We start from the raw sequence: 144179 nt of genomic DNA on the forward strand, positions 1-144179 counted from the left end.
TTTGACTAAAGGGGGGAAGGTTGCCTTTTTATGGCTCAAATATGAAGCATGAGAGTCGATCTATCCACTTCTTAAAAATAGAGTTTTCTACCTAAAATAATAATAAGGCCATCCGGTTGTGCAGCTCACGATGTCCCTATGCTCAAACACAGAGGGTGCGTGAAATGATTGTCACACCCCTAGACATTTCCATCTTTCCAGGGGGTGCGGTGGTCATTACGGACACTCCTGTATTTGTGTGTATAGGGGAATGTGCACTGCACGACCGAGTGGTGTTCTTTATCCCTAATAATAAACTATAGGCAACATCTTTTCACATCCAATTTTGCAAATTTTAACAGAAATGAAATGAAAAACCCCAAACCTGTTGTTACATACAGATTTTGAAGAAGATTGTGAAACAAGGGATTTCCACTGAAAATGCTCACCAAAGTTACTTATTGCTCAACGTCAATTTTATCTAAACCATACAAGAGAATAAAAACAAGAAATGAAATCAGAAATCCAAAAAAAAAAAAAAAAAAAAAATTAATAAAAAAAATATAAAAAATCAGCTTGAAGATGACAATGGATAATGATCGAAATCCCATCCAGACAATGCTGGAAAACCTGAGGCACCACCACCCCCCCATCACTCAACTGGTCGCTGGAGAAATGGGCGTTGGAGGCCTTAATCATATCTAACATTTTTTGGGAAGTTGAGCGCTATGTTTCCTCGAATCTAAGAGCAGTTTCTCTTGTTTTTGCTACCCATTTGCCCAATTCTCACACTCACAAAGAGAGAGAGAGAGAGCGTGTGTGTGTGTGTGCGCGCTAAAGCTGGGCGGTGCTGTGGCTATGGTAGATACGGCAAGATCCAGAAGAGAAGTAACAACAAATAAAAAAGGATAATTCTACATTGTTCAATCTAGTACAAGTGAAGGGTTGGTGTTCTTATTGTCATAATTTATACTAGCATTTAGATTCTAGAATCAATATAGTTTATCAAACTAAGATGTTGTCTTTGGTTTATATGTTTACACCTTGTGCGTTTTACTGGGTTACAATGGTGACGAAGAACCAATGAGAAGCTCCTTTGTTAATTTTGAGGGAACGCTGGTCAAGAGTTTAGTGAGAGAGATGACACTGGAGCCGGTGAGTTTGCAGAGGTCAGAAGTCAATAGAAGTGGAAGAGTGTGGCTAAGGTGATGTTGGGGTAATTTTGGAAGTTCCCATTTATTTTCGCTTAGGTGGTATGTTCAATAACTAACTTTGGGGACTAAATAAATCTTTTTAAAATTAAACCTAATGAATGTAAAATAAATTTTAAACCTACTTATCTTGTAATTAATTTTCTTATCTACGGGATCTAAGAAATTTCCCTTCTTTTTTAATATGATTCTATTGATTTCTATTCCAACAATTAAGATGTACTTCTCTTTGAATTCAATGCTATAGGTTTGATTTTTTTTATTTCTTTCGGGATGATAAAAGCTTTGATTTCTACTCTTACAATTAAGGTGCACTTTCATAGGATTTCACGGTTCTAAAACAGTTAAATTAGGTTGGGACGATTTTGAAAGTTTTCTTTTATTTATTCCAACATTGGCATAAATAAATTTTTTAAAATAGAACGTAGTGGATTTAAAATAGATTTGAAACCTGCTTACCTTTTAATTTCCGTTAATTTTCCCTAATAATAACAGCAGGAGTGGTTATCGTTCGGACATTGAATTGAATCTTCCCAATCCCAATCACTTCGCTCAAACACGCATTGATGAGGCAATCTTCAACAAGTGTCCCCAAGATCCATTGAAATGGGAGAAATTATATCCAACCTTGTTACGCTCATCACCCTATAAATTGGCCGAAGCATAACCTTCCCTTCCATGACCTCACTTCTCATTTTCAGTAATACTCGCATTCCATCAACGCAGTTTGTTTAATTTGAAAGAAGTATCATTTTCCATTCCCTCCCTGGACAACAATCTAAGATCGATCATCATGTGGAACAGAGCTCTCCTCCTTTTGGGGTTGTCGATTTTGTCCTTCGTTCAGGTCATTGATGGCTTCTCTCATCATCACCACCACCACCAACTCAACCATCAATCCGCAGTGCATGATACCGACGGCAATGAGCTCCAAGCAGGGATGTCGTACTACATTGTCTCTGCTATCAGGGGAGGCGGCGGCGGAGGTGTTTCGCCAGGAAGGAGAGAGAGCTCCACCGGTCAAAGTCACACGGCCCACATCCCAACAGTGAAACAGAGCTCCTACGACAGGAACATGGGTACCCCAGTGATGTTCTCTCCAGCATCCTCAGAACACCCAGAATTGGAATTGCCGTCTCCAGAAGAAGAGGGAACGATGATAATTCGGGAATCGATGGACATGAACATTTGCTTTTCTGGAATGGACAATAGAGCGTGGCAGGTGGAAGAAAGGAGGGAGCAATCCTCAGGGTGGTGGTCGTCTTCGTCGAAGAATTCGAGTTTGAGGTATGTGACGGTGAAGGGGAAGCCAGGGCATCCAGGGAAGTCGACAGTGAGGAACTGGTTCAGAATCGAGAGGATAAGCGAGGGTAGCCCTGTATATAGAATCGTCTACTGCCCCAACGTGTGCGAGTCTTGCCATGTGTTGTGCGGAAGGGTTGGAATCACCAAGGAGAATGGCGAGCGATGGCTATCGGTTTCAGAGCACAGAGAATTCCCTTTTGTCTTCGTCAGAGCTAGGCAGTCCCACGACAACAACAGCAAGGATGAATAGAGAAAGAACGAAAGAAAACAAGAAAGCAGAGTTGAATGGAATAAGAGAAGAAAGAGTCTAGCTATGGCGCTGGCTGAGCGGCAATAATAGTAGAAGGAATGAGTAAAGCAATCCAAAAGATCTTCTAATTCTCCAACCATACAATCCCTGCAAAAGAAAAAAGTTACAATAAAAGTTCTGTCCGAAGCAACATTAGTTAATCAGTCGCCTTTGATTATTCTATCCAATATCAATCAATTTTGATCTCTCTCTCTCTCTCTCTCTCTCTCTCTCTCTCTGCTTGCAGTTCCAATTTCTTACTTTTCAATAGTTTTTTGAACCCTTTATATTTTCAGGTGGTAAACTTTAGGGTAAAAAGATCATTGCTTGGTAGCGTGGTCCTTGCACTAGTATGAGGGCAATGAGAGTGCATAGGGGCATCAATATGGATGAGATTATTTTATTTCATTGGAGGTGGGTTGGTAATTCACACACTCTTGTGTCTAAGCACAAGGACTTGGTAGCGTGGCCCCTACACTAGTATGAGGGCAATGAGAGTGCATAGGGGCATCAATATGGATGAGATTATTTTATTTCATTGGAGGTGGGTCGGTAATTCACACACTCGTGTCTAAGCACAAGGACCACAAGACTTCACAACATTCTTTTTCCCTATTTAGAATTAGGAAAATAACTTTAAGAAGAGGGTTCTCTCACCAAGCAAAATCGGGGACCACACCAAAGATGTGGGATAAAATGATATCGTATGTAGGAACTCAAAACCACCAAAACATGGTCGAAACCATAGGAACCCGGTCAAATCCAGGGATTTTATAAAATCCCCCTTCAACTCATCTCGAAAACCTACGAAACCGAGTTAATTCGATGGTTTCGACAGGTTTCGTCAAATTTTTCTTCCATGAGAGAAAGAGAGCAAGGTCATTTCTTATGAGGAGGAGAAAAATAGATAGAATGGCTTTAATATAATAATTTTAATAGGTAGAATATGTATTATCAAAAAAATACGTAAAAGTATGCAATGTGGGAATGCGTAACATGGATGAAGATGTATAATGTGCATTTTGACCATGACAACTATCATTGTGACTATTGAATTCACTTTAGCATGAAATTCGATTGGTAATAAAAGAATGTAGGCAGTAGTGCACTACTTGTGGGACTTGGATCCTGTCAATCCGGGCAGCGTGCAGCAGTGTGCAGTGCCTAGGATTGACAGGGCGCTTTGACCGCTTTACCCCCTGCCCAACGCCTTGCCCAAGCAGCGGTAAGGCGGTCAAAGTGCCCTGTCAATCCCAGGCGCTGCACAAGTGCTGCACGCTGACTGGATTGACAAGATCTTTTTCCCTACTTATGCATCAGAGCTGCCACATCAAGAAAAAGAAAGCCATGAGGAAAAAGTAGAATTTATGTGAGCTTTCAAGTTCCAACTCCCATTGATAGTGGAAATCTAAAACAATAATTGATAACGTAATGACCCAAATAATCCATAAAGGATATTTTAGTCTATTTTAGTAGAGACATGACGGTTGTTGCTTCAGCTTCCGTTAGGAACACGAGACAATCTTCACATAACCCTCAAGCCAAAAGTCGATGAGTCAATAGAAGGAAGAGGCTACAATCATGACTTCAGGAGTTGTGTTCAGAGTTGGGCTCACGTTTACATACGTGAGCGTACGAGAACGGCTTCCAGCTGTTTAGATGGAATCCATCCATGTGGATCCCACAAAGTGGATTCCATCCGAACAGCTAGGAGCAGTTCTCGTACGCTCACGTACGTGAACGTGAGCTGGACTAGTGTTCATGCCATTGAGGCTTTGGTCACGACTTCACCAGGGTTGGTGGTTGTAAGATCTTCGAAATCCTATGTGGTTTCGCGGCGATGTTGACAGTCAGCTGAAATGATATGATGAGAGCATAGGGATGTTGTCACGCCCCCATCCCAAACAAGGAATATTATACATTATAAGGAGTGACTAGGATGACATGTGTCATCCCATTAAGCTGCCAGGATCACTGACATAGTGTCCCAACGCACAGTCATAACCAATATTAAAGCAATATAATATAATATCAGAGTGTGACAAGGGAATATTACATTCCAAAGATCAGTAGTTTTGCGGAAACGTATAAAATCAAATAGTTACAAGATGTTCAAAGGCTAAATGATAAATACTGTAATTAATACCTTTCCCATGACCATCTAATAACTATCAACAAGGATATAACAGTAAATGTTTATACATGGGCTTTAAGCCCTAAAATAACAAAAGGAGAACAAGTCCCAAGTATCCTCATGTCATAGGCGCAATCGTCACAATGACACCCGTCGCCATGTTCCTCAAACACAGCTTTTGGCTCTTCCATACCTGCACCATGATCTAAAAAGTGTGTACACGAGGGGGTTAACTCCACTGAGCCAGTGAGGGTATGGAGATGCACAAACACACAATTCACGTAGTCTAATGATGCCTGCACATGTTAATTCCATTTTTCTACCTATCACACAACTAAGTCAGAAGTATATGCTACTGTAACAACTCGGGAAACACCTTGGGTTACTTAACTTATCACCACAATGAACCTCAATTGTCACTAGGGGGCCTACGCCAGACAATGCCACCAAAACATCCCAGTGGCAAACCCCGATAACCATTACTAATATGACTGACCTCTCCCACCTCCACAGAATCTATATATGTATTCCCTGGTTCCGACATCGGCATTCACCGACACCGTAACCCAATAAAGAATGGAAAGCAACCACAACATCATCATCTCAATCATTTAATAAAGTATGCAAAATGCACAATCATGCTTAATAAAATATACTAATAGCATGGTACATATAAAATTAATAATAATAACAAGCCCAAACAAACCAAACCCACTCACTATATATGTTATGCCCCGATGTTATAAGTTGTCACCGCGATTAAGTAACACGTCACAAGATGTGAACATTAACCTAAATAAAGAGTGAGAACATGGTTAATTAAGTAAAGGGACGGATCCCCAAAATGTCTCTCTTAATTCTTCTAAGTATAAGATTTCAGAGACATGGTGGTTTCATGGATGGTCTCATGCCCAATTCCTGAATCCATATGTAAATCCTAGTTAACCAGCGGCTCAGGAAGGTCTCTGCCAAGTGTGGTTGCACAAGTGGTTTGTCTCAGGAAATGAAACCACATATAAATCCTAGCTTTCCAGGGGCCTTCTCAGGGAGGTGGTTGCAAGGGTGGTTTCTCGTAGGTATTGAAATCACATGTAAAACCTCATACCTGCAGGTCTGAGATTCAAGGGGTTTCTCACCAAGGGTTCCATTTTCAAGGGGTTTAAAGGTAGGAGAACATCAAAGAAGCTTCCCCTTTAGGTCTATTAGGGTTTTAATACCTCATTAGGTCCATACAACCCAAGGGATTTAAGAGGTGAATCCAAGAAGAACCTAATCTAAGGCATAATAGGATAGAAACCCTAGGTCTTTCAAATGGAATGGGATTGTGAGATTTAGGGCTAGCCATGGAGTGAGATACTCCACAATAACCAAAGCCAAGAGTTCCAATCGATCTTTGGGTCCCAAGATAATCCTAGATCGAGCTTCTCCCATTTCCCAAACCCTAAACCCAAAACAATAACCAAAGCCAAGAGTTCCAATCGATCTTTGGGTCCCAAGATAATCCTAGATCGAGCTTCTCCCATTTCCCAAACCCTAAACCCAAAAATAGAAGAAGTGAAGTGGGTTTTAATGGCTTACCTACCCCAAGGTAGAGGGGCTCCACGTTGAGGGCTCCAAGAGGTGAGGTCTCAAACCTCCAACCAAGCTTCTCCACCTTTCTTCCTCCTTTTCTCCTTCCTTCTTCTTCCTTTCCGTCTTTTCCTCTCCTTTCTTCTTTCTTTCTCTTCTTTCCCTTCTTCCCACGTTTTTGGTTGGAGGAGAAGTAATGAAAATGAATGCTTCTCCCCCCTTTTGTCCTATTTATAGTAAGTGACTTGGATCCTTTAAGTCAAATGGGTCATGAGAGCTAAATGGGTCGATCCACTGGTTTTAAATAGAAAAGAACCCAATAAGGATGGGTCCATTTGGTTGGGCAAGAAATAGAATAAACCCATTCTTGGGTCAAATAAACTTAAATGGGCCACTTAATTTAAATGGGTTACCAAAGTTAGATGGGTCATTAAGCCAAATGGGTTATTTTAAGTTAAATGCGTCAACCCATTAGTTCTAAATAGGAATTAAGATTATTAAATAATGGGATCCACATGATATGGGGACACAAGTCCTTCATACGCTTCCCAAGGTAAGTGAAACCCACTAACAAAATATCTCCTACTCAATTAAAATAGTCCGGGTTCAAACCTTGACCTGCACTTCGAGGGCATCAAGGGAAAGGATAAATAAATAAAATTAAGGGCTAGAACTTACTTCTTAGCCGTCATGGTTTGTCCCCCATGACCCCGATAGTTGCCTCTACAGGCAAACCCGTACTATGGTCATTAATTGTGTAGCTGGGTTTGACTACCACTGAGAACAGCTCACCAACATGTATGACAGCGGTAACCACACGTCACGGAAAGAAAATAATAATTAATTATACTACCGGGGTGTGGGTATAACAGATGTGGCTAAGGTTGAGGAGCAGAGAAGAAAGAAGATATCAGAGAATATGACAGTTCCAGTTCGGAAAAAACCAAATCGAGAAGGAAATTGTAGTCTGCTTTGAACGTGTACTCGCTATTTCAAAGGAGATATTTGCCCCCACACAACAAAATTCTCCTTCAGGATTCAACAAAGCAATAAAAAATGAAACACAGAATTTTTTTGAGAGATACTGATTGTAAGAAAGAGAGAGATGTTTCGTTTGAACACTGCACTTCTATTTTATAGAAGTGAAGCACCTCTTCTGAACAGACATATCTATTTATTTTGTATTTAAACCATTAGATCGATTGCCATCTGATCTAACAGTCCAGATTAAACCAAAGATGAAGCTGTTCACAACAGTCATACCATTTCAAACGTGACCGTAGGATCTTCTAATCCGAAGGATCTGATCACGTCACAAAATCAACGTACCAGATCAGTTCGCTTGCATCACGATGCAAGCGTACAAAGTGCTAAGTGCGTGTGTATGCCACTAACGCCTCTGCAGCCCACTACCCATGCTGCATTTGCACAGTGGGCTTTAAAACAACAGTCATATCAAAAGAATATTTTTTGCCATGGAAGGAGGATCAGATAATGCTACTTAAGATGATGACTCCTGACTTCGCCAAACTCGAATGTTTTGATGGCACCAACTACACCCGCTGGCAAGATAAGATGGTGTTCCTGTTGACTCAACTGAAGATCTTTTATTTGCTAAGTTATGAATTGCCGCTGTGAAGAAAGAAAGAAGTAAGCGTGAAGAAGATGAGTTAATCTGTAGAGGATATATTCTAAACAGTCTCTCAGATCGTCTTTGTGATTACTACAAGCCAATCAAGTCACCATATGAAATTTGGAAACAGATTGAAGAAAAATACAAAATTGAGAAAATAGGTATGAGCAAATTTTTCACCATGAAATATTTTGAATTCAATATGAGTGATGGTGTTAGTATTATGAATCAATTTCATGATTTTCAAGTTTTAATGGAAAAACTCCGTGATCTTGAAATCATAGTTTCTGATTTACTCCAAGTAGGGGCGATTATATCAAAACTTCCCCCCAGTTGGAATGATTACAGAAAGAAACTTCTTCATATGACAGAAGATTTGCCAGTTGGACAACTCGAAAAGCATCTACGAATTGAGGAAGAGGAATAGAATTCGTGATGGCTTGGTCATAGGTTTTAAAGTGAACAATGTTGAACAAAGTGGAGTTAAGAAGTTTCATAAGAAACTAAAGATCAATAAGAAGGGAGTTTTCAAGAATAATAGCAAAGACAAGAAAGACAGACCATGTTTTCATTGTGGAAAAAAGGACCACTATATTCGTGATTGCAAGTATCAGAAGAATAGTAGTATTCCAGACAAAGCAAATGTTGTTGAATCTACTTGATTGATTGTTCTTCTGATTTATGACATGCTCGTTTAGGACACTTGAATTTTAGATACATGAAAAATATGTCAAAACAAGACTTAATCTCTTATAAGCATGAAAATAAAAATAAATGTGAAGTCTGTGTTCAATCAAAAATGGTTAAGAAGTCTTTTTCAAATATTGAGAAAAATTCACAAATCTTGGAATTAATACATTCCGATATTTGTGAAATTAATGGCCTCTTAACTAGAGGAGGAAAAATGTACTTTATAACCTTTATAGATGATTGTACAAGATTTTCACATGTATTTTTATTGAGAACTAAAGATGAAACTTTTGACATGTTTAAAAAATATAAAGCAGAAATAGAAAATCAAAAGGATAAAATGATTAAAATTCTTAGAAGTGATAGAGGTGGAGAATATTTTTTCAATGATTTTTCTGCATTCTATGAAGAATATGGGATAATACACCAAAGGTCTGCACCCTATACACCTTAGCAAAATGACACAGTTGAAAGAAAAAATAAGATACTTGTTAATATGATAAATGCTATGTTATCAAGTGCTAATTTACCAAATAACTTGTGGGGTTAGACATTATTAATTGTATGTCATATAAGTAATAAGATTCTTTTTAACAAAATACAATTTCCATTTCGATTTAATTTTTTCCAACAATTCAATCTAAACAGACATATCTATTCATTTTGTATTTAAACCATTAGATCAATTGTCATCCGATCTAACGGTCCAGATTAAACCAGAGATGAAGCTGTTCACAATAGTCATACCATATCAAACGTGATCGTAGGATTTTCTAATCCGATGGATCTGATCAAGTCAAAAAATCAACGTACCAGATCAGATCGTTTGCATCACGTGCGTATGCCACTAACGCCTCTACAGCCCACTGCCCACGCCGTGCGTTCGCGTGCGTGCTCGAAAGGCTACGCCGTCCTTGCATATACACCGTAGAATGTCTCTCTTTTTCGGTTTAACTCAAGAGGTAAAGAAGGTAATATAATAAATACGATTTATAACTCTTGTAGTTTTTCGATGTGGGACTAAAGCACTTTACTCAAATAATATAATATTTATTTAATCTCTCATCCTATTACAATCTATCTAACAGTTCCTCGTACCTAGGGATTTTGTCAAAGGAGAAGTGGAAGAGAGGAAGGTGGTGGGGCTCTCGATCGCCATTGATAGCTAACAGGGGAAGGAAATAGGCTAGGTCAGACCTTCCATTACCGGAGGAGGAGGAGATGAAGGCCATGAGGTTCGATCACCACAGAGGAAGAAGAAGATGGTGATCGATGTTGATGCACACAATCAACCCGGATTTCCCACCTTGGATCTCTCTCTCTCTCATATCTGCCTCCCTACCCCTCATGAAAGGAAAATTTTTTGTCCTTGTTGATACTTATGTACACGCTCCCATTGGCCCATGCTAGCGCAAGGGTTACACTCACAGATAGAAAACTCTTTATGTTAGTTATTTGTCTTAATGACACTGGTCATAATAACTATCCACTCAGTTTTTTCTTTTTTTTTTTTGTAAAATTGATTAAAGGGTGAAGACTAAGAAAATCCAACAGAAACCTACAACTCCAACTGAGTCTGTATCAGGTCCCCACATTCAATTTGGATACTCTATTGCTGAGCTGCCCGATAGGACCGTGCTGCCAAGACACTGTGAGGGGCATAATGATCGCCTTACCCCTACCCGAGCGCCTTGTCCGAGTGGGGCTAAGGCAATCATTGCACGCCTCACCGTGTCTTGGCAGCACGGTCCTGTCGGTCAGCTCGGCAGTGGAGGATCTAGATCCCCCCACATGGGGATGGGTGGGGACAGATCTCTACCCTTCATGGGGGTGTGGGGCCCATGACCCATGGCCCATGGAGGGTTCAAATTTGTCCCCACTGGTCCCCATGTGGGGAACTGATCTGAACTCCAACTAAAGGGGGGGAAGGTTGCCTTTTTATGGCTCAAATGTTAAGCAGGAGAGTCGATCTATCCACTCCTTAAAAATAGAGTTTTCTACCTGAAATAATAATAATAAGGCCATTCGGTTGCGCAACTCACGTTGTCCCTATGCTCAAACACAGAGGGTGCGTGAAATGACCGTCGCACCAAGGATATGGGGGAACGTGTGCTACGTGACCAGGTGGCGTTCTTTATCCCTAATAATAAACTAGTGGCAACATCTTTTCACGTCCAATTTTGCAAATTTTAAAAGAAATAAAAAACCCCCAAACCTGTTGTTACATATAGATTTTGCAGAAGATCATGAAACAAGGGATTTACACTGAAAAGGACTCAACGACAATTTTATCTAAGGCTATGTTTGGTAAATGTCTTAACAAAGAACGCCCGTTCTTGACTAGAAACGTTCTTTAGCATTCTTTGTCTAGAACGGCGTTCTGAGACAAAAAATGACTGTTTGGTGACGTTCTCAAGAATGCCGTTCAGAACGAAAATGGTGTTTCGTAAAACCTGTTCTTCCCTATTTGATGTTAATTACAATAATGCCATTTCTTTGTCAATTATTCCAAAAAAATACTTGTAAAATTCTTTTCTCTTACAAACCTTAGCATCAAATTAAAATATCTCATTAACATAACCAAAGTAAGTATAAAAATATGTCAAATTTTAAAGATGCCATTAGAATTGGGTTCTTGTGTGGAGTAGTGGCATAACTGACCATGCTATGAACAGTTGAATAAAGAAGGCCTTGCAGGATTCGAACCACCATCCTCTTGGAACATACTCATGTTCCAAGTGCTCTACCAATTTGAGCTAAAGACCCATCAAAACTGAATGCAACCCCTTTCTTCTTCTTCTTTCTTCCATCATTATTATATTCCAACTCCACCAGCCCAGTTTTCTTTCCTTTGTATTTTGTTTGTCTATCTACATACTGATATAAGGCAATCATAAATCATGTTTTTCTGCAACTCAATCTACTAACTATAACAACCTGAAATCAATTGACAGCAAAATAAAAACCCTTCTCCCCCCCTCCCCCCCCACCCCAAAAACAAAAAATGTTTATCAATCCAGCTAAACCCAAGTATCAAAACTTGTGGATGAATGACACCAAGCTCCTTTGAGACTGCAGATTCCTATTTACATCATTCAACCTTGCACACAGACACACACACATACACACAAGGGTAGGGGAGAGAGAGGGAGTTAGCAGAAACCAAAAAGAAGAAAATGACTTAACTAGCTAGGATGACCACCTTCCCTAACTTTTCCCCCATAAACAGAGAATGCCTTCGGCAAAGTTACAGTTTCTCTACAGAACTGAAAAAACAAAAAGCAAACTCTTGGGTTACCTATTCAAGAAGAGCAAATAAATCAAAGGCTTGTCACTGCCTCTGCCAAGTGCCAAAGGACTTCTTCAATAATGAAATAAGCCCGACAGGAAACACAATGAACCTATTCTCATTACACATGAACTGATAAGAGTTTGAGCTAAAAATATTCAGACCACAGCTAGAACCTAATAGCATTCCTTTATCCTGAAGCGATCAAGACTTCTCCCAACCTCCTAAGCTCTTGAACATGGATATGAAATACAATGTTTATATATACATTGGCTATGGCTGCAAAGATCAGTCACCTAAGCATCCTAATTTTAAGCCCAAACTTGCTTTCCATGTGGAAAGACTTGCTCAAGTAGTTTATCTGTAAAATTTCTTTAGGTTATGTGTTCTTTCATCTGTGCACATGCTATAGAATCCACATTTCATTGTAAACAACCTTTTGTATGAATGTTGGAGTTGAAGTAGTGAAAGAGTGTGTACAATCAGTTGCAAAGAGGGGTAAAAATAAGGATCAAAAGCACATATTAAAGTATGGACTCCAAAGTGCAGCAGCTCTACTATTCACTGCCACTACCTTCACCCTAAATCATTTCTACAGGTTACTGTAACTCTCGTTTATTTTCCTTCCATTCTCTCACGTGAATCCATATTGACATCAGAATTTCACCCAATTACTTATGTAATAGACCGTAGTTTCATAATTCACATTTCACATATTCTTATTAGTGGATGATCCTACTTCTCACAACTGGATTACTATTAATTGTCTTCCCGTATTTTCTCTGTCAATAGGTTGTTTCAATTTGTTGTTCCCCAGGTTTCATACAAATCAGCACTGAAGCACCTCTTGGGACCATTTTACAACCAATTTCTACTCTTGGAGGGCCCCAATATGAAATGATACTCAGTATTTTACGAGGTGAATTTAAGTTTCTTTCTTCTCTACTTGTCTTTTCATTACTTTGCAGGGCAAATGTAAAAAGATTAATTAAAAACAGTGACAGTTAACTAGGAGAACAAGTGAAAAAAGTATCCTTGTTATGTTATACTATTTTTCAAATCTCTATTGCTTGGGTGTAATCAAATGAGTTGGACGAGTAAGAATGCTAGTATTTTTTCTCCTATGATTTGAGTGACAATTTGAGTGAGGTGAGTAATGGTAAGGCCACCTATTATTCCCAGATTGGAAAGCGCTAAGGCCAATCTATTATTCCCAGATTCTTATCTCTGTCAAGTGAAGTCTGAAGTGTGAGGCTGTGAACTGTTATCTTCTCTTCTCCCCTGCTTTTCCTTACTTCATTCTCTAACCGTTTGATTCATGAGAGTCATGAGAGTCATGAGAGGTCTAAAATCAAAAGGAAAAAAAGAGAAACCAAGTGCAATGTTGTTGATAAATCGGAAGAGATGGAGAAAAAAAAATGCATAACACAGAACGGAAATGGAGAAGAAGTACCTATCACAAAAAAAAAAAAAACGGAGAAGAAGTTCGGTAAGCAGATCTGTTGATAGAGATGAAAATCTCACAACAATCGCCCAATAAACTTCTGATAAACATTAAAGATTTCAGGAAAAAATGGGCCAGCAATCACAAATTTCAAACATTACACCATAAATCATACATCAACGCATGAAAAACATTACAGGAAAAAATGGGAAAGAAAAACGAAGAACAAAGACCAAATTACAGAGAGAGGGAGAGAGGGAGAGAGAGAGAGAGTCACCTTCGTTGTTGTCCACTTCAGTTGCAGAGAGGGTCGTGCTAGAGAGGACCACTACTGTAGCAGAAACCTTCAATTGTTAGGGTTGTTGCTCCAAATCCTGAGACAAAGGAGAAAAATCCATAGTCTGATCTTCATCCCAACAAACGATCGAGAGAGAGAGAGAGAGAGAACGAGACAAGGAGAGTGAGAAGTAGAGAGAGCAAATAGAGGAAGCGAGAGAGAGAGAGAGAGAGAGAGAGGAGATCGACCTGCAAGTTCGCCTCCTCCTCCTAACTTCCTTCCCCAGATCTGCCTTTTGGGTTTTTTTTTTTTTGTCTTCGAGGCTTGCTCACGGGTTTTGCTTGTGAATCGTGCGATGATCGTTCTTTGTTCTTTGCAGACCGTCTTGTCTGTAAAGAACGTTCTTTACATCAAATATTTCTCTGGTTCGTTCTTAAAAAATAAAAAAACGAACCGTTAAGTCAAACACAAAATCACGTTTTTTTATTCTTAAAGAACAAAAAAACAGTTCTGAACACTGTTCAGACATTTACCAAACGTAGCTTAAACCATACAAGAGAATAAAAACAAAAAATGAAATCCGAAATCCAAAAAAAAAATCTGATAAAATATAAAATATAAAATCAGCTTGAAGATGACGAGGGTCAATGATTGAAATCCCATCCAGACAGTTTCGGAAAACCTGAGGCACCACCACCCCCCATCACCCCGACCACCATAATGACGACATTATTGTGGACTTCTAAAATAACCCATCCATTGTTGACTATCGAAAAGCAGAGAAAACGATGCAAAAGATGGAGAAAAAAAAGCGAAGAAGTGACAAAACAAGCTAAAGATTGCGAAACAGCAGCATAGGGTGAAGAATATAACATAAGAATCCAAAGATCAAGAGAAATGGGCGTTGGAGGCCTTAATCTAACGTTTTTTGACAAGTGAGTTTTGCTCTGTTTCCTCTGAATCTAAGAGCAGCTTCTCTTATTTTTTGCTACCTTTTTGCTCAATTCACACACACACACATGGGCGTTGGAGGCCTTAATCTAACGTTTTTTGAGAAGTGAGTTTTGCTCTGTTTCCTCTGAATCTAAGAGCAGCTGCTCTTATTTTTTTGCTACCTTTTTGCTCAATCACACACACACACACACACACAGAGAGAGAGAGAGAGAGAGAGAGAGAGAGAGAGAGAGAGAGTGTGTGTGTGTGTGTGTACACGCTAAAGCTGGGCGGTGCTACGGTAGATACAGTAAGATTCAGAAGAAAAGTAACAACAAATAAAAAAGGATAATTCTACATTGTTCAATCTAGTACAAGTGAAGGGTTGGTGTTTTTATTGTCATAATTTATACTAATAGTTAGATTCTAGAATCAATATAGTTTATAAAACTAAGATGTTGTCTTTGGTTTATACGTTTACACCCTATACGTTTTACTGGGTAACAATGGTGACGAAGAACTAATGAGAAGCTCCTCTGTTAATTTTGAGAGAACGTTGGTGAGTTCAATGAGAGAGATGACACAGGAGCCGATGAGTTTGCTAAGGTCAGGAGTCAATAGAAGTGGAAGAGTGCGGTTAAGGTGACGTTGGGGTAATTTTGGAACTTTCCATTTATTTTCGCTTAGGTGGCATGACCAATAACTAATTGGGGATTAAGTAAATCTTTTCAAAATTAAAACTAATGAATATAAAATAAATTTAGGGTGCACTCTCATCGGATTTCACAGTTTTTTAAAACAGTTAAATTATATTGGGATAATTTTGAAAGTTTTCTTTTATTTTATTCTAGCGTGGCATAAGTAAATCTTTTTAAAATAAAAAATAATAAATTTAAAATAAATTTAAAACCTACATATCTTGTAATTTCTGTTCTTTTCCCTATTAATAACAGCAGAGTCGTTTTCGTTCGGACATTGAATTGAATCTTTCGAAATCCCAATCACTTCGCTCAAACAGGCATTGATGAGGCAATCTTCAACAAGTGTCCCCCAGATCCATTGAAATGGGAGAAATTATATCCAACCTCGTTACGCTCATCGCCCTATAAATTGGCCGAAGCAAAACCTTCCCTTCCATGACCTCACTTCTCATATTCAGTAATACACTGATTCCATCATCGCAGTTTGCTTAGTTTGAAAGAAGTACCATTTTCCATTCCCTCCCTGGACAACAATCTAAGATCGATCATCATGTGGAACAGAGCTCTCCTCCTTTTGGGGTTGTCGATTTTGGCCTTCGTTCAGGTTATTGATGGCTTCTCTCATCATCACCACCACCACCACCACCACCAACTCAACCATCAATCCGCAGTGCATGATACCGACGGCGATGAGCTCCAAGCAGGGATGTCGTACTACATTGTCTCTGCTATCAGGGGAGGCGGCGGCGGAGGTGTTTCTCCAGGAAGGAGACAGAGCTCCACCAGTCAAAGTCACACGGCCCACATCCCAACAGTGAAACAGAGCTCCTACGACAGGAACATGGGTACCCCAGTGATGTTCTCTCCAGCATCCTCAGAACACCCAGAATTGGAATTGGAATTGCCGTCTGCAGAAGAAGAAGAGGGAACGATGACAATTAGGGAATCGATGGACATGAACATTTGCTTCTCTGGAATGGACAATAGAGCGTGGCAGGTGGAAGAAAGGAGGGAGCAATCCTCAGGGTGGTGGTCGTCGTCGTCGAAGAATTCGAGTTTGAGGTATGTGACACTCAAGGGGAAGCCAGGGCACCAAGGGGAGTCGACAGTGAGGAATTGGTTCAGAATCGAGAGGATAAGCGAGGGTAGCCCTGTATATAGGATCGTCTACTGCCCCAACGTCTGCGATTCATGCCATGTGGTGTGCGGAAGGGTTGGGATCACCAAGGAGAACGGCGAGCGATGGCTATCGGTTTCAGAGCACAGAGAGTTCCCTTTCGTCTTCGTCAGAGCTAGGCAGTCCCACGACAACAAGAAGAAGGATGAATAGAGAAAGAAAGAAAGAAAGAAAGCAGAGTTGAAAGGAATAAGAGAAGAAAGAGTATAGCTATGACGCTGGCTGAGCGGGAATAATAGCACTAGGAATGAGTAAAGCGAACCAAAAATCCAGATGATCTCTTCCCCTTCCTCAGCTAATAAAAGTTCTTCTAATTCTCCAACCACACAATCCTTGCAAGAGAAAAAATTTACAATAAAGATTCTACCTGAAGCAACATTAGTTAGTCAGTCGCCTTAATTTGATTATTCTATCCAATAATCCAATATAAATCAATTTTGATCTCCCTTTTTCCTTGCATTTCAATAGCTTTTTGAACCCATTCTATTTTGGATCGTGATGGTCTACGCCGATCCCGTGCCTAAAATTATCACCTCAATTTGCCTTCCCGTCAATTTCCTCAATTCCATCTAATAGAGGGAGGTGGATCCCATTCGGGCAGTGTATTCGAGCAGGGGGTAGGGTGGTCATTTCTGCCCCCTATTAGATGGAATTGAGTAAATTGATGAGCAGGCAAATTGAGGGGATAATGATCCCGCGGCGCATTGCCCACAGTGGCCTAAGAGGCGCACGAATAGGGCTCAACGCAATGACCGTCTTACCCCCGCTCGGGCAAAGCGCTCGGGCAGGGGTAAGGCGGTCATTGTGCTGCGCCCTATTTGTGTGCCACTCAGGCCGCTACGGGCAACGCGCCGTAGAGGTTTTGAATTGCTATATTTTTCGGTGGTAAACTTTAGGATAAGAGATCATTGCTTGGTGGCGTGGCCCCTGCACTAGTATGAGAGGGCAATGAGAGTGCATAGGGGCATCGATATGGATGAGAATATTTTAGATCATTGGGGGTAGATTGGTAAATCACATGCTTTTGCGTCTAAGCACAAGGGCCACACGACATGACAACGTTCTTTTTCCCTATTTAGAATTAGGAAAATAACTTTCAGGAGAGGGTTCTCTCACCAAGTAGAATCGGAGACCACACCAAAGACGTGGAATAAAATGATATCGTATATAAGAACTTAAAATCACCGAAATATGGTCGAAACCATCGAAACCCGGTCAAATCCAGGGATTTTATAAAATCCTCCTTCAACTCGTCTCGAAAACCTACGAAACCGAGTTAAATTGGTGGTTTCGACTAGTTTCGGTTGAGTTTTTCTTCCATGAGAGGAAGAGAGCAAGGCCATTTCTTATGAGGTCAAAAATAGATAGAGGTGCTAGCGTAGCTTGCTCCGATGGAGAAAGTTCTCTATCCAGGAGTGTGGCCTATGCTAGCACTCCCATGAGTCTATCTCTCTCCTCTCCATTTAAAAAGACATCTCTGCCCCTTTGTTTTGAGGAGGAGAGAGATAGACACATGGGAGTGCTGACGTAGGCCACACTCTCGGACAGAAAACTACTTCCCTAATTTTAATGGGTAGAAGATGTATAATGTGCATTCTGACCATGACAACTATCATTGTGACTATTGAATTCACTTTAGCATGAAATTCGGTTGGTAAATAAAAGAATGAAGGCACTAGTGCACTACTTGTGCATCAGAGCTGCCACATCAAGACAAAGAAAGCAATGAGGAAAGTGTAGAATTTATGTGAGCTTCCAAGTTCAAACTCCCATTGATAGTGGAAATCTAAAATGATAATTGATAACGTAATGAGCCAAATAATCCATAAAGAGTACTTTAATCTATTTTAGTAGAGACATGGGGGTTGTTGCTTCAGCTTCCATTAGGAACTCGAGACAATCCTCACATAATCCTCGAGCCAAAAGTCGAGGAGTCAATTGAAGGAAGAGGCTACAATCATGACTTCAGGAGTTTTGTTTAGAGTTGGTCACGTTCACATACGTGAGCGTACGAGAATGCCTTCCAGCTGTTCAGTTAGAATCCATCCATGAGGATCCCACAAAGTGGATTCCAGACTAGGATCCTCTGCAGTACCGGCAGGGCGGCAGTGCACATCCGACGGCACAGCAGAGGCCAGGTGGCACACATGGCACACATGGCCTCTGCTGTGCAGTCAGATGTGCATTGCTGCCCCGCCGGTACTGTATAGGATTTTCATGCAACAGTTAAGAGCCGTTCTCGTATGCTCATGTGAACGTGAGTTGGACTTGTGTTTATGCCATCGTGGCTTTGGTGGCAACTTCACCTGGGTTGGGGGTTGTAAGACCTTCAAAATCCTATGTGGCTTCGATGTTGACAGCCGAATGAAATGAAAGAAGAAAAAGATGATATGATGAGAGCATAGGGATGTGGCTAGGGTTAAGGAATAGAGAAGAAAGAAGATATCAGAGAATATGATAGTTCCTCATACCTAGGGATTTTGTCAGAGGAGAAGTGGAAGAGAGGCAGGTGGTGGGGCTCTCGATCGCCATTGATAGCTAAAAAGGAAAGGAGATAGGTTAGGTCAGAGCTTCCATTATCGGAGGAGGAGGAGATGAAGGCCATGAGGTTTGGTCACCATAAAGGAATAAGAAGATGGTGATGTTGATGCACGCAATCAACCCGGATTTCCCACCTTGGATCTCTCTCATTTCTGCCTCCCTGCCCCTCATGATTGGTAGAAATTTTGTCCTTCTTGATATTTATGTGCACGTTCCCATTGGCCCATGCTAGCACAAGGTTTACACTCACAGACAGAAAACTCTTTATCTTAGTTATTTTCCCTAGTGACACTGGTAACAATAACTATCCACTCAGTTTTTTTATTTATTTATTAAAAGGTGAAGGCTAAGAAAATCCAACAGCAACCTACAACTCCAACTGAGTCCGTATTAGGTCCCCACATGCAATTTGGATCCTCTACTACCGAGCTACCTGACAAGACCATGCTGCCAAGACACGGTGAGGCGCGCAATGACTGCCTTACCCCTGCTAGAGCGCCTTGCCCGAGTGGGAGTAAGGTGATCATTGTGCGCCTCACCGTGTCTTGGCAGCACGGTCCTGCCAGGCAACTTAGCAGTAGAGGATCTGGATCCCCCCACATGGGGATGGGTGGGGATAGATCTCCACCCTTCATTGGGGTGTGGGACCGATGGCCCATGGAGGGTTCAGCTTAGTAGTAGAGGATCCAGATCCTCCCACATGGGGATGGATGGGGACAGATCTCCACCCTTCATCGGGGTATGGACCCATGGTCCATGGAGGGTTCAAATTTGTCCCCACTGGTCCCCATGTGGGGAACTGATCTGAACTCCATCTAAAGGGGGGAAGGTTGCCTTTTTATGGCTCAAAGGTGAAGCAGGAGAGTCGATCTATCCACTCCTTAAAAACAAAGTTTTCTACCTAAAATAATAATAATAATAAGGCCATCTGGTTGCATAGTTCACGTTGTCCCTATGCTCACATACAGAGGGTGCATGATATGACCATCGCACCAGGGGTGCGGCGATCATTATGGACGCCCTTGTGTTTGTGTGTATGGGGGAACGTGCGTTGCGCGATCGAGTGGTGTTCTTTATCCCTAATAATAAACTAGAGGCAACATCTTTTCACGTCCAATTTTGCAAATTTTAAAAGAAAAAAAAAAGCTAAAACCCCAAACCTTTTGTTACATACGGATTTTGGAGCGACAAGGGATTTACACTGAAAAGGCTCACCAAAGTTACTTATCAAAAAGAAAAAAAGAAAATAAAAGGTTATTTGTTGCTCAACGTCACTTTTATCTGAACCATGCAAGAGAATAAAGGGTTTTTGACAAATGCCCCCTGAAAATGCCCATTTGTCCAAATGCCCCCTACAATTTTCTAATTGTAAACTACCCTCTACTTTCCAACAGTATAGCACTTTGGTTCAGTCCTTTAGTCTGCAACGTGAGAGGTTAGTTTTAGGGGATTTAATGATCAAAATGCCCTTATGATAAAAACCAACCAAAATTAAAGAGTAAAGTGATCAAATTGCCCTCATCTTCCCCAAATAGTTTAGGATTTGAAATGAAAATTAAAAAAAACCCTAAAATCATTCAAAAAACCATCTTCCCCAAATCCGTTGCAAACCCTAAACGATTCCCTCATTGAGAAACAAAATTAATTACCAGTTATGTAAATTTTGATTTTCTTATTAGGAGAAAGTTTTCATACACGACTGTGTAAGCCGTGTATGTGAGAGGGTGGGAGTTTCAAGACATTAATTAATGCGTGGGGGTTTAAGACTTTTCCAACTCTTTGTGAGAGGGGACATGACCGTGCATGCTTACACGGCCGCTTATGAAAACTTCCCCCTTCTTATTAATTTCGTTTTTTTTTTTGTGAAACCATCAATTTTATTCTATTAATTCCGGGAGCCTCACTTGGATATGGTGGAATCAAACCCCTAACATTCAAGTGCCGCTTCAATAAATTGCAAATGCATTTGTACAAAATCCATGTCTTCCCCCAGGTCCCATGGAAGACTCAGAGTACATAATGGCACGAATACTCCTACTCAATACCAGCTCTGCAACGGAAAGATGGAAACAAACAACCTCCGTTATCCCGTTGAATATGAATACTCCTACTCAATACCAGAAATCTGCCAATTTGCCCTCCTCAGCAATGATTTGAACTTGAGTATACAAACCTTAGCCAATAAAAGAAAGCTGCTTCTATCTCTTGAGAGTTTTTTTGAATTCTGATAATTTTATTCCAATTTCCATCAACTGAAACAGCTAATTCAATTGGGTTTGCTAGAGTCCAGACCCGGTACAACTACGGAAGCTTTGAAGAAGAAAGTCATGTGACATGGTTATGCCTGCAAGTCAGGATTATAAGTTAGGTTTTATTTCCGAACTTATTCCCAAAATCAGAAAGAAAAAGGCAATTTGATGGTGTTTGAGATATTCTTAAGCAGGGCAATAAAGCATGAAGAATTTGAAGAATCATAATCAAATAGTAAGGACCATCCCTTCAGAAATTTGAAGAAACAACAAAATTAGGGTTTAACAATGAAATGGATTTGGGGAAGATGGTTTTTTGAATGATTTTAGGGTTTTTTTTTTTCGATTTTCATTTCAAACCCTAAACTATTTGGGGAAGATGAGGGCAATGTGGTCACTTTACTCTTTAATTTTGGTTGGTTTTTATCATAAGGGCATTTTGGTCATTAAATCCCCTAAAACAAACCTCTAACGTTTCAAACTAATGGACCAGACCAAAGTGCTACACTGGTTAGAAAAGTTTTAGGGGGCATTTGGACAATTGGGCATATTTAGGGGGGCATTTGTCAAAAAAAAACCCGAGAATAAAAACAAGAAATGAAATAAAAAATCCAAAAAAAATAAAAATCTGATAAAAAAAAATAAAAAATCAGCTCGAAGATAACGAGGGATAGTGATCGAAATCCCGTCTAGACTGTGTCGGAAAACCTGAGGCACCACCACCCCCCATCACCCCGACCACCATAGTCACGACGTTGTTGTGGATTTCTGAAATAACCCATCCATTGATGACTATCGAAAAGCAGAGAAAATGACGCAGAAGATGGAGAAGAAAAAAGCGAAGACACCACAAAACAAGCTAAAGATTGTGAAACAGTAGCGTAAGGTGAAGAATACAACATATGAATCCAAAGGTCAACTGATAGCTGGAGAAATGGGCGTTGGAGGCCTCAATCTAACGTTTTTTGGGAATTTGAGTTTTGCTCTGTTTCCTCTGAATCTAAGAGCAACTTCTCTTATTTTTGCCCAATTCTCACACTCAGAGAGAGAGAGAGAGAGAGAGAGAGTGCGTGCGCTAAAGCTGGGTGGTGCTATGGCTATGGTAGATACGGTAAGATCCAGAAGAGAAGTAACAACAAATAAAAAAAGGATAATTCTACATTGTTCAATCTAGTACAAGTGAAGGGTTGGTGTTCTTATTGTCATAATTTATACTAGTATTTAGATTCTAGAATCAATATAGTTTATCAAACTAAGATGTTGTCTTTGGTTTATACTTTTACACCCTATACATTTTACTGGGTAACAATGGCGATGAAGAACTAATGAGAAGCTCCTCTGTTAATTTTGAGGGAATGTTGGTGAGTTCAGTGAGAGAGATGACACAAGAGCCGGTGAGTTTACAGAGGTCACGAGTCAATATAAGTGGAAGAGTGCGGCTAAGGTGACGTTGGGGTAATTTTGGAAGTTGAAATTTATTTTCGCTTAGGTGGCATGACCAATAACTAACTTTGGGGATTAAGTAAATCTTTTCAAATTAAAAATAATGATTAATGTAAAATAAATTTAAAACCTCCTTATCTTGTAATTAATTTTCTTATCTTTTTTTTGGTAACATAATTAGTTTTTTTTATCTAATGGATCTAATAAATTTCCCTTTTTTTTTTTAATACGTTTCTATTGATTTCTATTCCAACAATTAAGTTCTACTTCCCTTTGAATTCGATGCTATAGCTTTGTTTTTATTTTTTAAAGGGATAATAACCGCTTTGATTTCCACTACTACAATTAAGCTGCACTCTCATCGAATCTCACAGTTTTAAAACAGTTAAATTAGGTTGGGGCAATTTTAAAAGTTTTCATTAGCCTTTATAGGTGAGTGGTAGCAGAACGTGCGTTCTGCGAAGTTATTTTCACGTCGTTTTAATAATAACCATAAATCTAGAATAAGATTAATCTCGACCATTTAATGAATATGGATACAAATCAATGGTTACTTGCTATTACGATGATACGGGTTCAATTTTTGTTTTACTGTATGTAAACCATCCATCAACAATACTATTCCCTGCCCAGATTGGAGTTTTGGGTGGAATTGTAAGAGGTTCCAGAAGTGCTCTGAAGTTCTTGTTGTTGAGAGAGGGGATGGAATGAGGGATTGAAAACGATGTTGTTATCATCGAAGGAGGCAACACATGTGGTGGAAGGCATATGCTTGTAAAGGTCAAAATCCTTGGAGACAGCGGGTGAGAGTCCCCTTTCTGAAAAATCAATAGCATGTACCGAACTCCGTTCGACGGCATTGGAATAGGTCGCAAGCTGCCCACCATATCTTCGGCCATCTACGGTGACGACTAAACTAATGAGAATGGAAACGGTAAGCCAAAGCACAAAGAAGAAGACGATGGGTCCCATGTCTACTTATGATGGGTGTGTGTTTCTAATAATGATCATAGCAAGGATTGGGACGTTCCAACTTCCAAGTCTATTCTGAAGCTTCAGCCTTTGAGTAATATCCATTTTGTTCCTTAACAATGAGAGTGGCATTATCATAATCGTATCCGAGTATATTAGGACGGATTCGGATACTATCCTCTCGGTTTTCAGACGGATTCGGATAATTTTTGGATAGTGATTTTTTGAATACAGGTTCTCCTAAATGGATATGAATACAGATCAAATACAATTTTCCGATTATCCGTTAACATATTTACCGTTTTTATGATGAGGGTTAGGGTTGAGACTTGAGAGCTCAACAATTACCCTTTCTTCTTCTCTTCTTAGTCTTTTATTCTCTTACGTTTTTTACTTTTGATTTTTTAATAGATATGTAATTCCATGTATCACATTGCATAAAACAATATATATAAACCAATAGCAAATCCAGAAAAAGAATCATATTATCTTAACTTATAAATTTATAAAAATAAGATAACAAAATCCAATAAGGTAACTTAAAAGGATAGACAAACACAGAGTTATATTTCAGATATTTTATTATCATTGGACTGCTAAACGAATCGGATAATAATCGGTCGGATAGGGGGATTATCATATTCGTATTCGATTAGTTTCGGATGGATTCGGATTCTCCTAAACGGATACGAACACGGATTGAATACGGATTTACGAATATCCATTTACATCCCTACTTGAGATGCATTTTAATCTCAAAGCTTGGGTCTTTGTATCTAATCAAATGAATTATTGGCATGAGACTTTCATCCATGTTAAAACCAGTAAAAGTCAGAACCTTAGCCAATTTCTTGAAGAAGAATTGTGAGATCATATCTTAATCTCCTGTAGCTACGTCTTCCAAAAATGAAACTATGATCTTCTTGGCCATCTCAGCCAATTGTAACATCAACGATGTCTTTTGAAAACTCATGATCCGAGTTGTAGTTGCTCAAGGGTTTCTTACAAATACATGAAGTTACAAATCTGGTTTGATTTTGTGGTTTCAAGGGTTGGCAGAGATCGTCACAGGGTTTTGCAGAGGTTAATGGGAGAGAAGGCATACCGGTAACAAGAAGTCTCGGTTAATTGAGTTAAAAAAGTTCAACGATTGAGATTTTAATTGCTTAAATGGACGGTTAAAATCAAACAACGTCCGCTTTTCTTAGCCACGCACAGCGACACTTTAGACTTTATTTTATTCTAAGATGGCATGAGTTCCAACTTTGGGGATTAAGTAAAGCATTTTAAAATAGAAAGTAGTAGCTAGATTTAAAATAAATTTGAAATCTACTTATATTATAATTTCGGTTAATTTTCCCTAATAAAGTAGGAGTGGTTATCGTTCGGACATTGAATTGAATCTTCCCAAATCCCAATCACTTCGCTCAAACACGCATTGATCAGGCAATCTTCAACAAGTGTCCCCAAGATCCATTAAAATGGGAGAAATTATATCCAACCTCGTTACGCTCATCACCCTATAAATTGGCCAAACCATAACCTTCCCTTCCATGATCTCACTTCTCAAATTCAGTAATACTCAAGCATTCCATCAACGCAGTTTGCTTAATTTGAAAGAAGTACCATTTTCCATTCCCTCCCTGGACAACAATAATCTAAGATCGATCATCATGTGGAACAGAGCTCTCGTCCTTTTGGGATTGCCGATTTTGGCCTTCGTTCAGGTCATAGATGGCTTCTCTCATCATCATCACCACCACCACCACCACCGGTTCGACCATCAATCCGCAGTGCATGATACCGACGGCAATAAGCTCCAAGCAGGGATGTCGTACTACATTGTCTCCGCAATCAGGGGAGGCGGCGGCGGAGGTGTCTCGCCAGGAAGGAGAGAGAGCTCCACCAGTCAAAGTCACACGGCCCACACCCCAACAGTGAAACAGAGCTCCTACGACAGGAACATGGGTACCCCAGTGATGTTCTCTCCAGCATCCTCAGAACACCCAGAATTGGAATTGCCGTCTGTAGAAGAAGAGGAAACGATGATAATTCGAGAATCAATGGACATGAACATTTGCTTCTCTGGAATGGACAATAGAGCGTGGCAGGTGGAAGAAAGGAGGGAGCAATCCTCAGGGTGGTGGTGGTCGTCGTCAAAGAATTCGAGTTTGAGGTATGTGACAGTTAAGGGGAAGCCAGGGCACCCAGGGGAGTCGACAGTGAGGAACTGGTTCAGAATCGAGAGGATAAGCGAGGGTAGCCCTGTATATAGGATCGTCTACTGTCCAAACGTGTGCGAGTCTTGCCATGTGGTGTGCGGGAGGGTTGGGATCACCAAGGAGAACGGCGAACGATGGCTATCGGTTTCAGAGCACAGAGAGTTCCCTTTTGTCTTCGTCAGAGCTAGGCAGTCCCACGACAACAACAGCAAGGATGAATAGAGAACGAAAGAAAGAAAGAAAGCAGAGTTGAAAGGAATAAGAGAAGAAAGAGTCTAGCTATGACGCTGGCTTAGAGGGAATAATAGCACAAGGAATGAGTAAAGCGAAAACCAAAACTCCTGATGACCTCTTCCCCTTCCTCTGCTAATAAAAGTTCTTCTAATTCTCCAACCACACAATCTTTGCAGAAGAAAAGTTTTACAATAAAGGTTCTATCTGAAGCAACATTAGTTAATCAGTTGCCTTTGATTATTCTATCCAATATCAATCAATTTTGATATCACTCTCTTCTTCAATTCCAATTTCGTACTTTTTCAATATCATTTTGAACCCTTTATATTTTCCGGTGGTAAACTTTAGGGTAAGTGATCATTGCTTGGTGGCGTGGCCCCTGCACTAATACGAGGGCAATGAGGGGGCATCAATATGGATGAGATTATTTTATTTCATTGAGGTGGGTTGGTAATTCACATCCTCTTGTGTCTAAGCACAAGAGCAACGCGACCTGACAATATTCTTTTTTCTTATTTATAATTAGAAAAATAACTTTACGGAGAGGGTTCTCTCACCAAGCAGAATCAGAGACCACACCAATGACGTGGAATAAAATGATATCGTATGTAGGAATAGCAAGGTCATTTCTTATGAGAAGGAAAAAAATAGATAGAGGTGCTAGCGTACCTTGCCCCGATGACTTAGAGAGCCTTTTCCCTTCCTTTGTTTTGCTAAAGGTTAGCAAAGTGTGTATTAACTATCAAATGTCAATGTTACAAGTTCTGAAAGATCCTCCATAGGGGCAATAAAATCATCAAACAACTCTCAACTCTCATATCCCCTTTTAGCATGATGCCAAATAAGGGCAAATAACAACAACAAATAAATTTCCAACTATCATTGGAACCGAAACCTACTCCTTTCAAGTAGATCCCACTCTATATTGTTGTGAACAAAGCTTGGTGCTTCTCCCCAGCTCTGGGATTCCTGTGTTGAAGCGCTCCTCTTCGCCATAAGATCAGCAACTGTATTTGCTTCTCTGTAATTGTGAGTAATTCTCCATATAATACTATTAAGGTAGCCGGCAACCTCTAGCCAAAATTGACGAAACCTCCATGGAATCTTACTACTCCTAATGGACTTCACCACCGCTTTAGCATCGCACTCTATCCATAGCAGCTGAATGCCTTTACCTCTGGCCAACTGAACACCAAAAAAGAAAGCAGGCAGCTCAGCAAAGAAGTTTGTATTTATTCCCAGGTACTGCACCAAGCTTCCCTCTGGCCTTCCTAGGCTGTTGCGAATTATCCCTGCTGCACTAGCATGACCCGGATTTCCAATGGAACAACCATCCATATTTAACTTCCTCCAATGCACATCTGGTTTTCTCCATAAGATTTCTCTAATTTGGGTGGCCTTCGCATTTGGAAAAGAAGCTCCAATTTCGCGAGCAATAACCAGGTCCTGTAGAGATTTAATGGTACACCTCATTAGAGCAGACGCATCCTTCAGGTCTGACTTTAAAGTGCGCAAGATGTCGGTTGTTCTCTTCCCATTCCCTTCAAAATGACGCCTGTTTCTGTCACTCCATATGTGAAATGGAACTACAACAAAACCCGCTAACCAAACTGAAGCTAAGGCACTGGTTTGGGCTTTTTCCTTCCACCATACTATCAACTCTTGCATTGAATCCTTTGCCGGCCAAGCTTTTTGAAACATTGCTAGAAAACCCTGCCACAACCTAACAGAGAAAGAGCAATCAATGAAGATGTATTTCTGGGTTTCATTTGCTTTCAAGCATAGGTTGCACCGTGACACCATAGGGACGCCTCTCTGTGTAACCATATCATCCGTTGGCAGCTTAGAATGCAATAGACGCCATCCAAAGACCGAGTGTCGAGGCTGCAAATAAGAGGCCCAGACCACCGAATGCCAACCCGTTCTACAACCTTCCCTTTTTAGCCTCTCCCATGTTGACTTCACCATAAAATTCCCCTGTTGGGATAGGGTCCATACTCTGCAGTCCTCAGTCTTGATGGTTGGTAGAGCTATGGACCTAGCCTGGTTGACAACTTGCTGTAGCACCGCCGATTCCACTACAGGGAAACCCCATTCAACATTTTTAATAAAACAGCTAGCGGGGTGTGTAACGTCCTTAGCCAGGTCCCATACCCCTGAAGATCTTGGTGAGCTGAAACAACAGTCCCCTGTAGCCATCGATCATGCCAAAAGTCAATGTTTGCTCCATCACCCACTATCCAAGCTTCGTGGTCTGAAACAAAGCCCCACATCTTCCTAATTCCGTTCCAAATTAAGGATGGGGAATTAAGCTGAATTTTAATCAATCCCTTTGTTGTGAACCTCGCCCAAAGAAAGTTGGTAATTAGTGTGTTTTCCGACTTAATTCCCCAACAGAGCTTACAGAGGAGCGCCTTGTTCACATCCCTTAACTTCCTAATGCCCAAACCCCCTTCATCACGAGGCTTGCATACCATCTCTCATCTCACAGTAATTCCCTTGGACGATTCCGGGTCCCTACTCCAAATAAAATTACGTACCCACCTCTCCATCATAGTTAATAAAGACATAGGCCACCAATAAATAGAGAAAGTATGAATTGGCATGCTTGAGATGACAGACCTTACCAATTGAATTCTCCCTGCCATTGAAATTAACTTTCCTTTCCATCCTGCAAGCCTTAACTTGAACCTGTCCATCATTGACAACAGAGCTTCCTTCCTAACCCTTCCTTTAAAGTTATCAATCCCCAAGTATTTGGTGGGGAATTTGTTGTCCGAGAATCCAATGATGTCCTTGATCCTGGCCTTCCTAGCAGCGCTTACATTACATAAGAACAGTTTACTCTTCTGCAAATTAATACTTTGGCCCGAGTAACTTTGATAATCCCCCCAGGAATGCTTTCAGCCATAGCACAGGGCGAACACCTGCTTTAATAAATAGGAAAACATTGTCAGCGAACAATAAATGGGTGGGGCCCTGGACCCCCCTTGGCCCTGTAAGTGGGGCAATCTTTCCATTCGCTCTTAGGTGTGCCAAACCCCTGCATAAAACTTCCTCAACGACAATAAACAACAGAGGGGCCAAAGGGTCCCCTTGTCGAAGCTCCCTCTCAACTCCAAAAAAACCCACTGGACCTCCATTAATTAAAATTGAGAGCTTTGCTGAAGCTAAGAGCTGATGAATTAGATTAACCTAAGTGTCACTAAACCCGAACTTCCTCATAGCATCAAACATGAAGTCCCATTCCATAGTGTCATATGCTTTCTGAATATCCTGCTTCAAACCCATTCCTCCTCCAAAAGATTTCCCATGCAGGGAGTTTGTAAGCTCAGAGGCCGCACAAATAATAGAAAAAATGTTCTTCCCCTTTTGAAATGCACCTTGCTCTTCAGAAATCAGTTTAGGCAGGAGCCCCGACAATCGGATGGCCAGGATATTTGGTAGCAATTTATACAAGAAATTCCCTACACAAATCGGCTAAAACTTGTCCAAGGTGATAGCCTCCTCCACTTTAGGCACTAGGGTGATGAAATTGTTATTAACACCCTTAGTAATGATGCCCTCACAAAAAAAGTTTATAACTGCCCTGCACACATCCTTCTCAATGATCTTCCAACACCTTCTATAAAATGTGCCTGGAAAACCATCGGGTCCAGGGGCACTGTTTGGATCTAGATCAAACATTGCTGCTTTAATCTCTTCTTTAATTGGGACTGCAGTAAGGAACCCATTGTCTTCCGCTGTAAGCACTTGAGGAATGCACGAAAGTAACTCCGGGCGGGCCATAGAGGGGGTACTTTTATGGAATGCCTTATAGTAATCAGACACATAACTGCTAATCTGGTTAATATCACTGAGGTGAGAACCATCTGCCTTCTTCAACACCCTAATAAGACACTTTGATCACCTTATCCTTGCAGCAAGGTGGAAAAATTTAGTGTTGCGATCCCCACAGGTGAGGTACTTGATTCTCAACTTCTCTGCCCACAATTTCTCCTGCAAGGAAATAGCCCTCACATAATCCTGCCTAGCATGCTATTCACACTGCACCAAGAACTCCGAGCTTCCCACAATTTCAATGGTCTCATGTGCATCCTCCAAAGCATTTCTAGCACGCTCAACTTCCACATTCATGTTTGGGAACTCTGATCTGGACCACTCCCTCAATGTAACCTTTAACCTTTTTAGCTTCTGAGTAACCACATAGAAAGGAGTCCCTGCAACATGGTCAGCCCAAGAGTGCTCTACAACAACCATAAAATCATCATGATCCAACCAAAACCGTTGCAGCCTGAAAGGACAATTCTTCGATTTTGGCACTACATCCGCTGCCACCAGAATTGGCGAATGATCTGAGACTGATCTCGAAAGCACACGCTGGTAAGCATCACCATAAGCATCGAGCCATGCCGAATTACACAGACTTCTATTGAGCACTGCAGCAGTGTTCCCTCTCCTTCTATTATTACTCCAAGTGAACTTCTTCCCTTTAGTCGGCAGTTGGAATAGCGAGGTGGCATCTAGAAACACCGTAAACTCCTGAGCAGATCCATTATTGATAGCACCAGGTCCCTGCCTCTATGACGCCAATAGTGTGGCATTGAAATCCCCTAAAACCAGCCAAGGCAGCGCTGATATTGATTGGCTTAATAGGTCTACCCATAACTCTCTCCTTCAAGCACGGAAACCACTAGCATGGATCGAGGTTAGGAAAAACCTCTCCCCCCTTCCATCACGCAACACAGTAAGTTGTTGATCCGATGAGCTAACAATCACTGGCTTAGAAACACTGTTCCTCCAGATGATCCACAAATTTGGGTGCTTTCCCTCTCTTTCATTATGAATGCACTCAACACAGAAACCCAAGTGCTTAAAAAATAATATTGGAAATTTCTCTGGACATTGGCTCACCCACACAAATCACGTTAGGTGCATGAATCTTCACCAGAATTCTTAAGGCAGCCTCAGTGTTGCTGTTAAGAATTTCACGCAAATTCTAGTACACAACCTTCATTAAAAACCAGAGGGTTTAGCGGCATCTCGTGCGGCTCTGTGTGGCAGATTCTGCACCTTCTTCGGCTGCTTACCCGCTCTCTTATTCAACACTGGCGTGAAAGAACCCGCGAGCACTGCATCCACTTGTCTGACCTCATTAAAAGCCCTAATGGGGATTAACGGGTCATAAAGAACAACCTGGTCCCCCCCGCTAGGAAAAAACTCCTGGTCACACAGCACCCTTCCCTGTGCAGGGGAAGACCCCTGTGAGTCGCTAGTGCCTTGGCAAAGAAAAACCACCTCAATAGTCCCTCCCACGCTTGAAATCTCTGGTTGCACAATAGGCCCGTCCCCCATGCTCACATCGACCGAGCCTTGCTGCCCCTCTATCGACTCACTTCTCATCTCAGGCTACACTACCCCACCCATCCCCTGATGCACTACCATAGCCGTACAAGTGGAATTGCGCAACACCTCCTGAATCGGAGAACCAGTCCCTCCATGGCACGCAACCCCTATGTTTGAGGCACCAAAACCCTCCTTATGCCGCCCATCAAAGTCCTCAATCTGATGTACCACAAAGGTCTCGGTGGCAGGGCAAATTTGCACTTCATGCTGCTGTGAAGCAATAACTCCCTGCACTGTCGTCCCTCGTACCGAGGCCCCTGACGAAGCTCTCCTACTCCTCCTCCCTACTCTGGCATCAACATACTCCGCTCCAGGGATAGCAGCCTCCACTCGAGTCACCTGATGGCGAGTAGGGCAATTCTCCGACCGATGCCCATACTTCTTGCAATCCCCACAACGTGAAGGTGGATCCTCAAACACCACCGATTGGTTAAACAAAAACAACTCAGCACTCCCAGGCTGCTCCCGTTCCACCAAAACTTATGAAACCCTAAGCTGTGTTTCATCCACATCCACACAAACCCTAGAAAAATGACCATAGAACAAGGCTTTGGTCTTTCGATCAATGGCTACCGGCCGTCCCACCGCATTAGCTATGGAAAAAAGTATATCATTGTACCAATACTCCTGCGGTAGACCTGGAAAGCGGATCCAGATTAATCGATGAGACATCTGTTGCATATCAACGTTGAAATCCGGACTCCAGCGCTGAAACCTAAGCAGTTGCCCTCCAATACGGCAAGGCCCTCGTCTCCAAATCATCAGCATATCAGAATCCAAATCAAATTTGAATAAAATAAACCCTTTACCTAGGGTTTTTAACTCCACCGTCCCCGAGAGGGCCCATGAGTCTTTTACAAAACTCTTAACATCATTCATCGACAAATACCTGAAGTTTGCTGCCAATCAGCGAAAATTTGAGTCTGAGAGTCTGCTCCTCATATGCCAACTGGGGGATCTTGATGCGTGTCATTTTACCGTCCCTCACAGGCTGAGGGAGGCTCTCCACATTAGGAACAGGGAGTCGCGCACCTACTGCTGCTGCAAAGGACTTTCACTGGGGAACCTGCTTCGGGCCAGACTCCTCCTCACGATGGCGATCACCCTCCACGTTCCCCCCATTGAGATCCTACAATTCTCTCGCATCAGGATCCAAGGTTTTCGGCTGATCTTCGTCTTCTTCATGAAAAACCCTAGGGGCACCCTCCTGGGAAACCCTAGGCGCTGCTCTCACGCTCTCCAGAACACATATTTTGGCTCGATCTCTTAAATCTCTCCTTTTCCCTTACTTCAATATTTAATATAATAATTTTAATGGGTAGAATATATGCTATCAGAAAAATACATAAAAGTATCCAATATGGGAATAAGTAACATGGATCGGATGAAGCTGTATAATGTGCATTCTCACCATGACAACTATCATGGTGACTATTGACACTTTAGCATGAAATTCGGATGGTAAATAAAAGAATGTAGGCACTAGTGCACTACTTGTGCATCAGAGCTGCCACATCAAGAAAAAGTAAGCCATGAGGAAAGAGTAGAATTATGTGAGCTTCCAAGTTCCAACTCCCATTGATAGTGGAAATATAAAAGGTAAAATACACGTACCTCCTAAAATGCATCCAATATTCCTCGTGCCCCTTAAGGTTATGACAAGTCTACACGCACACCTTTAAAATTCTTTGTACCACCCCTACTTTTCAACTTAAAGCCATTTAAGTCCAATCCGTTAATTTTTAGGCGTTAAATGCTAACCGATCTGAAATTAAAGAATGTAATGTATAGTTATACCCTTTCTAGGGCATAATTACTAAAATGCCCTCATCTTCCTCAAATCTTATCTTCCCCAAATTGTTTCCCCAAAATCCATCTTCCATTTCTGAAACTTCTTTCAAAACCCATATACCTAAATGCCCTTAGGCTGCAATCGATTAAGAACGGAGAAGAAGAAGAAGAGGGCAGGGCTCGGGTTTTGCTCTCTAATGGCTACCACTTAAAATGGAGAAGAAGAAGAAGAAGGCATGATAAATCGATTACGGTTTCTCTCTAATAATGGCTTCTTTCAAACCCTTATCAGAATTCTCCTTATCCCAGGGGAAATGCTTGAGTGGTGATTGTATACCTTTTTTCATCGGAGTTGGCGGTGGAGGAGGAGGTGGTGGGTTTTTCATTGCCGGTAATGATGTCGACGCTGAGGGAGGGTAGCACCACTGGATTAGAATTTAGAAGGGGATGGTTTCCCAGCTTTCGCCATAGCTTCCAGAGCAATATATGATGATTAACAAAAACAGATTGAGATTCAGGGTTGACAAGCTAAGCCCATGACACATGAATCATGAATAGTCTTAAATCCTTTGCCACAATTATCATGATAGATAAGTCATCATAATCGGCTAAGTGAAACCAAAATTCTTGAATTCAATGGGGATCGAGCAAAACTTGCAGATGCTGAATCCTTCCTCTTTTGCATCCTCAATGCTATTCCCTCTGCTTTCACCCGTCTAGATGCCCTGCTCTTCAGGTCAAACTACGACCCTGAAATTCAATTACCTAAACCTAATTGAAATTCCAACCAAATCTTCTTCCAATCTCACTTCTCCATCCACCCTCTGAAACTTAATCGGTCATTCACCATCTCCATTTCATAACTGAAATCATCCAAACCGATTATTTTCCTTTTGCCTCTAGACCGACCCACTTCATCTCTTTCCAACAAACCCTTTAATCCATATCCCCTTCTTATATTCTTCTCTTTCCTTCCACTAACAAGAACCGCACCCACCATCTCTCTAATTTTGTTTGCTTTCCTACTTTATCTCCCAACAATCATCACCACTGAACCCTCTCTTTCTCTTCTTCTATGTCTTCCATTTTCCATCCACTAGATGAGAACACCCTCACCAGATGTCACCTCTTCCCTTCTACTAGCCAAAATCTTAATCTGAGAAACTCGTCTTATCATGATTCGTGGGGTAAAGTTTTTGACGACAAGCAAGGTAAGTGAGACCTCACCCACCGTCTCTCTGATCTTGCTTTCCCACTTTAACTCCCAACAATCATCACCACCGAACCCTCTCCTTCAAGCCTTAGCCCCATCTCGAGCAGTGTAAAAGAAGATCCATTAAAGATAAGTAGGTTTAAAATTTATTTTACATCCATTAGTTTCCATTTAAAAAAGATTTGCATAATCCCCAAAGTCAGTTATTGCTCCTTCAAAACAAAACTGCATTTCCTAAAATACCCCAACATTACTTCTTCTTCTCTCATCTTTTTATTTTTTTTATTACATTATATGGGACCCACCACCTCCTCCTCTTCCTCCAAACAACTGATGAAAAGGACGCAAATCACCATATCCCCAGCAAGAAAGGGAATTAGTCCAGAGCCTTGAATTTACACAGAATAAAAAGCTGAAAAGCTCAATACGAACCAAGCTAAAGCTTGAGCTGCAGGAAAGTAAAGAAGGGACCAATCCCTGTTCTTCCCATTTGCTCTATCTCTAATTAGTTGGTGCCATCAAACCCTAAAACCACAACTTATTGAATCAGAACAGTGAAACAATAGAAAACGGAAACTTTGAAACCCACACCAATTTCAACATTGTGGATTCCATCTTGACTCTGACGACCAACAGGAATCGAATTGCCATTCATTGGATCTTCATTGATGAGACAAACCTGTGAGACACAAGCGACTATCTACTTAACCGGTGCGACGAAGAGAAAAAGAACAACAACTAAATGTATCAAAATTGAAAGAGCTTAGAAATTTATATATCATCTGAGACCCATTACTGGAAGTGATCCGCCAGTGTTAACGAAGATGAAATTTGTTCAAAAAATGATTTTCATCAACCAAAAGAACACGAAAATCGAAAAGAGAGAGAGGAAGGAGGAGGTCAAAGAGAATTTGGTGTTTCTATCACTTCTCTATGTTATATGAGCGTACAATAGACCAGAACGAGATGAGAAAGATAAACTAAATTATGAGGAGGTTGTGGCAATTGTTGGGATGACAAGTAGCGGGGGAGGGTAGAGAAGAGTGGTTGAGGTGGGGACTCGGATGGAGGGGAAAGGGATTGAACACAGGGGGTAGGGTGGGGGAGGGCAAAGAAGCCGAGGATGGGGATGGAGTTGATGAGAGCGTGATGGGATGGGGTTGCAAGGGAAGTGAGAGGGAGGGGGACTGGGGGAGTTGTAGGGCAATGTGAGAGGATTACAGGCGAGAGATGATGTGGCTTCTGAGGAGGAAGATGAGAGGAGGTGATGGGTCCCACATAATATGATTAAAAATAAAATTATTGAATAAAAATATATCAAAAAATACATGGAGAGAAGATGAAATGATGTTGGTGTAGTTTAGGAAGTACAATTTTGATTTTCATAAACAATAACTAACTTTGGGGATTAAGTAAATCTTTTCAAAATGGAAACTAATGGATGTAAAATAAATTTTAGATCTACTTATCTTGTAATTAATTTTTTTATCTAGCAGATCTAGGAAATTTTCCCTTAAATCAATTGGGGAAGATGAGGGTTGGGCAAAAAGGTCTTTTCAAATTACAGGATTGGTTAGAAGAAAGGGTAGTTTGGCCAATAAAAAAAAATTTAACGTCTGACATCTGAAATTAATGGATTAGACTTAAATGACTTTAGGTTGAAAAATAGGGTTGGTACGTAGAATTTTGAGGGGGTACGTGTGGACTTGTCAAAATCTTAAGGGGGCATGAGGAATATTGGGTGCATTTTAGGGGGTACTTGTATTTTACCCAATCTAAAATGATAATTGCTAAGGTAATGACCAAAATAATCCATAAAGAATATTTTAATCTATTTTAGTAGAGACATGGGGGGTTGTTGCTTCAGCTTCCATTTTAAGAACTCGAGACAATCCTCACAAAATCCTCAAGCCAAAAGTCGATAAGTCAATAGAAGGAAGAGGTTACAATCATGACTTTGGGAGTTGTGTTCATGCCATCGAGGCTTTGGTCATGACTTGTTTACAAAAAAAAAAAAGGCTTTGGTCATGACTTCACCAGGGATGGCGGTTGTGAGACCTTCGCAATCCTATGTGGCTTCGTGGCGATGTTGACAGCCGGATGAAATGAAAGAAGAAAAAGATGATGTGGTGAGAGCATAGGGATGTGGCTAAGGTTGAGGAACAGAGAAGAACGAAGATTTCAGAGAATATGATAGTTCCTCGTACCTAGGGATTTTGTCAGAGGAGAAGTGGAAGAGAGGAAGGTGGTAGGGCTCTCGATCGCCATTGATAGCTAACAGGGAAAGGAGATAGGTTACGTCAGAGCTTCCATTATCGGAGGAGGAGGAGGAGGAGATGAAGGCCATGAGGTTCGGTCACCACAAAGGACTAAGAAGATGGTGATGTTGATGCAGGCAATCAGCCCGGATTGTCCTTGTTGATACTTATGTGCATGCTCCCATTGGCCCATGCTCGCAAGGTTTACACTAACAGACAAAAAACTCTTTATGTTAGTTATTTGCTCTAATGACACTGGTCACAATAACTATCCACTCAGTTTTTATTTATTCATTAAAAGGTGAAGGCTAAGAAAATCCAATAGAAACCTACAACTCCAATTGAGTCTGTATCAGGTCCCCACATGCAATTTGGATCCTCTACTACCGAGCTGCCCAGCAGAACCGTGCTGCCAAGACACGGTGAGGCTCGGAATGACTGCCTTACCCCTGCCCGAGTGCCTTGCTCGAGTTGGGGGTAAGGCGGTCATTGTGCGGCCCACCGTGTCTTAGCAGCACGGTCTTGCCAGGCAGCTCGACAGTAGAGGATCTGGATCCCCCGACATGGGGATGGATGGGGACAGATCACCACCCTTCATGGGGGTGTGGGACCCATGGCCCATGGAAGGTTCAAATCTGTCCCCGCTGGTCCCCATGTAGGGAACTGATCTGAGCTCCAACTAAAGGGGGGAAGGTTTCCATTGTATTGGTCAAATGTGAAGCAGGAGTGTTGATCTATCCACTCCTTAAAAACAGAGTTTTCTATCTAAAATAATAATAATAATAATAAAGCCATCTGGTTGCGCAGCTCACACTCTCTATGCTCAAACACAGAGGGTGCGTGAAATTACTGTCGCACCCTTGGACATTTCCATCTTTCCAGGGGGTGCGACGATCATTACAGATGCCTTTGTGTTTGTGTGTATGAGGGAATGTGCGTTGCGCGACAGGGTGGTGTTCTTTATATATCCCTAATATTAAACTAGAGGCAACATCTTTTCAGGTCCAATTTGTAAATTTTAAAAGAAAAAAATGAAAAACCCTAAACCTGTTGTTACATATAGATTTAGGAGAAGATCGCAAAACAGGGGATTTACACTGAAAAGGCTCACCAAAGTTACTTATTACTCAACGTCAATTCTATCTAAACCATAAAAGAGAATAAAAACAGGAAATGAAATCAGAAATCCAAAAAAAAATAAAAAATGAACTTGAAGATGATGAGGTAAGTAACAACAAATAAAAAAAAGGATAATTCTACATTGTTCAATCTAGTAAAAGTGAAGGGTTGGTGTTCTTATTGTCATGATTTATACTAGTATTTAGATTCAAGAATCAATATAGTTTATCAATCTAAGATGTTATCTTTGGTATATACGTTACACCCTATACATTTTACTGGGTAACAATGGCGACGAAGAACTACTGAGAAGCTCCTCTGTTAATTTTGTGGGAACGTTGGTGAGTTCAGTGAGAGAGATTGCACAGGAGCCGTTGAGTTTGCAGAGATCAGGAATCAATAAAAGTGGAAGAGTGGGGGTAATAAGGTGACGCTGGGGTAATGTTGGAAGTTTCCATTTATTTTTGCTTAGGTGGCATGACCAATAACTAATTTTGGGGATTAAGTAAATCTTTTCAAAATTAAAACTAATGAATGTAAAATAAATTTGAGGTGCATTCTCATCGGATTTCACAGTTTTATTTTAAAACAGTTAACTTATGTTGGGACAATTTTGAAAATTTTCTTTTATTTTATTCTAACGTGAATAAAACCCACTTATCGTGTAATTTCCCTTCTTTTCCCTATTAATAACAGCATAGTGATTTTCGTTCGGACATTGAATTGAATCTTCCCAAATCCCAATCGCTTCGCTCAAACCCGCATTGATCAGGCAATCTTCAACAAGTGTCCCCCAGATCCATTGAAATGGGAGAAATTATATACAACCTTGTTACGCTTATCACCCTATAAATTGGCCAAACCGTAACCGTCCCTTCCATGACCTCACTTCTCAAATTCAGTAATTCTCAAGCATTCCATTAACGCAGTTTGCTTAATTTGAAAGAAGTACCATTTTCCCTTCCCTCCCTGGACAACAATCTAAGATCGATCACCATGTGGAACGGAGCTCTCCTCCTTTTGGGGTTGTCGATTTTGGCCTTCGCTCAGGTCATAGATGGCTTCTCTCATCACCAACACCACCACCACCGGCTCTACCATCAATCCGCAGTGCATGATACCGACGGCAATGAGCTCCAAGCAGGGATGTCGTACTACATTGTCTCTGCTATCAGGGGAGGCGGCGGCGGAGGTGTTTCGCCAGGAAGGAGAGAGAGCTCCACCAGTCAAAGTCACACGGCCCACACCCCAACAGTGAAACAGAGCTCCTACGACAGGAACATGGGTACCCCAGTGATGTTCTCTCCAGCATCCTCAGAACACCCAGAATTGGAATTGCCGTCTGCAGAAGAAGAGGAAACGATGATAATTCGAGAATCAATGGACATGAACATTTGCTTCTCTGGAATGGACAATAGAGCGTGGCAGGTGGAAGAAAGGAGGGAGCAATCCCCAGGGTGGCGGTGGTCGTCGTCGAAGAATTCGAGTTTGAGGTATGTGACAGTGAAGGGGAAGCCAGGGCACCCAGGGGAGTCGACAGTGAGGAACTGGTTCAGAATCGAGAGGATAAGCGAGGGTAGCCCTGGATATAGGATCGTCTACTGTCCCAACGTGTGCGAGTCTTGCCATGTGGTGTGCGGGAGGGTTGGGATCACCAAGGAGAACGGCGAACGATGGCTATCGGTTTCAGAGCACAGAGAGTTCCCTTTTGTCTTCGTGAGAGCTAGGCAGTCCCACGACAACAACAAGAAGGATGACTAGAGAAAGAAAGAAAGAAAGCAGGGTTGAATGGAATAAGTGTAGAAAGAGTCTAGCTATGACGCTGGCTGAGCAGATAACCTCCTCCTTCCTCTGCTAATAAAGGTTCTTCTAATTCTCCAAACACACAATCCTTACCAAACAAAAATAAAATAAAGGTTCTGTCCGAAGCAGCATTAGTTAGTCGTTTTGATTATTCTGTCCAATATCAATCAATTTTGATCCCTCTCTACTTTTTTTTTGGTTATCGCTCTCTCTCTACGTGCAATTCAATCATAGAGAAAATCTAATATTCGATGTTTCCAATAGCATTTTCAATGATATGTAACCTATTCTAATGTCTAATCGTCACCTGGTCACGTTGCTCGTGCGGTAGGGGTGTCAATCAGTCGGATCGGTCAGGCCTAACTGGGCCTCACGGTGCTAAAAGTGTATATTGTGATCGCCCATTTAAGTTATTAGGTCGGGTTTGATCGGGCTTCGGGCTGATATAATTGGACCATAAGCAGGTCATATCCGGGTTGTTGGTATGTTTAACTCTAAACGGGCCTTAATCGGGTTCTAAACGGTGCAGCCACATAGGGCTAAAGAAAAAATCCAAAACTGAGAAAGACCATTCAAGTTGTTCATTTCGACCCATTTCATCTTGATCAAGTCAATTTTGAATATAATGGGCTTATTACAATAAGATACAATGGGTGGACAATGGAGTAGAAAACAACATATAACCCAGCCCTCTGCGTTTCACTTTTGCTGGCCATTTTGGTGGTCAGCCACATCGTCGTCCGATACCGGTGAACTCACCGGTGTTTTCTGTATGCCAGTGAACATCTTGCTCCATTTTATGATATTGGCATCCATTGCTGCCCGAGGAAAGTCCCTAGTTGGACTCATTTTAACCATTGATGTTTGCGTCACTTATGATAAGGAAGGGTTGCAGGTGCTTGTGGGAAGTAGGGGGGGGGGGGGAAGGTATGGGAGGGTTACAGGTGCTAGAGGGAGGATGTTCTTGGGTTGTTTGCTTCGTTCTGGAATTTGAGCATTCCTCCCCCATTGCAAAAGATATATACTAACAACAAAACTTACCTTGTGGAGATGCAATGGTCCCATTAGTTATTTGACTTGCCAATGGATGTTGTTCAGTTTTAATGTTTTAGAACAACTGGTAGGCTCTTCAAAACTTGAATATGGAGCACCAGTTGCAATCCAATTTATATTTCTTTGCAGAGCTTCTCTAGTGCAGACTAATCTCTCCTCACAGGAGGAGCATGTAGCTAGCTTTGGTCATCAGAGGCTATCAATACCGATGGAATCCTTCTCATTAGATCTATTTTTTGCTTGCTTATTTGATTCGGTTATGTAGATTTGGGTGCCCTGGGCATTTGAGCATTCCTCCCCCTTTGTTCTTGGGCTGTTTGCTTCGTTTTTCTCCGGTGTCAACAAATCACCACAATAGCAGCAACAGCAAAGGAGTGGAGATTTGTTCAACGATGAAAGAGAAGGCATGTTCCCTTCTATTATGGCCAAAGGGTAAAAGGGTCAATTCACTATCCTTAAAGGGTAGTTTGGGCATTTAAGATTTTTCTAACCCATGACGTCATCACTAAACAGTGACTGGCTAACTGAAGGGGGTTAGTTGTAAGAAATCTTAAAATACAAGAAAACTTCAAGTAATAGTTTCAAACGTTGGGGGTGTCAAACAATCAAGCCATAGTACAAGAATTTTTTTCGTGTATGGTTCCCTGACCGGTGCGGCTCCCTAGTTCCTCTCACAAGAGGAGGGTGGACCCCACCTGGGCAGACTGTTGGGTTAGGAGCTCTGGGTGGGTCCCACCCCCCTCTTGTGATAGGAACTAGGGAACACACCGGTCAGGGAACCGTAAACGATAACGACTCATAGTACAAGGGGTGTACAAGTAATTTGCCCTAAAATAAACTATTTTAATAAACGATAAAAAAAAAAAAAAGTAAACTTAACATGCTTTGAAGGAAACCAAAATGTATTGTTTTATGGATAAAACTTATTATTTCACTAATGCTCTAATGATCTACATTTTGTCAAAAATAGAAAAAAGTAAGAAAATGATAAAATATACCTGAAATGTGAAAAACACAAAATATGAGTTATCCCCCAACTTAAGTGGAGATGGGCGATCGACTCACCTTCCTCTTATCGAAGAGAATAATGATTATGTGAAATGGATTTCTTTACTCAGACTTCGAGTAGAGTAACGATTGATAATAGAACTTTCGCTACTCAAACTTCGGATAGGGTAATGGCTAAAAATGGGACTTTCGCTACTAAGACTTCAGATAGAGTAACGACTTGAAAAAGGGCTCAAATGTGACCAAGAATGATAAAAAATGAGATTTTGGGCGATTCGAGTCACAGACAGGGTCCTAAGGTTGAGGGCTACTCTTTCAAAATGGGGGTGGGGGAGACCCCTATTTATACCAGGATTTTTTTTTTTTGTGTGGAGAATAGGAGAGAATTATATTAATAAGAGAATGAAAAAATGAATTTACATTCTAAAAAACCTCTTCCCATTTGCACCGTTCCTTATAAGATTGGAAAGAGTCATTGGGAGACTGTCTATACACAAGTGGATCTCTTAGCTAGACTGTAAGAATTCGACCAAGAAATCTGCACAACTATTAGTCTCTCACATGATACATGAAGATATAACTCCGAAAGCAATCCCTCAACTCAAGAATATTGTCCTTCAATCCAATAGAATGCCATGGAATTTGAAAACGCCCAAATATCATTTGAACCAACACCAAGGAATTTGATCTCATTTGCACCTAAGAGAGGTTCAGTGATCTTGCCTCCAGAAGACCTTTCTTGATTGCCAGGAGCTTGACGCACACAATATTATCATCCAAAGTAGCACCTGTCAAAGCGAAAATTGCACGCGCAGAAGAATCACGCCTAATGGCACCATTCCACCGAGGTTGTCTCAAATGGAGCCACCACAATTGATTACAACCCAGCCCAAAGGATGAAATGACCAATTATATAGCGTTGGATTGCGATAATGGTAAGAAACCTAGATTTTCCAAAGATCAAAGAAGTTATTGTTACTGCTGATGTCAGGAACATGGATATGTTTATCAGAGTAACGCACCCTGAGTGTCGTCAAGAATCTGATGAAGACTACTGATATGTTCCTACTACAAATAGGGCTACAATTAAGGTGCTGACAGTAAGGAAAAAAGAATCTTAAAAGGTATTTTAGAAGATACAAAAACCTAGAAGGGTATTTATGAACCCCAAGGAAAAGTGAATTATTTCATTTTCTTGGCTACTAACATTGTAGTAGGAACTAGGAACATTCATGGTTCACACAAAATTTTTTCCCACCCTATGGATGGTTTTAAAAAATACTTAAATCTAGAAAGGTATTTACGCAATGAGAATTTTTTTTTTGTTTTTTTGGGGTAGGTGAGCTGCGGGGTTAGGAATGGGAATGTAGGATTATGCAATTTATCTTCCACAAGGGAAACGTTATTTGCCCGAGCGACCCTGTATCATTATCTATCAACTTTTTTTTTTTTGGGTAATGGGCAATTTTAGAGTCAATTACTATTACTATCTTATACTTAGCCTATATTTACTAAAACTATCCTGTCGGAAACTTCTTTTCTAATACTATCCTGCTTTTAAACTTTTAAATCTCCTTCTACCCTTATGTTTTTAAATACTCAGATTGTCCTTCATTTTCACCTAATAACCTGCTAATCTATTTAACCTACAATTCATCTTCTGCTTTTTACTTCTTTTTTTTCATTAAAATAGTAAAAAATGAAAGCACCCACCCACTTCTTCTCTCTCCCATTTTTTACTCAATTTTTTTTTGTTATTTCTTCAATTTTTTATTCAACATTTCATTCTCATTGTTTTTCTTTGAACAGATCATGGTTCTAAGTACTGGTATCATATCCCCCATATCGGGCAATACGTACCACTTTTGCTTGTCACCGATTCCAATACCGTATTGATAGCATGATACAAACAAGGGGTAAAATGGTCAGAAAACTCATTTCTTAAGGAGATTCAGGGGTAATTTTGCCCGATACAGCCAATCCAAGTCGATATCGTATCGGTATAGTATCGATTTTGTATGTTACCGATTCTCTTTCCGATACCGTGTACTAAAACCATGGAATAGATCGACACTCTTCAAAAATATTAAAAAGTAAATTAAATAGAAATAGGAAGAGAGAGAAGTGGGGTGCTTTGAAGAGAGTCGACGCACGGTATTGGAACGGGTATCGGTAACCTACAAAACCGATACAGTATCGGCCTGGATCGACTATATCGGGCAAAATTACCCCTAAATCTCCTTTAAAAATGAGTTTTCTGACCATTTTACCCCTTGTCCATACTGTGCTACCGATTCGATATTGATGACTAGCAAAACAAGTATGTATCGCCCGATACGATACCGATACTTAGAATCATGATCTGTTCGAACTTCGAAGAAGAACGAAGAGAATGAAATGTTGAATAAAAAATTAATTAAATAAAAAAATTGAAAAACTAACAAAAAAAAAAAAACAAATAAAATAAAAAATGGGAGAGAGAAGAAGTGGGTGGGTGCTTTCATTTTAATATTTTAATTACAAAAAAAAAAGTAAAAAGTAGAAGATGAATGGGAGGTTAAATAGATTAATAGGTCAATAGATGAAAAGGAAAGAAAATTTGGGTATTTAAGAACATGAGGATAGAAGGAGATGTAAAAGTTTAAAAACAAGATAGTATTAGAAAAGAAGCTTAAGATAGGGTAGTTTTAATAAATATAGTTTAAGGGTAGGGTAGTGATAGTAATTGCCCCCATATTTTATTGAGAGGGGGCTATCTAACAACTCGGTTTAACAGCATAGTGGTTTTCGTTCCGACATTGAATTGAATCTTCCCAAATCCCAATCACTTCGGTCAAAAACGCATTGATCAGGCAAACTTCAACAAGTGTCCCCAAGATCCATTCAAATGGGAGAAAACATATCCAACCCGTTATGCTCAGCGCCCTATAAATTGGCCAGATCATAACCTTCCTCTTCATCTCAATTCTCAGTTAATACATTCTCGCATTCCATCAACACAGTTTGTTTGTTTTCTAAGCAGCACCATTTTCTCTCCCTGGACAACCTATCTAATAAGATCGATCATCCATCATGTGGAACAGAGCTCTCCTCTTGGTGGGGTTGTCGATTTTGGCCTTTGTTCAGACTATAGATGGCTTCTCTCATCATCACCACCACCACCAGCTTGACCATCAATCCGCAGTGCAAGATACCGACGGCAATGAGCTCCAAGCAGGGATGCCGTACTACATTGTTTCCGCTATCAGGGGAGGCGGCGGAGGGGGTGTCTCGGTAGGCAGAAGAGAGAGCTCCACCAGTCAAAGCCACACGGCCCACACCCCAACGGTGAAGCAAAGCACCTACGACAGGAACATGGGTACCCCAGTGATGTTCTCTCCAGCATCCTCAGAACACTCAGAATTGGAATTGCCGTCTTCTGCAGAAGAAGAAGAGGGAACGATGATAATTCGGGAATCGATGGACATGAACATTTGCTTCTCTGGAATGGACAATAGGGTGTGGCAGGTGGAAGAGAGGAGGGAGCAATCCGGAGGATGGTGGTGGTCGTCGTCAAAGAATTCGAGTTTGAGGTATGTGACGGTGAAGGGGAAGCCAGGGCACCCAGGGGAGTCGACAATGAGGAACTGGTTCAGAATCGAGAGGATAAGCGAGGGTAACCCTGTATATAGGATCGTCTACTGCCCCAACGTCTGCGATTCATGCCATGTGGTGTGCGGGAAGGTTGGGATCACCAAGCAGAACGGCGAGCGATGGTTATCGGTTTTAGAACACAGAGAGTACCCTTTCGTCTTCATCAGAGCCAGGCACTCTCACGACAAGGATGAATAAAGAAAGACAAAAAAAAAACAGAGAAAAGAAGAAGAGAAGAAAGAGCCTCTGACGGTCGGTAACCGGAAATACTAACAGAAGGAACGAGTAAAGCCAGCCAATTAGCCAAATAACCATCCTCATAAGCTCTGCTTCCCTCTGCTAATAAAGATTTTTCTTCTAGTCCTCAAACCACAACATTTAAAAAAAAAAAAAAAGTTTCTGCCCGAAGCGTCAAAGCGTGGTGTCGATAAAAAAAAAAAGAAATTCTTTTATAAGAAATAAGTTGTTTTGATGGTGACTCATTAGTTATAATCCTCTGATCATTCAATATCAATCAATTTTGAATCCTCTCTCTCTCTCTCTCTCTCTCTCTCTCTCTCGTGTGCATCTCTAGTGGAAGAAAATGGTTGGATCACCTCGCACTCACATACGGTCGAGTTAGGATCGGATTAAGTTATAATAGAACCGATGGAACACGTTAAATTAAGTCATTTAATCTATTTTTTTTAATGAAAGTGTAATCACACAAACCACACACCAATACCAAAAAGGTAAAAAGTCATTTAATCTATTTAATACTAGGCTTATCTAATTTAACAATCACACACTAGATCGAGCCCTATCAGACACATAACAAGTGCACACCACACTTATTTATTATGATCAAGTACACCACACTTATTTATTATGATCAAGTGATGACACTCCATCCGCTTCCATAGGTGTCATCATTTAACCTTACATGCACGTGCACATTCAAGAGCCGATTCGGCCTCATATTGAGTACCCGGCATCCCCCTTTTTTTTTTTTTTTGAAAACCTTAGGGGTGTCAATTCCTGGTCCTACCTGTAGATGCTGAATTTTGGCACCTTAGAAGTGTGATTCGACGATGATGATTAAAGCTCGACTAGCTTGCGTGGTGACCAAATGGTAGAAAATTACCAATTTACCCTTACCCCACTTTTTGTAACAAAACTGTCCCAAGTAGAGCCCAAATCTCTAGGATAGCCTTGTTTAACCATTTTAAGCCCACGTGTGAAATTTCACTCCAATCTGACGCCTTTTGTCAAAATGACTGTCTTACCCTTGGCCTGGTTCTCGGTATCTGGACTACCCGATTTGGCCCAAAACACTTTGGATGACCTTATTTGGTCATATTAAGCTTTCACAAAAAGTTTCGGCCAAATCGGATAACTTTTATGAAAATGACCATTTTGCCCCTGGCATGGTTCTTGGTACCCAAGCCACCCGATGTGACCTGAAACCATTTGGATAACTTTATTTGGTCATATTGTGCTTACACATAAAATTTCATGTAATTCCGGTATCATTTGGACTTTGATCAGTGTGAAACACCATTTATGTGCTTTCCTCGATATCCGTGCCATTTTTAGACAAAATCAGGTCATATCTGCCACACGAATGGAAAGTACTTATTAAGACCTTCACGGCAATATGTGGCGCATCAAAATCGGTCACACGGATTGGAAGATATCAATATTTGAATGTGGGCCTTTAAAATGGAATCTTTAAGAAAGAGAGAAAAATAAAAACAAAATTGACCTATCCGAGTCAGACCGGATTGACCCGACCGGATCAACCAGGCCTGACCCGACCCAGCTGGACTGTCGGCAGGGGACAAGCCCCCACCATTTAGGCTGAGCCACACATGGCCCCATGCCCACTTGGTTGAGCCACACAAGGCCCATCACCCATGCCCACCTGCCCAGCAGGCCTAGGCACACGCAAGCCCAGGCTGCACAGCAAGCCTAGGCACACGCAAGCCCAGGCTGCGCAGCAAACCTGGCCACACGCAAGCCAGCCCATCACTCCTTATCCTAGCCATTAATGCACCAAGGGTCTTTGAGACCTTTCCTCGAACAGTTTTTTCCCTATAAATAATAGGCCATTTGGAGGGTTTAGGGACCGAGAAAATTCATGAAAATTATCATTGTGAAGTTCGTTCTCCCCTCTGTCCATCCATTTCAGAGACATCTCCATATCATGCTTCCATAGACATATAAAATTCCTCAAATACCCCTTGTTCACCACTCTTGCCATTCGGGGCAAACACACTTGGAGTGGCTTTCAATGCCTTCCGGCGATAATTCCGGCCATCCAAGGATATTTAGACTGAGCCCAGACACTTCCACGCTTCAAGGGTAGGTTTTAAATATCTTTATTTAGTTTTTATGTATTTCTTTTGATTTTCTTTAGTTAAAAGAGGCTGCTTTCAGTTAAAAAATCTTCAAAAATAACACAAAAGTGGTAAATTTCTGAAAAGTTTAGGGAAGATGTTCCCCACTGTGCTTGATGTCCATTAATTTTCTCAAGCTCCAAATCACGGTTTTTGTGATATTTTAGCCCCTGTGAAGGATTTCGGATTATGTAAAATCTGAACCTGTGGGTGGGGATTTGGACAAAATCATTATGACCATATTAAATATCATGTTTTGATTAGTGGGTGTGGGCTCTGGTTTGATCCAATTCGGATCTGTGATGGGGATTTTTTATTTTTCTTTGTTTTCCCTTCTTTTTAGCATTTCAGAAAATATTAAAAATAGTATAAATATATAAAAATTCATAAAAAAATTTTGGGATACATATTTCATCAGGATTGATTTTATGGGCTCATTAATCACTGACATGAATGTTTGATCATTTTCATAGGTGTTCCTTACCATGTTAGGGATGTAGATGTCATTTTTTTATTTGTTGTGAAAATCCAAGAAAATCAGAAAAAATACATTTCTAAGCATTAAATTCTGTTTTAAGTTGTTTTAGAATGTTTTCATATGCATACATGCCCACCATGAATCATAACCATGCGTAAAAAGTCACTTCTGCCTCAGGGGTATTTTGGCCATTTTGCGACCAAATCATATTTAGGGCCCTTGAAAGGTTTCTATCACTTTATTTGTATGTTTTAACTTCCATAAGCATGTTTTAAGTATAAGTTTGCATTTTCATGCATATTTGTATTTTTGCCTTAATAGGGGTATTTTGGTAATTTTACCACTTTCTAGCATTGTATATATTTTAATGATTCACATGCATGCCATTAATCATGCTTTAATCATTTCAGCATTTAAATTTGATTTCTTGCCTTTGTACATATTTTGGTCCTCTAGGGGCATTTTCATAATTTTGGCCATTTTGGCTCTACATAATCACCTAACTTAGGGGTAGTAATTAGGATTAAAACATTAATTTTAATTAGCCTAATTAGGTCCATAAATTTCAACAAAGATAATCAAAACACAAAAAATAAAATATTTTAATTAGGTGTATAATACGCATAACACAACAGTATACAATAGAGTTTGGCCTAGGAAGACCGGCCGTCGGCCGGGCGGTTGCTGGGTGCCTAACATCTTCCCAGCCCGTAACTTGACACCTACCCAGAGATCTGGAGCAGACCATCCATTGAGTCATTGGAATTAATTAGCGCCCTTCTCTGAAGAACGGGCACCATTTGTGGGTCCTAGACCCTGATCTAGGTGGCGACTCCCTACACCATCAACAACAATTCCCGCACCACTCCCACACTCGGGTGCACCACACCAGAAAGAGGTCGCGGATCGATCTTCATCCGTTGCGCCTACACTACCAAGCAGACCTGACCGAGCCCACCCAGCTAAAGTTTGGTCTGCCCCAGCCCATTTACTAAACTTGTCGAGCTCAAGCCCAACACATTTAGTAACCGGGTGGTCCCAGTGTGGGGTCCTAGCCCGTTGGGTGCCTGTCACGACCAATCGATTCCAGGCCCGACCTAGCTTGCCTGGTTATAGCCCAACCTAGCCTGACCTTTTACCTTGTAAACTTCCCCTCCCCCTTCCTCTCCTGGTCTTCCCTGTGTGGCTGTCTAATTTTGCCTTCTATCAGATTTTGTGTTTCAATTTCAAAATTTATGGATTAATTAAAATATCCTAATCTTACTAGGACTATTTGATTTTTATGGATGGGTGATGGTTATTTCAATTTTGTCCACAAGATTATTCAATTGAAAGGTCTCTCTTTCATAATCTGTCTTCAATTTCAGATTCTATTGAGCACTCAATAGGTTCCACTTCGAGTAGGATTTCTTTTATGGGTTTCATTGTTGGATTCGATTCCTTGTCATTTCAGTTCGTTTTTGTCGTGTTACTCTTGTGCATTTAGATGCTTAAGCAGAAAAATCCTTCTCTGTGGAATGGCATTGGTTGACAAGTTAAAATCAGTCCCCATCTGAACGAAGAAGATTCAGAACACTGCAAAAGTGGTTTGTGTGGCAAATTACAGATCGGTTACTCCCTGTCTTTCCATTAGTTGTTGTTACCCTAGATCGGATGGTCATAGACCATCATCTCACAACATCTTCGTCGAAGATGGTTTGGTCTTCTACAACCTTCACAAGAGATGATTTATTTCTTCGCAGATCGTCGGAGAAGAAAAAGATAGATGGAGAAAGATGACAAGGAGATGGATTTGGGTTGTCTCATAAGGGTAAAATGGTCAATGTCAAATATTGAAGGGTAATATGACCATTTTCAAATGTTTAACTACACCTAATGGTTTCAACTTAACGAAAAGGGCTTATTTGTAAGCCCCACAATCGTCCTAGTGAGGTCCACGTAAATGGTGAAACTGCAAGGGGTGTTCTATTATTGTTTCAAACACCAAGGGGTGCATGTAATTTGCTCTTTTATTTGTATTTATGACCTATTTAAAAAAAGTCATTAATAAAATTCATTTTTATCAATTAAAAACCGTTTGGTAAATATTAGACATAATAGAGTATGGAATGTGAAACCATTTGGTAACTACCTATGTGTAAATAATTTTTATACCATTTTTTAAAGAAATGGATCCAAATTATGGAAAAGTTTAAGTAGTGGGAGAAGAGATTCCCCATTCAAAGGGATCTTATCCCATCACTTTCCTACAGTTAGAGTAACCAATATGAAAGAGAAAGAATTGGATAAAGCTTAATAATCTTAAGACAAGCGATGCTCATCTCATAATCTCTGGCATGGAAGTGTACCATTGAGGACGCAATTTTATCTGTTCTTAACGCAATGCTTGAAATCTGGGTATTATTGAAACTTAATATCGATCAAAATAAGAAATTTATTTTATTGAAAAGTAATCTCTTTTACCCCTGCCCGAGCACAACCTTGCCCAAGTGGGGGTAAGGTGGTCATTGCGCACCTCACCATGTCTTGTCGGCACGGTCTTGCCGGGCAGCTCGACAGTAGATGATCTAAATTGCCTAGATCCAAGGTAGGGGTGGAGTTGTAGGAAGAAGAGAAGAAAATCATAGTGATGAAGCAGATGTAGAAAGGGATGGGGATAGGGTCAGAGATGATAATAATGATAATTTATCTAATGTAAACCCCAAGGGGTCAGCTCGGTTGGCAAAAGACCAACTCCTCAAATAAGAGGTCATGAGTTCAAACCACCATGGGGTCTATCCCCATCCCCTACCCCTACCCCTACCCCTACCCCCACCCCCATATTAAAGCACTCCAATTCCAAAAAAAAAAAACTATCTAATGTAGAAAGGGATGGGGACATGGTTTATGACATTACAATTTAGTCGTCACGTGGTGTGGTCCCCACTTTTCGCCAAGTTTCGGGAGGAACCCGCGGCACCGTAGTCAGGATGTCGCGGAACTGCCTCCAGTTTGGTCCAGGTTTTGGCATTTCGATGATCGTCCGTGTCCTGTTGTCATCATCGCTGGGATGGGTGATAATTTTCAATGTCTACAATTACCAACAATACCTTCTCTCCACTAGTAGGGAGGAGCTAATGAACCTAAAATGTCATTGTACCATGTGACGTGATAAACCATAAATACTTGGGGCCAACCCCGATCCACCACATGGCATGGTATGAAGGGAGGATAACCCAGACCCAGCTACATCAAGACCCATCTGCTAGACCAAAGCGGAAGAGACACAATAGGTCACGCAAGGACCAAGGTCACCACCCAGATTTATAAAGGAACGTTATCTCAAAGGAGATTAACCTCACCTACGCACGACCCTCAAGGATCTTATCCAATATGCGAAGGAAGCACATGTCCATCTGCTAGGGAACACCTTCCCTACCCGGACTCTATGTTACACCCGCACCCGAAATATACCCTTACACTCCGGGGCAATTTAGACCTTTACCAAAGGGAAATGCCATGGTGACAATGGTCAACCCTTATGACCTTGAACCTAATATTTTATTGTTCAAGACCTTCTCTAACAACAGACATGATGGAGTAATGGGTCACCAAATGCGTTCCCTCCGTACCGTGTGTGAACAATAGGAGATTCCATTAATATTCCAAATCATTCTAAAGTTAGGTTAAGTAATGAGATGACCCGAAGTGAAAGCATTCAGAATGTAAACCCTATGTTGGGGACTAGACAGATTTAGTCCTGTAACCCGAGAATGACCAAAGTGAAAATGACCAGAGTGGTATCACCTGATCTAGAAGATCTAAGGAACTTTCTGTTCCTTGTGGCTTAGTTTAGTGTGTGAGGCCTTATGTTACTCACTGAAATATTTTAACCATCGACCCCTAACCCAATGGAACCTAGGGTTATTGTGAGCCACACCCCCTGTGGTAATGTGACCCTATAAGGAAGAGAAATTGTAGAACCTGACTTACTGTTCCATATAGGTACTGCCCCACCTTGATTGAACCCTTGACTTAGTCTAAGTTGTGGGCGACTAGTGTTGTTATTTAACAACCCTCACCCCTTAAGACCCCTAGCTGCCTCAAATTTCAAGGAAGAAATTTTTAATAAGGTTGGGGGGATGTTATACCTGCACCCAAAATATACCCTTACACTCCGGGGCAATTTAGACCTTTACCAAAGGGTAATGCCATGGTGGCAATGGTCAACCCTTATGATCGACCTTGAACCTAATATTTTATTGTAAGTGTCCCCTCGAAGTCCTAAGAGTACGGGTCAAAGTCCCGCAACTTTCCTTGAAGTTTGGGCCCTGACAGCAGCACCGGAGTCATGAACGGACTCACTCAAACTGGTTCCGCTCGAGGATCCGCCCGTACTGTTACCTGCCCTTTTTATTTAGAGTAAACATCTAGTAGACCCCCTGAGGTTTGTTCACCTATCTTGTAGCCCCCCCCCCCCCATTAATTAAAACCTTACTTACAGTCCCCTGGGACTAACAGAATACCTATTCCGTTAGAGTTAACAGGTTAACTGATGATGTCAGCTGGACATAACTCTGGAAATGGCCAAAATACCCTTATGGATTGGTTGTCCTAAAGAATACTCTTCTTTCCTCTTTCGTTCTACTTCTACGGTAGCCATTGCCGCTTATTCGAAGGTAGCCATTGTCGTGGATCAAAGATCTGGTTTTTTCCCCCTTCATTTTCCTGGTTCACTCACCCAACTTTGAATCCACGTCTCTACAACTCAAAGAAATGAAAAAAAATTATGCGTTTCTACAGAAACAATTGAAGCTCACAGTAATATCAAGCGAAAGCTCTAAAATCTTAACGTCTAAATTTGCTTCTATCTGCAAACCCTAAACTCTGCCATGTTTCCAATCTGAAGCCCTATGATTTGCTTCAAGTCTTCATTCTCAAGGACGCCAACATTTTGATCATATTGGAATCGATAATTCCTTCAATTTGATGTCGTACAAAAAGATCAAATCAATTCAGTTTACACCCCTCCCTCTATTCGTTCTAGCACCTGAGCGAGTCGAAGCTCGTTCCTAATCTGGGTAACTCCACAATCTCGCTCAATTCATCCAAGGTCGACCCTAAAGATGATGACAAAGGTGATGATGACGAAGAAGAAGAAGATGGAGCATCAAATTTGTCCATGGCAGCTGCAGCTTGAATAAAATAAAATAATCTATCTAAAATTTCTCTGTTTCACATCCTTCATGCAATTCTGTGTTTTCCTTTCTCTAAAAGGGGAAAAGTTTTTTCTTCCAACAATCTTGTAGCCATCATATACCCTACTCTTCAACAACTTGAAGGTGAATTAACTGAACTGGCGGACAAGAATGAGAAAGGTGAATGTCCTGAAATTTCAGGAAGGAAGAGGGCGGAAGAGAGGTGGAAGCTTTCCAACAAGGATCCAGAACGAGAGGATGAATGTGGGATTTGTATGGAAGCTTGCACCAAGATGGTCTTGCCCAACTGTGGTCACTCCATGTGCATCAGCTGCTTTCGTGACTAGTAACTGCTGAATCCATATTCAGATTTACTCTCTTACAGCCAAACACCAACTACCTTTTATGCTCAATGCCGCCATGTCGTGGGCTCTGGCAGCCATTTTTGGGTTTGGAAATGTGCCCAACCAGATTCTTGATTTCTTGCGAGGCTCCCTAATTTAAGAAACCCATTTGCCCCAATTACGCATTTGAACTCCTCTGTAAACTGGGTGTTTGCTACAATCTCTCATCCTCTTGGTTTTCTTCACTTTTGTGTCTTGTAATTTGATCTGTTGCGTTGATGGGTCTCAGCCGAGCTTAAGAAGGGACTGAGATGAACAAGGTGAAGTAGGAGAAGATGGCGATAATGAGAAATAGTGGCCACTGCTCTCTGTTTCTGAGTTCTGCATTTCTGCCATTGCGATACCCCAATGGAAGGTTCCTTCGAAGGTCTTTGTCTCTTTGATATTCTAGCACTGGCCATCGCACAATCTGCCAATAGAAGAAATTCCAGCATCGGCCTGCACGTCGACGCAACTTCTCTCTAAATTGAGCCTTAAATTGTTATTTCAAGGTTGGAGATGAAATAAGGGTACAAAGTTAATTTTCATTAAAGATGTACAAGGGTATTTTTTACATTTAATATGCTAACATCATCACTTAACCTGTTCACTATAATGGAATAGGTATTCCGTTAGTCCCAAGGGTCTGTAAGTAAGGTTTTAATTAATGGGGGGAACTACAAGATAGGTGAACAAACCTCAAGGGGTGAACTAGATGTTTACTCTTTTATTTATTTTTCTGTGGGACCCACGTCTCCATGTCCCGAACACCATAATTAGACCCTCGGACAAGATAGACCCCCACCCTTACCATTAATTGGTTAAATGGGCCATGAAAGTTTGCCCACAAGGCTTAATGTAAAATAAATAATGAGTTTTATACCCTAACTTAAACCAAATGGACCTTAAAGGACAAATAGGTCCTATGGGCTTAGGGTGCATCCAAACATATCCTAATTAACTAAATGGACCTAATGGTTATGACATGGATTAAACATGCCCTAAGACCCAAATTAAAACCCATTTAAGACCTAAGAAATTAACTAGTATTTGAGGGCACCTAACCAAACAAGACCTAAGGCCCCATTAGACTTTAAAAGATAACCTAAACTCCTATTCCCTTATCTCTCCCCCTCCCAAGCAAACCGTGGAAGAGAAGAGACAAGGAAAGGAGGAGAAGAAGGAAGGAAGAAGAAGAAGTGGAAGCAGGAGAGGAATAGGAGGGGAAGGGAAGAGGATGGAAGCCATGCCAACATGGCTGGCTACCCCACATCTCCTCCTCTTGCTATCCGAACAAAGAAGGAAGAAGAGAAGAAGAAGAAGAGATGGAAAGGGAGGGAGGAAGGAAGAGGAGGTGGATCTTCAAGGCTGGCTGGAATTGGAGCTCCTCCCACCAAGGTATGACCTAAACCCTTGGTACTTCTCTTTCCATTTTCATTTTTATAGATTTCTTGAGCTTGAGGTAACCTAGGGTTCCATTTGCGACTCAAGGTGAAGCTCAGCCCATAGTGGAGCTCAAATGGTGATAACCGAACCCTAGTTGAGGCTTGTTTAAGTTGCATTGCAGCCATTATTGCTGGACCTTTGGTTCTAAGCTATGAAACCCTACCTTTGGACCAAATTGGAACCAAACCCTTGTGTGATCTTGAATCCATGGGGTAAGCCTAGGTTCTAGTGACCCTAGGGAGACCTAGACACCCCCTCTATGACCCTGAGTACAAGGGGTACCCCAAGCTTCAGGCTGGAGAAGAAGCCCTTTGAAATCTCTGAAAAGATTTTCGGCAGACACACGACCGGATCCACCAGTAGTGGTACCGTCCGTCAGTCCGCCCGGTGTAATCCCTGTGATTTGACCTGAACGGATGAAGGAACAGATCCAATCTGTTGCCTCCGCCCGTGGGTCAGTTCACTCTCAGTTATGTCTCAGGGATCGAACGTATGCAGGGGCGGATTAAGATGGCGCATCCGCCCGTGGGTCCGCTCGCTCTCGGGTGTGTCTCAGAAATCGAACGGATGCACAAACGTATCCAAGTAAGATGTTCCGTCCGTGGATCCGCTCCTTGTGTTTTGACCTTTTGGCCTGAACGGAGTCTGGGAAGGACTCACCCTGTTGCTTCCGTCCGTGGGTCCGCTCGTGCTGTCTTGGTTGAAACTTGATTTTAACCTTGGGGGCCCAACATGGGACTCCTCTATACATCTTTTAATGATTGCTTTTGTGTTTTAGGCTACCCAACTCGATGGATAGTTGGTGCACCTGTGAGATTCATGTCAACCACGCCGGGTGACACCCGTTTCGGTGAGTGGGTTTTGGGTGACCTTGTTGGATTTGAATATATATATTAAGCAATCTTAAGCATGCTATTATATAAATATAAACATTGTGCGCATTGCATTATTTATCTCAAATGTGAACTGTTATGAATGTGTTATTATTCTCACCATTGTATCAGGGGTGACGGTGCCGGGTGTGCCAGTACCGGAACCCCAATTTATTTAAGGGTAAAGTACACGTACGCCCCTATAATGCACCCAATATTCCTCGTACCCCCCTAAGCGGTTCAATATTCCACCTACCACCCTTCAATATTCCACGTACCACCCCTGCTTTACACCCCAAATGCCAGATAGGTCCAATCCATTAAATACCACCGTTAGATGCCAAAATTTTGACCATTTTACCCTTTGTTCCATTTTCTTAAATCTGAAAAGACTTAATTACCCTCACTTATTTGTTTCCTAAACTAATTGAAAATGACCATTTTACCCTTTGTTTTATTTTTATGAATGAAAAGACCTAATTGCCCTCATTTATGTATTACCCTAACCTAATTTGAAAAGACTATTTTACCCCTAAATACTTGTTCCTAAAACCCCCAAAATGCCCTCCTCCCCCAAATCATCATCTTCTTTTACATACCACCACCACTGCCCCCGCCCCCGCCCCCGCCCCCACCACATCTGCCACCCACCATTGGCTTTGGGTTCTAAGACAAATGAGAGAAACAGAGAGCAGCAGAGTGGGGGAGTAAAAGAAAAAAGGAGTACTGAGACGAGAAAACTCGAAGCTTCCCTGAGCCGGGGTAGAAGACTCTCGTCCGACATCGTCTTCTTCTTCTCCACTTCTCCTTCTTTTATTTTGATTTCTTTTCTTACCATCTCCATCGCATTTCTGAGACCTACCAAATCCATTTGTTTTTTGTTTTCCCATCTTTAAACCCCAATCCCCAATACCCTATTCTCCCTTCTCCATCTAAAAACCCATCTCCGAGAGATGAAATCCCTCTTCTAATCTCCACCGAACCCACTTCTTTATCTTCAATTGCTATTTTTTAGTTTTTATTCCATATCGAACCCCACCCATCTCTTTTCTCTTTCCACTCAACCAAACCCAAATCCAACACCGGAAACCTTTTTTATTTTCTCTTTGATTACCCCAATCCCATAACCAGAACTCCATCATCCCATCTTCTCCCTTCTCTCATATTCTTCCCCCCTTTTTTATTTTAAGTATTAATATGTCTGTAATAATCCTCAGTCGTTGTTACTTGAAATTTCTGCAATCGAACGTGGGTCTCCATTCATCTTCTCAGCAAAGGTGTTCTTCGTCTCAGTGATCGGTTGTTGCAAGTGTCGGATTGAGGAGAAGCAAGCTTGCAGGGTTCCAGATTTTATTCAAAAAAGGGTTCCCTTCAGTTCACGGCGGCAGCGGCCGCATAGGCGGCGGCGATTATCGATTGTCGAGTTGGGTGGCAGTGGTGGTGGTGGGGGTGGTGGGTATGTAAAAGAAGATGATGATTTGGGGAAGATGAGGGCATTTTGGGGTTTTTAGGAACAAGTATTTAGGGGTAAAATAGTCTTTTCAAATTAGGTTAGGGTAATACATAAATGAGGGCAATTAGGTCTTTTCATTTATAAAAATAAAACAAAGGGTAAAATGGTCATTTTTAATTAGTTTAGGACAACAAATAAGTAAGGGTAATTAAGTTTTTTCAGATTTAAGAAAATGGAGCAAAGGGTAAAATGGTCAAAATTTTGGCATCTAACGATGGTATTTAACGGATTGGACCTATTAGGTATTTGGAGTGTAAAGCAGGGGTGGTATGTGGAATATTGAGCCGCTTAGGGGGGTACGAGGAATATTGGGTGCATTATAGGGGGCTACGTGTACTTTACCCTTTATTTAATTATGAAAACTATTATATGCCATCCTGATCTATATGTGTCATGCCGTGCTGGTACCCGGGTACTAGATGGAATAAGACGTTGATGCACCCGGAATACCTCTCGGGACGATAGGACTTGCATGTAGTATATCTGTGGCTAGGACGTTTATTCCCTTATGCTACGACCCTTGCCAGTAGGGATTTATGTGTTGGATAGTCTGAACACCAATTGCCTGTGGAGGTGGGAGAGGCCAGGTCAGGGGTAGTGATGGCTATCAAGGTCTGCCACTGGGTGATCGGATGATTTCTACCGGCGTAGGCTCCCGCGTGATAATTGAGATGTACTAGGGCGATAGGTTAAGTGACCCTCAGTGTCTCCCGAGTTATTACAGTAGCATACACTTAACCAATAGAATTTGTGTGTTAGGTGAAAAATGAATATAACATTAGCATGCATCATTCTGCTTGAAACTATTTGTGTGTATGTATATGCATTCCCCTTTGCTTTCTCGCTAGCTAGTGTAGCTAATCCCGTTGCGCAACCCTCTTTTAGTTGATATGCAGGTACTACTCTTGATGAGCACCGTTGGATGCGAATCAAGTGGAGCCGGTGACTATGACTTGGATGTAGATGTACACCTAAGAATGGTGCTCTACTGGCGATTATTTATTATTTAATTTCTGTATTCATCCACAATCATGTATAAACTTTATGTTTAATTATAAAGAGAGAAATGAATGGTTACAAACATTGAAATTGTACTATGTATTATCATTAGAGAACCGATGCTCTATAGTTCACATGATTTAATTAAATTTCGCTTCCGCTAACTCTGTGATTGGAACGATTTATTCCATTTAGTACGTTCCTTGCTATTATTACGATTGATGACATGGTGGATTGTGGCTCGGGACACTGTATCTGTGATCCTGGTAGGTATTGGGATGATACGGGTTGTCCCAGTCACCCCCTATTTAATGTAAAATATCTTCATCGGGATGGGGGCATGACACTCTACCTCCCAAGAGGAGGTGATCTACTACGTGATGGACTCTACTACCAAGGAGACTATCACCAACTACCTAGACTCTCCACCGCCATACACAGCTATAAATACCCAGGTAATCTACCCCCATTAACCCATCTTGAATTCCAGTTATTCATCTATTGCTCAGAGATATCTAACTTAGGCATCGGAGAGTCCTAGGCTGGAACTACACCGATTCTCCCTTGTCCTTGACGTCCTTTTGCAGACTGCGGCACCCAAAGGACCACCCTATGATTTCTTGACGCAACATGATGCCTCCTCCTATTCTCCCATTTGCTTTAGATGGGAAATTTGAGTCTAGAATCTAGATCCTCTCCAATGACATTAACCACTAGAGTCGATCTCACACCCCAGAGGTGGTCCCTACATCCCATGGATGGTGTGGGATCAATTCTGGTGGTTACCGTCATTGGAGAGGAACCAATTTCGGGAGATGTTTTCCACTTCAGTAGTGGATCGAAGTTATCTGTATCATAGCATAATAGTTATGTTTTTTTTTTTTTTTTTTGGGTAAAGTACACGTGCCCCCTAGAATGCACCCAATATTCCTCGTACCCCCCTAAGCGGCTCAAGATTCCACGTACCACCCTTGCTTTACACCCCAAATGCCATTTAAGTCCACACCAGGTATTAAATGCTATAAAATGACCAAACTACCCTTTCTTCTATCTTTTCTAAAATTTGAAAAGACCTAATTGCCCTCTATTTGCTAAAATTTGAAAAGACTAAAATGCCCTCTTCTTCCCCAAATCATCATCTTCTTTTACATACCCACCACCACCACCCACCATTAACACCATCACCATCCCACCGCGAAGCCCCACCTCAGTGTCTCTCCTCCCCTCCTGTACTTCCTCCACCTCTCGTTGAGTTGGGAGCCGCAGGATAGGTGTATTCGTATGAATAGTTAGCAGCAACGACGATGGACTGAGACGGGTGATGCATCGCATGGTAACCTAAAATCTGTTATTGATGCTGATCCGAAGGCATGTGAATAAGTGGTGGAGCTGCTGTGGCAGCCGTTTTGTACACATGGGCTGCCGATTCGGGCTTAGCAAGAGGTGTTGCGGTCATGGGGGGATAAACAGGCGTAGCGGGCTCTTTGAAAGCTGCTGCTACAACAGAAGTGATCATGGCAAGGTTGGGTGATGTTGAGGGTCGACTAGATGGGACGGTTTGAGTGTCGCCTACATAGGATTGAACTGGCAAGTTGTAAGCTTGTGGTTGCCTAACAGGCAAGAAACCCATTGGGTATTGCTGCTAATCGAGTTGGTGAGGAAGCTGCTGCTGCTACTGCGCCGAAGGGTACATGAATCGCAGGGACCCTGTTGTCTCTAGCGGGAGATGCAGGTGCGACTGGATCTTGATAGAACACTGGTTTTGGGCGAGAATTGGCATCTCAACAACATTTTTTAAACAATTCAGAAATCGTTTTCCAATCAAATAAAAACTGAATCAATCTAATTTAACATCCAAATCCCTCATAAATATAGAAATCGAGAAATCGAAATAAACATAAAAAGAACTAAGAAGAGAAGAAGCAGAGAGATTGAGGATACCTTGCAGTTGCATCTGGGGAAGGTAAATCAACTCCCATCTTCTGTTGCAATTGCGGCTGTGGCAGCTTCCGGAAACCAACAGGGGCTCCGTGATCTGATGGCTCATCGTCCGAGTAAACCCGGCCGGAGTTTTCCCTAGCAACAGTGGTAGGGTTAACCGTAACAGCTGGCGCCATTGCTGCAGCTGCGACGATGGTCGGAACAGGTCGCGGAGAAGTCAGGGAAACAAAACCCTCCTCTTGCTTGTGCGGAGCAGCGACACTCAGCTGCGAGAAATGTTCCTCTAGGCCAACCTTTTGATCATGCAAGCGAACACCATCCTCAACATGAACCCGAATCGGAGGCAAATTAGACATAGAAGGCGAAGAAGTTGTTGAACCAAAAGATGAATTGGTTTCCTTCGTTGGAGAATCCGGCAGCGATTGAACATCTTGCCCAGATTTATTAACCTGCTTGTTACTGCCACTCAGGGAATCAGATTGAACCACCCCATCAGCAGAAGGGTCGACATGGATAACATCGTTCAAAACCAGGGAATCAGATTGAGCCTCCCCATCACGGCACGGTGGGATGGTGATGGTGTTAATGGTGGGTGGTGGCAGCAGCGGCGGCGGCGGCGGTGGTGGTGGTGGATAGGTAAAACAAGATGATGATTTGGGGAAGATGAGGGCATTTTAGTCTTTTCAAATTTTAACAAATAGGTTAGGGTAATTAGGTCTTTTTAAATTTTAAAAAAGATAGAAGAAATGGTAGTTTGGTCATTTTATAGCATTTAATAACTGGTGTGGACTTAAATGACAATTGGGGTGTAAAGCAGGGAGTGGTACATGGAATATTGAGGGGTGGTACGTGAAATAGTGAACCGGAGGAATATTGGGTGCATTGTAGTGGTACGTGTAATTTACCCTTTATTTTTTGGGGAAGCATAGCGGTTTTCGTTCCAACATTTTCATAAAAAAAAAAAGAGTTTGCGTTCCGACATTGAATTGAATCTTCCTAAATCCCAATCAATTCGTTCAAACACGCATTGATCAAGCAATCTTCACCAACTGTCCCACAGATCCATTCAATTGGGAGAAATCATATCCAACCCGTTAAGCTCAGCACCCTATAAATTGGCCAAAGTACCTTCCCTTTCATCTCACTTCTCAATTAATTCATACTCTCTCGACCATCCCCATTTTCCCTCCCTGGACAAACTATATATCTACGATCGACCATCCATCATGTTGAACAGAGCTCTCCTCCTTTTGGGGTTTTCGTCGATTTTGGCCTTCGTTCAGGTCATAGATGGCTTCTCTCATCACCACCACAACCATCAATCCGCAGTGCATGATACCGACGGCAATGAGCTCCAAGCAGGGATGCCGTACTACATTGTCTCCGCTACCAGGGGAGGCGGCGGAGGGGGTGTCTCGGTGGGCAGGAGAGAGAGCTCCACCAGTCAAAGCCACACGGCCCACACCCCAACGGTGAAGCAAAGCACGTACGACAGAAACATGGGTACCCCAGTGATGTTCTCTCCAGCATCCTCAAAACACCCAGAATTGGAATTGCCGTCTGCAGAAGAAGAGGGAACGATGATAATTCAGGAATCGATGGACTTGAACATTTGCTTCTCTGGAATGGACAATAGGGTGTGGCAGGTGGAAGAGAGGAGGGAGCAATCCTCAGGGTGGTGGTCTCGGTCGTCGTCGAAGAATTCGAGTTTGAGGTATGTGACGGTGAAGGGGAAGCCAGGGCACCCAGGGGAGTCGACAGTGAGGAATTGGTTCAGAATCGAGAGGATAAGCGAGGGTAGCCCTGTATATAGGATCGCTTACTGCCCCAACGTGTGCGAGTCGTGTCATGTGGTGTGCGGGAGGGTTGGGATCACCAAGCAAAACGGCGAGCGATGGTTATCGATTTCAGAACATAGAGAGTTCCCCTTCGTCTTCATCAGACCCAGGCACTCCCACGACAAGGATGAATAAAGAAAGACAAAAAAAACAGAGAATAGAAGACAAAAGAAGAAAAGAAAGAGTAAGCGAAAATAATAACAGGAGGAACGAGTAAAGCCAGCCAAACAAACATCCTGATAAGCTCTGCTTCCCTCTGCTAATAAATTTTTCTTTTTTCTTTTTTTTTTCTGTTTTTATGAGAAATCAATTGTTTTGGTGGTGCATCATTAGTTAGACGCCTTTGGATCATTCAATTATCTCTCTCTCTCTGTCTCTCGCTCTCGCTCTCGCTCTCGTGTGCATCTCTTGTGGAGGAAAATGGTTGGATCACCTACACTCACAGATGGTCACAGTCGAGCTCATGGAACTCATTAAATCAAATCATTTAACCTATTTCATACTAAGCTAATCCAATCTAACAATCACACATTAGATCAAGCCCTATCAGGAACTTAACTAGAACGAAATTTTGCTGCTACACTTGTAGCACGAAGGCTGACAGCCAAGGAAATGAGATCTTAAAGGGTATTTAAATAAATATAAAAACCTAAAAGGTAGTTATGAATCCAAAAGAGAAATGAATTATTTCATTTCCTTGACTGCTAGCCTTGTAGCAGAAACACAAGTGTACCAGCAAAATTTTTTTACATAATAGGTGCATGGTGCACACTTATTACATGCACAAGCACATTCAAGATATGATCCGGCCTCAAATTGAGTTCGAAGCATTCTATTTTCTTTTTAGGTAAAACCCGGCATTCCGTACTTACAAACCACATCATCCTTCATAAATAAAAAATAAAAATTCCTAGCACAACTCAGCCTGATTCCAGGCTTTCAACCATGTCGAGGTGAAAAATGTTGTGGCTGGTACACCACTTAGATAATTAACATATCTCGAACATCAATCGCGTCAAATTTGGTGATTCAATTCAATCATAGAGCTATCATATATATACCGAATGTTCTCTGTGCCGCAGTACAGCCTGCACCTAGGCACATGGGCAGCCTGTGCAGGGGGGCAGGGTGGTCATGGCGCCCACCCCCATGTGCCTTGGCGTAGGCTATGTTGTGGCACAGTGAACAGCACCCCTTCAACAATTTACCATCTTTCAATTTCTATTTCTATATTTTTTTTAGTGGATCAAGTTTCCCTCAACCAACTGTCAGGAAGGTATTTTGGAACATACTAAAACCCTAAAAGGGGTTTGTGAACCCTAGGATGGTGGGTGAACCGTCCTCTATGGGTGGAGGGTTATGTGTATCTAGAATTCTTATACCTGTTTCGAACATTGGACCGCTCTGACATTTTTTATTGTGATTCAAATGAGAATTTTTCTAAAGTCTGTTATGGTAGCAGAGGGCATGGCTGATAGGATCGACCCGACTTAGAGTAGATTTATTTGTTTTATCATTTTGTTGTGTAAAACAAGTGCGATTTGGGGTTTTCCGGGCTAGGATTTTTTTAAGGAGAGTTTTGCTATTCCGTTTGGGTATTCTTGAGAGATTACCACTGTACTTTTACATAGTGAATCATCTTCAGTCTCGCCAATAAATGTAGTACATCATATTGGTGTGTGTGACAACATGCATTTTAGTTTACATGGTGACTTGACTTGAAATTTTTATGAAAAATAAAATAAGAATAAGCATTCTCTATGGGGGAGCATGGTCCATGCATGTAAGCAAGGGCCTAATAGAGCAATCATATTGGCATCATGGGGGTGGGGCGATCATTTCGCCCCCTCCCCCATCTATGTCTGGGTTTGGGCGGTACATTCCCCTCATAGAGACTCCATAAAATAAGATGACACTACTTGTGCATCCGAACTTCTGTTATGCTGCCACATCTTTAAAAAAAAATGAAAGCCATGATGAAAGAACAGAATCTATGTGAGCTTCTAAGTTCCAACTGGGTTGTGGGTTGGGAAAGAGGATGATTCTTGATCACACAACACTGATGCAAATGAAAAACAATTCAATCAATTATTAGAGCCGGATTAAACCCTTAAAGGACATAAAAACATGTCTTATTTCTTGTCTTATTCCTTATTGATTCTTCACCAGTAAATCAATCCATAAATACATTTTAAAGCGAAAATTTTTTAATGAAAAGTAACTGAGCCACTTGTCAAACCAAACAAGCAACAACAATTACAACCTCATCCCAATTAAATGTGATCCGCTACATGAATCATTGTTTTCCAATTAACTCCATTCGATGTTGTACTTGATATAAGGTCTAGGCTAAGCATGTCTTTCTACACCATTTTCTCTTAGTGTTAATTTATGCCTGCCTATGGCTCTTTCAATTCCTTCAATTTGAATTAAATCACTTCTCAGTACTAAGGCATCCGATGGCCTCTCTTGAACATGATTGTACCATCTCAATTGATTTTCTCGAAATTTGTCCTGAATCAGAGCTACTCCTAAATCAACTCTAATATGATCATTCCTCACTTTATCCTTCAAGATTCTACCATAAATACATGTTAATATCCTCATGTCCACAACACTTGGTTTATCTACATATCGCTTGTTAACAGCCCAACTTTCTGCACCAGATGAATTACCTTGGAAAAAAAACAAAAAAAAATAAGACTGGACCTTACTCTACTTCTACCAAGCCTTGGACTTTTGGCCTTAAAAATCGAACCTCAAGTGAAATGAAATATATTTTAGGAGACAATAAACCTTAGAACTAATACGATTGTAGTGTAGGAGAGATATAGTAAGATGGCTGCCCTAATCGGCTTGCCTTCATATCCAAAAGAGGAGCGGAGGCTCGATCGGTGTCCCAAGTGCTTGAAGCAAAATCACCCTTGGAAGTCCTAAACAAAGAGGTGCCTTGGCAATGCACCAAGACAACCTCAGAAGCGAAGTCCACTTATGTAACACTTTTATGTCCTACAAACAACAAAAAGGGGGAAGGGGGTGTACATTAACAAGTCAACTGCATATATAGCTGATCCAAATGGTCAACCACATCACGGTGGCAATCTGACATAACACACCTTATCAATGCAGATTTTAGAGCCCCAATAATAAGATAGAAATGGGAACAACTTTTACTCCAAGGGGGAAATGAAAATTTTGCAATACTGACACCAAAATTGCCATAAGAAAGAACCACAAAACTATCTTAGAGCCGAACATCTACAACATCACTCTCCAAAGCAGTATACGATGATTTGTATTTAAGAAGAGATAACAGTCCCCTATACAAAATGCAGAGTCTTCTTCACCCTTGTACTGCCAAAGCTTGCAAATGATCTATAAAAACCTGTAAACTTACATCATCTGTAAAGATAACCTCTGAGCCACCTGTGTGCATGGACTTCTGAGTGACAGAGGGGTTCAACTTGGCAAGCAAAAACCTCGCCTGACTACTGTGCTGGTCACACATTATAAGTTTGGGAACAGGGATGCGCTCTGCAACCAGTTGAGCTGCATCAATCTCTGGAGCTTCCAACAGTTTTCTCAGGTTCTCATGGTTTGGGTCCCTGTCAAACCCGAGCTTCCTCCACTGTGCTATCTTAGATCCATAGTGAATAACCACATAGAAATACGAATCAAACAGCAAAATTACATCCGGAGAAATGGAGATAACATCAAGGAGGACTGGAACTGGGGCTCCATCAAAGGAGTACTGGAAAAGAGTAGGCTGGATCATGATCAAAGACGCAGTCACCCCTTCCCGGTTCAGCATCAGCCGGAAGAATGCAGTTTCATCAGGACTGCTATTGAAGACATCAATGAACTGTGACCTCCTTAAATAGTACATGAACTGTGGGTACAGGGAGAAGTTGGAAGCCAGCCGGAACGAAGATGGGTCTTCCTGAATGTAGTCCCCAAACTTGGAGGCAAATTGAATGAGTGTCTTGTCCAGCCATCTTAAAACATCTCGAGCATAAAAATGCTCAGCTCGGTGGATGGCAAGTCTGGCCATGACTGAAGCAGCAGTTTCTTGATCAAACCCAGAGGCAATTTCTGGTGAGCGGTTCATGACCCATCTTCTGGCTACAGTTGTCACCCGTGAACGAAGTCCCATGTTCTCATCTCTGTACCGAGTTATGAACTGTATGAAGAATGCTGACCCTGGTTGTATCTTTTGCTCATCACCCACTTCAAAGAAAAATGCGATGCATGTCTTGTTTGTAAGTGTACCCAATTTCCACAAACTGGTACCCCCTTGGCCAATCTCATTCACACTTACTGCACTGTTTTTCCTTAGAAGAGAAACACAGGGACCAAGGGCACCACATATCATTACCTCCTTTGTGGTTACAATGGAGATTGTTGCATCAAAGCACATCATTAGGTGGCCTTCAGCATCACGACTGAAAATGTGTCGTAAGCATTTTCTGAACTGATCTGATTCAAACGACTCCCCCAGCATCATGAAGCCACCTGAGCTCTCAACTGGGACTTTTAACTCTGCTGCTCCAACTTGATCAAGAGAGCAAGCAAACAAATCAAGAATAATAGATGAATCACATAATCTCTGTGTAAGCTGCTTGTAGTAGTTGCAGGATTGCTCAAAGAAATGAGCAAGACCATTAAGAAGATCTCGGTGGGTCCGGATAGCATTGCTCAAATCATACTCCACTACTATCCCAGGGCCAACAGTTGCAGGCCCAGATGTGAAAACCATGACCCGACTACCTATCTTGGATAAACACGCTTCTAGGAGTCCAATGGAAACTGATATAGCCACTCCAGTGGATCTTAGAGGGCGATGTCCAGGCAGCGCCTGCACTGAAGAGTTGATCTCTTCAATTACTGTGGTGAGGTTGAACTCGCATTCAGAAAGTGGAAGCAGAAAACCTTGCTTTTGGATAGCTGACATCTTTCCACATCGTTCATTCTTAAAACAGGAAATGCCCAATAATTCCTGGACCTGAAAGTGTTGAATAGGACAAATTGTGCCACTTGTTACAAGGTCTGAGCAAACAATTGTTATAATTCATGACAAAAAAATTAAAAAGGTTCATGACCCAATGTGATAATAAGCTTGCCATTCGTGTTGGTAAAACAGATAATTCTCTTCCTGACCTTTCACCAAAAGGTGAAAACAGCAAAATGAATGACTTTTTTTTTTCTTGGGGGGAGGAGGGGGAAGGGGGGTGCAACCGAAACTTATATTAATAACAAAAAAAAAATCAATATTAAAAATAACTAACAAAAATATTAAGAAGTAGCATAGCAGCATGGTCATTACATAAAGCACATCAAAATAAATCCCAACCCAAACAGCACCTGAACAGTCCCAATAGGAACAAGCAATTTGAAAACAAAAGCTACTATTCTATTGGATAGGCCCCTATGTAAGTTGATGGTAGGTAAACAGAAGTGACACGTGATGTAGGGCACTGAGAACTTTTCCATGATAGGACATTAAAATATTTTCATGATGCAATGCTAATGACCTTTCCATTTTAGCTGCAAGAAACAGGGAACTTGTTACGTGCGTGGATGCCATGTGTTCCATATTCCATGCTAGTGACATGTGTCATATGGTTCTAGTAAATTGTATTGACGTGGGAAGATTAGTAAGTGGGTTAGTGGGATTGGTTACATATAGACGTGTGATAGGAATAGTTGTATCAAAGCCTATTTATTAGTAATCCGCAGAAAAGAAGGGAAGCTATTGAATTCCCTAATTTATCTCTTAGAGATGAGGTAGGCTTCCTCACCCAAGCCAAACGCCCTTGCTTCGTCCGTAAAGCAAACTCTCCTATTTAATTTTTAGATTATCCTTGTACGTAACAGAACTCTGTTCCTGAACTTCTCTTGATTCTCAGATTCTTTAAGAATTTTTAACATAGCCCTACTATATCTCACTATTGCAGTTTTTGGGAGTGACTAAAGCATGTTAGTAGAGGGGGGGTGGGGAAGGGACTATCCAGTGATGAATTTATCAACTGAAACAGAGCCAATCAGACCACAAGGCAATGAAGAATTTGAAACAAATTTAATAGACTACCACATACAAGAATACAGTCATCAATTATGGTCTAAAAAGATGCTTCACACCTCTACCAAGGTCCGATATGGAATGAAGCTGTTAGAAGCAGTCCACTTAGTTACTGACAGGGTTATTTTGGACAGAGATGCTCTTACCAGTATCAGATTAATCCATAGCTTAAGTTGTGGCATAGGGCAAGCAACTGGTCTTGGGAAGGTATGATTTCTCAGGCAACTAAACACAGTCTTTTTTTGCACATAAATCCAGCAAATGGGATATTATTAATAAGAAAAGAAAATATAGTTATTTACCAGAGAAATAAGACTTGGATTGTATAGCAGCAAAACGATAAATAAAACAAATTCACCAGAACTGACTTAGACAAAATCTTCCACAGAATCTCAAGCCAAGCAGCCGAGAAGGGGCACTAAAAGGTTCTACAGACTCTTGACTTAACAGTTAAAACATTGACCAAACTGACTGAACTCCATCGCTCATAAGCAATGATCTATGGACAAAACAAGATGATGCCATAGAATGTTTCAAAAGTAGAAAACTAGCCTAAAAATTGATTCTTGTTTACCTTAACAATAATATGTTTCCCTATATTTTCTGGTTCAAACGAACTACAATATCATTTTTCTAATCCTCATATTATAGGAGAAAATGAATGGGTGGTATTAAAGAGAAAATTAAAGTGGTATTAATGATCAATTGGAGGCCTAAAGGTAAGTACCCGATCAGAAGAGAGTTCTCGTTCGCCATGAAACACCACAGCTCTCAAACAGTCAGCAAACCCAAGGTCGTGAACACAAACCATGGAGTCAAAAGTGACTAGCCCAACCAGCGCATTCTCGGGCAGTTGGGCCACAACAAGCAACAGCTCATTCTTTAGCGCCCGAAGTTCCTCTTTCGGTGTGCAAGTGTCGACGACAAACACAAACACAGGTCCACTTACCCGTGTATCAATAGCAGACAATGAAGACGAAGAGAAAGAAGAAACCAAAGAGGAAGATGACGAGAGCGACGATGATGACAACCCGTTGCGAACCCAATTGGCACTTGAACTTGGAGTTGAAGTGGGACATGTGTTCTTCCGACCATGGAGGTATTCGACCGTACTGTAAGTAGGGAAAAGCTCAGCAGGAAGATTATTTTCCCCAATTCCAACATATGAACGAGGAAAGGTATTCTTTTGATAACAAAAGGGGCAAATCCACAGTCTTGACTGGTAATCGACACGGGCGTAAGGGTTCAAGACGGCAGCGCAGCGATTACAGATGAGAGGATCATAAGGGAGCAGAGGAAGTTCATTGAATTGCATCAATGGAGTACACATGATGCTCAAAGGGATCGCCAGAGCCGAAGCTTCGGATTTGGAAGCCGGCCAAGCACTCCAAGACCAGCGCAGGCCTTCGATCGCTTCTAATTCGGCGAAATCCATATTGAGCAACCGATCAACTCAGGCGACCACAAATCTACAACAGAAACCTCATAAGATCGTCATGGGCGTCAGAAAGAGGGAGGGAGGGAAGAAACCCTAACCCTAACAAGAGGGAACCTAGCGAAGCTTGTAAAGGAGAGGAATTGAGTAGTTGAGAAGAAAAGAATAGGAGGGGAAAGGAGAGGGAAAGAGAAGAAAATCGGAATCGTGAGAATAATAGCTGTGAATTAGAAGAGAGAAGCCCACGAAGAAGGTCATGGGGTTCACAATCTTCTGGAACTCCAATCATCTCTGTGTGGTTTGGACTTTGGAGTTTGGAGGGACAAAAAAAAAGAAAAGAAAAGAAAAATTAAGGAATAAGACTTTGTTAGATTTTTTCAGTCACTGCCGGAGTAGAGTCCTTTGTCGTCGACGTGAACGTAATCACTGATCACATTCGGCAATTTCTGATCGATTGGTTGCGGCACGTCACACTTGGTTAGTTGGTTCGTTCACTTTAGGGCCAAGGATAGCGTCAGTGACCGGAGAAGGCCGGACCGGAAATTTAGAGTTATTAGGTAATGGGGTTCTGTCACGTGGCAGGGATTCCTTTGGTTGGATTCGAAAATGAAGGGATGCAAAAGATGATTTTTATCGCCCTTTCTAGTGCACCACACTTGAGAATCCAACCATACCCCCAATACTTGAGAAAATAAAAAAACATCATTGCCCATGGTTGTATGATTGGATTTTCAAGTGTAGAGTACTGGATAGTGAAGTGCATCGCACTGAGGACGACTACAAAGGAGGGCCCATTAGAAGTTGTTAAATCCATGCCCAAACCCTGGTTCAAAGTCCGGTCTAACAGGTCTGGTTAAACTTGTGTAGAATCGGCGGCGGGGTACTCTAGGGAACTATGGGCAATGATTCTCAAACCGTCCCATACGATCGTTAACTTTGAGACGGGGGAGGTCGTCAAGGATAGGTTCATCGACAAGGACAGGGGAAAGTTTATCAACAAAGAAGTGTTTTTGGCTTACCCTCCGCAGGTGGACCCGTGGGGCCCGGCCCGATTCGATGTATCGTTTTACGACGACTGGGAGTAATCCATTATTCTTATACTCCATTTAAAGCATAGATAATTGATTGGGCTTGGGTGTGTAGCACCTCTTTAATTAAAGATAGAGATGGCATGTGGACCTCATTATGTTGAGGCCCCATAACTTGAACTTGAACCTAAAAATTGGTGTTCAACCAAACACACCCTAGAACATTTAGGCCTAAGGACCAACACCCAGCCAAACATGCCCCTAGGGACCTTTTGGGATAGATAACACCAAAACCACTATTCCCATCTCACTCTAAACCTAAATCAATTTGAGGAGAAAAGAAGAGAAAGAAGCAGAGGAAAAAGGAAGTGTGGAAGGGAGGAGGATTCACTCACTCATCATCCCCATTTGGTAAGTCCCTCACCTAACCACCATTACTTTTCTCATCTCCATTTTACCGCTCCATCCTTGGATTTTGGGTGGTGTCCTATCATCAATGGCTTCACCAACCTATTGGAAAAACCATTAATGGAAGGTACTAAAACCTCCTTGAAGTGGTAAGTAAAGGCTTCCATCCTCCCCATTTGGTGACCTAAGCCATCAATGCCAACTCTAGCTCAAGAATACATAAGCTAGGGTTCCTTGATTTCAAATCTATAACCCATCTCATGTGTAAGCTTAGGTTTATAAACCCTCTTGTTTAAGAGACCTAAAACCCTAGATTTGGGTGATAACTCTAACCATAATAGTATGGTATAACCCTAGGATATACCCATTTGAGCCATGAAACCAAAGCCCAAGCCAAGTATTCAATGTAAGTCTTTTCTGTAAAAAGGTAGATGCAGTCGGCTGAAAACGATAGAAGCAACCCAGGTGCCCTTCTACCTTTTTCAGATCTGCCTTTCTACCTTTTTCTCTCTGCTTAAAAAGGTAGAATGAAAACGGTAGAAACAACCCAGAACCCTTCTACCGTTTTCAGATATTGCTTCTACCGTTTTGCAATATTAACCTTTTTGAACTCCTATTGATTCATATCCTTTTGGGAATCTTAGTAGTAGCCTCTTGTGTGTCTTTTTGTGCATCTAGGGCACCCAAACATGGGGGTCGACTCACATTCTAGCACGCCAGATCACCCACGACTCGATCAAACCAAAACTCAAGGTGAGAAAATCGGATACCCGAACCTACTTGCATTTCATTATATGATTGCCATACACGTACATGTATGTTTACTTGTCGAAAATCTATTGTTTGATAATGGAGACTCTCCCATGTTGAGGTGTAGATACTAAGATGCACTTTACTTTCTATTATTGTTATGATGTGATATTTGATTGAGAGTACAGTGATGTATATTGCGAATGACAATGTTGTGCGATCTGATAATGATGGAATCCATATGTACAGTGTATGCACACCACTAGACAGTAGGTGTTGTTGGCTAGGCATTCTGTACCCAGTGCTACGACCCTCTCCAATAGAGGTTTACGTGTTGGATGACCCACCACGGGGAAACCAGCTATTCCGATTGAGGACTGGGATCGGCAATTTCGATCGAGGACCGGAACCGTGGCAGGGGGGTTAACCTTGGGGGTTTGTTGGGTAAACCAGTGATTCCAGTTGAGGTACTAGGACCGGCAAGTCTGATCGAGGATCGGGACCGGCAAGCTCCCAGCGCAACTCGGGTTTGACATCGTCGGATAGGCCATCCGTGAGAGGTGGAGGGCCGGGGATGCTACCTAGGGTGTTGCAGTAGTACTATACCTGACTTAGAGGTTAGAGTTAGGTGCACATGTAATCATTGATTTATGCATCATAACATTATCATCCATGCATATTGTAACCCTTTGCATGATTCGATTTACTCATTGGGCTCAGTGGAGCTCACCCCTCGTGGAAACTTCTTTTTAGATTATGATGCAGGTTTGGTAGAGCCAAGCGGCTCGGAGCCCAGGGCCTCTAAGGGTTGCAATGGCGAGGACTGGTGGGCCCCTAAGGAAGGGGAGCACGGACCAGACTGCTAGTGTGAGACTTGCTACTTAGGAGAGTAGCTTCTTAAGATATTGGGCCGGTGGTCCCTTTTTGGATATTACTTTTGGGTACTAACTACTTCATTATTTTGATCCCGTCATGAAGAATGTATTATTTACATACTATGTAATACATAAGTCCTGATGGGATGTCATCATGGTTTCGAGTATGTTTGTGACGGATTATTGAACAGGGATAAACATTAACTGTTATGTTATTACATTATCATTTAGCTTCTGATACTCTGATTTAATTATAATATATTCTCTTCTGATCATTTATGTCTTGTGCGGTGTGGATGAGTTAGCTTAACTATTGCATCTGTGATCCTGACGCTAGTGCGAGAACGTATTTGTATGCTCCGATCACAGATTCCGGTGGTTCGGAATTCAGGGCGTGACAGAAGTAGTACAGTACACCCTGTGAAAGTGAGTGTCATTGATAAGTGGACTTCATGGATAGTAGATGAACAATCGACAATGCGCGTGTGAATTGATGATCCGGTACATTATTATTAGGTTTTTATTTTTTGTAATTTATGGGTCCTTCTAGGCACTACTATGTTTAGTGATGTATAATGTTTCACTATTTGCTACTTGGTATAACATGGATTAATCGCATTAATTTATGTGATAGAGGACTCCATATATATCTTACTAGTCAAATTTTAGTCCAAAATAAGTAACAAAAGTTACTCAAACTCTAAGTTAAAAGTTTGGGAGAAAATTCTCTATCCGGGAGGGTGGCCTATGCCAGCACTCCCATGAGTCTATCTCTCTCCTCCCCATTTGAAAAGACACTTCAACCCCCTTATTTTGAGGAGGAGAGAGATAGACACATGGGAGTGTAGGCGTAGGCCACACTCCCGGATAGAAAACTACTTCCCTAAAAGTTATAATAAAATTACCACAATATCATCAAATGGAGATGAATATAAAAATATAAAATAACATATTTTGTAATTTTAACTCCTTTTTCTACTCATTATAAGTTGAAATTGTACCAATGAGATATTTGTCTAGTCCTCTATCACATGGACTAACCCGTGTGAATGTTGCGTTTTGTGTATGAATGTTGCGTTTTTAACTTGTCTTTTTTGGTTAACATTCATATATGGCAAGCAGGGGTCATGCATTAAATTGCTTCAAATTGTTAATTGAACACTACCTTTGTCGAGTTGGGCTCACGTTCATCGTACATGAACGTATGAGAACAGCTCACAGCCTTTCAAATGGAATCCACTCTGTGGGACCCACATGGAGTGGATTCCATCTGAACAGCTGTGAGCCATTCTCGTACGTTCACGTACGCGAACATGTTCCTGGTTCCCTTTGTCTAGAAGGTTTTCACTTTCTTCAAATTATTTTTCCTTTTCAACCCAGATTCCTAATTTGTTTGTGTAGATGGTAGGCAAAATGCACATGACCAAGATTATACATTAAATTAAAGAGAGAGGGCTCTCTAAAATGTAACGTGGCTCTATGCTAGCACGGGAGCTAATGGGAGTGTGCACAAAAGCATCAATAGGAGCAAGATTTTAACCTTTCATGAGGGGCAAGGGAGTAAATTCACCTCCCCCACCTTGTGTCTTGGCACAGAGACCATGCTATCTAGGGCTGCAACTGGGTTGGGTTGGGTCGGGCTTTATAGAACCTTAGCCCAACCCTAAGTTCCCTTAGCTAGGCCTAGGCCCGACCCGACCCTGACTCAGGGCCAGAAAAATCCAACCCTGACCCGCCCTTAGGGTCGGGTCGGGGAGAACAATATCAATTTTACATAAAATAACATTATAAGAAAATGTATTATATCACTTATTGTCTTCATATATAATATATTATATAAAAAAAAGTGGGTGATATTTAAAGTTTATAATGTATATATTATATCAACATATATTTTATAGTATAACTTAAATCAGGGTCGGGCCGAGCCAGGCCAAGCTGAATCCGAAGCCTCAACCCTAACCTGACCCGACCCTGACTCAGGGCCAGAAATTTTCAACCTTGACCCGTCCTTAGGGCTAAATATCTCAGCCCAGGCCCTGTTCAGGCTCAGGGCGGGACAGGGCAGGTTCGGGCCTACAGGGCCAAACTTGCACCCGTATTACTATCTTTCAAGCTTCTTCTTCCGTAAATTAAATTCCTTAAAAATTAAGAGCCCATATTTAGGAACAGCCAAAACCCTTGGAATGGACAATCTTTGAGGTAGAGATGGAGTATTAAAAATCGTGGATTTCTGAAGCTCAAATGTTATTATTTTATTTTATCAAAAAAATATTGTTGTACACATGTTAAGATCTATAGTCCACTTCATATGATCCATTTCCTCAATTCTAGATTTGATACAATTAATATAGGACAGAGTTTCTCTTCAGCCATGGAAAATGGGAATCCATTCACCGAGGCATGTTTAGATGCACATAGTGAGATATCAGAGGGCATTTGGGAGAAAATACTAAAACCTAGAAGGGGTTTGCTAATTCTTGGAAGTTGGGAATCCATTCATCGGGTGATGGAGGGAAACTTAGTTCATTAATATATATCTATTTCATTTAAGGGAGCGTCTATAGGTCTATTTAGAACTTGACAATTGACACCTTTTAAGATAGGGGTATAAAACGGTTTTAAAAAATAAATGAAAAATAACATATCATTATATCATTATTAAAAGATGTCATTGTCATGCATGTTTTTCGAGTAAACATGTGAGATGACAATAATACCCTCATTGGGAGAAAAAAATTGTATCACATCAAAATGATAAAAAATAAAAGTATAAATTATTTGACACTTTGAGGAGTATCAATAAGAAAACCCCTTCATCTAATGATAATAATATCAAGGGAAAATATCATCCCCTTCCTCTCTAAGTTTGCCTAATATCAATCTAGTACCCAAGTTTTGAAAAATATCTACCCCCTCCCCTACTTTATAAAGATTATATCAACCGCACCCCGTTAAAAAACACCATTATGTGATGATGTGGCATGTATAAAATTTTAAAAATCCCAAAATACCCTTTCCTCTCTCCGTTTCTACTTCATCTTCTTCCGCCAACATCATCATCTCGTCAACTAGGAATTTCATCTCTTAGCAGTCTTCATCGGACCTGCTCTGCTACTCGAAGTCTCCAAATCTTCGGATTTATCTTCATTACTCTCAGACCAGACACTGCTAAGTGTGCTGTTACACGAGCAAGATAAACCCATCTCAGAAACAACCCTGTTTCCGTCCAAAGCTTTGATATATTGTCTCTTTTCGGTCTTGCCGCCTCTCTATTGTAAATGCTGTGCGCCCATCAGACGAATCCCACCTCAAGATATCCTTCACCGAGACCCTCATCTCGTTCCCTTTGATTTGTGGCTTTCGATTCCGCTTCCGGAGGTTTTTTTTTTTTTTTTAACGAGAAATATTGATTGCATTCTCAGATAAAGTAGCTATTGATTGTTCAAGATGTATTTCAGAATTGCATAAATGTATTGTTATTCAAGGCTTTGCTCGGTATTCTCCATTCTTTTGGTCAGTAACTTTGTTCACATATGAGTAACAATTCCAATTGGCCAAAAGAGTAGGCATAACGAAACTGAATGTCGAGTCTCAATCTCATTTATCCTCTTTAATATTGATCCGATAAACCCAGAACCCAGAGTCTTCCCAGTGGTTTTCGAGGAAGATGGTTGCTTCTGAATCCGGAGTGCAGCATCAAGCAACAGGGCTGCCGTCTTCGATGAGATATGAATGAAAAGCGAATTCGAGTTTCTACAAGGGCTTTTCAATGGGGGAAGAGAAACCGAAAAGAGGGGATTTTCTCACGTCCGGAGAGTCGTGAAAGGAGAAAAGGAAAGCATTTCTACAGAAGCTAGCAGGAAAACTCGAGTTCTCGGAGATGGGTTTCCGCGTCTTAACCTGTAATTGGCCTCTGGGTACCGATCTTTTCAGCTGGCATCGTCTCTCTTCAATGTAGTTCTGCAGTACGAAAGGTTCTTGATCTTCAACTAATAGCTCATGTAGATGTTTCTGAACCACGTTTTAATCTGCACAAACAAAAAACAGGAAAGAGAAAATAACTTGAAGAAGCTTCAAATCGCGCTTTGAGGTGGAAGTTTATGGAATAGTTGAAGAGATTTCAACTGAGGGAAGGTGAACGAAAATTGGATACAAATAGGTGAGCAGAGAGCTTAGCAGTGTTTGGTCTTGGCTTGCTCACAAATTGGAATCAGCTGCTCCGCCGATTTTTTCCCGACAGTGGTGGCGATGATGGTGGTGCTGGCGGAGGAAGAAGAAGAACAAGAAGAAGAAACAGCGTACATAGGAAAGGGTATTTTGGGATTTTTAAAATTTTATACATGCCACATCATCACATAATGGTGTTTTTAATCAGTTAGGGTACGGTTGATATAATCTTTATAAAGTAGGGGAAAGAGTGATATTTTTCAAAACTTGGGTATTGGATTGATATTAGGCAACCTTAGAGGGGAGGGGAATGATATTTTCCCTAATAGCAATGTTTGTTTCCAGTAGGGGTGTCAATACCCAGCCCGACCCGTTGAAACCGGCCCGAACCGACCCGAACGAGCCCGGACCACACCGGACCGATCCCTTAGTGGTTTGGGTTCGGTTTGTGGATTCAGATATCAATCGGGTTCGGTTCGGTCTGGGCTAGACCGACGGTGCACCGCAAACCCGAACTGTTAGGCCCGAACCCAACCCGAACCGTTAGACCCGAAAATCACTTACTCCCCCCTAAATGCCCTAATGGCCTAATCTCTTTCACTCTCTCAGTCTCTCCTCTCTCGTCTCGAGTTCTCTATTCTCGACTCTCAGCGGCAGCGGCAGTGGCAGCGGCAGCAGTGGCAGCGGCAGTAGCGGCAGCGACACTCCTCACTTCCTCAGTCCTCACTCCTCACTCCTCAGTCCCTCAACGACACTCAAGCTTCAAGAGTTAAACTATTCAAGCAATCAAGCCTCAAGGTCACTCGGCAGCACCGGAGTTAGGTTCTGATTATTCCTTCTTCTTTTTTCCAATCTCAACTCCTGATTCTTCATTTCTAATTTCTGTGTCACTGCTTTGTTTTGTTTTTGGAATTAGTTTCTTCTGAACTTCTTTTTTTTTGGATCTTCAGATTCAAACTGATTGTTGAGGTTCTGAAATTTTGTGATACTTATACAATTATACACTTATACTTAAGATTGTTCTTTAATTCTCAGTGATCTTTGTTTTACGAGAAATTGGATTTATTGGTACTGTTGAGTAGTTATGTTGCTTTTTCATGAGATTTGAATGATGTTTGATGGATAGCATTTGGCAGGTCTACGGAAATAATTATTTTGGATTCCTTTTGTTTATCTGGATTCTATCCTCTGTCCCTTTTCATCCAACCCCCCCCCCCCCCAACCTTGCCAGTCTTTCTAGATTTTTGAGTGTGAGTTTCACACTACTCTTGTTCTAGAAATATATACTCACCTCTTTGAAGGTTCAACTTGGGACTGGTTTGCTAGGAACCAATTTGTGAGTTAAAATGGAAATTAGGTAAATGATCTAAACACTCCCAGCCTGGCAAAATCCATTGACTGTATTGCATACGTGTCTTAGTCCACATATTAATTAGTTGGTGTTATAAATAGCCACATGCTTATTTCCTCAACTGTTGATTACTGATATCATGTAATTGAAGAAAAGAGATGTTTTAATTTAATTTTAAAATGATGGTTAAAGTTGTTCAGTTAAATACTCTACACCTCCACATTTCATGAAGTGTCTTCTAGTCTTGTGGGTTATATACTCTCTTACTCTCCCATAACTGGAATGATTGTATCACTAAGCATTTGTTGATCAAAGGGAGTGCATCATTGGATAATAAACTCAAAGTGGTAAAGTTTTGAATTCCCTTGCATAGCCTGGCTTTTTAAAGTCCTATGACCTATGGGTAATCAACTAATCATAGCTCAAGTTCGTCCCATCTCATACCCTTCCAAGTGACTTGAGTCAGATTGGAGGACATTGCAGTTTTATTGGTATTTCACACTTTTATTTATTGAATTGGGGAGCAATAGGAACTTTCTTGAACTTCTGATTTTGATACTTCAACACTTTCTTTTCCTACTTAGAATCTTAGATTTTTATTTGCTAAGCCTTAAGTTCAAGTTCTGAGTCATTATATGACAACACTTGTCACAAATTCACAAATATTGTTGTTAAAATCTTTCTTTTTGTTATATGTTTTTCTATTAATTATAGTTATAGAAATGTCCAACACACAAGTCAACATGGAAGATGAGCCCGATTGTGGGTCAGATGCTGATGTGATGTCCGATGATGGACTTTACATTCTTGGAATTTCAGCAACAGAACCTGCTGGCACAACAACTGTTGAAATAGATGTTACCAAGAAGAAAAGAAGGAGTATTGTTTGGGAGGAGTTTGAAATTCTTGAGGGGAAGGGTTTTAGTGATGGAAGGAACGAGCGAAATGCAATAGGTGTAGGCAAATCTATAAGGGTGATAGTACTACTAATGGAACTGGAACCCTTAGGAGACATATTTTACATTGCCCAAAACGGGAAAATAAAGGACCAACCCAAATGACTCTGGGTGTTAATGATGAGAAATTAATGTTAAGAGATAAAAAGGTTGACCAAGTCTGGGTGCGTGATAAGGTCACGAGGCTTATTGTGAGACATGAGTTACCTTTAATCTTTGTTGAGTATGAGGAGTTTAGGGAATTAATCACATACATTTTTCCTGACTACACCCATATTACCCGCAACACACAAATGGCGGAGATTTTGAAGTTTTACAATTTGGAGTCCAGTAGAATCCATAATCTACTCAAGTCATTTAATGGGAAGATTTCTTTGACAAGTGATCTATGGACATCCATCACCAATGATGGATACTTATCTTTGACTGGCCATTATATTGATAAGGATTGGGTGTTGCATAAGAAATTATTGAAGTTTTGCATCATGCCACCTCCACATACTGGCATCAATATTTGTGAAATGGTTTCAAAGATCTTGTCTGAGTGGGGTATTGATTGGAAATTGTTTTCAATTACTTTGGATAATGCTACTTCTAATTTCAGCTTTGTTGAGTTGTTGAAGAGAAATCTGAATTTGAAGAATGCTCTTTTATGTAAAGGAGAATTCTTTCATAATAGGTGTTGTGCTCATATTCTCAATCTCATTGTACAAGATGGACTAAAGCACATAGACGAGTTTGTGGCATTGATTCGATCTAGTATAGCCTATGTGAAAGGATCACAAGCAAGGAAAATGAAATTCTTGGATATTTGTAAGCAATTGTCATTACCAAGTAGTAAGGGGTTGCATGGAGATGTCACCACAAGGTGGAACTCAACTTATATCATGCTTAATTCTGCTTTATTTTATCGGAAAGCATTTGAGAACCTGGGACTAGTGGAGGACAATTATAAAACTTGTCCAGATTCTGATCAATGGTTAAAGATTGAAAAATTGATGGGTTTTTTGCATCCCTTCTATGAAATCACTGTTTTGCTTTCAGGTTCTAAGTATCCTACATCAAATTTCTATTTTGAAAATTTTTGGGAGATTCACAAAAGTTTGTTAGAAGAGGTATCACATGGGCTTAGTTTTATGAGGCCAATGGCAATTGAAATGAAAAAGAAATTTGACAAATAGTGGAGGAACTATAGTCCAATTTTGACCATTGCCTTGGTGTTCGATCTTCGTTACAAACTTAGTTTTGTGACTTGGGCATTTGCTAAGCTTGCTCCTTTGGACCCAACTGGAATTGATATGGGAAACAATGTGAAATCTGCTTTGTATCAGCTTTTTAATGAATACAAGAGTATGAATGCAAGTGATTATGAGATTCCAGTACTGTTCACTCGTCCTGGGAAATCTAGAACCAGAACTGTAAGTAAATTTTACATTTCTTGTAATTTTGATTTATTTTTTAAGTTGCAAGTTTCCATATTCATTGCTAATCTTATTAATGACTCATATTTTTCAATTTCTATAGGAATTTATGCAATCTGTGATTGCTGGGGCAGATAATGGAACTAAATCTCAACTAGATGTGTATCTAGATGAACCCAAGATTCCATTCAGTGATCATGATGATGAGTATGATGTGTTGGCTTTTTGGAAGGCGAATGAGTCAAGGTATCCAGATGTGGTTCGGATGGCTCGTGATGTCTTAGTTATACCAGTTTCAACGGTTGCATCTGAGTCAGCTTTTAGCGTTGGGGGTCGTGTTATTGACAAATATCGGAGCAAACTACTACCTACCAACGCTGAAGCACTGATATGTCTTCGAGACTGGATGTTTGATATAGATTTCAGATGTAATTTTTCAATTTCCATTAAGTTATTTTTCATTTTTGCTTACTTTAGTTGCTAAATTACTATCTTATATTCTTATGTATGTAGCTGAACATGTTGATGATCCCGTTGATGTGGACAACGCGCTAGGAAATGTGCTTGGACGGTTGCAGATTGAAAGGGAGACCGGACACTGGTGAGCCTTCAGGTTATAATAGATAGAGAAGGATTTGCTCGAGCCTGTTGAAAAGGTAGTTTGCATTTGCACACATTTCACTATTTATTATTTGATTCTTAAGAAAATATAACAATTGTTGATCTTTGGAGTTAAATATATATACTTTTTTTATTCTTGTGTGTGCAGGACATGTTATTTCACTTTTGGTCTCAACTCTCAAGTCTTATGTTGTGTTATCGTTCTTGAGGAATGAAGAACATAATTATTTTAAGGGAACATTAATTCTTAATGTTGAACTTTTAAGACTTTTAAGTGGATGTTCAATGTTGTATGGACTTTTAAATAAATGTTGCATGAATTTTTAAATGTTGAACTTTTAAAACTTTTAAGTGGATGTTCAATGTTGTATGGACTTTTAAGTAAATGTTGCATGAATTTTTAAGTAGATGTTGCATGGACTTTTAAGTGGGTCACATCTTGTAATTGCATTTGAAAATCTTCTTGAGTTCCACTTCCATATGATATGAACTTTTATCTAATGTTCAAATGTTGTTCTTATAAGAGAAAGAAAAAAAAATAAGCACTTATCGAATCTTAGTAGTCATATAAAATCGGTACCAAACCGAATCCAAACCGTTGTCATAAATCGAAATCGACCCAAAACCAAACCGCACCAAAACCGAAACCGCACCGAAACCGAACATTTCTTAATGGTTTGGTTTCGATTTGTATAAAAGTCACATCGAAATCGAAAAGCCCGAACCGAAACCGGCCCGTTGACACCCCTAGTTTCCAGGTACAACAAGACTCCAACAACTTAATTGGTGCTCAAATTTTCTAAACTTATTGTCTATATCATTAATTAATCTTTTATAAATTTTAGTCTAAATGCATTTTTCCATGCGGGCAAAAAAGATTGAGAAGTCCACTTTGACATCTTTATTTTAAGGGATAAACCTGAAAAATAGGTGATGAAACCAAACTCATCGTGTCTCCTTAGCAAAGGTATTGTATACCACCCTAGCGACAATCAGTCTATCATGATCAACTCTCCATGTGGCTCAAAATGGTGGACCATTTAGTTGTATATCACGAAACTATAAGATTATTCCAAGTTACGTTATAATTTACCAAATTATTCAACTAATTTTTTCTTTAACTATATTACTCAAATAGAGATTTATATTAAAAAACCAAAAATACAAGCTAACATAGCGAGGCACCTGCATTGACATTCCCCTCTCCCCCTCCCCCACCTCCTTTGAATGATGAAGCATGCCACAATGGTTCACCAAAAAAAAAAAAAAGGGCCAAATTTTCCTTCGCTCATAAAAGACGGTTCACCCACCATCCTAGGGTTCCCAAACCCATCCTAAAATTTATAAAAAAAAAAAAAAAAAACTTATTATTTTACACCATGATTTCTTCTTCTTGTACATACATTTTGCATTTGCTTAGCCACTTTAATTAATTGACACATTTTACTGGTCTCACAATCTCACTTCATTGTAGCCATATCCCTTCCAAGAATGGGTTAAATTACCTTGATGAGGAGAATGCATGAGAACAGAGAGAGTTGGCAGCCATGTATATGTTCCACGTGCTTCTCTATAAATCAGAAGCTAAAACCAATTTGCGGATATATGATCATCGAGTTTTGGCCTTTCAGGTTGTACCCACCGTCCTTCATAGTTCCTCACCATCCCCTTGTTCTCGTCTTGCCTCCAAAAGGGTGGCACTAAATGGTGATCTTTCAAGAAATCAGCAGCTTTGTTCACTAGAGCGATGTCCCTTTTAGTTGAAAGCACAAATCTCTTGCCTTTTCCATGGTACCTGTCACAATTTTCACAAGGAAATTAAAACTATTAAACTTCAATTGATGTGGTATAGAATATTCAAGAAGAAAACTATATATGAAACTTCAATTCCACATAATCTGTTGCTCTATGAATGGGGTGAGCCAAATTCATTAGAAACTTGTCTACGGAGGGGTTAATGAAGAATGAGCTACCTATATTTGATCCACTTGCTGGATTCATTTATGTCTTGGACTGGATGTGAAATTAAGAAGGATAAGAATCTTTTTTAAGCACTTTTTATTTTTGAGAGAGAGAGAGAGAGTAAGAAAATTACAGAAATAATCTCATCTAAAAGAGGATTTAAATGATGTAGTGAAGGGCAAAGAAAAGAATTTACCATAATCGATTATAACCGACTTGGTTACAAACAGATTTATCCATACGCGATAACAACTAAAAGTAAGTTTAAATCATGAAGGTGGGTTCTCAATCTACACTAGTTGGTGTAGAGAGTATCAATGGTAGCCTCGCAAGTTATTCTCAAATTACATGAGAGAATATATGATTGAATTTGGATCTGAAATTTGATGTGTGGCTAGATCACACATGCCTAGATATATTTATATGGTTAAAATTGGTACACAACCTCTCAAGTGGCAAAAGCTTGACTGTTGGTGTATAGATAGTGTACAGAATCACCTTAATTACTAGCATTACATACCTAAGGATTTTCTTTAGTATTATTTGATTATTTAATTATGTTGATTTTATAATGTTCTATTAACCAAATTAATTGACCTAGATTCATGCCATTCCAATGATATTTAAAAAAGGATTAAAAAAAAAAAAAAGCATTGACTTTGAGTTAAAAAAAATAAAAAAGGGGAATGAAATATTTTTTTCTTTCTTAGTTGTGAGTAAAAAAAAATCCAACCTACAAAAAACATTTAGATATCAATTGAAAAGTGAAGTAGATTATTGATTTGATACTAAAGCATTATTCCTATTTATTTGTTAACATCTAAAAAACTCATTGAAATGTGAAGTAATATTTAATTATTAAGTAAATGATTTTTTAAATTAATTATACATTTGTTGTTTTTAATGGTTACACATTTGTACTTTTGTTTTCAATTTAAATTGTTTGTTCCTTGTGCGTTACATTTCTTTTGATTTTATATCAAATTATTCACATCCAACTAGATGGAACTAAAATCTTTCTAAAATTTTAAGGAAAAAGAACCCTACATGGCGCCTAATGTCAAAAACAAAGGAGGCGAAATGACCTTCCTACCTCCATGAATGTAAAAATTTCACCCCTATTGATGCTCCACCGGACGCTATGATTGCCCATGCACTTATGTAAGGGCCACCTGACTAGGTAGAGAACCCTCTCCCAAAACGTTATCCTCTCCCAAAACGTTATTAGATTTCACTTTATTCTTGATGCATGGCATGACTAGTATGAGTCGTTATCGTCTATGGTTCCCTGACCAGGGCGTTTCCCTAGTTCCTCTCACAAGAGGGGCGTGGGATCCACCCAGAGCTCCTGACCAAATAGTCTACCTAGGTGGGGTTCACCCTCCTCTTATGAGAGGAACTAGAGAACCGCACTAGTCAAGGAACCGTACACGAAAAAAACTCTGATTAGTATAGGAGAAAATTTTTCTTCACGTCGCGTGAAGGAAGAAAACAATGGCTATCATTGGCCATAAATATTCGCCTGACTAGGTACAAGTGGTCGAAAATACCTTCCACTATTGGGCGATACTTTCTATGCACCATTAGCAACCCATCTGTCAAAAGATTCTTCCATGACCGTGGGAGTAGGAAAACTGGTCACCTAATATAACACGAAACTTACACTAGAGTTTGGAGCTGTCAAAGTCAAAAACTATCACACAATTAGACCGTGACCTAGACCTGTTTCCTTGTCCATTGCATATGATGCTTATACGGCATCGATCTCCATCTTGACATCATAATATACATCTTTACACTTATGGCTTTGAGCTATGGACTGGTTTTTCGTTTACAAATTGTAACTTACACTCTTCTAACAAGTCAGAGAAAACATGAGAAAGCACGCCATGAGACAACCCTTTAAAAATTTAAAAAAAACAAAAAACAAAAAGATGGCATGCCATTGGGGGCACGTTCGTTTATGGACATGCTTTCCCAGTGATAACTGGTAAGAATCACAGTGGATCAACGGAGTGATGTAACTCTTCTTAACGGAAGAAGTTTCCTAAACAACCTCCTTTGGCAACCTAAGGCTATGTTTGATAAGTCAAAAAATGGGCTGAAAAGAAAGAAAAATAATAATAATAACAAGACATAAAAATTTAGGGGTGCAAGTTTGGCCCTGACGTCTCGAACAAGGCCTGGGTTGAGATACCTTGGCCCTGAGGACGGGTCAAGATTGAGAATTTTCGGTCTTGAGTTAGGGCCGGGTTGGATCAGGGTTGAGGCCTCGAGCTGAGCCTGACCCAGCGAAACTCGATTATTTCTTCTTCTTCATTTTCTTTCCTCTTATTTTTTTTTTCCCTCTTTTATCTTCCCAGCTTGGCCAGCGGCCAGCCCATGCATCTCCCTTCCCCCCATTGTCAAGGCTAATCAAGGTCAACCCGGCCTGACCCTAAAGGCGAGTCAGGGTTGGATTTTTCTGGCCCTGAGTCAAGGTCGGGCTAGGCCTAACTTGGGCCCAACTAAGAATATTCAAGGTTGTGTTGGGGATTCGGCCCAACTTGACCTTGTTGCAACCGGATTTTTATCCGCTACTGTACTCATCGTGCGACGCTAAAGGTGCCATGTGTGCCATGTGGGGCCTGCTGTGCACACATGGCACCTGTAACGCCGCACGATGAGTACAGGAACGCTGCAGTTACAGCAACAGATAATGATCCTTTGCAACCCTAACACAAATCATAATCACACAATGATAGATTTATGTATCTCTCTCTCTCTCCTCAAATTCAACAAAATTTGAAATTTTTTCTTTTCGTTTCTTTTCCATCCATTTCTTGCCAACCAATCATAGCCTAAGTTATTTTCCAGGTAAAAAATGCAGAAGTACCAAAAAGTTCTAATGGTAAGAGTGAAAAGACTGACTAACCCGTCGAGCAAATGCAGATGAGCCTCCAAGTTATGGAAATTGGTAGGGTCATTGGTGTCCTTCAAGAAAGGAGAGTTCTTATGATCAAGAGCTAACTCGACTCCCACGTGCGAGTAACACCACGGTAACCCATCCGCCATCTTCTGCAGGAACTCTGGCACGTGCTCATTAAAAAACAGACCAGGAACCTTTGTCACAGTATCGTGAACGTTCACCACCCTCAACACCTTCACCCCCAAACCCTCAAGCCGTTCCTTGAACCGTAAGTTTCCAACCCTGGGCCCAGAGAAAGAGAACACATTAACCGGTACAGATCGACCGTCCTCCGTCAGATTTAATCCGGTTTCCACGATGTCGTACGCACTCAATACCGCCAGTGCAGCACCCAAACTATGCCCTGTGATAGTGATGCTCAGTTCTTCGTTTGGGTACTGTTGGATCAATCTTCTCACCTCCGTCAAGATCTGTTCTCTTGCAGAGTACTTACAGAACCGGCAATTCTTGTTCTTGTCAGTGTAGACATCAAGGAATCCCGATTCGACCTTGACCGACGGATCGGGACAAGGAATCTTATCGGATGAGACTGGTCTGAGATAATCCATGAGATCGGCGATCCATTCAAGCCGTGTCACCGTTCCTCTCCAGGCGATAGTTATGTCGCGACGCCCTAGCCGTACTGAGGTTTCGTCGTTGGAAACAGCAACGTATCCGATCCAGTTAGCGTTACGAGACCAGACCTTTGGCCACCGTGAGGTCATGAAGAAATTTGGGAGATTAATGTTGGAAGTTGCGTAGATGTAGCGAGACACTTCGTAACCCAAACTCGTCATTCCAAGGCGTTCGAAGAACCTACGACGATTGAATCTGCAACTACCACAGTACTTGGAGAAAGGATCGAAATCGAAACCATCGTAACAGGCTTGAGCCATCTCACCATATCGTATCAGTTCGAAACGCAGGAGTGGATCCATAGGATCAAGCATTCCAATCCAATCGTCCTCGCCGTGGATCTTACGCCAACTCTCTGCAATTCTCCTCTCATTATTATCACTCTCTGTTTTAGCTCTCATCTCCTCTTCAATTTCTTCCATCTCTTGTTCTTCTTCGATATTGAGATCGGTGATGATCGACGCCATGAACTCATTTCTCTCAGACAGGACACGAGTGATTACTTTTCTTCTTGTTGCAAGCTTTAATATCTCCAACTCTGCTTGAGACTTCTGACAGAGGAGTGGCGGTGGAGCTGGTTTTTTGGATGGGAATGCAATGGAGACTTGTCCCTTGAGGGAAGAAACCATCACCGGGAGAGGGATGGCCATTGAAGATGGAAGTTCGAAGCTGAAAGCTGTGGAGAATTAATTAATGGAGATCGAATAAAGAAATATTAGAGCTGATCAGCCTTGGGCCTTGGGCTTCGTGGTTGGAATTTTTCAGAAAAATGATATAATGGCTTTTGGCATATGTGCTTTTAAAATTGGAAATGCTTAGTTGTAAAGTGATCCATTTATATGCGACATTCTTCTAATATCTTACCGTGGGGACCACCAAAAATTATTTTTTAAAAGAAATGAGAGAAAATTCCATAGAATGTCATGGTCCTGGCCCTCAGGGAGTTAGGAGTTGGGGGCTTATATAACATGCACCGTAAACCTAGGATTAAAGAGTTGAAAATTTCTCAAGTAGAGATCACTCCTGAATCAGACGGATAAGATTATCTTATCATACTCAGAAGCTATCTAATACCACCAATAGGATTAGTTTCACAAATGAATCTTGATCCAGTGAACAAATAATATGTGTAAGTTTAGACGCCATGTCTGTGACGTTACACAGCTTCAACTTTTTTTTATTGGAACCTTCCAGTTTGCTGTTGGGAACATATGGAATTAGGAATCACATCTGATCCACGTGCAAATTTTTATTGGGAAAAACTTCCCCACAACGCTAATGAAATTTTTCCTTCACATCGTTTTTTTTAACTATACAAGCGGGGGCAGGTCCAACTGGTCGTGTCTTCCCCGTTGGAATGTAGGACGTCCAATTTGACAAGTTTTGTGTGTAGGTCTATTCTTTCTGTTTCCCATGATATTCCAGGGTTGTTCATCATAAATTAGTGGTGGTGCCATGGAAGTTTCAATAATTCACTCAAGCCGTGTGTAATTTTGAGAAAAATTTTCCCGCGACGCTAGTTCAATTTTCTTTTCATATTTTTTATTTTTTTTTAATTAATTTTGTTTTTTTCCTCTAAATATGTTGGTCTCATATAAATGATACATTTTTCACAAAGCTATTGGTGTAATGTATAGATTCTTTCTTATAGTGACAGCATGGTAATTACATTTTTTCTATTTTATTTTGAGAAAATAATAATAAAAAAATAACTCATCTTAAGGCATAGAAAAGTCATTTTAAAGGAGAAAATAAGAGAGATAGACACAAGGGACGTGCTAACATAGAGTACTCCTTTCCAACAGAAAATAATTTTTCAATTTTTTATTTTTTGTGTTTTGTTTTTTGGTATAATAGGCTGGTTTTTAGTCAACTCATTTAGTTTACACATGACTCAATTACGTTAAATTGACTTATAACACATGGCCTCTCATGGCCTAATTTGACCAATATGGATCCTCTACGGCCGGGCAGTCGAACAGCGCTAATGTGCGGCCTCACATAAGTAGAACGTGGATCCCACCCGACAAGGTGCTTGAGCAGTGGGTGGGGCAGTCATCTTGTCACTGCCTATGTGAGGCCGCACACTGATCGCTCAACTGCCCTGACGTAGAGGACCGGATCACATACGATCCCTAATGTGACAGATGCTCTAAAGCTTCTCGAATTATTCTTCTTTTTTTTTGCTCTCTCTTTCTTTTCTTTTACCACTAGGTGGTAAATTAACAATTTATTATATGGAATTATGAATCACATATGATACACGTGAAATCTTTTATATATTTTTTATTAAATAAGACTTTAGTATCATAGTCAACTTCAGTTAGAGGAATAAGACTTAGTTTTTTTGTTTTTTTTTTAATTTTATTTTTTGGGTAAAGGATTAAGACTTAGCTGAATTAAGTAAAAAAACACTGCCTCATTTGGTTCACTTCATACAGCCACACTCATGAATAACGCCAAGTCTGTGACGTTATAAAGCCTCATCCGGATTTTTAAGTTTAGACGCCTATGTCCCCTGAAGAGTTCCTAAAGAATCCCCTTGTACCTTCAGATTCGGGAGAACCAAGAGAAGATCCATCAATATTAATTTTGGCGAAGTTGATAGGATGTTGCCAAGCAATGAGAATGCAATGAGCAAAGTTGTTAGGCAAGAAAAGCCACCGAATTGGAAGTGATCCAGGAGAATATCCTTGAAAAAGACATCATTAAAAACAATCCAAATATGCCAAAGAACGGCCAGCCATCAGTTTGTCATCTATTAAGAAAGAAGAAGGCAATCCAATCGTCCATCGAAAGAGAATGGCAAACTTTATTTTCAAACTCGAGAAGACACTAGAACAAAGAGGAATAAGGGCATCTGAAAAAGAGATGATCAATATCAACTGTAGATGAGCAAAAGGGGTAAAGTGTGTTTATGTGGAAACCCCACCCTAGAGCTCCTAGATCCTCTACTGCCGAGCTATCCGGTAGGATTGTGCTGCCTAGACACTGTGAGGCACGTAATGATCGCCTTACCCTCACTCGGGCAAGGCACTCAGGCAAGGGTAAAACGATCATTACACGCCTCACTGTGTCTAGGCAGTACGATTCTACCAAGCAGCTTAGCAGTAGAGGATCCAAATTGCATTTTAGATGGGGAAGCCGGGTCTAGAAGCAATTTTTAAACAATATGCTTAATTTTAGGAGTTGCTTAAAGGTGCCAAATTTGCTGTCAAAAGGGATTTCATATGCGACGTTGAAAGATTGGGAAAAATTATAAAAACTGACAAAACCGAAAAGATACCATTAGATGTAGGATGCCAAATATGAGAATCATCTCTCTAATGTCAAAGGAATGGGGAGAGAGAGAATAGCTTTAGTCATTTCTGGCGGCCACCAATGCCTTCCTTTTCCTCTCCTTGGTCTGTTAACTATTTTTCATATCATCAACGGTATAACAATGGGCTAAGGGTGTCAAAGTGGAATTGAAATCGAATACTCAAATTGGAATCTACCATTTACGATCAAATCGAACTGCTCCGCATAAAAATGATTCAATTTTGATTTAATAAGTTCTCTTTCCGGTTCGATTTTGACTTACATCGTAAAATCGACGGTTCTAAATTAAATAGGAATAAGAAAAATTAAATAGAAACTGGTACCTCTTACTTTAATACTAGCTCACGCATTAATAGGGTTAATTAATAAAATAAGTATAATATCTTCTTCTTTTTTTTTGGATGAGAAATAAGTATAATATCTTGGGACTAACTATATATATATATATGTTCGAGTATGATTTGATAATGATGGATCGTGTTAAAATTGATTAACAAAACCCTACCTGCTAATAGAATAAATAGTTTGATTATTATGTGAAAATGGATAATAAAAATAAAAAAAAAGGAACAAGAAAAGAAAAGAATAAGTGAAGATGGAATGATTTTTTTTATCATATAGGTGTGGGAAATAGGATGAGTTGGGGAGATCGGAAGAGAATGGAGAACACTAGAATAAATAAGGTTTGAGAAGCTAAGTTTGTTTTTATTATCATTTCTCAAAACTAGCACTACAAATCGATTTGGGTCAGCCTCTTCTTTGGGTCAGGACACATGGCATCTCGGGACTAGCCCATGTATTTTTGGTTTATCACCAATTATACTTTCTACTTTGGATCAAAACTTATTATTCAGAATAATGATAAATTTGTCCTTTCACAATTTTACAAAATGGTTTGTATTTTTGATTCTATATTAAATGATGTTGAATTTTCAAATATTAATTCAAATGATTTTTAGTAGAAATGTGCTCCAATTAACGCCATGTCTGTGACGTTATACTGCCTTACCTTTTTACTGGAATCTTCGAGTTAACTGATGGGAAAATATGGAATTAGAAATCACATATGATCGATCAATGTGAATGTTTTTTTAGAGAAAAACTTCTCCACGATGCTATTGCAATTTCCCCTTCATATCGTTTTTTTATATCTTTCTCTACGCGGCAGGTCCAACTTGTCGTGTCTTTCTCGTTGAAACGTGGGAAGTTCATTTTGAAAAATTGTAGTGTGAAATTGTGTATAGATCCACTCTGTTTGCTTCCCATGACATTCCCAAATTGCTCATCACAAATTGGAGGTGGTGTCATGGAAGTTTCGGCGATCCACTCGAGCAGTGTGTAATTTTGGAAAAAAACTTCCCCATGACACTAGTGCAATTTTCTTTTGTTATCATTTTATTATTATTATTTTTTTTCTTCCTCTAACTATGTTGATTTCATATGAATGATACATTTTTCACACAGCTATTAGTGTGACATGTACATTTTTCCTCTCTTTTATATATTTTTGTTAAATTAGACTTTCATATCATAGTAAAATTCAGTTAATTAGAGAAATAAGACTTTAGCTTTTATTTATTTATTTATTTATTTTGGTAAATAAATAAGACTTGGGCAAGAAAAGCCATTGAATGAGCAGTGCGGAGAACATTCCTGAAAGAGGCATCATTAAAGGCAATCCAAGTATGCCACAGAAAGCGGCAAAGTGTGTTTATGTGGAAGCCCCATTCTAGATGGGGAACCCTGGTTGTCTGGAAGCAATTTCCAAACAATGTGTTTTAAGATGCCAAATATAAGAATCATGTCTCTCATGTCAAAGAAATAGGGACACAGAGAATAGCTTGAATCAATAATGGGGGTAAAGGTGTTTTACACGTTCCACTTGGAAAGCCTTGGCTAAACGGCTCCTAAAAGTTTGCTTGTAGGTAATGGAGAGTTAGATCTAGGGGTGTAAGTTTAGCCCAGTCGGCCCAATCCTGCCCTGAGTCCAAACAGGGTATGGGTTGGATTTATTAACCCTAAGGATGGGTTAGGATTGATATTTTTAGGCCCGGGATCATGGTCAGAATGGACCAAGGTTGAGGCTTCAGGTTGAGTCCGGTTCAGGCCAGCCAGGTTATCTTTTACAAATAATGTTTACATTTTACAATTTTTGTTTAGTATCTAATTATCTATTGGTTTACAGGAAAAAAACAAAGGCTAATTGTCTATTGAGCAAAAGTATTTATAATTTTAAGTTTTGGACTGATTTTAACTCATAAAAAAAAAATCTAATAGTCAATTGAATACGAAACAAACTAATACCCAATCACATGTGTCTCCTGTTTTTTTAATGCATAGGAGCATGCAAATAGCCAAAAAGCAAGGCCAGTCAGGGTCAATCAGGGTCGAGCTGGGCTGAGCCAGACAGAGCTGGACCTAGGCTAAGTTATCTTAGCCCAACCTCAGGGCCGGTTTGGACTTGGGCTGAGCTAAGAGGACTCAGGGTTGGGCTGGAGTTTCAAAAAAACCTAGCCTAACCCGGCCCTGTTTCACCCCTAGATAGACCTATAGATCCCCTTGTTTACTTATCAAGTTTCAACCTAATCGAAATTCACCAAGTGGCAAAATAGAGCCTTGAGAATGCACAATAATGGTTCTACAAAAGAATGCATATATATACATTGATATGCACACCATACAATCAATATAAAATAGGGTATTTGATTGACTTAAGCTTTAAAATTTGTCAAGTGGCTAATCTAGTCTACGTCCTCTCTATCCAATGGTACAAATTGCCTCATCATTTGTATAATAATTGATTCAAAATGATTTAAGAAACCCTTCCAATATATACCAGCAGTGTAAAGACACTTTTCCTATAATAATAATTAATGAACTTCTGGAATGGTCATAATATGGAATCTATTTTGGAGCTTAAGGAGAAGCTTGTGGTTACTGTCTCACTGAGTAACCAACTCAGCGATATAACCAAAGATCTACACTGACAACATCGGTAATAGGTCGACCCAAAGGCCCGATCGGGCGTGGGGCCTCCTGCGCTCGTATTATATCATAAACCTTACCCCCCTCAAGATCCCAATTTCACAATCACCGTTTAGTGATCACAGAAAGTTCGAGATCCTCTGCAACTCCTGTAGCCAGTCGATCATCTTGCTTTCCCTCTCCCACTCTGAAAGCCATCAATCGCTCTCGGAACTAAGCGTACGCAATAATACCTCTAAAAAAGAGAGAAATAGAAAAGGGGAGTGCGAAAGAAATCGTTGTTACACTCCCTTGCTTGCTCTCGTAAGCGGTGCTACAGGTGGAATAAGAGCTGCTCGAGAAGAAGCTGTAGCTATGGTTGAGCTAGTGCTTCATACCTTACTGGGATAGGATGAGACCATCTGACCATCCAAGATGAAGCAAGGCATAGAGTCTATACGCCAAAATATGGTTTCTGTAATCGTTCCAAATGCATTGTCTAGATCATAAACCAAATGTAATCATTCCAAATGCATTGTCTATACGCCAAAATATGGTTTCTGTAATCGTTCCAAATGCACTGTCTGTACGTACGTTCACCTGTATTTGTATGGATATATTCCTTCATGAAAGGGTACACCATTACTATATATATACAAAGTCTTGCCTGCATTTTGTACACACCAGAAACAAATTGTCTCTGCAACAGTCCGTTCCAGAGACCAGTTTTACTGTATTTTCTTTAATAGTAGAGGGCTAGTATAGCCGTTTGGTATCCTTCAACACTCGTATCAGGTTCTGCAACCTATACGTTTAGGAGTTGTTTCATCTTGGAGGGTTAAGTGCAAGGTCAACCCCGTTGCAGAAGTGGGGGCATCTAAAACCTTAAGGAGAGTATCTGTCAGATACGATTCAACTCATCCTGTTCGTGACTGTTCCTGTTCATGCTGTACAAGTTTTCTCTTTGGTTCGTGTCTCTGTACTGATAACAGGTATTTTACTTATTACTGTATTACAGTTTAGTCTTACAGTATATGCCTTGTATAACAATCTTAAGGTTTTAGATTTTTATTTGGCCTTTTCTCTGTGTAAGACTATGGCTGGGAATAATACTGTGGATCCTACTGCTACTGTGGACCATCCACCTACTACTACCGTTGCCCAAAGTACTGCTGCTACCATACAACCGAATATGGAGAAACTGAGAATAGTCTCAGAGTTTGATAAGATAGCACAGTTCACCGGACAGAATTTTAAACGGTGGAAGCAGATGATGCTATTTGCCTTGACGCAAATAGGGGTAGCGTTTGCATTGACTGATCCCAAGCCTCCGGAAACTGAGGATATTGATCTTGATATGAAGAGGGTTGCTTGGATTGAAGCAGACTTTCCATGCAAAAACAGGATTCTGAATGCTCTGTCGAATGAATTGTACAATGTTTACAATTCCTTTGATCATGCCTACATGATTTGGAATGCTCTTGTCAACAAATATACTTTGGAAGATGCTGGTTTAAAGAAGTATGTGGTGTCAAATTTTTTGAATTTCCAGATGACTGAAGGTGAAACCATTTCTTCTCAAGTAGACAAATTCCAAGTTATGGTTGGAAATTTGGCTAAAGAGAACATGATTTTACTTGATCTGTTTGTCACAAGTTCTTTGATTGATAAACTACCTGACTCTTGGAAGGATTTCAAAACTACTATGAAGCACAAGAGGAAGGACTGGTCTTTTTATCAGGTGGTAGTTCGAATCAAAATAGAGGAACGAAACCACATCAAAGACAAAGGTGAAAAGCCTATTGGATACATTAGATCCAATGCTAATCTGGTGGAAACAGAGAAGAAACCAAATCTCAAGAGGAAAGGCAATCCTGCCCAGACTAGTTCACACTCAAAGAGGAAGAAAGGAAATTGCTTCATATGCGACAAGCCGGGTCTGTTATACCCGTACCCCGGGATATAATTAAATATCATTTCTTCTCGTGATGTGTAGATACCGCTGCCATGTATGCTGGTGACCTGTTCTCCATGATGGTCAAACCTAGCTACAAAATCGTTGACCACAGCACGGGTTTGCCTGTGGAGGAAAGATTCCTCAACCGCCAGTGGGGAAAGTTCGTTGACGGCGACTTCGTCGACTACCCTCCAAGTACCAGCCCGGGAAGCGAGGAGTTCAGGAGAGAGCATCCTGGACCGTCACCTCAGTTGGATAATTCATTCGGTGATGAGCTTAGCATTGCCGTGGCGAAGCTGTTCGGGGTCATGGGTAATAAACCATGACAGGGGAAAGGTAAGTTCTAGCCTCAAGTCTTATTAATTATTCTTCCCTTGGTAACCTCGAAGTGCGGGTCCGGGCTTGAACCGCTCGAGCTATTTCATGAGAGAAGGGAATAATTTAAGTTCGGGTCCCGCGTACCTTTAGGAAGTACATTGGGGACTTATACCCATCTCATTTGAGCCCATCTAAGAATGGGCTTTTCCCTAATTGAGGTTGTGGGCATGCCCATTTAACCTATTGACCCAATGATGGGTTATTCCATCCACTTACCCACATAGGACTAATGGGTTGACCCATTAGGCCTCATGACCCATTTGACTAGAGGTACCCCAAATACCCATTTATTATAAATGAGTCCAAGAGGGAGAGAGAGAACATTACTTCTCCTTCATCATTCTCTTCTACCCTAAATCGTGGAGGAGAGAAAGAGGAGAGAAAGATAAAGAGGAAGGAGAGAGAGGCTTGGAGGAAGGTGGAGACCCCATCTCTTGGGCCATAAATCGTGGAGCTCTCTCATCTTGAGGGTAGGGAGTCGATGGAGCATTAAAGCCAAGCTATGGTGGAGTTATTTCACTCCATTATGAGCTCTAATGTAAGGGTTCTCATTGCCATTTGAGAGATTTAAGGTTGGACCCTAATGAGCTTAGGATGGAGTTTCCTAGAAGTCCTTGTGCTTTAAAACCACTTGAAATGGGGTCCTTGGAGGGGAATCCTTCGGATTTTGGACCTGAAGGTGTGAGCGTTTACATGTGGGTTCAGACCTGCAAGAAATCACCCTGAAATTACCTTCCCGTGAAGGCCCCTGTGAAGGTCGGATTTACACTCGGTTTCAGTTTTCTGAAACCACATCTGCATCCGACCTTGACCAAAATTGTCCTAAGCCCCTGTGAAGGTCGGATTTACACTCGGTTTCAGTTTTCTGAAACCACATCTGCATCCGACCTTGACCAAAATTGTCCTGAGCCCCTGTGAAGGTCGGATTTACACTCGGTTTCAGTTTTCTGAAACCACATCTGCATCCGACCTTGACCAAAATTGTCCTGAGCCCCTGTGAAGGTCGGATTTACACTCGGCTTCAGTTTTCTGAAACCACATCTGCATCCGACCTTGACTAAAACTGTCCCGAACCCCCGGTTTCCTAGGATTTACATGTGGTTGCAGAATTTTGGCATGAAACCACTCCTGCAACCACTTTGTTTCTGAAACCTTATACTTAAGTGTTTATGGGAGACCTTTTGGGGATCCTTTCCCTTCGCTCGTTTAACCTTATTTCACTCTTTGAATAGGTTAATATATTCATTTTGTGGCTTATTGCTTGATCGAGGCGACAACTGATAATCTTGGTGCTTGGCGTATACGTAGTGAGTGGGTTTGGTTGTTTGGGCTTGTTATTATTATTGCACTATATATTATGTACTCATTATAATTAATAAGCATGTTTGCGCATATTGCATAATTTTATATCTATTTGTTATAATGATGATTGGTAATGTTGTACCTTGATGGGTCTCGGTGCCGGTGGGTACCGGTGCCCGAACCCCGAACACTATATACATTTATGAAGAAATTTTGTTGAATGTCATGTTGAATTGTATGCGCGCCGTCCGTCTTTGTAACCGGGCACTAAACCGGATGAAAAGTTGATGCGCCCGGATTACCTCTCGGGACGATAGGACTTGCATGTAGTATATTGTGGCTAGGATTTCACACCCTTATGCTACGACCCTTACCAACAGGGGTTTAGGTGTTGGGTAATCGACACCGGATTCGTGGAGGTGGGAGAGGCCGATCATGGTAGTATTGGTTATCGGGGTCTGCCACTGAGTGGTCTTGGAGGCTTCGATCGGCGTAGGTCCCACGTGACAATTGAGGTTTCATTGTGGCGATAAGTTAAGTGACCCACAGTGTCTCCCGAGTTGTCACAGTAGCATATGCCATTGACTTAGTTGTTTGTTAGGTGGAAAAATGGACTTAACATGTGCATGCATCATTGGACTATGTGAATTGCGTGTTTGTGCATCCCCATCCCCTCACTGGCTCAGTGGAGCTAACCCCCTCGTGCGCACACTTTTTAGATTATGATGCAGGTGACGGATATCTCGCTGGACTTGGAGTGCAGCCCTCGGGGTACGATGAGATTGGTGAGGAGGAACCGGTGGCCGTGTTTGAGGAACATGGCGACGGGTGTCCTTGCGATGATTGTGCCTACGGGCCGTGAGGATATTCGGGACTCGATCCCTTTTTGATTACTTTTGAGGCTAAGGCCTATGGTGAAATACTTACTGTAATACCATTTTTGATAGTTATTAGATGGTCATTGGAAATGTAACTAATTACTGTATTTATCATCTAGCCTTTGAACATCTTGTAACTATTCGATTTATACGCTTCCGCAATACTACTGATCCTTGGAATGTAATATTCCTTTTTCTGCGATCTAATGTTATATTGTGTTAATATTGATCATGACTGTGCGTTGGGACACTGCGTCAGTGATCCGGGCGGTTTAGTAGGATGACACGCGTCGTCCTAGTCACCCTTTATATGATATTATATTCCTTGGCTGGAATAGGGGCGTGACAGCGTGGTATCAGAGCGAGATGCTCTGCACCAGCCACAGTCTAGCGGAATTGTGATTTACTCTACACAATAGGTTGCTAAATTAAAAGCTTCTAACAATGCATAATTGGAATATGTGCGAATGCTAGGGAGAAGACTAGTTTAGGGAGAAAGCCGAAGACAATAGCAAATAATAGGCAACAGTGGAAGGAAAGACATGTGTATATATTTATAGATATATTCCTTCGTTTCAGCTGTGAATACATTTTTCCATAAGCCAAATGAGTGATTACAAAAAATTCAGCTGAACTGTAAACTTCAAATTCTTACAACCGGGAAAAAAAAAAAAAAAATTTTGCTGCATGGTAAGACAAATAGCTAGGAGTCCATAGAGAGCATGGTGGGAATGGAAAGGAGGTCTACTGCTCCATCTCATCATCACTGCTGGGCTCATCCTCTGTGCCCTCATCATGGAGGTAGGAGTGCAGGTCCTCCATCTCGCCGCTCAAGCTCTCCATGCGTCTGCCTCGATGCATCGAGCCTAGTGTTCACTCCTTCAAACCCCGAGCCATGCTGTGTGCTCATCTGGCCCAAAGCTGCAAGAATCCTATCGATGTCTGACCCACTAGGAGCAGTGCCGGATGAAGAGGCCGCATGCACAGCCGGCTGAGGAGGAGGCTCCTGTACCTGAGGCTCAGGCCCGTGACCCTCTGCTGGGACCAATGGCTCCCCATCACTATATGCATCCATCGCAATTCGCATCCTCGCCACTGCATTACGATCTAGAGGTGGATCTTCAGTTAAGTCTTGATCCTCCTCACTCAAGTCAACTCCAAAATGCTGGAATATAGTGGTGAGCAACCTCCCATAGGGTAAATCTAAGTTCTTCCTGGGATTTCGCCCCGCATGATCCATGGTCCGCATGATAATGTAGGGCAGGCAGATGGGAATGCCTTTGTAGAGGTGATAGGCCACATAGCCTACGAAGATGGAAGGCATGGTGCGGTGACCTGCTATAGGCACGATGTTGTGCTGCACAATCCGGCTCAATATCCTGGGAGAATTAGCAAAAGAAGTCTCAGGCACTTTCTTCTCGAATGCCCCACGTGTAAGCTCCCTGTATAATTCCCTGTATGCCTCTCTCCTGAGAAAGGAGTAGGGATTCTTCCATGGTGCGCAGTAGGTCTTCTCTCCCCAAATAGCTACATTGAGGATGCCTGCCAACTGTGCCCCTGTGAAGGAAATGGTGACTCCCTTGACATAAGAGATGATCCGGTAATCTCGCGTGCCTAGGTTCTCGGTGCGCAGGTTGGCGTAGAAGTGACGAATGAGCTTGGGATAGAATGGCTCTGGAAGGTTGAGGAGGTTGGACCACCCCAGTGCTTCAAATCTCGGCCCTACTTTGTAGGCCTTGAGGTCTTCCAGTACCACATCTCTCCCCTCCAAGATGCTCTTAAAGCGAAAGTGGTCTTGGTACATCTCCTGTTTCTCTAGGTCTTGGAACCATAGTGCATCCAAAGCAGCTGGGGCAGCTTGTTCGGCCCGTGCACGCCTTGTTCTAGGAGCCATTTAGATTCCCTAACCTGCAACCAAAGAAGGCCGAGAATATAGAAACATATTAAGTCAATGCTTGGATATTAAGGCCTAAGAAGATATACAATGAAAAGAGACAAGGAATTAGAACCTAGACCTTGATTCCTACAACAGATTAACCAAATTACAGCAGGGAATGTACTAGGAAAATTTTGTTGTGAATGGTCTAAGGAGTTAGGGAAAAGGGGAATGCATGGCCAACATGTAGATGCAATCATAGAGGATAAATGTACATGGCCACATTATGCTTGGAGAGCATTATATTATGCAAGCAATTAGTTCAAACAAAAATTGGACTGAATTGATAAGAAATATACTAAGAAAACCAAAGAGGAAATTTTCAGAATTTGGTTGGAAGTTGAATGACATAGTAAACAATATACATACATGGCCATAGTATACCTAGAACATGAAGTTTATACCAAATACCTAGTTCAAGCAATATATGGAGCTAACTTGTGGTAAATCATGCTTAGAACATCATAAGAAAGGAAAATTCAGATATGGTGCAAGGATTTTAAATCATAGGGACAATTATACATAGCCATGTTATGCTTGGGATTAAGCCCTCTTATGAAATGATAAATGCAAGCAAACAAGGGGTGCATTCGATCATGAGGCATGTTTGAAACTCTAAAAGAAAAAAATTCAGATGTGGTTCTTGGAGTTCAAATTGCAAGAAGTAAATAGGTAATGGCTTGAGACAACCCCAAATTACATACACCAAGCCTACCTACCAAAACCGAACTTGATTTGGGCAAAAAGGAAAATAGAATTTTCGGTTAGGGTTTTGGGATTTCTCCAAAATCCAACCCAAACCCATGGTGATGGTGCAAAATTGGGGTAAATGCCTCAACTAGGTTGCATATGATGGGAAACGAAGGAGGGATGGACAAAAATCCATCTATATAGCTAGGAGAAAACGAAAAAAAACTCAAACCTAGTAAACCCGAAATGGATTTTGGGGTTTCTCCATAAGAGAAGTCGAAGGGAGAAAGAGATAGATCGATAGAGAGGGAAGAGGTCATACCTGAACTCGATCGGATCTGTTGAATAGTGGGTTGGAGTGCCAAAAATCCACCTAGAAGGGAAATGGAGCAAGAACGAGTGCGGTTTTGGGTTCTCCAGAGCGTAGGGTGTGTTTAGAAATAGGAATTTGGGTTTTGAAAAAGAGTTTTGAGTTAGAAATTCTATTTTTGGGCCATGCGGTTTTACACTCGGGTGCAAAACTTTGAAACCGATCGTGAATCCGCGGTTTCCCGAGACCGGACTTTGGTCCTGTGAATCTCGGATTTACACTCGGATGCAGCCTAGTGAAACCGCACGTAAACCGACCCGCCGAAAGGGTTTTTGACCTGTTTTGCTTAACCAACTTGTTTCTAATGCTTATTACCCTCATTATTGCTTCCCTTACCCCTCGTGTAACCTGTGTTTACCTTTGCAAATCGATTTTTGATTGGTTTGCTTAATATTGCTATTGTGCCTATAACTGTGGGTGTTGACTGTAACCAGGTGTGAACCATGGTTAATACACGATCAAATGCCAACCGTTCTCCTGCTAGGGAAGAAGCCGGTGAGGCTTCAAATACGGTTCTACCGGTAGCACCGCCGATTAGTAATAATGCGGATGTCGCGCGTTGTTGAGCAATAGGTTGCAATCCATGGAACGAGAGCATAGGGAGGCGCAACAAGAGCAGCGCCAATTTATGCAAAACATGACTGCTATGTTCCAAGCCTTTGTTAGGGAAAGGCAGCCAGTGCCTCCTCCCGTGCAAGTCAATCCTCCTCCACCGCCCTCCGGGTTCTCGCTGTACCTAGTGTTCCTCCGGCTCAAGATATCGCCGGAATTCCTTTGACACAAGAGGTGCCAGCACCTACTCTACCTCCCACTTGGTGGCTCCTCCATCCAAGCGGTGGCTCCGGCTTGGGTAGATGGCTAGGTCAGTCGGAAAGATTTTAAACATCGTCCTCCAACCTTCTACAAGATGGCCCATGATTCCTTTTCCAGCAACATTTATAAGGGATCTTGAGAGAATCTTTGAAGTGATACAGTGCAATGACACGGACAAGATCCGGTGCTACCTACCAGCTCCGGGTGATTTCGATGCGTGGTGGCTTTCCTCTAAAGACCATTTTTGGGCAACTCACCCAGAGGCAACTTGGGCTCAATTCAAGGAAGTCTTCTTCAAAATTTCTTCCCCTAACTTCCGTGATAGGAAGGAGTCCGAGTTTATGAGCTTCTTTCAAGGATCCAAATCGGTCCTTGAGTACCAAAGAAGCTTTTGAGGAGTGTTTTACTTCGCCGTACACATGAAGGCCGAAAATGTGAAGGCTAGGAAGTTTGAGAAGGGGCTTAGACCTAGCATTAGTACTTCTGTGGTGCTACACAAGTACCCTACTTATGCTGAGACGGTCCAGGCCGCTAAGGTGATTGAGGACCAACAGAGAGAGAATTACAGGGCCATTCAGGCTGGTAAAAGACCCATGACCTCTCACGAACCTAGGGGATCCACAAAATTCCAAAAGAGAGGATCCTACACTACTGCTTTTCCGGTCCAGTCCCGGAGGTCAGATGCGGTGCAAGCGCCCAGGCCTACATCAACTCCTCACTATGGTTCCCAGACTCTTATATGTTACAATTGCAAGGAGTCCGGGCATATGGTTCGAGACTGTCCTCATCCTCGGATGATAGGACCTCCAGTGTGCAGCTACACAAAAGGCACCCCAAGCCAAGGCATTGTGCGTTCTCTTCTTCTGCCTGGCCCATAGATCTCAAGGTCGGGTGTATTCTGTGACAAATGAAGAGGCCCAGGCCGATCCCAGTGTTATTACAGGTAATGCACTCTACTCTTAAGATATGCATATTATAGCTTTTGTTTCTATGATTGGTTGTCTGTTGCTTGTCAGGTGTCGTTCTTGTTTGCTCTCAGCCTGCTTATGCTTTATTTGATTCGGGGGCATCACACTCTTTTGTGTCCCCTAGTTTTGCTAAGAAGATGTCCATTGAACCAAAGCTAATGGCCCAGAAATTGATAGTCAGTACACCAACGGGTAGCAAGGTTGAACTTGACTCGGTTTATGATCCTTGCCCGGTATGTGTGGGTGGTCACGGACTCGAAGCAAGCTTAGTACTGCTGGATATGAAAGACTTTGATGTGATTTTGGGAATGGATTGGCTATCAACTCACAAAGCCGTCTAATCTGTTAGAGAGGAAGGTTCTATTCAAACCATGAAGGTGAAGAGTTTGTGTTTATGGGTACTAGGCGGAGAGACCCAAGAAGGTTATCATCTCTCGCCTCCAAGTACAGTGGTTGTTGGCGAGAGGGATGTCGGTGTTATCTAGCATCCGTGATAGACATCAAGCCAAAGGCAGTGCCTTTGGAAGAGTTGTGCGTGGTGAAAGACTTTCAGATGTCTTTCCCGAGGATCTAACGCGGTTGCCACCGGATCGCGAGACGAGTTCATGATAGATCCGACTCCGGTGCAGCCCCGATATCAAGGCACCTTACAGGATGGCCCCAATCGAGTTAAAGGAGCTACAAGAGCAGTTGAATGACCTGTTGAAGAAGGGTTTCATTAGACCCAGTGTATCTCCTTGGGGAGCACCTGTGTTGTTTGTGAAAAAGAAGGACGGTAGTATGCGTCTGTGCATTGACTACCGTGAGCTCAACAAATTGACAATCAAGAACCGGTATCCTTTGCCTAGGATCGATGACCTATTCGATCAACTACAGGGTGCTAAGGTGTTCTCGAAAATTGATCTCCGGTCAGGGTACCATCAGTTGAAGATCAGAAATAGTGATATCAGCAAGACAGCATTCAGATCTCGCTATGGTCATTATGAGTTCTTGGTCATGTCCTTCGGGCTGACCAATGCCCCGGCCACCTTTATGGAGTTGATGAACCGGGTGTTCCACGATGTTCTAGACAAGTATGTCATTGTCTTCATTGATGACATCTTGGTCTATTCCAAGAGCGAGGAGGAGCATGCAGACCATCTTCGCCTAGTATTGCAACGCCTAAGGGAGAAGCAGTTGTACGCCAAATTCAGTAAGTGTGAGTTTTGGCTACAACAGGTGGCATTTTTGGGACACCTTGTTTCTGGTAAGGGTATAGAGGTTGACCCTGGCAAGGTGAAGTCAATAGTTGACTGGGCGATACCCAAGAATGTGGCAGACATTCGTAGTTTCCTGGGGCTAGCTGGCTATTACAGGAGATTTATTGAGAACTTCTCAAGGCTCTCCGCTCCTATGACACGACTGACCCGAAAGGGGGTGAAGTTCGAGTGGTCTGATAGATGTGAAAAGAGCTTCCAAGAGCTCAAGCAGAGGCTGGTTTCCGCTCCAGTACTTACCATTCCTAATGGTACTGGAGGGATGGTAGTCTACAGTGATGCATCTAAATTGGGCTTGGGTTGTGTTCTAATGCAAGATGGGAAGGTAGTAGCCTATGCTTCTCGACAATTGAAGGACTATGAGAAGAATTACCCAACCCATGATTTGGAGCTTGCCGCTGTGGTTTTCGCTCTGAAGATCTGGAGACATTATTTATATGGTGAGAAGAGCGAAATATACAGTGATCACAAGAGCCTCAAATACTTCTTTACACAAAAGGAGCTCAATATGAGGCAGCGACGGTGGTTGGAGTTGTTGAAAGATTATGATTGTACTATCCATTACCACCCAGGCAAGGCAAATGTAGTAGCGGATGCGCTGAGCCGGAAATCTCAGTCCTTGTCACTGGCATCACTAGCAGTCAGTGAGAAACTCATTGAGGAAGCTAGAAGGATGGACCTGGAATTACTGGTTGATGGTGTTACCTTATCTCTATCAGCTTTATCAGTACAATCCACACTGGTAGGGCGAATTCAATCAGCCCAGGCTTCTGATGAGGAGATTCAAAAGGTTATTGAGGCTATCAAGGGGGACACGCAGCGGGAACTGGATTTTTCTTTAACAGAGAGTGGTGTTCTCATGTTCAGACAACGGCTATGTGTTCCTAGTAACCCTCAGTTGAGGAAGGAAGTGTTAGCTGAGGCCCATGACTCTCCCTATTCTATTCATCCAGGTAGTACGAAGATGTATAGAGATCTGAAGGAATATTACTGGTGGAGTGGAATGAAGAGGGATGTGGCTGAGTATGTGGCAAAATGTCTTACTTGTCAGCAGGTGAAGGCGGACAGACAGCGACCTCATGGCCTCTTACAGTCATTGCCTGTTCCAGAGTGGAAGTGGGAGCATGTTACCATGGATTTTATCACCGGGTTGCCCTGCACGCCTAGAGGTGTCGATACCATATGGGTTGTCGTCGACAGATTGACAAAGATGGCTCACTTCATCCCCACTAAGATTACCTATTCGATGGACAAGCTGGCTCGCTTGTACATTGATAATGTAGTTCGTCTGCATGGAGTTCCTGTGAGCATCATCTCCGATCGGGATCCCAGATTTACATCTAAGTTCTGGGGTGGTTTTCAGAAGGCAATGGGTACACTGTTGAGTTTCAGTACAGCCTTCCACCCTCAAACCGACGGACAGTCGGAGAGGACTATTCAGACATTGGAAGATATGCTCCGAGCTTGTGCCATTGATATGCAGGGCAGCTGGGACGAGCATCTCTCACTTATTGAGTTTGCTTACAATAACAGTTACCAGGCTACTATAGGCATGGCACCGTTTGAGGCTCAGTATGGGAAGAAGTGTCGGACACCGTTATATTGGGACGAAGTAGGTGAACGGCGTATTCTTGGACCCGAGTTGATTCAGGCAACATGCGAGAAGGTGGACTTGATTCGTGAGCGGATCAAGGCGGCTCAGTCCAGGCAGAAGGGTTATGCAGACTTGAGGCAAAAAGACCTTGAGTTCACTATCGGCGATAAAGTGTTCCTTAAGATATCACCCTCCAAAGGGGTGATGCGTTTCAGCAAGAAGGGCAAGCTGAGTCCGAGATTTATAGGACCTTTTGAGATCCTTGCACGGATTGGACCGGTGGCATATCGGTTAGCACTCCCTCCATCTTTAGAAGGTGTGCACGACGTCTTCCACGTGTCCATGTTGAGGAAGTATGTCCATGATCCAAGCCATGTATTGACGCATGAACCACCAGAACTTGTGGCCGACATGTCCTATAAAGAGCTGCCTAAAAAGATTTTGGACAGCAAGGTTGTTCATCTTCGCAACCGGCCCATTCATTATGTGAAGATAAAATGGTGCAACCATCCGGAAGAGGAAGCTTCTTGGGAGGCAGAGGTAGAGATGCGGGCGAAATACCCTTTTCTTGCCTATCTACAAGGTACGTCAAATTTCGAGGACGAAATTTCTTATAAGGTGGGGGGGATGTTATACCCGTACCCCGGGATATAATTAAATATCATTTCTTCTCGTGACGTGTAGATACCGCTGCCATGTATGCTGGTGACCTGTTCTCCATGATGGTCAAACCTAGCTACAAAATCGTTGACCACAGCACGGGTTTGCCTGTGGAGGAAAGATTCCTCAACCGCCAGTGGGGAAAGTTCGTTGACGGCGACTTCGTCGACTACCCTCCAAATACCAGCCCGGGAAGCGAGGAGTTCAGGAGAGAGCATCCTGGACCGTCACCTCGTTGGATAATTCATTCGGTGATGAGCTTAGCATTGTGGCGATGGTTGTTCGGGTCATGGGTAATAAACCATGACAGGGGAAAGGTAAGTTCTAGCCTCAAGTCTTATTAATTATTCTTCCCTTGGTAACCTCGAAGTGCGGGTCCGGGCTTGAACCGCTCGAGCTATTTCATGAGAGAAGGGAATAATTTAAGTTCGGGTCCCGCGTACCTTTAGGAAGTACATTGGGGACTTATACCCATCTCATTTGAGCCCATCTAAGAATGGGCTTTTCCCTAATTGAGGTTGTGGGCAGGCCCATTTAACCTATTGACCCAATGATGGGTTATTCCATCCACTTACCCACATAGGACTAATGGGTTGACCCATTAGGCCTCATGACCCATTTGACTAGAGGTACCCCAAATACCCATTTATTATAAATGAGTCCAAGAGGGAGAGAGAGAACATTACTTCTCCTTCATCATTCTCTTCTACCCTAAATCGTGGAGGAGAGAAAGAGGAGAGAAAGATAAAGAGGAAGGAGAGAGAGGCTTGGAGGAAGGTGGAGACCCCATCTCTTGGGCCATAAATCGTGGAGCTCTCTCATCTTGAGGGTAGGGAGTCGATGGAGCATTAAAGCCAAGCTATGGTGGAGTTATTTCACTCCATTATGAGCTCTAATGTAAGGGTTCTCATTGCCATTTGAGAGATTTAAGGTTGGACCCTAATGAGCTTAGGATGGAGTTTCCTAGAAGTCCTTGTGCTTTAAAACCACTTGAAATGGGGTCCTTGGAGGGAATCCTTCGATTTTGGACCGAAGGTGTGAGCGTTTACATGTGGGTTCGGACTGCAAGAAATCACCCGAAATTACCTTCCCGTGAAGGCCCCTGTGAAGGTCGGATTTACACTCGGTTTCAGTTTTCGAAACCACATCTGCATCCGACCTTGACCAAAATTGTCCTAAGCCCCTGTGAAGGTCGGATTTACACTCGGTTTCAGTTTTCTGAAACCACATCCGCATCCGACCTTGACCAAAATTGTCCTGAGCCCTCGTGAAGGTCGGATTTACACTCGGTTTCATTTTCGAAACCACATCTGCATCCGACCTTGACCAAAATTGTCCTGAGCCCCTGTGAAGGTCGGATTTACACTCGGCTTCAGTTTTCTGAAACCACATCTGCATCCGACCTTGACTAAAACTGTCCCGAACCCCCGGTTTCCTAGGATTTACATGTGGTTGCAGAATTTTGGCATGAAACCACTCCTGCAACCACTTTGTTTCTGAAACCTTATACTTAAGTGTTTATGGGAGACCTTTTGGGGATCCTTTCCCTTCGCTCGTTTAACCTTATTTCACTCTTTGAATAGGTTAATATATTCATTTTGTGGCTTATTGCTTGATCGAGGCGACAACTGATAATCTTGGTGCTTGGCGTATACGTAGTGAGTGGGTTTGGTTGTTTGGGCTTGTTATTATTATTGCACTATATATTATGTACTCATTATAATTAATAAGCATGTTTGCGCATATTGCATAATTTTATATCTATTTGTTATAATGATGATTGGTAATGTTGTACCTTGATGGGTCTCGGTGCCGGTGGGTAACGTTGCACGAACCCCGAACACTATATACATTTATGAAGAAATTTTGTTGAATGTCATGTTGAACTGTATGCGCCGTGCCGTGCTGGTAACCGGGCACTAAACCAGATGAAAAGTTGATGCGCCCGGATTACCTCTCGGGACGATAGGACTTGCATGTAGTATATTGTGGCTAGGATTTCACACCCTTATGCTACGACCCTTACCAACAGGGGTTTAGGTGTTGGGTAATCGAGTACAATCGGATTCGTGGAGGTGGGAGAGGCCAGTCATGGTAGTATTGGTTATCGGGGGTCTGCCACTGAGTGGTCTTGGAGGCTTCGATCGGCGTAGGTCCCACGTGACAATTGAGGTTTCATTGTGGCGATAAGTTAAGTGACCCACAGTGTCTCCCGAGTTGTCACAGTAGCATATGCCATTGACTTAGTTGTTTGTTAGGTGGAAAAATGGACTTAACATGTGCATGCATCATTGGACTATGTGAATTGCGTATTTGTGCATCCCCATCCCCTCACTGGCTCAGTGGAGCTAACCCCCTCGTGCGCACACTTTTTAGATTATGATGCAGGTGACGGATATCTCGCTGGACTTGGAGTGCAGCCCTCGGGGTACGATGAGATTGGTGAGGAGGAACCGGTGGCCGTGTTTGAGGAACATGGCGACGGGTGTCCTTGCGATGATTGTGCCTACGGGCCGTGAGGATATTCGGGACTCGATCCCTTTTTGATTACTTTTGAGGCTAAGGCCTATGGTGAAATACTTACTGTAATACCATTTTTGATAGTTATTAGATGGTCATTGGAAATGTAACTAATTACTGTATTTATCATCTAGCCTTTGACCATTTGTAACTATTCGATTTATACGCTTCCGCAATACTACTGATCCTTGGAATGTAATATTCCTTTTTCCGCGATCTAATGTTATATTGTGTTAATATTGATCATGACTGTGCGTTGGGACACTGCGTCAGTGATCCGGGCGGTTTAGTAGGATGACACGCGTCGTCCTAGTCACCCTTTATATGATATTATATTCCTTGGCTGGAATAGGGGCGTGACAGGGTCACTTCAAGAAAGACTGCAGAAACAAGAAGAAGGTTTTGCCAGATAAGACAAAAGTCAATCTTGCTGAAGAGGAAGTCTTTGCAGCAATGATAACCGAAGTATTTTTGATTGAAAAATCAAATGACTGGATAATTGACACAAGTGCTATAAGGCACATTTGTGGAGACCGAAACTCTTTTCTGAGTTATTCTATTTTGTATGATAAGGTCTATATGGGCAACTCTCAGTCAACCAAGGTTATCAGCAAAGGAAAAATTGCATTGACTCTCTTCAGGAAAGACACTTGTTTTGGACAATGTGCTACATGTGCAGGAAATAAGACGCAATCTTATTTCAGGGTCACTTCTCAACAAGGCAGGAATGAAGTTACTTTTTGAGTCTGACAAGCTTGTAATTCTGAAAAATGATGTATTTGTGAGCAAAGGGTATTTAAGTGATGGACTGTTTGTACTAAGTATTTCTGATATAATAAAAGAAAAGTCAAATGCTTCTTCTGCTTACCTTATTGATTACTATGATTTATGGCATGGTAGATTAGGTCACTGCAATGCATCTTACATTTCTTATATGTATAAGAAAAGCTTAATAGACAATTATATTAAGCAACCGTTGACAAAGTGTCCCACATGTGTGGAGGCAAAATTCACTAAAAGACCACATAGGTCAATGGAACGACAAAGTGGCCTTCTTGATTTGGTGCATAGTGATCTTTGTGACTATAAGTCACTTGAATCTAGAGGAGGTAAAAAATATGGTGTTACATTCATAGATGACCACTCTAGATTTACCATGGTTTACCTTCTTAAGTCAAAGGATGAAGCAAGTAATGCTTTTATATCCTATAAGGCAGAGGTGGAAAATCAAGTAGCACTACAAGAAAAAGCATTTTTGGTGACGGTTAAAAATTTTACCGTAGCCAAATATATATTTATAGCAACGGTAGTTTACCATTCATCGCCTTATTTAATTTATAGCAACGGTAATATATAATCCGTCGCCCAATATGATTTATAGCAACGGTAATATATAATCCGTCGCCCAATATGATTTATAGCAACATGCACCAATATAGAGTCGCCAAATTTCATTTAGGGCGACGAAAAATATATTGGCGTTGTAAAAAAATATTTAATACAACGGTTATTCTATAACCGTTACGAAAAATATGATTTGTAGCAACAACATAATACAAACCGTTGTGTTATATTATTTTGACCAACGGTTTTATAAGAACCGTCGCCTTATATCACTTAAGGTGTAAGAGATTATATTTATTTTGGCCAACGGTTTTACAAGAACCGTCGCCTTATATCAATTTTGGCCAACGGTTGTACAAGAGCCGTCGCCTTATATCACTTAGGGCAACGGATTATTTTTTACTGTAAGAGATTGTATTTATTTTTTTGGTCTTTCAACATTCCCGCTCTTCTACCAAAAAAAACAAAACATTCCCGCTCGTAGTTTCTCTTCTCTATCTGTCCCTCTCGATCTATCTGGCTTTTCTTCTCTTACTCTCCCTCTCACTTTTGGAAACCCTCTATCTTACTCTGTTCAACCTTAACCCTATCCTCCAAGGATCTACATCTCGCCTCTCTGAGCTACCCACGCGCCCCATTCTTTGTGGAATCATCGCAAGCCCGTCGGGGAGGTTGGCTGACTCCTATCTTATGCAGTCCTCTCGGCATTCTTCGACGCCTTTGCAAGGTATGATTTCTATCTTTATCTTTTGTTCTTTACCAGTATTGATTTCTCTCTCTATCTCTCTCTTTATCCTTTTTCTTTTAATCAGTATAGATTTCTCTCTATCTCTCTATCGATTTTCTCTTTTGGCTGTTATCCAGGGAATTAATCAGTCAGTTGAGGAAGGAAGCCGGGTTAGGTATTCTCATCCTCTTGATGATCTTCTTCTATTTCTGTGTTTGATTTTCTAGTTGCTTCTCTTAGTATCATTTGTCTTCTTCTTCTATTTCTATGTTCTTACCTCTTGATAGGAATGAAGAAATGGTGAAATTGAAATTAACGGCCTCCACTTGTGTATCTCACTTGTCTCCTCTACTACTCTTCTCCCATTCTTGAAGGTTAGCTCTGTGTTTATTTTCTGGTAATGTCGTTTTTATTTTTCTTATAAATATATAACTGTGATTAGAAATAAAGATGATTAATGATTCTTGATTCACTCATTATTGTCTTTTGATTTCTCCTACCAGTTCTTGTTACAGTTAGGATCTCCTTTAGAAAGATGGAAATATAATTGAAGAAATCTGCTTCACTTTTACGTTTTCCCTTTATCCTTTATTTAATGTGTGTAAAATTTAATCTGCAATTCACTACTTTACTTTTACTTTGTTCATCACCTTTCTTCTTTTTGATAATGCCTTTTCTCCCCAACTGGGGAGATGAGGTGCAAGTTGCAGAAGTGGGCTTATGAATTCTTGTTTTTTATGGGGTGGAAAAAGCCATGTTTGGGAAAGATTGGGAGAGCCTGAAGGTCACTTGCAATCCAATCCACTGGCCACCCAAAGCTGTAAAAAATGGATTTTTATAGGAGGAACAGCAGAGGAGATATTCTCTTCTTCATTCTTAGTTGCATGTGAGTCCAGCTCTGTTTTATGATCCAACCATTAATTTTAGTGATCAAATGCTTTGAGTAATTCATTTTTAAAGAACAGTAAATTGAGGAAGAAGGTGCCAAATTCATAGTTGGTTATTAAATGAAGGGTTTCTCTCGCAAATCAGTTGGGGCACCCCAACCAACAATTTATTCTTCAACGGCTCTAGTAATTAGATGTCATGGAACAAGCAGGGAAATGGTTGGGGTTGAGTTGGATTGGATTGGATGGTGGAGAATTTCATGGTGATGGGAACATGTGGGTATGGTGAGTGTGTGAGTGTGTAGGGGCAGCAAGGGCTGGGGTGAGTGTGTGAGTGTGTAGGGGCAGCAAGGGTTGGGGTGAGTGTGTGAGTGTGTATAGGGGCAGCAAGGGGTGGAGGTGAGTGTGTGGGTGTGTCTGTAGGGGCAGCAAGGGGTTGGGGTGAGTGTGTATAGGGGCAGCAAGGGGTGGGGGTGAGTGTGTGACTGTGTAGGGGCAGCAAGGGCTGGGGTGAGTGTGTGAGTGTGTATAGGGGCAGCAAGGGGTGGGGGTGAGTGTGTGAGTGTGTGACTGTATGTAGGGGCAGCAAGGGCTGGGGGTGAGTGTGTGGGTTCATAAATACCCCTCCTAAAGATGATTAACAGACTCGGTACACAATGTGTACTTGATTAGCAAAGAGCACAATGTGTACTTGATCAGCAAGGGGGCTGCATTATATGTACTTGTGCTTGAGATTAGGAAGTAAAGGTGAGTGAATAGGGGGTGGATTTGGGAGCTGGGAAATAGATCATAGATGGGGTCAGAGACTTTAGAAAGGAAATAAAAGCAATTCTGTCCTCCTCTCTTCTTCGCAAAGTTTCTAGGTTATTTAATTTGTAACTCAGTTACAAGATCCAAGAAGCTATATATTAGACTGGGAGCCTGGTCCAAGTTAATTGATTTTGCAAGTCAAATCCATTTCATGGGTTAGCATGCTTTATCGCCCACACCCTTGCTATTGAAGGTGGACACCTCCATATTAATCTCTTGTGTATGATTTTATTTCCAAAGGACCCATCTAGTTCAACTTGTATTTCCCCCTCTCTCACTGAGTCACTGCAGCTTGCCCTCTTAAATTTTCAAAGAAGAAAACAAAGGCCCATATTACCTGCAGCAATGTTTGAACAGTCATCACAAAGGCTATAGTTATTTTTGTACAGTTTCATACTATAGCCTTCACAAGAGGACACAAGTCACACAGCCAATGCATTTACTGAACCTGCTCTTTCAAAGGGACCAATGAAGTTGGAGAGAGAGAGAGAGAGGCCTGAGTTCCTGACTTAACCTTTAATAAGCCTACTCTAGCACCAGAAAGAGTTAAGAAGGACAGTGAATGAGGTAAGGTATAGACTAGAAGAGAATATCAAATTTGTCTGGCCAGGGTACACAGCATTCAACCCTTGCACTTGTCCCATTATTTTAATTAACTCTTCTTCTCTTTCTCCTTGTACAGTAATATTGAGCATGGAAGTCAAAAGTACGTGAAATTTTTGAAGTGATTGAACACCAATATATGGTTGACAAGTTTGTGCCTTTTCCTTGACAATGATTTACTTTATAAGGACTCTTAAAGAGTCATAACAATTCTCCAAAACATTTATATTTGACAAAAGACAACCTTTAAGGGAAAGGAATTTTCTGCAATTGAACAAACTTGGATGATGACTTGACAACATGGACCATGATTATTTGTTGAGGTTCCAAACATGCTAGAGGTAGTCCTAAGCAAGTTCAAGAATGCAGAAGGATGGGTTCCTTGTAGATTCCAAATTGAAGTGGCAAAGAAGAATCAAAATATGTGATAGGGTGGTAATGAAGAAAAGTGGAATTTTATAGTACTGCCAAAAAAAAAATTCAAAATTCAAAACTATAACTTGTAAACACTTTTTCTTTTTTCTCCCTTTTAGGGCTTGCAGATTACCACGAAGCAAGAGAGAAGAGCTCTAGGGCTGAGTAAGTATAGCTCCTCAATTCTTTGATCAATGCACTTGTGTCTAGCTTTCTATTTGTGATCTCATCGCTGAACTTTTGTCTTGACCATATTATTTCTTCATGTTAGTGGATGACAAGGAGATATGCAAAATGACATTTAATATTAAGGATTTTTTCTTTTTAGCAGTTACACGTGGAAACTATGTCTAGGAGTTGGATTGGAAGTTCAAGGGATGCATCTATTCCATTGCCATGTAAAGGGGATGTTGGTAATAACTGCTTGAATACATACCTTTATCTTCTTTGAGTGCATTTTGGTTCTTTCTCCATTGTGCTCTCCCTATTGTGCTTTCTCTCTATTGCAAAAGTAAAGAATTGTTTAGATTCCAAATTTACTAAAGGGCGTACCTAGTGCATGAGGCTCTCGCCATTGCTGGGTTTGGGGATGGTCATAATGTACACAACCTTACACCCGCTTTGCAGATAGGCTGTTTCTGGACTTGAACCCGAGACCACAAGGTTGCAATGGAGCAACCTTATTTACTGTTGGATAAAAAATTCCATTCCTCTGAGCGTCTAACTAGGTTGGCTTTCGTTATCCAATAGACATCCTTCTTTTTGTGCATAATGATTGATGTTGCTTCTGTACTAGGTATGTATCCACTGAATATAATGAAATGCATGGGCAAGTCAGCCCTATATGTTTGTATTTCTCGAAGCTTCTTCTATAGTAATGGGGCTGTTGTGCTATTTAGCTCTGGATAATAGATTTTATATGTAATATATTTTGCATTCACATGACCTACTTGCAAGTCCGTCTGAAGTTCAATTTTATCTTCTTGCAAACTTGCATTGAAGATCTTAGGAGTTCATTCTAGTATACGTTTTCTGATAATTCTATTAATGTTTTTCGTTTTCCCTTGGTGAGTGATCTTTGCTTATCTCTCATTATTTGCATGCACTGTGTTTGCTCGTGTGTGTTCCAAATCGGTTTTTAATCTCTGCATTATGTTTGTCTCAGTTACAAAATGTTCATGAAACTGTGATTTATTTTAAGAAAATTTTAATGTTGTCAATGCTTGTCAACTTATTAAACAACAACCCATGTTTGATTCATAGTTATTGGCTGCATGGGAAATCAAGTAAGAAGCAAAGCTTGTCTTTCTAATGGTTAAAACTTTTCCAGGAAGCACCTCCAAGATGGGATCAAGAGAGGCTTTGAAGGGTTTCCTAAGAAATTTATGAAGACTTAAAGTGATGAATGGTGAAAACAGAACATTCTTGAACATTTCTTGTCTCATGAATGCAGCTTATGTCTTAAGTCTCTATTGACCTTGGTGGAAAGAGATGTTGAATGAAAGAATTGGAAACTGTGGCACACCCTGCTACAAGAGTAATTTGCATTCCCTGTTCATGCTCTTGGTATTAATCAGTTCTTTAAGTGACATGCATCACCACCTTCCCCAAGCGATCCTGGAGTGAAGAAAGTTGCAGACAAATTAGCAAGTTTTGTAGCCAAAAATGGAAGGCAGTTTGAGCACATTACTCATCAAAGAAATCCTGGAGATACACCTTTTAAGTAAGTTTCCTATGATTATGTGTTTAATCCCTGAATGCTACAAGATAATTCTTCTATTGCTGCTCTAATCATCTACCTTATTTGTATTTTTAAATGGTCACTGTGTAAAATCTCCTTATTGTTTGTATTGGAAATTGTGCTTGAACTTACTATATTTGTGCTTGTCACTATATGCCGCATGGTTCTATAACTTCTTCTAGCAATTTTATCCATGATAAACTTAGAGAGAATAGTTTGAGATGGTATGGCCATGTCCAACGGAGGCCTTCCAAGGCTCCAGTCTGGAGGGGAGCGACATGATCCTTAAGGGAACCAAAAGAACTAGAGGCAGGCCTAAGATAACCTTAGGAGAAGTAGTGAAGAAAGACACGCTTAGCTTAGGCCTTGCCCCGAGTATGACCTCTAATAGAGCTGATTGGAGATCAAAGATCCATGCGGTCAGTCAGTCTTTGTTGTGTGTTGCCGTTGTTTGTATCCACCCCTCTTAGAGACCTAGTGCAGAGTGTTGGGCAGTTAAGAAGCGGTACATAGTTAAGAAGGGTCGATACCTTAGAGATTTGTGTTGATGTTGTTTGCCCCCCCCCCCTCTCCATTTTTACTTCTTTTTACCTTTTTTTCTCTTATAGGATCCATGTAGCCGACCCTATTAAGTTGGGATAATGCTTGGATGTTGTTGTTGTTCCTTTTGCGATTATTGCGTCTTCAGTACCATCTTTAATTGCTTTTGATTTCTAAATAGAGTCACTGTTGAAGGAAATGCCTTGCTGAGGACTTGATTCTTCCATTACTTGTGGTTAACTGGTCATTTCCAAATAGATGTGAAAGTGAAGCAGAATGCTTAATTTTACGAAGTTTAAGAGTCCAAGTATATTACAGTGCATTTGGAAAAGAGCTTAGCAATATCCACATGTAGTAGTTGTAGAAATTAGTTGAATACATAAAGCGGTTGGGCTATGATGCCCTCAAGATGGGTAGTTAATGGCTTTGATTACATCAAATGTTTGTTCAAACGGCTTCTTCGTGTTTCTTCTTTCCTTTTTCTTCTCTTTTCTTTTTTTTTTAGTTGGAATGGTTGAGGTGGGATATTCAGCTTGCTTATGAAAGCAAAGTTAATCCTTGATCCTTACATTTGTAAGTAGTCGGATACTTGGGAGTGGTTTTTGTCATTGGTGCAAAGTTAGTTGGAATGTTGGCAGCCAAACTTGTCTTGGATGGAAATGGATCGATTTTGAAGTGGATATGCTAATATCTGGAATTAGCATATCCAATATTTGAATTTGTCTTGTATCTGATGTATATTTACGTCAAGTATACGGATTTGATTCTGGATATTCAAATCCTAATGTGCTACTCTCTGTTTTCTTGTTTGCAAATATAAGTTGTTCGGTAGAAATATATGAAGTAATGATGGCTAGCATGACAGAATAAGAGACGAGATGAATCGAGTGCACTTGGGAGCAGACCAACAAGTCAAAAGATGATGGAAGCCAGAAGGTCAATTGGATGCTTTTGTTAGTGAACAAAGACAACTTATGGTAACTTTAAATAATTGATATAGCTAAAGTTGGTAATGGTAGATGTACAAGGGAAGAGCTGGAAAAGAATTGGGTTGACTTGTGAGGAAACATTAGTAATTATGAGTTAACCTGTGATATAGAATGGAAAAGTGGAATTGCAAGACATTGTCTTGCTAAGAGCTTACATTCAAAATTTTGTCATCTTCCAAGTTCAATTGGATAAGCTATCATATATTGGATTTTACTGTTTTCATATTTTGATTCATCCTAGCTGTCGTATGTAGTTACATTGAATAAGCTATCATTGGATCTTTACTGTTTTTCATCTTTTGATTCATCCTTGCTGTCCTATGGTAGTTACATTGGATAAGGTATCATTGGATCTTTACTGTTTTCATCTTTTGATATGCTTTTGAATCATATTACCTATTAGATTTTTTGCACACAAGTCAATGACAAGGAGGCTGCTTGTTGAGTTGTAATGAATTTGTAGTATCAAGACTAGTCTAAGCTATAAGAGATTAAAGCTAGTCATACAAAGCTTTCAATTTTCAGCAGATAGATAGATGAAGCTTTGTCATTTTATTCTGAAATTTAGTTTTAATGGTACACTGACTCTTAATTGGTACAGTGATACAATCAGATTGGCTTAGAACTGAAGATGGATTTCTCATATTGATGGGTTTCCACACCAGAGATTGCTATGAACAAACCTTTCTTGGATGGCCGATCTAGGAGATCTCTTAGAGTTGATTCCCAAGCTGGTGATGCTGTCTTGAAACTATTGTACAGCGCACCATTTTGATCCATTGAATGAGTTTTGCAAAATAAACCCAGTTGATGTTTGATGAGCAGTGCAAAGTCTATGAAGGTAATACAGTGTAATTAGAGTCATGAGTTCTTTTAATTATGATTGTATTAGTTTTTTAAAGTGAAGTCTAAGAAATGTATTCTTATTTGGATGTATGGTTAATTTTATTTTTTTCATATGGACTAGTATATTAATGTAATTACAGGAAATATATTGATTTTAAATTTATTTTTTTTTGTTATCTCAGTTTTGGCAACGGTTTTTTTTATACCGTTGCCAAAAAGCCTTACCATATCGCCCTTAGCGACGGTTTTTTTTTTTTTTTACAACGGTTAATATCGTTGTTAAAAATATGGTTTTCTGCAACGGTATGTTTTATTTTGTCGCCATACTATTATCTTCGGCCACGGTTTATTATTAACCGTTGCTAAAGAATGGTTTAGGGCAACGGTATTATTTTAATCGTCGCCAATTACATTTTTCCCAACGGAACCCCTTATTCCGTCGCCTAATTTTGGCTGCGCCATTTATGCCAATGGTGATTGCAACGGCTCAGAAAACCGTCGCCAACATATTTAGCAACGGATTTGGATTTTTGGCAACGAAAAAAAACCGTTGCCAAAAATGAGTTTTCTTGTAGTGTAGGGAGGAAAGTGAAAAGACTTAGAACTGATAAAGGTACCAAATACTCTAATCTTGCTCAGTTTTGTGAGAAACATGGTATTATTCATGAGACCACCACCCCTTATCAACCTGAGTCTAATGGGGTGGCAGAACGAAAAAATCGAACATTGAAGAAAATGATGAATTCAATGCTCATAAGCTCAGGATTACCCCTAGACATATGGGGGGATGCCATTTTATTGGCATGTTATATTTTAAATAGAGTTTTGCACAAGAAAACGGGATTGTTACCCTTTGAACTATGGTATGGAAGAAAGCCTACTATAAAGCATTTAAGGGTATGGGGTTGTCTAGCCAAAGTGGCTATACCAGAACCAAAGAAAAAGAAACTAGGACCAAAGACATGTGATTGTATTTTTGTTGGATATGCAGCACACAGTACTGCATATCGATTTATGATTATTAAAACCATAGATGATGTGTTTGAAGAAAATGACATCATGGAGTCAAGGGATGCAGAATTCTTTGAGAATGTATTTCCTCTTAAGTCTAACTTACTAGAAAGTAAGGTTGATAGTAGTGTATCATCTTTTGGACAAGAAGTGTCAAAGAAAATTGAGCCTATATCTATTGATTCAAGTCAATTACGGAAAAGTAAGAGGTAAAGGAAAGCTACTTTTTCGGATGGTGATTGGGTTGTCTACTTTTTAGATACGGATCCTTTATCGTATAAAGAAGCGGTCACATCTTGAGATGCCGTGTTCTGGAAAGAGGCCATCAAAAGTGAACTAGATTCTATTCTAGCCAATCACATATGGATATTAGTTGACTTACCTAAGGGTTCCAAAGTATTGGACACTAAGTGGATATTTCGAAAGAAATTGAAACCAGATGGATCACTAGATAAGTTTAAAGCCCGCTTAGTAGTAAAAGGCTTTAGACAAAAGAAGAATATAGATTACTTTGACACATTTGCTCCGGTAGCAAGAATAACTACTATACGAGTAATGATGGCTATTGCGTCTATGTATAATTTGGTTATACACCAAATGGACGTGAAAACAACGTTTCTAAATGACGACTTGGTAGAAAAAATATACATCAAGCAACCGAAAGGTTATGTTGTGCCTGGACAAGAGCACAAGGTGTGTAAGTTGGTTAGATCACTTTATGGGCTAAAACAAGCTCCGAAACAGTGGCATGAAAAACTTGATTCAGTACTTGTATCGAATGGTTTTCTCATAAATGATGCTGATAGGTGCTTGTATAGCAAGTTCTATAAAGGCAAAGGTGTGTTTATCGTACTTTATGTAGATGACATGTTGATAATGGGGACAAGTTTAGACATTGTAAAGCAGACTAAAGGTTTCTTAATGTCTAAGTTTGATACAAAGGACACGGGGGAGGCTGATGTAATTCTTGAAATTAAGATCATCAGAAAAGAAAAGGAGATTATATTATCCCAATCCCATTATGTCGAAAACATACTAAAGAAGTATGATTATTATGATTTATCAGCGGTTAAAACACCTTTGGACATTAATTATTTTTTACAAAAGAATTTGGGGGAACCTGTCTCCCAAAAGAAATATTCACAAATTGTTGGTTCAGTTACATATCTAATGAACTGCACCAGACCAGATATCGCTTTAGCAGTTGGAAAATTGAGTCAATACACTCATAATCCAAGTATAGAGCATTGGCATGCCATGACAAGACTATTACGATATTTAAAGGGAACGATAGACTACGGTCTACACTATAGCGGAAAACCAGCCATGTTAGAGGGCTATTGTGATGTTAACTGGATTTCAGATACCAAAGAAACATTAGCAACTAGTGGATATGTTTTCACACTTGGAGGTGGAGCGATTTCGTGGAAATCGGTAAAGCAATCCTGTGGAACAGGATCCATCATGGAAGCTAAGTTTATAGCTTTGGAGAAAGCAGGGACTGAAGTAGAGTGGCTCAGAACTTTGATGGCAGATATTTCATTGTGGCCAAAACCATTGCCTTCAATATCACTTCATTGTGATAATCAAGCGGCAATAGCTAAAGCTAAGAATAAAGTATACAATGGAAAGAAACGTCATAGCCGCCTAAGACATAATTTTGTAAGGCAGTATATTAATGAAGGGACAATAGCTATTGACTTTGTGAAATCTGAAAGTAATTTAGCTGACGTTTTTACAAAACCGTTGCCTACAAAATTAATACATGATTCATCTAAGGGAATGAGTTTAAGGCCTATGACATAGGTCATGTGATGGACACCCAACCTATGTGAAGAAGTATATTCCTGAATTAGGTTCAAAGGGTACAAACGAAATCACTAGATGATCTGTCTAGTACTACTACATTTTAGCTCATTTTACGTAAATAGGAAAAGTAGTACCACCACAAAGAAAGGAGGATGAGTTTTATAGACTCTTAATCAAGTCGGATCTCATATAATGTGGGGGTGTGTTAACTGTGGTGCACACTATGGACTGACCTAAATAAATGTAAGAGGTGAGGCCGCCTACTGATGAGAATTTTATAGGCGAATTCTCTAAACATCTGTGAGACCAAGATAGGTGACAAGGCCAGTTAAAAATGTCCATCTTTATAAAAGGGATATGATAAACGGTCGACAAGTAAGATGTGGCTAGTGAACTAGTCGTCTACACCGATGAGGAAAGGTTCAAGAAGCCTGACTTCACCCGTACTTTGTAGCGTAGTTCATCAGACCTAGTGTAGGTTCAAATCCTGAAGACACCTACAACGATGTGTCCTACTATGTCTAATATACTTATCACTCATTATGTATCACTATTTTAAAACTTGTGGGGGAATTGTTATATTATTATTTTAAAAAGAGCACTTTTTGAGTCAAAGGCATTAGTTCAAAAAAGCACATTTTATCAAAGTTTCAAATTTGTGACTTTTGTTCATTCCCTCTTGTTTATTTCCCTCCAATATTTTGTTTGAATTTGTTGTGCTCTCTTGTATGTAAAAGGCAATAGTTGAGCTCAAAAATAGTCCCACATTGGTTGTGGGAGAGTTACTTGAGGGGTATATATATAGGATTGTTTCTTTAAGGTGTGAGCCCTTTGGAGAGGTGGTCACCCTACTCTCTAAGGTGTGGGGGGTCCTCGGGGTGCTTTTGAATCACGCGCACGTGCACCGAGCCGAGCCGAGCCGAGCGGAGCCAGGCAGGGCCGTGGCCATGGTCGAGGTCGGGGTTGGGGTCGGGGTCGGGGTGTGGGTGTGGGCAAAACCTTATTTTTAATAAGTAGAAGTTTTACATTTTTGAGTTTTAATTTTTTATTTAAAGCTCGGTTTGGTTCACCCGTGGTTCATGTATAGATACATCTCCTCCCTGTACGTGATGGAAATACGTACTGTCTGTACGTACGTTCACCTATATTTGTATGGATATATTCCTTCATGAAAGGGTACTCCATTACTATATATATACAAAGTCTTGCCTGCATTTTGTACACAACAGAAACGAATTGTCTCTGCAACAGTCCGTTTCAGAGACCAATTTTACTGTATTTTCTTTAGTAGTAGAGGGCTAGTATAGCCGTTTGGTATCCTTCAGCACTCGTATCAGGTTCTGCAACCTATACGTTTAGGAGTTGTTTCATCTTGGATGGTTAGGTGCAAGGTCAACCCCGTTGCAGAAGTGGGGGCATCTAAAACCTTAAGGAGAATATCTGTCAGATACGACTCAACTCATCCTATTCGTGACTATTCCTGTTCGTGCTGTACAAGTTTTCCTCTCTGGTTCGTGTCTCAGTACTGATAACAGGTATTTTACTTATTACTGTATTACAGTTTAGTCTTACAATATATGCCTTGTATAATAGTTCTAATAGAAAATCATCACGAGGAAAACTTTATGAGACGGGTCTTTGTCGGACTTCTTAGACTTACCACTAGCCGATTGCTTCTTTTTCTAGCTTTTCTCAAAGCCCTCACCACTGTCCAGCTCCCCTCTATCTAGCAGCTACCTCAATCATGGTACAAAGGTACAAAGTATGACCTCGTGCGAGGCTGCACTCTATTTGGAAGCTACCAACCAACTATGCTTAAAACTTCCTTTTTATATATGTAGGCTCCAAGGAAAGTTGAATTTATTATTATTTTTTTTGGGAGAAAGTTCTCTGTCCGGGAGTGTGGCCTATGCCAACACTCCCATGAGTCTATCTCTCTCCTCCCCATTTGAAAAGACACCTCTATCCCCCTGTTTAAGGTGGAGAGAGATAGAAACATGGGAGTGTTGGCGTAGGCCACACTCCCGGACAGAAAACTGCTTCCCTTTTTTTTTATCAAAAGAAGGAAGAGAAACGCATCAAAGCAACAGCATATATAACTGTTGAATGGATAAGCTTCTGGCTAGAAGGATGTCATCTCTCAAAGCTTCGGCTTTCATAGATGCAGCTGAATAACTACGTCCAGGTTTACATCTTGCTTCCACAAATATCCCATTGAAATCCCAAATAGTAACACCCCTTCAACCACTGTTAGATTTCTAGGAAGCACAAGAAAATTTAACTCATAAGGAAAAAATCTCTTGTTTTTGCCTCCCACAATGTTTAAACTCAAGACCTCCCTGATGTTGCTTCTTGTAAAGAAAAATGGTAAAAAATCTTTAGTCTTACATTAGTTATGGAAGAAAGTAGAGTGATGGTCAATATTGTGTACTAGGAACTACAAGGCTAGGGTTCCTTGGAAGAAAGACTCACTATGCTCTCTTGTCTCTGGGGGTTTGGGGTTTATTGTCACACACAAACACTAAGGTGAGCCAGGCCTTGTATGTGTTGGTTTTTTTTTTTTTTGGCGGATGAATTTGTATCCGAATTTCTTTTTCCCAATGCCGAATAAGGTTTTTCCAAAGCTGGATGAGCGTTGTCCAACGCGGTGCATTTTTTAGAATGCATTGGATGTCAACAACGGCTAACTTTATTTTTTGTCTTCTCTCTCATCTGGTTATATTTTCTACTTTGGACCAAAACCATGATCAGGTTTTACAAACATTTGACTCGACTTGGGTGACTTGCTTGAGTGAAAACCTGATTTATCAACTATGCTTCTATTTTGAAAATAATCAATGTAGGACTACACAAAAACGCATTTTAAAACTAAAATACATATGATCGAGCTACAAGAACTAAAGACTAAAAAGGAAGAGGGATGGTTTGAAGCTTTTGAAACCACAAAACTCCAACAAAGATGGGTTAAATAAATAACCGGCCTTGAGGGGAATGAGAAGAGAGAGAGAGAGATCTGAGCCATGTATATGTTACACTTCTCTATCAATCAATCAGAAGCTAGACCCAATTGCTTCATGTGATGGTGAATATCAACTGGATGATCTTCAAGTTTTGGCCTTTCAGGTTGTACCCACCTTCCTTCCTCATTCATCACCATCCCCTTGTTCTCGTCTTGCCTCCAATTGGGTGGCACTGCGTGGGTATCTTTCAAGAAATTTGAAGACTTGTTCACTAGAGCAATGTCCCTTTTATTAGAAGCCTTAAATTCCTTGCTTTTTCCATGGAACCTGTTACAATTTTCACAAAGAGGAGGAAGAAGAACTATGAAACTTCCAACTCATGATCTGGTCGTATATATAGAATTTTCAAGAGGATAATTATCACCTCCAATTCCTTCAATTCCTCTAATAGGGAGAGTGGACCTCACCTTGGGCAGTGTTTTCGGTCAGAGGGTAGAGTGGTCATTTTTACCCCCAAAAATTGGAAGAATTGGAGGGAACAACAAATTGAAAGGGATAACGATTCAAAACTATGCATGTAACTGAATTTTTATCCTCTCAATTACACTGCCTGTACTTGACGTCAAGTACATCTAATAGAGGGAGGTGGACCCCACATGGAACCCACATGGGAACAGGTGGGGATAGATCTGAACCCCCCCATGGGGTGTGGGGCCCGCCTTTAGGGTGTGGGACCCACGCCCCATGGAGGGGTCAGATTTGTCCCCACCTATCTCCATGTGGGTAGCTAATCCAGATTCCTCGGGCAGTGTGTTCGGGTAGAGAGTAGAATAGTCATTTCTGCCTCCTTTGTTAGATGTACTTGACGTCAAGTACGGTCACTGTAAGTAAGAGAGAAAAGATTGACTAACCCATCGAGCAAATGCAGGTGAGCCTCCAAGTTATGGAAATTGGGAGGGTTATTGGTGTCCTTCAAGAAAGGAGACTTCTTATGATCGAGCGCTAACTCGACTCCCACGTGCGAGTAAGACCAGGGTAATCCCTCCGCCATCTTCTGCAAGAACTCTGGCACGTGCTCGTTCAAAACCAGGCCAGGAACCTTTGCCACGGTATCGTGAACGTTCACCACCCTCAACACCTTCACCCCAAGACCCTCGAGCCGCTCCTTGAACCGTACGTTTCCAACCCTAGGCCCAGCGAAAGAGAACACACTGATCGGTACGGATTGACCGTCCGCCGTCAGATGTGAAACGTTTTCCCCGATATCGAACCCACTCAGTACCGCCAGTGCAGCACCCAAACTATGCCCCGTGATAGTGATGCTCAGTTCTTCCTTTGGGTACCGTTGGATCAATCTCCTCACCTCCGTCAAGATCTGCTCTCTGGCAGAGTACTTACAGAACCGGCAGTTCTCGTCCTTGTCGGTGTAGAGTTCGAGGAATCCCGATTCGACCTTGACCGTCGGATCGGGACAAGGAATCTTATCGGCTGAGAGTGGTTTGAGGTAATCCATTAGATCGGCGATCCACTCGAGCTTTGTCACCGTTCCTCTCCATGCGATAGTTATGTCGCGACGCCCTAGCCGTACCGAGGTTTCGTCGTTGGATACGGCAACGTATCCGATCCAGTTAGCGTTACGAGACCAGATCGGATCGTCTGGATCGACCCGTTGGGTCCTGGAGAAATTTGGGAGATTAATGTTGGCAGTTGCATAGATGTAGCGAGACACTTCGTAGCCTAAACTCTTCATTCCAAGGCTTTCGAAGAATCTACGACGATTGAATCTGCAGCTACCGCAGTACTTGGAGTAAGGATCAAAATCGAAAGAATCGTAACAGGCTTGAGCCATCTCGCCGTATCGTATCAGTTCGGAACGCAGGAAAGGATCCATAGGGTCAAGCATGTCATTCCAATTGTCCTCGCCGTGGATCTTACGCCAACACTCTGCAAGTTTCCTCGCATCACTCTCTTCCTTTGACACCTTCTCTTGTTGTTCTTCTTTTTCGAGATCGGTGATGATCGACGCCATCATGGACTCATTTGTCTGAGACAGGGCACGAGTGACTACTACCACTGGTAGTGTTCTTCTTCTTGTTCCAAGCTCTAACGTATTGTTATTGTTCTGGCAGAGGAGTGGTTTTTTGAATGGGAAAGCATTGGTGAAGTGTCCCTTCAGTGACGAAACCTTCACGGGGAGAGGAATGGCGGCCATTGAAGATGGAAGTTTTGAAGCCGGAAAGCGGTGGAGGTTTACTGGAGATCCAATAAAGAAGGGGAATATTTATATAGTAGAGCTGAAGCCTTGGTTAATTTGGTTGTTGGTATCTATCTCCCAGCTGTTGTTCAGATGGAATCCATTTTATGGGACCCACATGGATGGATTTCATGTAAACAGTTGGGAGCCAATCTCCTAGGTCAACGTGAGCCCAATTCCAAAAATATATAATAAGTGCATATGTGTTTTTAAAAAGGTGATGGTTAGTTGTACTTAAGTCTTCGAGTCCACACCATCCATGGGCTGTGGAACCACACCAAATCCCGGATTCGGCTCCTGTCAATCCGGGCAGCGTGCAATCATGTGCAACACTTGAGTGAGGCACTATGTATTTACCGCTTTACCTTTTTTCCAACGCCTTACCCAAATAGGAGTAAGGTGGTAAATGTACACCACCTCACTCAGGTGCTGCACATGGCTGCACACTGCCCAGATTGACCGGATCTTTTTTCCCAAATCCCACTCTCAATGGAGAGGATCTTTTCACTATTTCTTATATTATCCTACGGTAAGACCATCAGAAATAAAAAAAAACAAAATGATTGAAAAATCCCCAAAAAAAACCCTTACCCAGTTGGGAATTCCCATGAAATGCTTAGTTGTACTGATCCATGGTTCAAGGAATCAGTATCATTGATTTGTATTATTATTGGTGGAAATCGAAATTGATTTCTGATCGATACGATAATGATTCAGGGGTATTGGCCAAAGGTAAAAATATAAATAAAATCAATTTTTATCAAAATTTAATGGTAAAAATGTTCAATTCGGACCAATCCAAATTAGTATCGTATCAATATCGATCAAGACCAATACCAATCGCAATACTGATTACTAAAACCAAACTTGGGAACATGGTTCAAGGAATTGGTATCGGATCTATCCGATTCATATCTGTATTAATATCGATTCTTGACCGTGATGATATCGATCCCAAGGTGTTGACCAAAGGTAAAATATAAATAAAATCAGTTTTTATTCAAATTTAGAGTTAAAATTGTCTGGTACAGGCCGATCTGGATTGGTATCGTATCGGTATTAACCAATCTGGATACCGATTACTAAAACCCTGGTTGAGAACGCAAATGTCAAGGTCCTCCTTGCCCCCAGCCGGCCAGCCCCAGGGAGAGAGATGTTGGGACTTGTATAACATGCACCGCAACACTACAATTAAACAGTTGAACATATCTCAAGTGGAGATCACTCTTGAATCAGACGAATAAGATCTTATCTTACTCAGTTGCGATCTAATACCACCAATAGGATCAGTTTGACCAATGAATTTTAACCCAGTGAACACATAACACGTGTAAGTTAGAAGCCATATCTGTGACGTATACACCCTTAATTATTGCTACATACTTCGACTTAGCTGGCGGGAAAAATTTCTATGGAATTAAGAAACAGGAATCGCATATTATTCACGCGCGAAATTCTAAGGGTTGACTTGAGGCTTCAGGCTTAGTCCGGTTCGGTCCATATTTCACCATTAGTATTTATATTTTATAATTTTTGTTTAATATCTAATTATCTACTGGTTTATGAAAGGAAAAAAGATTAATTATCAATAAAACAAAAGTATTTACAATTTTAAGTTTTGGACTAATTTTAACTCTAAAAAAATAATAATAGTCAATTGACTACGAAATAAACCAATACCCAAGATGAACATAGGGATTATCATCTGATCCCAGGAACCGTTAAAATCGGAAAAAATGACCAAGACTGGATTACCATTTCATAAAATATGACGAATGATGTCATACAAAAGAAAAACAACTTAGGAAGCTGTGTTCTTTGAATTATCTCCACTCATACCTAACAACAGCAATGTATAGATTATTATTTCAATAGAAATCTTTATGCACAAAACACCAAATTGATGATGACAAATGACGAATTATTATAATAGTAGTTTGCTATTTTTAAACTCTCTTTCTTTCTCTTTTTCTACGTAAACAAAATCTAAATATAAAGAATTATGTGAAAGTTGTAGACATCAAAATTAATTCAAGTCTAACATAACTTTTCACATGAGATGATAGTATATACATTGACACATTGGAACGTCTACCGTTTTTCTAGAGCAACTCCTATTGTCCTTGTTTTGGGCTCTACATTATAATAATATTTGGACCCGCTTAAGAACCAGAACCGGACCACCCATGACTTAATGGTCTTACATCTTAGATTTGGAACCGGTGAGCTTATTGGTCCGGATATGGTCTTGATATCTTAGAGCCGGAACCGCTAGAGAACTGGACCAATTGACACCCCTAGGAGGGGCTGGACGATTGGAAGGAATTCCCCCACACAAAGAAAAGAAAATTTCCTTATCTACCCACCCACTTGACCTCCTCTTGTCTTTAAACTCTTCAATGCTACACTATTCAAACTTTGCAAACGTAAGAGATATGGGAGAGAGAAAAGTTTGTTGATAAAGAAAGGATTTCTACATATGTTTTCATTTACCCATTCAAACGAAAATAAAAGAAGAAAAGGAGAAGAAGAGGGAGAGAGAGGAAAGAACGGGAAGAAGGGGAAAACAAGGGGATTCTGTGAAGATTAAGAGTTGCAAGATTTGTGAAGGAAAAGAGAGAGTAAGAGCGATTTTATTTGGAGTTCGTTGAATGGGAAGAGTTTGATTAAGAAGAGAAAAATAGAGGATTTAATGGTGTTGTGAAGATTTAAAGTGTGATTTGGTACAAGCGAAGGAGCAAGAGAGTTGGAGTTTGGAACTTGAAAGATCTAGCTTGAGAGGTGTAGATTCTCTTCATAAGGTAAGTTCCTAAAACTTTGATTAAAGCTTTTCTTTTGGTTTTGTTTTGGGAAAATTTTTGGGTCAAGTGTTCTAGCTAAATGGGCCATGGAAGTGGGCTCATATTGGGTCTTAGATAAATACAAGTAATATATATTGCTGAAATGGAAAAAAAATTTTATGCCCTTAAATGTAGGAAAACTCAATATGATACACATGCATGTTGGAAAGGATTTTCATGTAATTTTTTGTTGGGTCAAGTTGATTAAAGCCATTGGATTAGGGACTTGTGATATGCTATTGTGGGCTTATGTTGATATAAGCTTGTTAGAAGCTTTACACATGATTTATGTACTATTATGGGCCTTACCTTATACTCATAATGATGCTGAAATGGGCATTAAAGAAATGAAATTAACTAGAAATCAGTTTTATTGGGTAAAATAGTACTTGTATGATATTAAGTTCTATATAATAAGGTACTGTTATAGGCTTAAAATACTTATATTAGGCCAATCATGATGAGATGGGCCTAATATGTTAAGTATAATCCCATCATATGATACATAAAAATGTAATTGGGTAACATGAAGATGGGATTCTTAGATTAGACCCATTGTATGGGCTAATATAACCTAGGCTATAAGAACTTAAATCTAGAAGAATTCATGGGGAAACACAATTATGAAATTAAGTAAATGGGCTTAGGTTTATTAAATCAAAGATTTTTTTTTTTTTTTGGAGACAGGAGGGGTATCCGACTTTAGGCCAACTAAATCCCCTCTGGGCTCGTACATGACCCCCGCGCCACGCACGAACCGGGAGCTTCTGGACCCTAGTGAGCCTCAGGCGGGTGGCCCCGAGATATCATGCAGCGGCGAAGGTTTGATCACGAGACCTCGCTTCCTAAGGTGGAGTCTCATGTCCCCTCCAAGCCAGCTGCGCTAACCCCTTGAGGTTATTAAATCAAACATTTGAAAGTAAAGTAAGTTAAACTAAGTACTTGAACTCAAGATTAGTTTAATAGAAAGATATAATTTAAGAAATTATTTAAATTGACTTATGGACTTAAGTAAAACTATTTTGAACTTTGGAACAAAGAAAAAGAGAAAAACAAAAACAAAAAAAAAAGAAAATAAGTATATATAGATATGAAACTATGAAAGTAATAAATTAAGAATGTACCTTAGACTAAGTTTATTTATATATAAATCCATGTTGAAATAATCTAGAAATTACTAGATTCAAGGTGTTGAAATTTGTATTACAAGTAAGGGATCTTGGAACAAATGTCATAGTTGTATGCTGTCCAGTAAATAGAAATGCCAGTAATAGGGCTGAAATAATGAACGTTGAGGAGAATCAAAACCGAAGAAGTTGGTAGTATACACAATGAACCAAAAACTTAAATTTAGGATTGTCTACATACTTGAATCATTAAAAATTGAAGTAATAAAAAGTTTAGATTATAAATAAAGGAAGGCATACCCATATAGGTCACATGGACAAATTCGTAAGAAACGAAATGGAAAGGGGCATCATAGATCATACAGACATAGAGAAAGGTGAGTGGAATATCAGCATATCATTGAGTTTTACTGCATTTTATGAATTGACATGCTTTCCTAACATCATGTTTTATGCTTATATGAAATTGAATATATTATATGTCTTAGAATGTTTTAAATGATATATAAATACATGATCTTATTTATGATGAGATTTTAAGGTAAATATGAATTACATGAATGAAAGAAAGAAATATTATGGACTCATGGAAATAAAATGAAATGCAACAAAAAGAATTGAATGGTAAAGAACTAAAGACCCTAGGTGACTACCACCCCTTTCCAGTAGGGGGTTAGGTATTGGATGAGGTGTAAAGAGACTAGGGTGTGATCCTTCTTGGGATTATGATGCCCGGAATCAAGAGTAGATCATGCCTAATGTGACAGACGTCCTCCCCAGGGTTATTATGCCCATAACCAGGAATAGACATAGTATATTCTGAGATAGCTCTTCCTAGGGTTACGATGCTCGGAATTAGGAGTAGACTATCCCTTATACATCGATGAGATTAGTCCCTCACAGATTACGATGCCTGGAATCAAGGGTAGACTTTCTATTGTTCACTAATATAGCGGTCCTCCCCAGGATTACAATGCTTGGAATTAGGAGTAGACCTTACGTTCATGGTAGTTATGATGACCTCATTTTCTACGCATGAATGGTAGTTCACAATGATGACCGGATCGAATTATTTAAACGATATACTTTAAGAATTAAAAGATGTAAGATATTTCTATGAGTATGTCTTCATTATTATTTTCAAATGCCACACATGATTATATATCTATGATCATATGGGTAATATATTCAGATTTTATCATTCATATTTCTTGCATCATGACATGATTGTATTATTCTCACGGACTAGTTGAGCTAACTCGTCAATATTTTACAGTTACAAAGCAGATTTGTTATGTATGTCTCGAATTCTCGAATAATGACCCCCTCCGACATTTTTTGTGGTGACCCGAATGAAACTTTTTCTGAGATCTGTGATGGTAGTGGAGGGCTTGGGCTCGGAGCCCATCATTGATCTCATTGGGGGTGCGGGGCCGAAGCCCCCGCTGTACGGTTCGACCCGACCCGGATCCGATGGAGGAGTATTTATGTTACACCTGCACCCGAGATCCTATTTGTTTATTATTTATCATTGTGGTGAGTAGACTATGCTGCCTTGTTTGCCGGTGTGTCTTTCGCCGAGATGGTCAAAGGGTAGGTTACTAAACCTATTTTATTGCTTGTTTACTTCCTCTCGAAGTCCTTGAGGTGTGGGCCCGAGCCCGGATCTTTTGGATACTTTATCTGTCCTTTCTATTACATAGGATGCAGGGTCCTATGTGCATCCGACCCTGTATCCGATGCTGTTGTCGTGGCTATTTTGAGTGAGACCTTATGTGGGGCCCACATGCCCTTTATCGAGGATGTTGTTGGTGCCTTGTCATGGTTGACTACTACCCTAGCCTCCCTTTTATTTTGGTGACCTCTTAAGTGGGCCATTGGGCCTAAGTCATGCTTGAAATAGGTTAATGTACTTTAGACATTAAATGACCTTAGCTAAACAAGACCCAAGCTTTATTCTAAAATGAAGCCCATTGGGCCCAAGTTGTGTCGTAATGGTGTTTAATTGAGTTTAGGTGAGTAATGAATTTAGATGGATAATATGTTTGTGGTTCATTAAGAGACCCTACCCAAACAACACCTAAGTGGATATTTAAACTACCCTACCCAAACAGACCCTAGATTTATAGCTAAGAGGCCCTAGCCAAATAGGCCTTAGTAAGGCACATCTATAGATATGAGAGGTAGGGCTATTCCTTAGTCTTTCTCATTTTTTATCCTAACCTAATCGTGAAAGGAGAGGAGAGCTTTGAAGAGAGGAGGAGAAGAAGGAGAAGAAGGAGAAGAAGGAGGAGAAGAAGGTGTTATACCCGCACCCTGGATCATAATTAATTATTGTTTCTTCCTTACGACGTGTAGTTATCACTGTCACGTATGCTGGTGAGTTGTTCTCACTGGTGGTCAAACTCAGCTACAAAATTATTGATCACAGTACGAATTTGCCTGTGGAAGAAACTATTCGGGGTCATGGGTGACGCACCATGACAAGAAAATAGTAAGTGTTAGCCCTTAATTTTATTTATTTATCATTTTTCTCGATGCCCTCGAAGTGCGGGTCAAGGTTTGGACCGTCCGGACTATTTTAATTGAGTTGGCAATAATTCACTTATGGGCCCCACTTGCCTTGGGGAAACATGTGAAGAGCAATTACACCCATATCATGTGAGCTCATCTTTAATTAGGTTCTTTCCTAATTATAACTAGTGGGCAGGCCCATTAGCTTAAGAGGCCCATTGGGCTTAAGTGACAATTTAACCTAAGGGTCCATCTAACTCTATTTGACCCAAGGTTGGGTATTCTTTTTTCTTACCCAAATAGAACTAATTGGTCAACCCATTAAGCCCTCTTAACCCATTTAGCTCTTAACCCATTTGACTTAAGGGACCCAAGTCACTTTCTATAAATAAGACAAAAGGGGGGGAGAAGCATTCTTTCTCTTTACTTCTCCCATCTAACCTAAATCGTGGAGGAGAGAAAGAGGAGAGAAAGGAGAAAGAAGAAAGAAGAAAGAAGGGAAGACGAAAGAAGGAAGGAGAAAAGGAGGAAGAAGAATGGAAAAGCTTGGCTGAAGGCTTGGAACCTCACCTTGTGGAGCCCTCTACGTGGAGCTTTTCTATATCGGGGGTAGGTCAGTCATTAAAACCCACCTCTCTTCTTCTATTTTGGGTTTTGGGGTTTGGAAAATGGGAGAGATTCGACCTAGGGTTCTCTTGGAACCCAAGGAATCGATGAAACCTCTAAACCTAGACTATGGTGGAGTTATTTCACTCCATTACAAGCTCTAAGCCTAAGCAATCTCTTTCCATTTGAGAAATTTAAGGTTTCTACCCTATTATGTCCTATATTAGGTTCTCTTTGCTTTCCCTCTTAAATCCTTGGGATTACATGGACCTAATGAGGTCTTAGAACCCTAATGGACCTAGGAGGAAGCTTCTTTAAAGCCTCTTTACCTTTAAACCCCTTGGGAAAGGAACCCCTGATAAGAAACTTTTCAAATTTTAATTCTGCAAGTATGTGGTTTTACATGCGATTTCAAGACCTACGAGAAACCACCCTTGCAACCACCCCCTGAATAAGCCCCTGTTACAGTCGGTTTTAGGTGCAGTTTCATGTTTTGAGATAAACCACCTGTAAAACCACCCTTGACAGAGACCTTCCTAAGCCCCTGGTTAGATAGGATTTACATGTGGTTGCAAGAATTGGGCATGAGACCACCCATAAAATCACCCTGCCTCTGAAACCTTATACTTAAATGATTTATGGGAGACCTTTTGGGGATCCGTCCTTTTACTTAATTAACCATGTTTTCACTCTTTATTTAGGTTTAAAGTTTTCGTGTTACGACGTGTTACTTAATTGCGGCGACAACTCATAACATCGAAACATAACTTATATGTGAGTGGGTTTGATTGTTTGGGCTTGATATTATTATTGCATTGTATATTATGTCATCATTATAAAATATTAAGCATGCTTGCGCATATTGCATATTTTTATAAATGATTATTATGATGTTGATTGGAGATGCTTTACTTTGATGGGTCTCGGTGCCGGTACCGGAACCCCGGATACTATATACATTTATGAAGTAATTATGTTGAATGTCATGTTGAATTGTATACGATGTGCCGTGCTGATAATCGGACACTAAACCAGATGAAAAGTTTATGCGCCCGAATTACCTCTCGGGACGATAGGACTTGCATATAGTATATCTGCGGCTAGGATTTTACACCCTTATGCTACGACCCTTACCAACAGGGATTTAGGTGTTGGGTAATCAGTACACCGGATTCTATGGAGGTGGGAGAGGTCAGTCATGGTAGTATTGGTTATCAGGGGTCTGCCACTGAGTGGTCTTGGAGGCTTCAATCGGCGTAGGTCCCAGGTGACAATTGAGGTTTCATTGTGGCCATAAGTTAAGTAACCCACAGTGTCTCCCGAGTTGTCACAGTAGCATATACCTCTGACTTAGTTGTGATGTTAGGTGGAAAATTTATTTAACATATGCATGCATCATTGGACTATGTGAATTGTGTGTTTGTGTATCCCCATCCCCTCACTGGCTCAGTGGAGCTAACCCCCTCGTGTACATATTTTTTTTAGATTATGATGCAGGTACGAAGGAGCCGAAAGCTGTGTTAGAGGAACATGGCAACGGGTGTCCTTGTGACGATTGTGCCTACGGGTCATAAGAATTCTAGGGACTTGTTCTCTTTTTATTTATTTTAGGGCCTAGGCCCATATATAAATATTTATTGTTATACCCTTGTTGATAGTTATTAGATGGTAATGAAAAATTGATTAATTACAGTATTTATCATCTAGGCTTTGATCATCTTGTAACTATTTAATTTTATAAGCTTTCACAAAACTATTGATCTTTTAGAATGTAATATTCTCTTTTCCGTACTCTGATATTATATGGCATTAATATTGGTTATGACTGTGTGTTGGGATACTATGTCAGTGATCCTGGTAGCTTAATGGGATGACACGCGTCGTCCTAGTCATCCCTTATAATGTATTTTATCCCTTGTGTGGGATGGGGGCGTGACAGAGTGGTATCAGAGCAATGATGCTCTGCACCGACCACAGTCTCGCGGACTCTTGATTTACTCTCCACAATTAGGTTCTAAACTAAAAATCTTCAAGAACATAAATGATTGTGTGCAGACATAGGAGAAGACTGGTTGTGGTGAAATAAGAACTTAGAAGATAATAGGTAACATGGAACTTAGGACTTAAACAATAGGCTGTTAAGCTACAACCATATAACTGCTTGGTTGAGTCTTAAGTAGGTCATAGATGGGCAATTATATGTTATAATTCATAAACAATAACGAATCAATCGTAACCAAGCACAAATATCAACAATGATTTAAACAAGAGTGAATTAAGCAAATACATAGAGATATATATAAGATTAATTACAAATATCTAATTGTTCCAAATCTTCTTGGGAGGCAATCATATCCTTCCCATTTCAACATTCATGATTTCATCCATTCCAACAAAACATATAACTCCATCCTGCTCAATCAAAAGATACCAATCTAAACACCATAATTGTTCCAGATTCTCTGTTTGGGCATAACTGTGCCTTTCCCAACTCAAAATGCAAGATCTCATCTGTTCAAACTCAAAACATTTGATTTTGTTGATCTCAGATTAAATATACAAGTCTACTATTTCTAAAAGTTTTCAGTTGTTCATCCTAAGACAAGAACTAGAAGAACTGATCCGGGATAACTTCAATTTGTTGAGAGAAAGCTGGGCTAGACGTTGCACCACCGCCACCACCGTGACCAAGAAAGGTGTTGATGTCATCTACCCCTCTCTCGATACCCTCTAGACGTCGAGTTTGATTGGAGAGTTACTTCGTGACTTCATCGAAGCCATCCATCACTTGCAGGTTCAGTCGCCTGATGGACGTCAGAATGTCAATACCTCCCGCTTGATGAAGGTATAGGGATTCCTTTTAGGTGAACAATAGGTCTTTGCTCCTCCAATGGACACGTTGATAACGCCGACCAACTGTGCTGCAGTGAAGGCTATAGGAACCCCTTTTACATATGAAACAACCCAATAATTCTGTATGCCCGGGTTCTCGGTGTCCAGATTTGTATAGAAATAGCGAATGAGTTTCAGGTAGTATGGTTCAGGAAGGTTGAGAATGTTGGTCCACCCCAATGCCTCGAATCTCTGCCCCACCTTGTAAGCTTGAGATCATCCAACACTACATCCCGCCCTTCCACTATATTTTTGAGGCGGAAGTAGTCTCGGTAAAGCTCTTGGTCATCTATCTTTGGAATCATAGTGGATCTAGGATAGTTAGTGCAACTTGTTCAACGCATGCACGCCGTGTTCTTGGAACCATTTGATACTCTTAATCTGCAGCCAAAAGCCAAGATTTATAACAAATTAGTACCTTGAATGCTAAGGCCTAAGTAGATGATCAATGTAAGGTTATGAGGTTTAAAACTTAGCATTTGATTCTTTTCCCAAAGCAATTAAATTACAGCAGGATTCTTAGGTTAGAAATTTCTGATTTTATCCAATTGTGATCTAAGAAGTTGGGGAAAAAGGAAAGACATGGTCATTATGTGAATGCAATGATAAATAATGAAGATTCATGATCATAATATGCCTAAAAAATAATGCTTTATGCAAAATAGTGAGTTCAAGCAAAATATGGACTTATTTGATCTTGAAACATACTATAAACTTTAAAGAAAATTTTCAGATTTTGTGGTTGGGAGATTGAATCATAAGAAACAAGTAAATATGATTTGTGACAACTCAAAGAATGTAAGTTAAGCCCTATCTAGTAAGACCGAATCAAATATGGTAAAAGAGAAGAGAAAAATTTAATTAGGTTTTGGTTTTTCCAAAATCCAACCCAAATCCTTGGATTAGATGCCATAGTTGTGTGCAAGCCCTTGTATAGGTTGCTTATGGTGAGAAAATGATTAAGATTAGGTTACAAACAACCTATTAGACAAAGAGGAAGCAAAAACCCCAAGTTTCTAAAACCTGAGTCATGTTTTGGGGTTTCTCCAAGAGAAAGAAATCGATGGGAGAGAGAGAGATCTTACCTGAATGCGATTGGATGTTGTTAAGGAGTAATTTGGAGCACTAAAATCCACCAAGGAGTGAGGAGAAAGCAAGTACGATCGCAGTTGGGGTTTCTCCAGAGCTTTAGAGTTATGTTTTGAAAGGAGGAAAATGAGCCTTTAAATCACAGGCTTTGAATTTACAGAAAAAGGCCGGACAGTTTTACATACGGTTTCAGCCCAGGTAAAAACCACCTAAAAATCCGCGCTTAACCGAGGCTGTTTATTATGGTTTCAGTCTTAGGCGGATTTATCTGCAATTTCATATTTGAGTAAAACCAGGCATAAAACCGTCCGAGCCAGAAAGGATTTTCTTGCCCTGTCTTGATGAACCAACCTATGTTGGGCTTTTATTTCCTTCATATGTTGTTTACCTCGCCTCTTGTGACCTATCTTACCCTGATAATTTGAGCTTTATGTTTGACAAATAAAAGTATATAAGTGAAATGTCTACAAGATGTGGAAATTGTATTGTGACAAAAGCTTATAAGGGAAAATGAGACATGATAACCATAGGAAGATGTTTGGAGTAGAGAGAAATGAATAAGATCAATGCACATGTAAAATCCATGTGAGATTCCTAATACGTGGATATGAATAATGAGATCAATGTGAACAACATATATTTTTGGCTACTTTACATTCCAAGCAATGTCAAACAAGCAAGTTATTGGATGAAAATACCCCAACAAGAGACAAGAATAATTTATCTGAAGAAAAGAAGAAAGATTCTAAGGATTTTATTAAAAATCATGTATACAAGAGAATATGCTTGAAGATAAGACAATGTGATAATTTTCTATGAGATTTTATGGCATGTAAAAGAATTAGATTTGAATTTGGAGAGTTTTTCCAAAATATTGTGAATTGAGGACTTTACCACAACCAAAACCTGGACATAATCTAAATAAAATTCAACTAGACATGATAAACCTAGCAACAATCTCTAAAATGCTTGCAAAGACTTGAAATTTATAAAAGATGCAATAATCAAACAAGAATCCAACAACTTAGTGTCATCGATCAAATAGGACTTGATTTACACCCAAAAACCCTAATTCCAATCGATTTGGTATGGATTTGGTGTACATGGCCATGGGATTACAAGCAAAATCAAGACATGATCACACCTTGAAATGATTCATCCCAAATCCAAGAAAAGGGGAAGTAGAAATGGAAAGAAAGCCATATCTTGAACAACTGAGAGTTGAACCTTGAGGCTTGAGATTACAAAAAAAAACCACCCAAGGGAAGCTTGAACGGAAGTCCCTATAGAGATTTTTCTCCCTGCGGTTATGTCCTTTTCTTTGGAGCCAAAAGTGAGTTTTAAAACTCGTGGCTCTGTTTTGTTAAAATTCTACGAACAGACGAACGAACGGATCCACACTCATGCGTCCGTCCGTAGATCCGTTTGACTTAAACCCTCTAGGCCATTGAGACTTTAGAGATCGGACGAACGAACGGATTCGCATTCCACATCCGCCTGTTAGTCAGCTCTCCCTATTTTTGCGGAGGAGCCACGAACGGACCCAGAGCACTGACACCGCTCATGAGTCCACCCGATTTCTTTTAGGATTTTGAGCTTGTTTTGGAGACCTTTGACTACACTTATATGTAATGATTATGTGCCTATACCCTAGACCGGATACCCCTGTTGTGTGACCCATTTGTGGGGACCACCTAAGTCTAGTTAATACCTTGAAATTGAAAGGGATTAGGACTTGTACCCGACTGGGCCAGCTAATAAGAACTAGCAGGCATTGGTAACCGCTGTGACTCCTCTCTTACATAAAAGGAGAAGAGTTACCTTTGAGGATGAAGACCTTAGATCCTGTGAATTTAAAGACCCGAACCTTATGGATAGGGAACCCTAAACCTATGCGGGTAGAGACCCTTAATGGGGTGCGTAGAATCTAAACCTGTGGGTAGGTACTAGGAAAGGAAAGTAATAGGCTGGTTTATTTGAGTAAGCCATAAAGATCACGTGTATTTGGAAGTCATTCATAACACCTCAAGCTAGTGACGACTCTATTTAAACTTTACTTGGTTTATCCAAACCTTGTTTAGACTCATAGAGAAGGTCCTACACCGTGATTTGACTTTTCAAAAAAGGACTTAGTGAACCGTACCTGAGAACTTTTTATTCTTGTGGATTGACCTAGATGACAGATATGTCCATAGGGATTTGAATGTAATTATTGAATCTATGCCTACATATTGGTGTGATAAATATATATAGATATCCCTTAGAACCTTGGACTTGTGTGACTAGAGTGATTATCTGGTACTACAAGTATGACTTACCTTGACCTTGCTGTGAAACTAGTTGGAGCCCTGACCTTGGTTGACCAAACCTTAGGGTAATGAATAATGAATTTAATGACTGGATAGGTTAAATTATGGAGACTGCTTGAAGAGTTGACTTGGACAAAAGCTAGTAAAGGTTGTTGGTTCTCGAAAGAGGACTGATGTGGACTCTTCCCTGTGGGATAACTATGTTGTAGGTTTAAAGGTTGTGAAAGTTGAAATTGAAGGATGTAACAAGACCTTCTCCAACGACAGATATGAATGGGGTAATGGATCACCAAATGCGTTCCCTCCGTATTGGGAGTGAACAATAGGAGATTCCATCAATATTCCAAATCATTCTAAAGTTGGGTTAGGTAATGAGACAACCAGATGTGAAAGCCTTCAGAATGTGAACCCTATGTTTGGAAATGGACAGGTTAAATCCTATAACCCAAGAATGACCAGAGTAGTGAAGGCTAGAGTGGTATCACCTGATCTGGAAGATCTAGGCAACCTCTGTTCCTTGAGACTTAAAGTAGTAGTGGGAACCCTGTTTTCCTAGGGTTATTGTGAACCACACCTCTGTGGTAATGTGACCCTGTAAGGAAAAGAGAATTGTGGAACTTGACTTGCTGTGCCATGTAAGCACTGCCTCATCTTGACTCGACCTTTGACTTAGTTTAAGATGTGGGTGACTTGGGATGTTATTATCCAACAACCCTTCTCACTTGAGACCCTAGCTACCTCAAATTTTGGGGACGAAATTTCTTGTAAGGTGGGGAGGATGTTATACCCGCACCCCGGATCATAATTAAATATTGTTTCTTCCCTACGACGTGTAGTTATCACTGCCACGTATGCTGGTGAGTTGTTCTCACTGGTGGTCAAACCCAGCTACAAAATTATTGACCACAGTACGAGTTTGCCTGTGGAGGAAACTATTCGGGGTCATGGGTGACGCACCATGACAAGGAAATAGTAAGTGCTAGCCCTTAATTTTATTTATTTACCCTTTTTCTCGATGCCCTCGAAGTGCGGGTCAAGGTTTGGACCGCCCGGACTATTTTAGTTGAGTTGGGAATAATTCACTTATGGGCCCCACTTGCCTTGGGGAAACATGTGAAGAGCAATTACACCCATATCATGTAAGCTCATCTTTAATCAGGTTCTTTCCTAATTATAACTAGTGGGCAGACCCATTAGCTTAAGAGGCCCATTGGGCTTAAGTGGCAATTTAACCTAAGGATCCATCTAACTCTATTTGACCCAAGGTTGGGTATTCCTTTCTCTTACCCAAATAGAACTAATGGGTCAACCCATTAAGCCCTCTTGACCCATTTAACTTAAAGTATCCATTTGGCCTAATGACCCATTTGTCTTGGATCGACCCATTTAGCTCTTGACCCATTTGACTTAAGGGACCCAAGTCACTTTCTATAAATAAGACAAAAGGGGGGGGAGAAGCATTCTTTCTCTTTACTTCTCCCATCTAACCTAAATCGTGGAGGAGAGAAAGAGGAGAGAAAGGAGAAAGAAGAAAGAAGAAAGAAGGGAAGACGAAAGAAGGAAGGAGAAAAGGAGGAAGAAGAATGGAAAAGCTTGGCTGAAGGCTTAGAACCTCACCTTGTGGAGCCCTCTACGTGGAGCTTTTCTATATTGGGGGTAGGTAAGCCATTAAAACCCACTTCTCTTCTTCTATTTTGGGTTTTGGGGTTTGAGAAATGGGAGAGATTCGACCTAGGGTTCTCTTGGAACCCAAGGAATCGATGAAACCTCTAAACCTAGACTATGGTGGAGTTATTTCACTCTATTACAAGCTCTAAGCCTAAGCAACATCTTTCCATTTTAGAAATTTAAGGTTTCTACCCTATTATGTCCTAAATTAGGTTCTCTTTGCTTTCCCTCTTAAATCCTTGGGATTACATGGACCTAATGAGGTCTTAGAACCCTAATGGACCTAGGAGGAAGCTTCCTTGAAGCCTCCTTACCTTTAAACCCCTTGGGAAAGGAACCCCTTATGAGAAACCATTCAAAGTTTAATTCTGCAGGTATGTGATTTTACATGCGGTTTCAAGACCTACGAGAATCCACCCTTGCAACCACCCCCTAAATAAGCCCTGTTAAAGTCGGTTTTAAGTGCGGTTTTATGTTTTGAGACAAACCACCTGTAAAACCACCCTTGGCAGAGACCTTCTTAAGCCCCTGGTTAGATAGGATTTACATGTGGTTGCAGGAATTGGGCATGGGAGCACCCATAAAACCACCCTGCCTCTGAAACCTTATAATTAAATGATTTATGGGAGACCTTTTGGGGATCCATTTCTTTACTTAATTAACCCTATTTTCACTCTTTATTTAGGTTTAAAATTTTCGTGTTGCGACGTGTTACTTACTTGCGGCGACAACTCATAACATCAGAACATAACTTATATGTGAGTGGGTTTGGTTGTTTGGGCTTGATATTATTATTGCATTGTATATTATGTCATCATTATAAAATATTAAGCATGCTTGCGCATATTGCATACTTTTATATATGATTGTTATGATATTGATTGGAGATGCTTTACTTTGATGGGTCTCGGTGCCGGTGGGTGCCAGTGCCGGAACCCCGGATACTATATACATTTATGAAGTAATTATGTTGAATGTCATGTTGAACTATATACGTTGTGCCATGCTGGTAACTGGACACTAAACCAGATGAAAAGTTGATGCGCTTGGATTACCTCTCGGGACGATAGGACTTGCATATAGTATATCTGCGGCTAGGATTTTACACCCTTATACTACGACCCTTACCAACAGGGGTTTAGGTGTTGGGTAATCAGTACACCGGATTCTGTGGAGGTGGGAGAGGCCAGTCATGGTAGTATTGGTTATCAGGGGTCTGCCACTGAGTGGTCTTGGAGGCTTCGATCGGCGTAGGTCCCAGGTGACAATTGAGGTTTCATTGTGGCCATAAGTTAAGTGACCCACAATGTCTCCCGAGTTGTCACAGTAGCATATACCTCTGACTTAGTTGTGATGTTAGGTGGAAAATTTATTTAACATATGCATGCATCATTGGACTATGTGAATTGTGTGTTTGTGCATCCCCATCCCCTCACTGGCTCAGTGGAGCTAACCCCCTCATGTACATATTTTTTTTAGATTATGATGCAGGTACGGAGGAGCCAGAAGCTGTGTTAGAGGAACATGGCAACGTGTGTCCTTGTGACGATTGTACCTATGGGCCATGAGAATTCTAGGGACTTGTTCCCTTTTTATTTATTTTAAGGCATAGGCCCAAGTATAAACATTTACTGTTATACCCTTGTTGATAGTTATTAGATGGTAATGGAAAATTGATTAATTACAGTATTTATCATCTAGGCTTTGATCATCTTGTAACTATTTGATTTTATACGTTTTCGTAAAACTATTGATCTTTTGGAATATAATATTCCTCTTTCCGTACTCTGATATTATATGCGCTTAATATTGGTTATGATTGTGCGTTGGGACACTGTGTCAGTGATCCTGGTAGCTTAATGGGACGACACGCGTCGTCCTAGTCACCCCTTATAATGTATTTTATCCCTTGTGTGGGATGGGGGCGTGACAGAAGGAGAAGAAGGTGGGATCGACTGCTTGAACTTGAATCTACAAGGAGGACCTCTTGTGTATATCAAATCAGGTAGGCCAAGAACACTCTTGTCTCTCTCCCTTCTCTTTTCTCTTTTCGATTGAGCTTAGGAGGCCCTCCATGTTTTAGTTTTGAGCTTAGATGGCTCTCCTTGCTTCAGTCTTGAGTTTGGGTTTCCTCTTGGAACCAAATGGCTTAGCCTAAGCTGTGTTTTTGGGACTCCATTAATGTAATTCAGTCCTATAAAGACCTCTATTTTAACCTCCTACTAAACCTATTTTGATTCTAGAGTTTCAACCACCAAAGGAAGCCCCAAATCTGGATTTTGAGCATTTGATCCTTTAAATCCCTCAATCTTTTGATGATGGGTACTTCTAAGACCTTAATAGACCATAGGACACCCCCTCCCTAGTCCCTTGGAACTTAAAGAACCAAATGGAGCAAATCTGGGCTGTTAAGGACCTTAAAAATCGCACCTGGGTTGCATCGAAGGCAGAGCTCTGCGTGAGTCCGACTTTGCCTTCGATGTGGCCTGAACCTGCAGGGAAGGTCGGACTCAAGGTTGGAGGTAAGCCTGTTGAGTCCGACGTTGCCTCCGATGTGGCCAGAGCCTGCATTGAAGGTCAGACTCAAGGTTGGAGGCAGATCTCTGCTGAGTCCGATGTTGCCTCCGACGCAGTTTTCAAGGCTTATAACTTATGTAAACTATGGGGCTTCTCTATGAGGCCTCCCTTACACTCTCTCACACTCTTATTCACTTCCATAGGCGCCAACATATGTGCAATGGAGTGATTTTGAGCGGAAATTATTGCGCTTATACAAATTCTATTTGAAGTAATTGGTGAGTGGGTTTGGGTGACTGTTTGAGCTTGTTTACTATTGCTTATTCATGCATTTATGAATTATATTGTGACATTATCATTCAAGCATGATTGCATATTTACATTTATTCTTATTCGATGATGATGATGATGATGATTAGGATGATATGGATTTGTATTAGGTTACGGTGTCAGGAAGTACTGGCACCGAAACCCCCGGATTACGTGAAATTGTATATTGCATCTCATTCTTGCCTGTATGCGTCGTGTTGTGCTGGTACCCGGGTGTTAGATGGAATGGGACGTTGACACACCCGGATGTACTTCTCAACACGATAAAATTCATGTAGTATATCTGTGGTTAGGCTCAATTTCCTATGCTACGACCCTTACCAACAGGGGTTTAGGTGTTGGGTAGCCAGAGCACCTGCTGCCTGTGGAGAGTTAGAGAGGCCAGGCCAGGGGTAGTAATGGTTATCGAGGTCTACCTCTGGGTGGTGATGGCTACGACCGGCGCGGGCCTATAGTAATAATTGAGATTACATTGTGGTGAGAATGGAAGGATCCACATTGTCTT

At 40.9% G+C, this 144179-nt stretch overlaps 10 protein-coding genes and 1 pseudogene across 10 annotated transcripts; 6 read left to right on the forward strand and 5 right to left on the reverse strand.

Annotated features, from left to right (window-relative positions):
* Nucleotides 1-2130: 2130 nt before the first annotated feature.
* Nucleotides 2131-2745, forward strand: LOC122647376 (21 kDa seed protein-like). The gene has a single exon (XM_043840817.1). It carries the CDS (start codon nt 2131-2133, stop codon nt 2743-2745), a length of 615 nt encoding a protein of 204 aa, XP_043696752.1.
* A 10834-nt stretch (nt 2746-13579) lies between these two features.
* Nucleotides 13580-13645, reverse strand: LOC122649253 (annotated as a pseudogene).
* A 2515-nt stretch (nt 13646-16160) lies between these two features.
* LOC122647469 (kunitz trypsin inhibitor 5-like) lies at nt 16161-16784 on the forward strand. The gene has a single exon (XM_043840882.1). The coding sequence runs from the start codon at nt 16161-16163 to the stop codon at nt 16782-16784; it is 624 nt and encodes a 207-aa protein (XP_043696817.1).
* Nucleotides 16785-25509: 8725 nt separating this feature from the next.
* On the forward strand, nt 25510-26280 carry LOC122647563 (21 kDa seed protein-like). The gene has a single exon (XM_043840955.1). The coding sequence runs from the start codon at nt 25510-25512 to the stop codon at nt 26278-26280; it is 771 nt and encodes a 256-aa protein (XP_043696890.1).
* Nucleotides 26281-39225: 12945 nt separating this feature from the next.
* On the forward strand, nt 39226-39840 carry LOC122647844 (21 kDa seed protein-like). Its single transcript, XM_043841173.1, has one exon. The coding sequence runs from the start codon at nt 39226-39228 to the stop codon at nt 39838-39840; it is 615 nt and encodes a 204-aa protein (XP_043697108.1).
* Nucleotides 39841-45015: 5175 nt separating this feature from the next.
* Nucleotides 45016-45774, forward strand: LOC122647942 (21 kDa seed protein-like). The gene has a single exon (XM_043841256.1). The coding sequence runs from the start codon at nt 45016-45018 to the stop codon at nt 45772-45774; it is 759 nt and encodes a 252-aa protein (XP_043697191.1).
* A 14658-nt stretch (nt 45775-60432) lies between these two features.
* Nucleotides 60433-61191, reverse strand: LOC122648032. Its single transcript, XM_043841327.1, has 2 exons — nt 60764-61191; nt 60433-60604 (listed from the first exon to the last, which is right to left on the reverse strand). The coding sequence occupies exons 1-2, from the start codon at nt 61117-61119 to the stop codon at nt 60433-60435; spliced, it is 528 nt and encodes a 175-aa protein (XP_043697262.1). The 5' UTR covers nt 61120-61191.
* Nucleotides 61192-62127: 936 nt separating this feature from the next.
* Nucleotides 62128-62736, forward strand: LOC122648490 (kunitz trypsin inhibitor 5-like). Its single transcript, XM_043841698.1, has one exon. It carries the CDS (start codon nt 62128-62130, stop codon nt 62734-62736), a length of 609 nt encoding a protein of 202 aa, XP_043697633.1.
* Nucleotides 62737-65800: 3064 nt separating this feature from the next.
* LOC122640586 (protein transport protein SEC23-like) lies at nt 65801-70289 on the reverse strand. The gene is made up of 2 exons (XM_043833808.1): nt 69408-70289; nt 65801-67603 (listed from the first exon to the last, which is right to left on the reverse strand). Exons 1-2 carry the CDS (start codon nt 70113-70115, stop codon nt 65945-65947), a joined length of 2367 nt encoding a protein of 788 aa, XP_043689743.1. The 5' UTR covers nt 70116-70289; the 3' UTR covers nt 65801-65944.
* A 12990-nt stretch (nt 70290-83279) lies between these two features.
* Nucleotides 83280-87913, reverse strand: LOC122648524 (phospholipase A1-Igamma2, chloroplastic-like). The gene is made up of 2 exons (XM_043841737.1): nt 86572-87913; nt 83280-83490 (listed from the first exon to the last, which is right to left on the reverse strand). Exons 1-2 carry the CDS (start codon nt 87888-87890, stop codon nt 83280-83282), a joined length of 1530 nt encoding a protein of 509 aa, XP_043697672.1. The 5' UTR covers nt 87891-87913.
* Nucleotides 87914-123572: 35659 nt separating this feature from the next.
* LOC122648533 (phospholipase A1-Igamma2, chloroplastic-like) lies at nt 123573-125740 on the reverse strand. Its single transcript, XM_043841747.1, has 2 exons — nt 124440-125740; nt 123573-123855 (listed from the first exon to the last, which is right to left on the reverse strand). Exons 1-2 carry the CDS (start codon nt 125738-125740, stop codon nt 123615-123617), a joined length of 1542 nt encoding a protein of 513 aa, XP_043697682.1. The 3' UTR covers nt 123573-123614.
* Between the last annotated feature and the right edge of the window lie 18439 nt (nt 125741-144179).

The sequence above is a fragment of the Telopea speciosissima genome, chromosome 1, assembly GCF_018873765.1.
Source record: "Telopea speciosissima isolate NSW1024214 ecotype Mountain lineage chromosome 1, Tspe_v1, whole genome shotgun sequence".
Taxonomy (NCBI): domain Eukaryota; kingdom Viridiplantae; phylum Streptophyta; class Magnoliopsida; order Proteales; family Proteaceae; genus Telopea; species Telopea speciosissima.

Bases quoted from the DNA above. Each gene is read 5' to 3' on its own strand.
- LOC122647376 (XM_043840817.1), top strand. From the start codon at position 2,131: ATGTCGTACTACATTGTCTCTGCTATCAGGGGAGGCGGCGGCGGAGGT.
- LOC122647469 (XM_043840882.1), top strand. From the start codon at position 16,161: ATGTCGTACTACATTGTCTCTGCTATCAGGGGAGGCGGCGGCGGAGGT.
- LOC122647563 (XM_043840955.1), top strand. From the start codon at position 25,510: ATGTGGAACAGAGCTCTCGTCCTTTTGGGATTGCCGATTTTGGCCTTC.
- LOC122647844 (XM_043841173.1), top strand. From the start codon at position 39,226: ATGTCGTACTACATTGTCTCTGCTATCAGGGGAGGCGGCGGCGGAGGT.
- LOC122647942 (XM_043841256.1), top strand. From the start codon at position 45,016: ATGTGGAACAGAGCTCTCCTCTTGGTGGGGTTGTCGATTTTGGCCTTT.
- LOC122648032 (XM_043841327.1), bottom strand. From the start codon at position 61,119: ATGTCTAATTTGCCTCCGATTCGGGTTCATGTTGAGGATGGTGTTCGC. The intron at 60,605-60,763 runs GTATCCTCAATC...AAAATGTTGTTG, and splicing joins TCCCCAGATGCAACTGCAAG to AGATGCCAATTCTCGCCCAA.
- LOC122648490 (XM_043841698.1), top strand. From the start codon at position 62,128: ATGCCGTACTACATTGTCTCCGCTACCAGGGGAGGCGGCGGAGGGGGT.
- LOC122640586 (XM_043833808.1), bottom strand. From the start codon at position 70,115: ATGGATTTCGCCGAATTAGAAGCGATCGAAGGCCTGCGCTGGTCTTGG. The intron at 67,604-69,407 runs GTACTTACCTTT...CAACACTTTCAG, and splicing joins GAGAACTCTCTTCTGATCGG to GTCCAGGAATTATTGGGCAT.
- LOC122648524 (XM_043841737.1), bottom strand. From the start codon at position 87,890: ATGGCCATCCCTCTCCCGGTGATGGTTTCTTCCCTCAAGGGACAAGTC. The intron at 83,491-86,571 runs GTTAGTCAGTCT...AAATTGTGACAG, and splicing joins CATCTGCATTTGCTCGACGG to GTACCATGGAAAAGGCAAGA.
- LOC122648533 (XM_043841747.1), bottom strand. From the start codon at position 125,740: ATGGCCGCCATTCCTCTCCCCGTGAAGGTTTCGTCACTGAAGGGACAC. The intron at 123,856-124,439 runs GTTAGTCAATCT...AAATTGTAACAG, and splicing joins CACCTGCATTTGCTCGATGG to GTTCCATGGAAAAAGCAAGG.